This window comes from Melospiza melodia, chromosome 11 (assembly GCF_035770615.1).
Source record: "Melospiza melodia melodia isolate bMelMel2 chromosome 11, bMelMel2.pri, whole genome shotgun sequence".
Lineage (NCBI taxonomy): Eukaryota > Metazoa > Chordata > Aves > Passeriformes > Passerellidae > Melospiza > Melospiza melodia.
In genome coordinates, this window is record NC_086204.1 from 9,353,341 (window position 1) to 9,484,169 (window position 130,829).

Below are 130,829 nucleotides of genomic sequence, written 5' to 3' on the forward strand. Positions count from 1 at the left end.
TCTTTGTGGACCAGCAACAAACTACTAAAGAATCTACCAAAAAAACCACATGGTTGTATGACTGGGATGAATCTACAGTTTCAAAGATGATGGTAAAAACTGTTTTAATTTTGCTGTTTGATTGTGAGCTACACATTGCATCTGTTAAAAAGTTTTGGTACAAAAAAATCTGAAAAAAAACATGATTTACTATACTTTTCATGTCCCTTTTAAATACATGTAGAGACCAGAAAAGCACTTAAACACAGTTAACTTGCCCTTCTCTCCAGGTGGCATTCTTGGGTGTAAGCAGCTCATGGTGTGGGGGATACATGTGATTATATTCTTCTCCCTGTAAACTGTGGAGCATCTCAAAGGCTTACATAATTTTTTGTATTGTTTCATTGAAGGAAGCCAAATTTTCAAATTGGCTATTATGGAAATCACAAAGAACTACCCAAAGTTCTGAATGTGCACAGATCCAATATTTATAATTTACCTGTCTGCAGTCTGGAAGGATGGGATCCCTCAGCTGAAGCCAATTGAAATGTATGGATCTAGATTAAGACAGTTGTTTCAGGCATTCTTTACAGAGATAGTTGCTGGCAGGGGGCACTTCATCTCCAAGTCTGTCTGCATTAATGTGTTATAGAGACAAGACAATCACTTTCAGCCATGCTTTAAATTTTTGATTTATCATAATAGCCTCCAATGCTATAAATCCATAATCAATCATAATATTTCATTAACTCTGGATGATTCAATTATGTGATAACTTTTTGTAAAGACTACAGGAACTTAAAATGTCTTTATATTTTACAATTATTTCAATATTTAATATAGATCTGAATAATTTCTGTTCTATCTGATGAAATTATTACTTTTAATAGTGTATTTATTTAGTTTCTTTTATTTCTTATTGTTTCTATCACACTGTATTTCTCTTAGGAAGAAAAGCCTGAAAATTTAATACAGAAATTTTAATTTTTTTTGTCTTTGATAAAAATTTTTGCAATTTATTCTAAACTGAAATAATAGGATTCTTTTAATAATAAGAAACTGAAAGGAATCCTGAGGAATTAGAAGCCTGAAGGCAGGTTTTATCTTTGTGTCACGGAGGAAAACAATTAGCTGCTATTCTAACAAAATATCTGCATTTATTGTGCATCCTGTCACAGCTACCAACATGAGCTGTTGGAGTGGGTTCTTCTGTCCCATGGAATGCATCAAGAGAAGTCTTTTCCTAGTTTTCACCATCTCTTTTACAATATATTTGATTTCCTATTTTTATACTTCTCCTTACCTTGCTGTTCAACCTAAAAGTAATGATCTTCACATGGAAAGTGAAAAGAGTTTATTTAGAAAATTATCTATAAATTTCAAACAAATCTTGGGGAAACAAAATGGAGAACTACCACCTGAAAATGAGAAATCTGGGAATAAAGCCACGCCCACTCCAACACAGCTATTTGCATTCATTATCAACGAAGAAGAGAAGTGTAAAGATAGAACACCTTTGTTGGTATTGCTGATATCAACAACAGCAGCCGAGCTGCAGCACAGAAAAGCCATCCGGGAGAGCTGGGCGAGCGAAGCCGCGGTTCCCGGCGCGGACATTGTTCGGCTGTTCATGCTGGGCAGCGACCCCAGGGGTGACAAAGGGGATGTTCTGCTGAGAGAAAGTGAGCAGTATCATGACATCATCCAGCAGGACTTCATGGACACTTACAACAACTTAACTCTTAAAACTCTGATGGGCATGAGCTGGGTGGCCACCTACTGCAGTGGCACGAGGTTTGCTATGAAGACAGACAGTGATGTTTTTGTCAACACGATGCACTTGATTGAAAAGCTCCTCAGGCCTCTCCCACCTCCCACACAGAATTATTTCACAGGCCATTTAATGACAGGGCACAGCCCTATTCGGAATAAAGCCAGTAAATGGTACATATCAGAAGAAGAATTCCCAGAAAACAAATACCACCCTTTCTGTTCAGGAACTGGCTACGTGTTTTCTGGAGACCTGGCTGCAAAAATTGTAGATGCTTCTTTAATGATTAAATTTATACATTTGGAAGATGTTTACGTAGGGTTTTGTCTTAATGCAAAGGGAGTAGAAATAGCACCATCTCCTAAATCGCTGTTTAACATACACAAGGTTCCATTTTCTCCTTGTGTGTACAATGAGTTAATTACATCTCATCACATTGAGCCACATGAGCACATACTCTATTGGGAAACACTGCAAGAGAAGAAACACACATGTCAGGAAAGAAAGGTCCATCCTGGAGCATCCTAGGAACTTGCTTTGACAATGGGCAAAGCAGCAGATGTTTTCTTAGTAGCAACAGCACACCTGTGTAATGATAACTTTCAAGGTCCACGGACATCCTGAATCAGGTGCCTAGGTTTTGTATTAGGTTGAATTCAAATGATTTTTCCTCCATAAAGAAGCCTTTCTCTGTTGAGTGAATTCTGATTTACCTTATTTAGTTTTGGATGAAGCATCAATTAATTTTTAAAGCCAGCAAGAGACCATATCAACCCTACTGAAGAAAAAGCAAAGACAATGCAATAAAACTTGTTCTTTCTTTAAAAATGAATAAATTAATGTGTTAATTTCATACTGCTCGATGTAATTTGCCTATGTACCATTAAATGTACTCATGTGGCATTCCAGTGTGACCGAAGAAGGAAGCATACAAGATATCCTGTGCTGGGGAATTAGTGCCGGAAATGTGGGCAGAAACTGCATCTTCAGAAAATCTAACATTAGCATTTCCCAGATCTCAGTGCACAGAGTGGCTACTACTCTCTGTGGTTATATATACATAGAAAACCTCACACACAAGATACCACTTATTTGTTATCATGGAGATGTAATAAAAAGAGGAAAATTAAATGCAGAAAGACTGTCCTGTTAGTGATATATTAAATTGCATTTTAGGGCATTCGGCTGTGTACAAAATATCATCATAGTTAAGTAAAAAATAAGATGGTGCTTACTAACCTCAGAAGATAAAAGTTTCAGTCCAAATCCCTATCAGATGCACATGGAAATCAAAATGTTAATCACATGAATACCAAACACTTCAGCTGGAAGTGAAAAGTGAGTATACATTGTATGCATCCCCAATGACATTTTGTAAATGTACATGATGGTGTTTCATGAAGAAGCCCCTGAATCCTGCAGTGCAATCTTTGTGTGCTCTGTGCAGCTCCATTCCACTGACAGACAGTGGGAACCTGTGGTGCAGCCACTGAACACAATGCGTTTCTCCCTTACAGGAATTTGGTCTTAGACCTTTTTATTAAGGAATATTATTGCTCAGCTAATACCTACACAGGACAAATTTTCTACCTCAAATGGGCACCTATTCATCTGGACTTTCAAGACCTTTTTGCATTTACCTCGGGAAAGACACAGCTAGCAAGGACAACACCTCCCTCAGGGCTTTCCTGGCCCTGAGGTCTCTCCATAATTTCTAAAATGCTAGAAGTTTTACAGGAAGTTGTGTTAAAAAAATGAGTCTTTTTGGACATAATATGTTGATTACTAATAGAAACCATGACATCATGTGATGCCTAGACAGGCTGAACCTGGAACAGAGACTAGACAGAACTAAAGGAATAAAGTAGGTATTTATTAAAAGGTCTCAATGGATACACCTTGGGCAGTACAAGAGCCTGCCCAGGGCTACACCCAAAATGGACCCAAAATGGTCACAAAAATGGATGACTGGTCACGAGGCCTCTCACTTTTATACGTCTCGGTCCATTGCATATTGGGGTTGTCCAATTACAGCTTCAGGTTATGAAGTTCCATTCTCCTTGTTGCTCTCTTCAGTTCTCCATTGTTTATACTTTTGGGCCTGAAAATTGTAATGGTTGTCCTTGATCTCAAGCTGGAATAGGATTGTTTTGTCTACGTACCTTGTGAAGAGAACTTACTGACACTTCATATGAAGCTCAGAGCTACACCCCTAGGCAGCGCAGAATCTGAAAAACATGAAAGCTAAAACTTAAGGCATCACTTGTATAGCTGACAACTTTATCTTACATTAAACAATGCAATGAGCTTGACTCTGCAGTCTGTTCCCTTTACCTGGGTGGGGAGCACCATGTCATGCACGGTTGTGAAGTAACAACCCACAAAGGTGAGCAAAACCCAACAAACTCAACCCTCACATGCTCTCCTGTTGCCTGGATGGCAATAAAGTTCTCCAGGTCATTCGGTAATTCCTGAAGATGGGGCCCAGCAGAAAAGGACTTGGAGATGCTGGCTGAGAGCAGCTGACCAAGAGCCAGCTGTGCCAAGGTAGCCAAGGATGCCAAGGATATCCTGGCTTTTATCAGGGATAGTATGGCCAGCAGGACCAGGGAAGGGACTGTCCCTCTGTTCCCAGTACTGGTGAGGCCTTACCTCAAATCCTGAGCCTTCCAGTCCAAGGAAGATTTTGAGATGCTGCACTGAGTCCAGAGAAGGACAATTGAGCCTGGAAGGGCCTGGAGCACAGGTCTAAGGAGAAGCCTGGAGGGGAAAGGAGGCTCAGGGGAGACCTTATCCCATTCTACAAATGCCTGAAAGGAGGTCATAGAAAGGTGGTTGGTTTCTTCTGCCAGCAACCAGAGACAGGATGAGAAGAAATGGCCTCAAGCTGTAGGGGAGATTCAGGTTGGCCATCAGCAATAATATCCTCATGGAAAGGAGCTGTCAAGCATTTGAACAGGCTGCCCAAGGAAGTCGTGGAGTCAACATTGCTGGAGGTGTCCCAAGAAGTGACAGGACATGGCATGTGGCATTCAGTGGTGTGGTTTAGTTGGCATGGAGGTGCTTGGTGAAAGGCTGGACTAAATGATCTTGGAGGCATTTTCCAACCCTAATGATTCCATGATTGTATAAGATAAGGTAATGGAGGCTTCACCACAACCTAAAGCTGAGTGCATAAGCAGCATAATCACTAATAAGCATTAACAAAGACTTGCCAGCTGTACAAATAAAAGGCTATAAAGATACTAATTCATTGCTTTTGCTTGGAGTCTATGAAGTCTGCCGCACCACTGTACATTTATGGAAACAGTGAGAGTTTATAAATCCTAGAAGGAATAAATACCAAACCTAAAACTATTAAAAGCTATAGACTTGCCAGCAAAAGGAACCAGTTCATCAGCCAGCCCATACTGGTGAAAGGATACAAGAAACAGGAGAAGTGATCAGTAGGATCAGTAATTGGTGTGCACATGAAGTAGTACTTACTCTTTCATTTCCATGCTTTGCCTCCCAGTCTCTCTGCTGGTTGGCATGGGGCAGTTCCAAATCATAACAGTTTAAAGTCTAGGTTTTGTAGAAAATTTAGTTCACAGGAATGTCAAATGCTTGTTTTTTTACTTAATGAAATAGAAATATTTGCCTGTTTAAGTTTCTTAGGCGTTTGTATTTGTGTTGAATTACCATTATTGACATCCTTGCATTGGCAGTGGAGGCAATAATTAAGTATATAACAATATTATCATTAATATTTTCAATTAGCTTCAGAAAATGAAAAGAATCATAGTCTGGGTCATCTCTCGTAACTTAATATGAATTACTAACTCATTTCCTGTATCACTGCAATGCATATTCCATACAAGCACAAGGAACAGTGGCTGAAATTTTGAAGTGCTGCTCTTTAGACATTTATTCATTGTACGTCTGTTTCAAGGTGGGTAGGGTTGTTTCTAATAGAATATCAAGAATATGCAACCATATTTCATGCATATTTCTTAGTTTTATAAATTCTGCATTTATAGCACTGCCTTGAAGAAGTATTTTTATAACCTTGAGGTACAAATTGATGTACTTGCATAGAACTGCTTCATGTTATTAATTCATTTCCATATTTTAGTGGCTGGTTTCCATTGGATATCAAGCAGAATTCAATGCTGCAAAATCTCATGTCAGTGTTCCAAAATTACAGAATGATTACTTACAGCCCTAACTCTCCAGAGAAACCAGAGAATTGTGTGTTACCTCTGCTGCACTTGATGTCATTTCAGTTTTCCTCTTTGCTGAAGTCTAACATTTATTTGTTCTTTAGCTTTTTTTTGGTGCATGGGTAAATAAAGCAGTGTAATATTCAGTAGTTTGCATTTGTATACCTGGAAGTTGTTAAAGTGTAGTTGTGGTATAAAGTGGTTTGTGAGAGAGAAAATATCTATGCTGGGAAATAACTGATCTTAATTACTGAGACAAAATGTCACAACTTCAATTATTCATTTCCATTGCAAGTTTCAAAAACTCAAGAACTTTATGCTTTTTACTTTGTACCTGAATTCATGTGTGTTGTGGAATTGGAGTGAAACAGTTAATGAAACACACTGCATGCCAGTGAAAGAGTTCTTGAGACTTTTTTTATTGCAGACTAGGTAACACATTTTCATAGGTTCTGGCTTTGCTGGAAATTCCCTTGAGAATGAAGCAGTTATTATCAGCTAGCACTTCCCTGTCTGGGTCTGTGACTCTGGGTGCCAAACTGCTTGGGCTGTGCTAAGGCAGTGCTGGGGAAGAGGGCCATCTTTGGGTTGTTGACAGAAGTGAGCCAGGAGGAAAAATACATACAGTTAATACAGAGAGAAATAATCTTTTTTTCGCAGCTCCACATTTCTCCCTCTACTGAGTGCACTGTTGCCTGCTCACACCCCTCTGTTCAACAGAAGCCTGCCCATTCTAGAACTTCATCATCCCTTCTCCAGCACTGAGCCTTGAGACTCCTGTTCCTCAGTCTGGTCTCCAGTCCAGTTAGGCTTGTGTTACATTTCTGATAATCATGATGAGAAAAAAGTTTGTGAACATAAGATTGCCTGCAGGATGACCATTAAAGAATCACCTCCCTGGCCACTGAGGGACCGTGCATACTGTCTCATTCAGGGAAAATATAGTGGTGCTTAGGCTGGTCTTGGAAGATCAAAATCCCACTAGAATGCAGTCTGTCTGTGAAGATACTCCAGAGGAAGCAAACCTGTTCTGCTTTCAACATGAAAGACAGCATTATTCTGAACAGCTGAACTTTGTGATACTTTATTCATGGGTTATTAGAACTTCTGCTTCATCAGAAGCTGTTGTTAGTTTTTACTACCTTGCTTGTCTTCCAGCAGATTTTGAAGAGAACTAAGTGGTTGGTTCACAAAGATTGCCTTGCATTCATTTTAGGGACTCCAAGTGTCTCCAGCTGTCTTTGTGTTTGCTTTAGCAAATCTTCTGAGGCTAATGAGCAATTAGAAATTCATTAAGCCTGGAGAAATACCGGGTCACATTAAATGCCACTATTCTAATCTAGCCAAGCAGCAATTCTGCTGAGTTAAGTGGGCAAATGGACACAGCTGGCTGCTTGTTTCTGCTGCTTTGTGGGCTGTTAAATGGGAGGACTCAAGCCCTCACTATGGATCCTTTTGGCAGAGAGTCCTTAAATCAGTGGTGTGTGCTGTACACACACACAGGAATTCCTGTGAACTGTGACTCAGGCTAAAAGCAGTGTCCAGCTTGCCTGCTGGAGGATAGCCATGGTTCAGGAAGCCTCTCTGCCTCCTTGAGGCTCCTTAGAGAAGCCTTCCGTATGCAATAACAGATCCGTCTAATATTTTGGAATGAACCTTTTTAAGAAACTTGTATTTTTTAAAAAAAATATTCAACTGGAATAGAGTCTTCTCCCTGAAGGTATTAAAAATAGAAAAGTTATTCACACTGCCCATGCAAACTCTTCTGGGTAACTTCTATGGCAGGTCTTGGACAGGATCCTGTACCATATACTGTTTCTTTTTCTTTCTGAAAAAATGTAGACTTCAGTCTGTGCAGCTGTTTCAATTGTTTGTTTCCCACAGTGCCCATTTGAAATACTTTATCTGTGAATAAACTAGTGAATGACTCCAGTGTGGAAAAGCACTGAGCAATAATGGACTCTAAGCAGAACCACTGAATTGTTAAACCTTGCAATCATTAAAAGGAAGGCAGGAAGTAAAAGCAGATTTGCTGTCATTCCTAATATGAACATGACTTGATTTCAGTATCCGTACAACGCTGATAAACAGGCTCACATTCAAGAGCTGCTTGCTGGGCAATCTGGTTGTAGTTTCTGTTTTAGAAATAGAATGTACTTCCACCAATTAATATAGAAGAGAATACAAGCAGTTTTGACTGATTTTTTTTTTTTTTTTTTTTTTACAAATAGGACATCAAGAGAGTTCAGAGAATAATAATTTTTCCCATATTAGACTACCTGCAAAATTACTTGGGTCTATATGGACACTTGTAACAGAAGGGAGTTTAAAACCTCAAGTATGTTCTTCCCTATTTGTGACAATGATTTTGGAAGATCATGGACAGACATGCTTAATTCTGTAGAAAGCTTGACCAATTTTAGTTGCTTCTTACACAAGCAGATGCTTTTGTGTGTACCTCATGCCAAAGCAGAGTTTTTAGATCCATAATGTTTTTTCAAACTATGTGTAATTACATTCATTTTGTGAATGGGTTATAAATTTCTTTAATCTTCAATGAGATACGTAATTTCATGTAAAAAGGTATCTGGATGACTAGGCATGAAATGCTATGGACAAACTGTAGTTCTGGCATAATCATGAAAATGTTAAGGGCTTGTTGTAGGAGTCATTCCCTAGAGGGATGGTCTCACTTCTGTGTTATAATCTACTCAGGTTTCTATAGAAAAACCCACCAAGGTTCAAAGGATTGTTTCACCTGAGCTACCCCTGTATGCAGCTTCACACAGTAACTCCCCAGTTTTTTGCCAGTGTTGGGAGAGCTGCCTGTGTGAAATGGGAGGGACTTTCCTGCAGCTGGGCTCTTCTGTCACTCATGTGTCTCAATCTCAGCCTCTGCAGCATGACCAGGTTGTGTCATTCAGCCTGGTCTGTGTAAACCCAGGGAACAAAAACCCAGGTCCTGGAGGCTAAAATGGGACTGAAACTAATCTGTGCTAATAAAAAATGGGAGATAGGCTGAGACTGAAAATAATTTCAAAGACTGAATTCTTGACACACAAAGCCTTGTTGGCAGCTTTAGGTCTTAACATATTTGCTACTACAAATCAGGCATTGTCTCCCTATGGGCATCAGATAATCTGATACTGGTCAGAAGCTCAGTCACTGACATGCTGCCACCTAAATATGCTTAGGAGCATCTAAGCAAAACGTGGTAGTATCTGACATTTGTTCATGTGGGTTAAATAGCAACAGGTTGTCATCATTCTGCTAGGCTGACAAAGTTCAACTTCCATACTGAACAGGCCACAGACCTGACAATCCCTGAAATCAGAGTTTCTAGGCACCTCATTTCTGCATTTGGTCACTTACCCACTGTCATTTTGTTTCCAAAATCTGAATAAAATATACCACTCAGTTTGCAAAATGGTTAGTGGAAACAACACGTGTACAAAACTGTCTCTGAATGTTGTGGTGAGTTCCATATCAAAGTTGTGTCTCCTCCCTGGTGTCCTGTCCCACTGTATTGCAGAAGCTGTTCTTTCGGCTGGGTCCAGCATTTGGAACATAAGTCAATGGGTCAGGTCGGATCAAGTATCTACAAAAAGAAACCACAGCTGTAGCTAAAACAACATGCTGCACACCAGGGTAAGTGCATACAGTTGTAATGTTGAAAAGATCTGAGCAGGACTTAGACTTTGAAGGAGCTTGGTTTGGTTCCTGTGGTAGCATTGGTTAGATTTTTTCAATTTAAAATGCAGAGTAAGAGGAGGATGACAAGTTAACAACATTATAAATATATGTATTATATATTTATATGTGTATTTAAAGTATATACAGATGTAGTATAATTAGATGTTTCTTTAAATAGAAATCTACTTTTTTTTTTTGCAGGTCTTGTGACTGTTTATGTGCTTTAACTTACACTATATCATTCAGCTCTAATCTTGTATCTGGAGAAGGGTTGATCAGGATGTAGGAAAGGGTGTTCTGATGATCATTCATTTCATCTAGAGAACAGGGGGAAAAAAGTACCAAGTAAATTACATTTACAAATTAATTGTGAGAAGCATTACTTCTGACATATTAATTTGATGAAAGTTCATAGACCTTCAGAAAAGTGTCTGGTGTCAGAGTGATTTCAAATAAGTTTAGCAATTTCTTTTCAACTGTACTCACAATGAAACTCCCTGACATTATCAGATTATCTTTTGAGTTATCAGCTGTAAAAACATCCTGTTTTCTAATGTTTTAAAAGTCTTCTGTTTTTTTTTCAGTCATAGAATTTGAATGTAACCCAATTTCAGTGTGATTTACCAATCTGTCCGGCAGCTTAGGTAAGTTTCTGGTGGGCAGGGACTCCTGTGCTTGGCTGATATCAAGTTCAAATGATGACCAAGATTAAATGCAGGTGTATGGCATCCTCATCCATATCCAGATATGGTCAGCATAAACCTTTTTTTCCCTTTTTTCTATTTATCTAGGAAGCACTTCCCTTTTATCACCTGTGCCAAGGGCTTGAAATGTGAAGGCTGTATAAATGGAAAGTGGTATGTCTCTTGCATTTTTAACTGTTCTCCTAATGATGGGCTGAAATGAAGACTGACAATTTTTATTTTTAAGGTCTAACCTACACTTTTGTAGCTGCCATTGCAATTTATTTTGTATCATTTTCTGTTGGCACACTCCTTGGGCTGCTGCAGTGAGACTGGTTTTAATCTTATCAGACTAAAGAGGAGAGGCAAAAGGAGAGGCAGAGCTTCGGTGTTAAATCCTCTGCAGCTTTTTAGGAAAACATATAACTCAGATTCAGATAAATGTTATCAGGTAAAGCATTTAACTATGAAGATTTTATTGCTTTGTAGATGGTATCTAATAGTCCTAAATTTGAGTAATGAAATGAATATTTACTTTTGGCTTTTAACTAGGATTTGAAAAGAAAAGCAGGAATACAACAAAGTTTTCTTGTTATAAATGTTAATTAAATTTACAAAACATTTTTCTGTTTGATGAAATGTTATTGTGGCCTGTGAAATCCGTGGAAAATACTCAGGCCTGAATCTTTCTGCAGGGAGGTGTATAGAAACATGTTGTAAGAAAGCAGGCATAGAAATTATTCAGATGGGGTGTGGAATAAAGAGCTTCTATTTACAGATATAGAAATTCCTGGTGTTTCTAGGAAATCAGAACCCATAGTCCTGGGGTTTCCACCCAACTACAGGGCCAAGGTTGGAGAAAGGCAACCTTGGCAGCTGTGGTGCATGTGTTAAAAAGTATTACAGGGCTCTTGTCCATAGCTTAAAAAACCCCAAAACAATCCTACAAACTAAAAAGTAACCTGAACCAGTCTTGCTGGAGAATGATTTGATGGATAAAAATGGCATCTAAAGACCTAGTGAAACATTGCTTGCTAAAAATGACTTTCATATGATAATTTGGCATTATTTTTGAAAATTGTGGAGAAAAGGAAACATCCCTCACGTATAAACAACTCCCCACCCTGACATATGAGTGAACTTCACAACAGCCCTGTCTTCATCTTTATTTCAAGAGCTTTGTGGAAATATGGTGCAGCTGTTCAATGACTGGGGAATGTTTATAAATTCAGCATGCATATATCATCTACTAAATATAATTGTGACTGACATGCTACCTTTTGAGCCTTCCAACTCAGCATTGGAATGGGTAAGAATTAAAAAGATTCCAAGTTACTCTTGGTAAATTAAAAAAGCAAACAACCCAAACCTAAACCAACAAAACAAAAAGCACTATCATAAACTTTGTATTTTGGTTTTGGCTCCACCATTTCTTACAAATAGTTCACCTTGCACCATGCAAATATTGCTACTGAAGTACTGTAGTACTGTATAGCGGTACCGTATCCTGCTGGAGAAAGGCCCAGGTGCTTCATTCTGTTCTTCACGAGTTCAGCGAGCTCCTGCCTTTCTGACCTCCTGTAGAGGTTCATTCTCTGCTGGTTGATCTTCTCAGCAGTTTTGGCAGAGTGCCTGGGCGCCCTCCTGCTCAGGCGCCGTGCCCACTGCATGCTCTTCCTCCGCAGCAGCGGGTGGTCGGACTGGTCGCTGGAGGTGGAGTTGCGGTGGTTGCCGCGGCAGCTGAACTGCTCCTTGGTGTCTTTGGTGTCCTCCCAATCCTCCACGCTGATGGAGATTTGAGACTTGAAAGGAAAAGCACAAGAGAGATGAAGGGCTGTATTAGATGGAAGCAGATTAGATGTCCTCTTCCCAACACTGCAGTTGGACATGGGGTTTGGCTGCAAAGGAGCTGAGGGGATTCAGCTCTTTGTACTTGGCAAGTGTTCCTGAACTGGGCACTCTTTACTAGACTTTGACTTTTCATGTAAAAAGCTCATTTATAACATAAATACTTTGATCAAGTGCAAAAGCAGGTTAGCAAAAGTGTTACTTTCTGGCCAGCTGCACTGTGATTCTGAGAAGAGCAAATTTAGCCTTCTAATATTGCTCTTCCCGAATCTAGGAATCAGTTCTGAATGACTTTCTTCCCAGTCTGCATATTTTCAGAAATCCAAGTTGTGTAACTGCTTTTTAAATGTGTGTTGTGCCTTCATTAAGTAATGGTTCAACTTTGGCTGCATTGTTTTCAGTACTCTCTTATGACCACGGGCAGAACATGCCCGTTAACTGTCTCACATTCCCAGGTCATCCTGACCTTCCAGCACACATGAAATTGGGATGCATAACCTTCAGTGTGATTCAGGGCACCCCTTGTGAAAGCAGTAATTGATTCCTACCATAAAGAATGGTGATAGTACCCATGTAGGGACAAGTCCTCCCCATAATTAAGAGCCAAAAACTGTTGCTCTATTACTGTGTTTTCCTTATGCCACCCAAATAAGACCAGTGGTTTGTGCATGTACAAGTACTGAAATAACACAGGTGGATGGACTACAGGTGTATTTCTAACAAAGAAAAGTTCCTAGAGAACATAAGAGGAAACATTTCAAAAGATAACTTTCGTTAAGATAAATTGTTTCAATGTGTATTTTAGATTTAATGAGTAGTTTAATTTCTAATTTCAAAACCACTTCCTTAACAATCCTGTGTTCCTCTTGTGCTATTTGTATGTCTTTTATTGATGCTGGAATAGCAAAGTCCTTGATGGTGTCAGTAAAAGCACATTACTAAGTTACTGGTCACAGATTTCAATGTGGTGAGTGTTTAAAATGAATACATGAAGTATAAAACAAAGATGATATAAATGAACAGTGTGAGTTTGTGTGAATCCCCTCAGACAGAATATGCTGGTAGCAATCAGTGAATAAAGGAACTTTAACAGAGGAGCTACTCAATGTCCTTTGTCCACTAACATGAAATCTGAAAGCAAGATTCTGTTGACCTAATCAGTGCTGAATACAACCTATCTGTAAGAGGTTCACCACAGATCTGTGAGGTTTCTGGGGTCCATAAAATAGTATTGATATGAGTAAGCTGAATACAGTGTGAAAGATACTTGTATTTTTAACTTTTGAACAAACTAGCTTTGATCTGTGTAAAAGAAAAAAACAACAAGCAAACCCAATCAAACAGCAAAACAACCAAACCCCATAATTAAAAAGAACACTATAGATGTTGATCTTGTAGCACTTCAAGTAAAATCACATTTTTAATATTCTAGACTAGGATCTTGCAATAAGCCTCAAATAAAGACCAGCTAATTTATTGAGGCTCTTCAGCTTAGTCTGCAATAGAAAAGGGATTTCTAGTTGGATTTTTTTTAAACAACCTGATTTTTTGAAGTTTTTTTACTGACTCCACTGAGGTTAGGGAAGAAGAGAGAACCTGGATCCCTTTGAACAGGAATGTAATTTGATTTTGGTGTTTGTCAGACTGTCATTTTGGGTTTGTGGGCATTTTACAGTAAGGACTAAGGTAGACAGAGTATATTCCATAGGAAAAGGAGCTACTTATGGGTAGGAAGGACTATTTGATATGAACAAATTGATATTGGTATGAACTGAGTGTAGAGGATGGTCTTGTTTTGCCTTTCTTCCTGCCTGCATTGGCAGCTTTCCTTGTCAAGCTCTTGGCTAAACAAATAACCAGACTTGTTGGCAGCAGTAAAGGCAGAGACCAATCATCATCACTACAGGAGGGTAAGTCACTTCTTGATTCAGAGATTAAATGGGTGAGGCCAAATGAAAGAATAAATATTTTGTTTTTGTGAAATCTGTAAATCCTTAGCTTGAAGTTTTGAAACACTGGCATAGGTAAACTGAAAGCACAAAGGAAGGTGATAAAGCTAAATATTTACTTCAGCAATGGTGAAGGTTTTATCCTGCCTGTTGAGAACGTGCAGAATGGCTCTTTGCTGTATGCAAGAGGAAGAAATTCAACTTAAAGCAAAATCAAAGCCCAAACTCTCTTTCAAAAGCAGCACAAAAGTGTGTCTGCCAGTGGCAGCTGTTAAACACACAGAAGATAAAACTCCAATGCAAAGTACTTCTGTGTGTCCCCCTCTGATTTAACCAGTCTTGAACTTCATTTAAAAATACTTTCATAATTATCATTACTTTGAGGTTTGATTGTTTTCACTGAATTTCATTTTCTTGTTCCATAACAGGTAAATCTGTTGCATGAGAAGCATAACTGACGCCACGGTGTTACTCCTGTGCCACACAGAGAAGAAACACTTGCCTTTAAACCCTTGGGTTTGTTTGCTTTTTGTTTTTAAGGGCAGGTTCCTGTCTCACACATGTGTCTCCTGTCTCACTGCGTGTCCTGAAGGGTGTGATTGTTCACTTGTGCTGCCAGACAGCTGTAACCTACTCAGGCATGATGCTCTAATAGAATGTTTCATGCCCTAAAATCTAAACATTAGGCTGGTCAACACATGGGCAGGAATGGGAATGTAATCACAGGCACACCAGTGTACATATTTGAGGTGATGGTGATTGAGATATCTGTGCTGATAACATCGAACGTTGATTCACTTCAGATTTTTGCTCCCTGGGAGCTGTGTGTAAGATGTGAAATATTTGAAGGTGTAGTTTCATCTGTTCCAGCCTGAAGCAGTCACTTATTTTTTACCTTACTGCAAGTGCTATACTAACTAAATTTTACTGCTCTGCCTACCAAGAGTGCTACTTGCATCCAGGGCTCTAGAAATGCTTTTCTGCTCCAAAAGCTGTCTAAACCATTGCTAAGTACAGCCACATTTTCCTTCTGTGATAAACTTGGGGATTTTGCTCCACTAGCATTTAATGTGTGTAAGTTTAAAGCTTTCACCACATGATCTTTTCACTGTAAAGATGATTTGTTGCCTTCAGAATTCAGCAGGAGCAGGCCCAACAGGAACCAAAATTCCACAGGACACCTTTGAAATTCCCAGTCTGTCAGCTTTCAGATTTTAGCAAGCTGTTTGTGTCCAAAACAATGGACTAACTTTAAGATCCATTTACTCAAGGATGATCCATTGCACAGTTCCATTTTCTCTGAGGATTTCACTCCCACAATTGAACCAATTGTACAATTTCTGGCTGGGATTAAGTTACATTTCTTCATAGCAGCCTGTATGGGACTGTGTTTTGGATGTGTGATGATAATGTGTTATTAATGGGGATGTTTTCCCCTCTGCTGAGTGGTGTTTACACTGAGCCAAGGCTTTTTCTGCTTCTCACCCACCCCAGCAGCAAGTGGGCTGGGGAAAGCACAAGAACTTGGGAGGGGACACAGCCAGGACACCTGATCCCAAATGACCAAAGTGATACCCCTTATGCAGGCCGCTTTGCTCTGCAGGAACAGCTGCAAGAAGATGAAGGAATGAAATGCTTGATGGAGCTCTGCTTTCCTGGAGATGGCCAAACACCCCCTGCCCATCAGAAGCGTGAGCAAACTCTTTGCTTTGTTTTGCTTTTACTTAAGTTATCAAACTGCCTTTACCTGAGCCCAAGAGATTTCTCCCTTTCAGCCTCCCAGTTTTCTCCCCATTCCACCTGGGGGGGAACAAGCAAGCCAGCAGCTGTGTGAGGCTTGCCTCAACCAGGACACCCAGAAACAGGCAGACAATAAGCAAATACTTACTTGTGAAGACATTTCTCGTGACTGACAAAGGAAGGGGGAAAAGAAGACAAAGGAAGGGGAAAAAGAAAACAAAAGACAATTTAAACATAAGTGAAACTAAAGAAACAAATATGGACTGTTAAACAGGAGCCACCGAAAAGCAGCCATACAGGTAATGAAAAAGATTTCATATCTCTTTTTTAGATTTTTTTAGTGTAGTGGAAATGGTTTGGGTCATAGGCATGATAGTCATTGAGAGGCTGGCTAGATTCACTTCTTATTCAGTTACCGGGTCACTAAAAACTTGCTTTATTTTGAAAGAAGTTATGAGTGTCTTTCAGTGAAACAAGAGCTTCTCATTTGCACAGTGAAAAAGGGAGTGCCAAAGGATAAACTGTACGTATTAAATATTAATATTGGCATATTTTGTCCTCATGACTCGAGTTACCCATGTTATTATGAGACAGCAGCCTCATAATAATAATGTGCAGTACAAATTTGGTTTCTTATTTCTGTTTAAACTGAAATTGATAATCATGTTGAAGGTTCTCTGAGTTATAAACCTTCAACTTTATGGCTATAAGTTCATAGTTCCTGAGTAAAAAGAGTGAAGTACTTTTCTCTTTTTTCCATTTTAAAGATCTTACCCAATGGTTTTCTTCTGGCTTAATGTACTGAAAAGCTAAAATGATAACCTATGCTAATATTTCATTAGTGAAATAAGTAAAAAAATCCTTTAACTTCAAAATAAATACTTTGCAGAAAGATTAGGGCTTTCAGCATCTCTGTGTTTGTAGGTCTCTATCCATAAAGGCCACAGATGCAGAGCAAGATGTTGCTCTTTTGTATTCTGGGGAATAGAGGGGGGAAAGGTTGTACAAATTCTGATTCACTAAACAAGAAACTGCACAAGTATTTGTGTGAAAATTCCACTAAAGGTCTGCATTCAAAGACTTCAGCTTAGAAAGACCAACAACTGCATTTTCTTCACTTAATAAAGGAGGAGTGCCATTCTTCCACATTTGTCCAACACCTGACAATTTGAAAATTTAACTAGGAGGTTTCTCCAACCTCCCTTCCTTAATCTTCTACCTGATTTAACTCAAATGCTTTGTGAGATTACTTGTGAAAGTTGATAGGAAGTAATAGCAGAACTACTAATTCTCTTTTTGTGGACCTGAAGTTAAAGAGCCAGCCCTGAATGTGAGAATAAAGCATTGCCATGAATTTTATCTTATCCTTATTTAATGAATTCTTAAAATCTAGTATGTCCTCTGTTTTGTGGAAGGCTGTTACAGACCTTTTTTTCATATTAGCAGTGAGGCTGACTACATTCTTCTCCAAGGAATGGTTTTGATGGATTATGTTAAGGCTGCTATAGTTCAAAAGAGATCATTGCAGTGACAGAGTCCACTGGCTAAGATGTAAAAGCCACCTGCAGGGAAAGTGATGGTCCACAAAGAGATATTCCCATGAGCTGGGTGGGATCTTGCACAGCTTTTTTATCATCCTTCTATAAAACTAACTTCAGCTGAATGTACTTCCTCAGGAGCAAATCTTGCCATTAAGCATTATATGCCTGAATGTTTTCTAATATTTTTCTGAAATATGGAAAAGAAAATATAAATTATCTATCTTGGAAATTAGTTTAAACTATGTCTGAGTATTTCAGAAGAAAGGAGAGACTTGTTGCTCACTGTTGCCTTTGAAAGCCATGGCTTAATGAGATGGCAGTACTAATGGTCATGTAAACACATGGATAATATATGACAGAAATCAAAGCTGCCCAAACAAAAAAAGTATGTTAAATAGTCAGGAAAAAGTATTTTTGCTATTTTTCATAAACAGAGAGATGGAGAAATGTATACATTTATGTGGCAAACACAGAAATATATACATAAAATATTATCACTGTTCAGCAGCTAAATTTAGAGAGATCCCACAGTACTTTGAATAGCACTAACTAGAAATGAGCAACAAGAGAGTGAATTAGAAGGTCACATGAGCAGTGAAATGCCACCTGTTTTGAGACATGGACACATTGTTGGCACAAGGGCCAGAGGGCCTGGTGAAGGGTTTGGTACAAACCCTGCTGTTAGTGAGCACAGTGAGGTCAGAGCAGAGCTCACTCCTGAGCTGTGCCCAGCTGCCCCTTGGCATCCATCCATCCATCCATCCATCCATCCATCCATCCATCCATCCATCCATCCATCCATCCATCCATCCATCCATCCATCCATCCATCCATCCATCCATCCACTATCCATCCCTCCCTCCCTCCCCAGGAGGGGAGCACAGGAACCAAAGGCCAGGTGTGCCCTGGCTGAGGGCACTGCTGGAGCCTGGGCTCAGCCTGGGTTGTGTGACCAGCCGGGTGCCGGCAGAGGCCTCGTGCACTCTGCAGTCAGACACAATGGAAAGCAGGGTGAGTGACCCACCTCAGATGTTGTGAGCTTCTGGGATTCTGTCCTGTAGACTCCAATTGGAATGTCTCCTGTAGAAGAGCAAAGCTTCTGGTACAGTCTGGCATATGTCCTAATCCATAGATCCTCTTCTGTGATTTTCATCTGAGCAAATAATAACAGGAGGGAGGAATTTTAACTCTTGAGGGTTTATCATTTGTTCACTCTGCAGCTCATGAAAAAAAAAAAAAAAAAACAAAACTAAACACTAGCTGGTAATTATCCCATTGTAGTGTTGCACCTTTGCTCTACAACAAATCTGTAACTTCTATTGAGTTTGTCAGACAGGTTCTTTTGCTTTCTCCCTGTTTAGCAGACATTGTAGTGGAAGCAGTTTCACATTATGAACTTCTGGTCTTGAGTTAAGATTATTTAAAATTTACAAGGCAGCCTTCACCCAGTGTCTATTTTTGACTAAAATATAAATGAATAAACTGAATATTGTCAGCAGTAAGAAACTGGTGTGGACAGACTGAAGTGCATGAGCATTTTGACTTTTGTCCACCAGACTGCAGGCTGAAGGGAGGGGAGGAAGTAATACACTAAGCATAAGTGGCATAGAAGTCTTACATGAAGCTCACTTACTTAATTACAAGCTTTGTTTTGAGATGTATGAGTTTGTTTTCAGAGATTCAATTGTATTTTCAAGTGTTCTTACATTCACTGTAATGAAGCTTAATGATTAGCCAAAAAATATGTTATTTTTATTTAAACAACTTTTTTAAGCCATCATTGATACCTTCCTGCCATTCTTTATAGATGGCCACAAAGAAACTTGTAAATAATTCAACTTGTAATGATCTGTTTGCTCCGCAGAGTATAGTGGGTGTGGGAGGAAACAGAAAAGTGGGGTTTATTTTAGTAAAAATTACTTCTGTTGTGTTTTTGTGTATATACACAGTTAAATTGCATTGGGGAATACTGACACATATAATAACTAGATGACATTTGAATTCCAACTCCTAGTCATTTAATACAGCTGATCTTTATTTAAAAATTACTCATGGCCTTCATTGCCCTTAGGAATGGAGATTGGGAGATAGTCATGGTCAGGCTGCACAGTACAGGTTCCTGGCTTTTATATACTTAATTTTTACACTGGTTGCTAAACTGCCATTGCTATTTCATATAAAATGCACTATTTCTGTGTTTTCCTGACTTTCCAATTTTCTGCTGAATAAAATGCATTGTGCTTTCTCAGGGAGATGTTTTTTGCTATGGAACTAAAATGAGTATGTTTTCTGTTTAATTTCCTTGTCTTCTCCCTGATGAAAAATGAAACAGATGGCCTTCCTTGAACTTTCACAAAAGGAAATGCCATACAAAGAAAGTTGAAGTATTTTGCAGACAGTACAGAATCTTCTCTGGTACTCTGTACTGATTGGGTTTTTTTAATAACTTACAGAACAAAGAAACCCAGATCCTGGTGTGGTGTCAAGTCCCAGCAGAAGTCTTGTGATAGAAATCATATAATCTTTCACAAATGACTGCAAGATATTTTAACAGGAGAGACAGAAAAGAAAGAAAAAAAGCTTTAATGAACATAGGAGTAGGCAACCATTAGCACTATGTATGACTTTCAAAGGAATTACACATCTGTGTTTACAGTCCATCTCTTTAAGTATCTTAATCACTGTAGGAATACCAATCGCTTTCTTTTGGCTGAACTTACTTATATAAAGGAAGTTTTCCTAAATTTCCTAAAGGAATGCTCAAGATTCAACAGACTAAGGCATAACAAGGCACAGGAAAAGCAAAGATGGATGTGTCAGTGGAGTGAGGTGTTAGCCCTATGAGGTGTGAAATTATAATGAACTCTTCTGTGCAGAAGAAACGCTGGCAGATGTTAGATGGCTCTGCAGTCCTCAGTGGGTCCCTCTGAGGTGACACTGCTATTATTTTATTCAAATTATTAATCTGAAGGATTTTTAAGTGTTGATATGCCTTGTTGCTCTGCTAAAAAGTGTTGCTATTGGTCAAAAGGTAGAAATTAAGTTTAGTGTAGAAGTATAGACTAAGACCAGAAATGGACCTTACAGCAGCTAAAATCACAAATATTTCTCCTCCTGGGTTGGGCTGCTGGAATAAGAGGGGTCCATGGGGGTGCTCTTGTAGCTGTGGCTGAGCTGTTCTTTGCCACCTGTACTCACTCAGGGCAGCATTGCAGCCCTTGGAACGCAGCACACACCGTAGCTCTGCTGGCCTCATGCAAATACATAGCTAACCAAGAGGTTTTCACAAAGAAACACCCCACAAAGGTATTACAGAAATCCTTTAGAGCTGTAGAATCTGGATTTGTTCAAAATCAGAAAATAGATGGATTTCATTTGATACATAGTGATTCAACTATTTTAATTTTTGCACTGGTAGTCTCCCAGTTGTGACGGGCTAAATGCCAAGGAGCATCTCAAATAAAATTTGTTTGCAAATTAAACATATTTGTTATCTTGGCAGCATAATTTCTGCCATGGAATTTTCATTAGATTAACAAGTTTATTCACCAGCATTTGCAAGACCAAGTTTTTCATTTTTCAGTCACTGTCCTAAAGATAATTCAAAGGCTTTTCTTTCAGTCTGTAATGGGAAGAACCCTGGCGTTCCCCCTGTCATTTGCTCTGTTTCTTGCAGAAGAAAAAGACAGAAAATGGGACTATGAAAAAGAAGAAAGAGCTGCAGTTTTAGAATTTCTAACCTGGAGTAAAAAAGATAATTCTAGAAAAATGACAAATCACTTATGAGCAGTAGCAGTTCAAAGGAAGGACAGGTGGAATTAAAGTGACAATGAGCATGTGAGGCTTTTTGTTTTAAACACTTTCTGGTGAGTGACTTGACTCTGTCAAGTCAATGCATGATTATTCATGTCTAGAAGCAAATATAAAATATTGAAGTCACTTATGTGCTGGTGGGAGCTGTTGATGATTACCAGATCAGTTTCTATATATATATATGTCTTTGGTATATTTACTATATTATTTACTATATTTTACTGTATTTCTTTTTTAATATTGTGGTATGTGATCCTGATATTCTGGGACATGATTGCGAAGATGTTTTATATGCAAATACATTTATTTCTAGAACCTTAAATATGTATGCCCATGTACATGACTGGTTTTTATATTAATGGCTTCTTGAGAAAAGTTTAGCTCCAGGAATTTTTATATTTATGTTGGATTTGCCTTCAGGAAATTGATTTGGAAGTAGAATTGCGATGAAAGAACACTTTTCATGCACCAAATTACCAAGTAAATTCATTTCCCTGCAAGGATGTTTTCCACCTGAGAACTAAAGCTCCACAGGCTATCCCCAGGTAGAGGCAAGGCAGGAGGCTGCTCAGGTGAGCAGATGATGTGGGCCATGGTGGTGTTCCTGCTGGTGCTGTGTGCCTTGATCCTTGCAGGGTAGTGCTGGGGGCTGCTCCTTGGGCATCCTGGTGTGTCACAGGGCGCAGAAGTGTTGGGCACTGCTGAAGAGTGAGCAATACTGGCCTATTTTCCACCCTGAAACTAGCAACTACTGCCTCCATTTGCCCTGACTGTATTTTCTGATTTTTTTATCTTCAACTTTCTGAAGCTGTGCTCTTTCCTGATTCTCACTGTCATCACTCCTTCCTGGATTCTGAGCCACAAGGTTGCATTGCTGCCTTTTCTTCCCCAAAGTGGTCTCTTTGTAACCACTGAATGCATTCCTTGCAAGGGCAAGCATGGCTTACTTTACAGCGTAATGACAGGGCCTCTGCAGCTCTAGTCAACATGAGTAAGAGGAAAGGACACTATGAAGTAATTGAAGCCTTTATCAGCAAATGCAGGAGACTAATAAATTACATATTAAAGTAATTCTGTTCCTTTCTGTTAGGGACATGATGTGTGGGAATGGGCACTGCATTTTTTATTGCAGAGTACAAGCCTTATTATTCTATATAATCTGTAATTTATGTAGGCCTTATCAAAGCTATATGACTGTGGAGAGATACATTAACAGAATCAAATTATCTAACATCAGATTTTGTGCAATCACAGGGTGATTTTGGGATTGAAAACTGAACTAACACATCAAGCATGCTCCGTTGTCTTTTGCCATTGATTGCTCCCAGTATAGACACACTTTAATGGATCCTATGGCAGAAAATAGGGTCATCTAGCAATTAAGCACAATAAAATGGATGGCAGTACTTGTGTTAAGTCACATTACTGTTCATAGTACCTGATAAAGCAGTGTGTCCAACATGCTGATGCTGAAAACCCTGCCAGCAGCAAAGGGCAGTCGAAACATAAATGCCAGATTAGATCCCTTCTCCCGCTCTTTCTGTTAAGGAATTAAAACACAGAAAACATTTTTAATGCTGGTTTTGGAAGTACTGTAACAAAAACATGAAATAGATATTATCCTGAAAGAAGTCAAAAGTGTAAAAGCCTTTTATTCTCAACATAGTTTCTTCCAACAAGTATGCAGCATCTTTGTTCAACAGGTGCAGTTTTTCAGGTTGAAAGACATTGATCAGTGTATATGTTTCAGTCATCACATCTCAAACTGCATGGGCATATTCCACCCATTCAGTTTGAAAAAGATGGAGGGATATCAGCTGTGCTTAGCTCCTGTTAACCCGCTCCAATTCCTTGGTGCTGACAGTGGACTGGAAGTCTCTGGAGGTGGTCCAGGAAGTCTCCCAGGAACAGGAAACAGGGACAGGATCTGGTACAGAAGGGCAGGAATGGCACATGGGTCAATCAGTGCCCTGGGGCTGCTGGCCACACCTTTTCTGGTACTGACCAGGATGCCATTTGCCTTGTGGCCACCTGGACACAGCCTGGCTCAGGCTGTCAACCAGCACCCCCATCCTTGAGCAGCTTTCCAGCCACTCTGCCCCATCCTGCAGTGCTGCAGAGGTGATAGTGACCCAAGGGCAGGACCTGGCCCTTGGCCTTGCTGACCCTCATGCAACTGGACCAGGCTAGTTTAGTTTTCTTCCATCTCTTCTACAGCCTTGCTTTTCTTTTATTCTTGCTTCAAAGAGATCTGTGAGAAATATAATCCTATTTTCTAGGAAAGAACAAATAAATTTTCTGGTGTTGATATGGAACAACTTCCTAAAAACCTGTCAGTTCAACAGTCAAATTTGTGTGCTAATTGCTAGCACAATTTTAGAATTAATGTAAATTGTTAGAAATCTATGTGAAATAAGACAGGAATAATAAGAGGTACCAATCTCTTTTTGTAACTCATATGTCATTATTGTTTTTTCTTACTTAATGTTAATTCAGATCTGCTTAATACCTGAATTATATTAAAGAAAAGAAAATGGAGATAGGAAACAGGAGGCCCCATCCTGAAGTTAAAAAAGCAGCCTGGCTGTGAGCAAATGACTGCAAATATACTGGGCCATCCCAGATAGATTTCTGCTCCCCTAATATCTGTGTGCTTATCCCTGTGAAAGATACAAAATCACAGGATTGGGTTTAAACAAAAGATATAGGAACTTGTCATTATTTCAAAATGATCACTTACAGCTTTAGAATTTTTATTAGTAACATCTGCAATGTTTACTTGGAAAGAAAACCACAGCAAACTGAAGCGTGAATCCTATCCGAAACACTACAAACCCTTTCTTTCAAGAAAGAGGGAGTGGTTACCTCAGTTTTCTCCTTATGCAAGACAAATGGAGAAGACACATGTCAAGTTTAGAGTGTGGGTGTTTTGTTTTTCCTTTCCTCTGTTGTATAAAGGCCACTGCTTTCTCCTGTGTCAGTGCTGAGTTTACTGTCAGATTTATTTATCTCTAAAATAAGAAAAGTTGCAGCTGCAACAGCAGATGGACATCTGATTTGTGTATCTGTCTTCCGCAGCCCATTAGGTTGAAAAGCCAATTTTGCAAATGTGTTTCACTGCTACCTCAAGGCAACTTGCCTGATATTCTCAGTCTTTCTGAAAATGAGGCGCTTAATGCAGAAATAACAAGCAACTGTATGTCTGACTGCTTTAGGTAATTTTTACTGGAGTTTTTAATTGCCTTTCATCTTGCATGAGGGAGTTCTGAAAGATCAAATGAACTACAGCACCACCTGTGAAGTTCTCTCTGCAAATGTTAAGATGAAGTGACTGGGAAATATTAACACCAGGCAACTGCAAGAGCAATGAAGAAAATGTTCTTTCTTTAAGATAATTTATCTACCTCTGTTTCAGCAGAGCATAGTTTGGATAGGAAGTTTATTAAATGTTCAGCTTCCAACCTATCCTCACAACTTTTGCACAATAAATTAATAAGATAGTCAAGAAGGTAAAATATTTTTAAGTATTTCCAGAATATTTCCTTGAAAAATTAAGGAGCCTATGTAAAGAAAGAAAGAACTGAGATAAAAATCCTGGTTTCACTGCATTGAAGTAGACAGCCCACAGAGAATTCCAGAATCCAACTGGAATCGGATTAAGGGAATATGTTAACAAATAATTTCAAATTATCCATTGTCAGTCATAGTACACCAAGACATTAAGCTTGGTTGAACACAGGGTTGAAGGCCCCAGCCAGCTGCTGGCCCTTGTTGCACTGAGAGAACTGGCAATGCAGATTCCAGCCAGTTGTAGCTTATCCTTCATGGATTTACCACGGAGGGAGGAACTGCAGGAGCCACAGGGACAAACCTTAAAGGAAAGCTGAGCCTCCTTCCTCAAACAGCTCCTCTCTAACTTTTGTCTGGTTTCCTCCAGAGCTCTCCACGTCTCTGTCAGGACACCACCTAAACACAAGATCAAGCCTTCATGCTGCTACAGGTAAAGATAACAAGTCACTACAGGCCACCCAGATATTTACATCTTGTGTAAATATGTACATATAAGTGTGATATTCAACCAAGTAAAATATTTACTTCCCATCCTTCTCCTGTCATCCACACAGGCTGAATTTTGGCAGCATTCAAGAAACTGGACTGGGTAGGTAAGTTTCTTTGGAAAGGCTCTTTTCATGAAGCATATATTAAAATTACCAACATAAATCTTGTACAGTAAATAGTGAACTCTGAATTCCTCAAAATTTAGGAAATTTATGGCACACCTAGGAAATGGAAATTATAGGTTAAATCTGTATGATGGTAATGATTTTGGCATGAATTCAAATTCACCAAGATATGTAAGATATCTGAGGTGCACCAGCTGGGAGGGTACATATGGAAATCCAGCAATCATAGTGATTGATAGACTGATAGGGAAAAAGAAAATAATGCAGTGAAGGATTTCTGCCCTTGAAGACTGTCACAGTGATATTATTTGTCTCTCAGAAACTCAGAATATGGTGGGTAGGTCAGATCACCAGGGAAGATTTGTGAGAAAGAGGATTGTGCTTGAGCTTAGAGAGTTAAACAGATGCACAATATTACTTCCTATGCTCCACCTGTTTTAAGTAACAGTATTTTGAACAAGCAGATTAGATTTATCTCCATACAGCCACAGCTCCACAATTTGAAAATGTCAAATATACATATAGACTATGAAGGTTTTAGCTACCATTTAAGTAGTGTCACTGTCCCTCTCATCCTGACAGAGAACAATTACTGTTCTCAAACTGTCCCATTAATGCAAATATCTCCCACAGATACACAGAAATGTGTAGAGAAGACACAATTATAGTGCCTTTAAAATGAAGAGGAATTAAAAAATACATTATAATAAAAGCTGTATGTTTTAAGCATTTAGTCAGTTAAAAGATGTTCCATGTTAATTGCCTGTGTCAGCGTCTTGGACAACAACATTAGCTCTAAATATTTAATTATCCAAAAATATTTCATTTTCCTTGAGCAAATTCCACCAGAGAGTTGGTTGATTAATATTACGTTGTAAAATGATTAAATCAAATCAAACTTTATTATTAAATGAGGGTAGAAATTTGAAAAAAAATTTGTTTTGCAGTTGTTCTACAACCATAAATCACTGTTTCTACTTATTTTGAAATCTTTGTTACAAAATCAGAAAAAGTAATAAAAACATAACATTTAAACTGAGGGTAGGGGTGGGCAAATCTTCTTACCTTTTCCAATTTGGACAGAGCAAGAGAATAGCAGTCTTTGGCTCTGAACTGCATGAATCTCATGTTGGCTGGGTGAGTTAGCTCTGTGATAATGCTCAGGCTGGAGAACAACCTGCATTTTAAAATAATGTCATGGTTATACTTCTAATTATAACAGTTCACAAATGTAAGGCTCTACACAAAGCTTCAGCTTGTGCTTGTGCCCATGTTTTAAATGAAATCCCTTAACCTGTGGTGGGTCTGGGCCCAGTGAATTGCTGGTCCAACAACACATTCTCTGTAGAATTCACCAAGAAGCACACACTGAGCTGACAAAATACTTAAATGCTAGAAAAAAAACAACTTAATTTCATTATTTTTTATTTCATAGTTGGTACAATATCACAAATCTGAAGGAAACAACAAAAAATGCAAAACTTTAAAGCTTGTACTTAGTACCTGGTTGCATGTAAAGTATGACTGATTTATGTACCCTTTCCAGTTGATTTTTCTTTCTTGAGGTCTGTTTGTATGCTGTGACTACAGTCTGAGCAATAGCGATGAAAATTGACACTTGTGGGAGTTGCTGAGAAAATGTATGTTTATGTATACTTATGTTCTCACTTTGAAATATTTACATATAAAAAGTATTTATAACTTAACACCAATTCAGCCTTCCAGTAACTAAAAGCAGTGAAGAGAGCTCTACGGTGAACTGGCTCAATTACACAGATCTTCAAGCAGCAGACTCAAGAGCCCCTCCCCAGCACTCAGGGCTCCAAGAAACAGCTAGAAAATCATAGTTTACACTATTTATATACTAAACAAGTTGGAATAGAACAATATATTATTATTTAACTCTTTCCTTTACAGATTCTTCTGTAAATGAGATGTGCATTTGTAGCCCCTTTTGCTGACCCTGGGGCTACTTATCTACACTTAGCAATAGGTAATTGTAATACTAATTACACCATTGATGTGGTTTCTGTCTCACTTTCCATGGAAGCAGCATTTGGTGAGTTAGTGTCAAATGGAATTCAGTGCACCCTTTTGCCAGTCTTGTCCTTTTCCCTCACTTTTGCAGGGAGAAACATCCCTGAAATGGCAATTCAAGCAAAGCCTGAATGTGGGGAAATGTATATCCAGACTGTCTGCCAATATGTGTTAATTCCACATTGTATCTGACTAACACTAAAAAACACTACAGAATTCAGAGTTAGGAGTAATAGGAAATTAAAAGCTGATCTCATGATAAAATATACACAGCAGGAAAAAATGCAGGCAGCTATGTTTCTCTTAAAGATGGTTTCATGTCTTTCACTGAGATATGAAAACAGATTTATATTAGGAAATCAGTTTAAAAATGGGCATTGGTAAAATATTTTACTTACGAGTGCCTTTTAGCTGAATTAGGGGAAGTTGCTCTCTAGGAAGTCAGGGACAGATTGCATTCAGCCTTTTAGCTGAATTAGGGGAAGTTGCTCTCTAGGAAGTCAGGGACAGATTGCATCTTGCTCTGGGTGTAAGGCACACTGCCTGTCAGCTTTTAGCACTGGAGCAGGCTCCTTCTGGGCAAAGATACATCTCCTCTACCCCATTCTAGTAAGAAAGGACTGATGGGGAAGAGAAAGCCCCCCAGCCTGATGGGAGGCATGGCTTGCTACTGAACTCGTATTTGGAAATCAGACAAGCAAGGGAGACATGTAGTTCTTTCCCAAACCACAATGACAAACCCAGAAAACCATGCAATGCCATCATAGCACCTCATTTGGTTTATCTCTAAATTGGTGATGACAGCTAGATACCAGCCAAAACACTGACCTGTGATGTGTACTGCTGGCAAATGGCTTCCTGCAGGATTTGAAACAGCCTTGAAGAGGTTAACCATAAAACTTTATAGTGGTACAGATCTACTGCCTGGGGAAATGTGCTGTTTTTCTGAGGAGGGCTCACACCTGTCTAGAGGTGCTTGGCTTCCTGTTTAATTTTCAAAAGTGAAAAGCACCTTAAGGTGTAGTCCAAGACTATTAATTTCTCCTTTTATTTTTGAGCTGTGGTAACTGTTCTTGGTCAGTGTGCCCATTTGAGTCACATTTCTGCACTGCAATGGCAGGTAAGTCAGTGCTGTGTCACCGTTTTAATTGGGATGGCACAGCTTGTAGCCCTAAAGGTGCTAATAATCCTGTCCTTATAAACAATGCCTCTGCCTTCCAGGGTGGGGAGCACACTCTCCTGGCAAAGCAGGATTGCTGATTTATGTCAATCAGGGAATAATGACACAACTGGTGTGTGAGAACTGCCAGCTGGGGCTGAAGAGCCTGGGTTACTGCAGCTCTCTGACATGGCTTTTTCAGGCCTGAGTAACTCACACCAGGGGTGTTTAGATCAGCCTGAACCCTCTGAATGGTCTCACCTGCTGAGACCAAAGTGGAACCTTTGTCAATGCTGTGATATCATTGAAAACAGCATATTAAATCCAGGGGTTAAAATCCCCCTTTAACACTGCAGTTGGTGTCAAGTGCTCCTGCTCTCTACCATGTCCAGTCTTTTCTTTCATTACTTTCTGACGTTATTAGCTAGTCAATATATTTTTAAAGGTCATTTAGAAAAGTATTTACCTTCATGCAATGAATATAGTTTATTCTATAGAACAGGTAAATACCACTTTTTTATGCCTCTTCCCAAAGCTTACTTATTTCTACAACTTCAACGTAATATAAAAATGCAGTGAAATTATTATATGTCTCCTAGGGAAAAAAACCAAACTAATTTATGCAATACACTATTTGTGAAAGTTTGCAAAATTTCATGAAAAATTGTTGCTAAGTCTTAAACCAAGGTATTTTAACTTACTTTGATTGTAACTATGCGGTGTTAAAGTAATACTGACCCAGACATAGAGTTTATACACGAGTTAAAGCTGCCATCTAGTTGCAAACAATGTGCAAGACAACTGAAGGAGTGTACAGAAGCATCTAATGGCATATGTATCATATGTAATTTCTCTTTTACAAAGTAGAACACAGCTAGGGGAAAATTTTACGTGTTTACTTTTGATACAACTCCTTTTTCCATTTGGGAGTAAACTGTATTTCAGAAAAACCGATATATATGAAAAACCTTGGTGAGTGCCCTAGCACTGTATGGTTAGGAGCAGATCTGAGTGATGCCCGGATAAAGTTCAATTATAGCTTCAACCCAAATTTCATAGGTGTGAGTATGAATCACACACCTGTGCAAGTATATCAGGTACCAATTCAGAAACTGAAATGTTAGAAAAAGACAGAATTAACGTTTCTTGTGCAGTGCAGATTTTGCTTCCTTTGAGCACATGCAGAAATGCAAAGAGCATTTAACTGCATTCTCACAGAGCTGCATTTACAAGCTCCCTTGTATTTTAAGGAGCTCAATTTTCTAAACCACTGGATTCAAACCACTTTACTATGCATCTCTCTCTGGTCTTTTGTGGAAGGTTTGACACAGAAAACAGGTAACTGCAATAAAACCAATATTGAATCATATTCAATTTCCTTCCAGGTCTTATTAGAATAAACACCAGGAAGTGCTAGGCTTAAACCCCAAATCAGGGAGGCATTTCATAGCTGACTCTGTTTTGTTTTGTGTGAGATTTTTTGGGTGTTTTTATTAAGAAAATAATATTTTTCTCAGCTCAAAGTGACAAATTTTCTTCATACTCACTGAACCAAGATATTGAACACAAAGGCTTTAATTAGGAGAGTCGTCAAAAGGAACAGCAAATCTCATTTTCATCACAGACTCAGGCTGTTTACTAGACTGATCATATACTCTCATGACTCTTGCCGTGTTGCTGTCATATGTAATGTTGCATATCTGTGCCTAAAATCCTAACTTTTGTGCAAAAGTAAATGTGAACACTTACTACTAACTTCACAGTGATGCAGTACTTACCTTTCAGCATTAGAAGGATCTGCTTTTCATATGGGCTTTAGTATTATTGTGAGTTTTTTTCCTCAACTATCTTTCATCCTATGTCTTCAAGAGTAACTTTATTTTCCTTCCTGTAAATCTGATAGCTAACTTGCAAAATGATTATCTGGTTTTGAGACGCACAGCATTTCATCTGAGCTTTCAGGAGAATACCTCAGGATTCTAAGTGAATTACTAAGCAGGGTGGGAAAAAGTTTGTCCATGTAAGACACAAATTCATGCAAGGGAAAACTTAAGTAGAATTAAAAAAAAAAAAAAAAAAAAAGCTCTTGGCACAAGAAGCATCAAGTATTTCGCAGTTAATGAGGATGTGTAGACAGATTGCAAAAACGCTTTACCTGAAGAGGGTTTGAACATTCACAATAGTCTTGGCATCTGCCATGTAGTCTTCCTCAGCACTCATCGTGCTTTCCTTGTCCACCACCACCATGTTAGCTGCAAAGGTGACCCCACACCTTAATAAGTCATCTAGGCTTTTGTGAAGAGAAAGAGGGAGAAAGAAACAAACAACTTAAATATGGAACACCTGAAAGATTAGCCATGGGTTGGCATCTGCAGATCAGCTATGTAACAGCTTCTAATATAATCAAGGATAACTTCTCAATTAATTGGTAGAATATAATATAGAATCTACTTCAGTAGGTTGTTACAGTCCCTCTCTTTTGTTAATTATAAATTTATTTCAGTTTTTTTTAAAAAATAAGCCTTTAACAGTTACTTGGGAACACTTTGGCCCTACCCACTGCAACAGCTTGCTCCATTGCAGTTACATCTGACAATAGAAAAACCCAAATAAATGCTCCTGATTGCTCGTTCCCACAGTTTTATTTTGGTTTCAAAATGTTAATTAATTAGCTGGAGTGTTCTCAGGATGCTTTTAGGAGCAGCTGCAGAGCAGCAGAACTTTGTGCACAGCTGGACAATGTGTGAAGCCCAACCACAGAAAACACAGACAGCTGAGTTACAGTTCTCATCATGCCTTGTAGTTTTGTCTCCAAAATGAAGCATGTTTCAGCTGTTTTAACAACATTTTCCACAGATCCTAAGCAACTTTTGACAAGTGTGGTGGGTTTTTTTAACAATTTATTTTGGAAGAATTTATACCATTGTTTTTGAAACTGCAATATCACTGATGGTTGACTACAACAAAAGAAAAACTGATTTTATGTGATCTATGAACAACTGCAGTGCATAAGTCCAAACTTTTTTTCTAAGTAATTTGTATTTCTGATTTTTCAGACTCTCAGTTGATCCCTGAAAATAGCAGCATATTCTTAAATACCCAGATTTTCTGCATTTCAATGTTTTATAAGCTCAAAAGCTGTTCTTATTTTAGCAGTTACATGTGGCTGGCTTGTGGAGAATTTGAAAAATGCTAATGTGGAAGTATTATAACTCTACTTCTCAGGTACCTCTAGCTAAAGGTTTCTCAAGATTGACTAGAGTTCTACACAACTGTGAGATCTGTTCAGTTACAGATCTCAAATCCTACCCAAGGACTAGGGGAAAGGTACCTACTGCTTGACATATTTTGATGAAGTGAACTCTGCTATGAATTTTGGTAAAGATGTTTTTTTTGTGAGCCATCTACTTCTAACAAAAAAAGAATGGTAAATGAAAGTAATTTCTTTGGTGGTTTTCTCTCTGAGATGATGATACTTCATTGCTGGTTAACAAATGATAAATATTTGAGATACTTATAGATAGTAGGTGGTACTTTGAGAATGTATTTTATATTCCTTAATTAAGAAAGGAAAATATGCATATTTTACAATGTATTTCTTATCTACAGATGGTCAGATCTATTAATTGTACAAGATTTAAAAACATGGTGAGGAAAACACAAGGAATATATACGAACTATATTTTTAGAAGTATTCTTATTAATGATAACAGATGTCAAAAAAACCCTCAACAAACTATACAGTTGCTTTTTGCACCCAGAATTAAAGTGATTTTTGCATCAGAAAAGATGCAGAAGTTCATGCTGGTATTACTGTGAACTTCTGAGTTCTGAATAATCACTTATTCCAAAGACTACATGCTTCATTTTTTTAAAAATGCATTTAATTCTGAAAGAGCAACAAAACACCATTAGGGAGGGATTTGGCAATTTCCATTTTGAAATAAACTCAGTAAATTTAAACAGAGTTTAATTTTCTACATTAGTAGAACAGGTTAACATCTGAGTTATTAATTACTTTAAATACTTCAAGTATTCCCTCTTGAGTACACATTTTGATGCCATTTGAGTTTTGTCTTTTTCCTTTTATATCACCTCCTTACTAAAACTATTTCATGTTTCATTTCCAGGTTGGGAAAAAAGACAACAATTTAATTATTCTGCCATTGTGAGTTCTTTTTATAACTATTACATAATTAATACTTAATAAAGTAGTAGATATTAATAACCTGTGACACTTTTTGCTTTATAGGAAAAAATGTAAAGTAAATAACAATTCTGTGGGCTCTTTCTGAACCTCACAAGCACCCAGTATCACCAAGGTAAATCTCTAACTGTGTCACTGTTATAAGCAGGAAATAAGCTTTTTGATTTCTACAGGGGGAAATTAATATTATGGGCTTGTAGCCTCAATTCAGTATGCACTATGTAGTGAAGCAGTTTTCTTTAAATTTACAATCTACACTAAGAAGTTTACTAAAATATTCATGAGTCCTTGCTCTTCTCTTGTTTCTGCCTGATTTTCACATTAAAGTTCTGTTGCTAAACCTATATCCATAAACATATATTAGCAGAGGTGAAGACAGAAATGTAGGAGTAAGTGATCATTTAAGTAGTGTAAGATGAAGACTTTTGGAAACATTCAAGACTGTTTACATTCTGTAGCTGTCTTTACAAAACCTGAGTCAATGAATTCCAAGAAATTTTAACTCAGTACAGACTGACACTAGAATCAGGACTATGATCTGTTCATTTGTAGAAACATATGAACTCACCTAAATAAGTGTTAGTCTTATGTTTTTGAACATTTTAACTTGTGCTCCCTGTCATGCTTTTCCCTAATGAGCTCCTTTATAAATCAGAAATGTGAAATCCCAAATTACAGCAGACAGACACAGACTCTGCATGCATAAAGCTCATCTCCAACTACACCACACACAGCAGAACATGCAATGACAATACACACACCAAACCACTGAGACTACAAAGGTAAGTTTGCTAACAGTTATTTCACCTACTTGTCGATAGAGCCCACCATGTAGTAAACCATTGGAAACCAACAGATTGCATCCAGAAAATGCATATCTGGCCTAAGCAGCAGATGGAATTACAAAATGAAACACAGTATCACAACAGCAGCATCTCTTCCAAAATATTTTAATCAACTGGTAGTTTGGGGTTTTTAAAAAATAAAACTTTCTTAAACTTTGGCATTATGATGTCAGTTAAAGCAGGAAATAGGTTTTCAGAAAGCTGTGAATCAACACTTTGTGATCATAAAGAATGATCAGAATTAACATGCTTATATTAGTAAATGCACCTTTAAAATCAGAAATGTTATGGCACAGGACAATTCCAAATGTAAGAACAAATGAGTAACGTCAAAGACACACTACCAAGTTATACTCTAATCGGTGTCTTAGGAGGACTTAAAATAAGCATCAACAATTCTTAATTAAAATGTAAAGTGGAAATCAAATCATCATTTGGGTTTTGTGACACCTACTGCTTTCAAGCCTACTCCCTTTCAGAGGAGTCACTGCAAACGCTGCATAGAGAGAGACAACAGTAAGGGTGCTGGTTTAATTAGCAAGCAGAGCTTTTACTTCACATTAATCAATCAAAAGTGTGTTCAGCTATTAAGTGTCAGAACAGCACTGAAGTGTGTGAAGCTGGGCACTGAGCTGGCACTAGAGGGCCCCCTGTGCCCATGGCTTTGCTCTCACACTGTCAGTGGAAGTGATTTAGCCTCATTTAGGCTTCTCGATTTGTGTAATTCACTGTATGCCATAGTACCTACGTAAAAACCTTCTGTTTTGCCAACACAGGTGACTAAGGAGCTTCCTGAGGGAAAGTGGGACACTTCACAGCAGGCCTTTGTAGAAAAAAATCACTTAAACTGCAACAGATCTACACAAATGGAAGTGTCAGCCCTGGAATCACAACCTACAAGACATTTTTGCTTTCTTAGCTTGTTCTACTATTCTGTGTACAGGTAACCTCCATTTCTGTGTCTTTCAAATTGTGATTTTAAGTAAGCTGAGCTGTACCAAAGTGTTGGAAAAAAAAACCCCAAAAAGCTAATTATTTATCAGATTATAAATTAACCAGTCTTGACATAAGCAAATTTCTCTGAAATATTAAAATCAAGCAACGAGAAAAATTCCAGCAGTCACCAAGAGATATAAAAGTAACAATAATACTGCAGGTTTAAATTTTCATCCGTGGCTTTAAATAATTTTAGATAAAATGTGTCTGTGGGTGTCCTTTTGGCTTAAAGAACTGTTTATCTTTGAGAGTAGAGTCATTAAAAATATACCTAACTGGTCCAGGCCACTAAGTGCATTGTGTTAAGTAGGTTAGTGCTGTCATGTAGCTGTTAAACTGTTATACAGCTTGCTTTTTACAGTGTTTATTAAGCTATTTAATTTTAGCAGTAACATTCACATTTTTGGGGATAATTTTTAGAAAAACTTAGCTGAAATATTGGCCATGAAGAATAAGAACATTTAAGTTTACTATGGCCATTAACAGTCAATAAAAGTTCAGTTTTGTATATGACAGTGAACATGCAGCATGATTTTTGTCATTAAGTTTTCTCAAAGATAAGTGTGCCATAATGTTTTTGATTTTCAGCTGGCCATGTGAAAAGGGGTCATCTATTGAATAATGGTAAAATGAGTTTAAAACTTATCAGAAAGGGGAAAAAAACCATTTTCCTTACGGGTTATCCAGCAGTAATACAATGGGGTTTAGTTCTTTCTTTGGTCGGTAATAAGCTCTCAGTGGGACAATGAAGTTGTATAAGCCATTTCCAGCAGTTTCTGCTGCAACTATAATCAATTTGTTTTTGAATCCATAGGCTTTGGCATCTTCATAGTAGTTATGTTGGCACCCCTAAAATCAGAGTAAAAAACAAGTTCAGTGGATGTGAATATTGTATCAGATGACCCAACAGAGACCTCATTAGATATAAAACTTGGAAATGAAAAGGAGGAGAGAATATAGTATTATAGAAAATACTGCACAAACTTCATCTCTAAGGAGAAATCAGAATTTGGCTCTGCTCAGATGCAAGAGACAAATGAGAGTGCAGGATTATCCAGTAGCAGAATCCCCCTTTACCTTATCTAGTCTTAGACAACAGAAGGGTACTTTTTCATGCAGAAGATGACAAAAAGTGGGAGAACTTCCAATATAAGGAGAGTAAGGAGGATAGCCTTTGGCATACCTAAAATAGAAAAAAAAAACATTTTTCAGTATAGCAAATTACCAAAACACAGCTGCCTACACAAGTGTTTTGTGGGATGTTTATACATACGTCCAAGTTTTAGATCAAGCACACAAAATGAACTATGCTTAACAGAAGTCAAAAGAATGTATTTTGCAGCCAGTTCAACAGAACTTAGTAAAAGCTGCCATGCTTTTGGGGACTGAAGGAATTTTGCTTGGGTTTTTGAAAATAATTTGTTGTATTACAGTGTGCTGCCGTAGTGTTTTGAACTGGAAACTTTTAAGTTAAAAAAGGAAGGAAAGAAAGCAGAAGTAACTGTGCTTCTGTTCTTCCTTCTCCATTTTTTTTCCAAACATTTACCAAGAATGAGTGAAGTCATTACCTTTTAGCTTTAATAATGTACTTTCAAAATGGCTGAAATAAATTCTAAATGGCAAACCCTCTTCCCGATGAGGTGAAATTTCTAATTGGCCTTAGTTCATTTTTTACGAGAGACCTTTTAAATCCTGCTGTTTCAATCTGCACATTTAAGATGACTTGTCCTATTAATTTTTTCTCTGGAGCTTGATAATCTTCCCTGGGGCTTCTCATGCTTGCCATTGGTGGAAATGGGAAACTCTGCTGGTTGAGGCACTGGTTTAAATTGTGTATTTCAGTTTTAACACCCCTGTCAGCAATCCTAATAAACATAATTGCTCATCTGCACAGCAAGATTGAATCTTCTGGGTTTATCTGAGTAATGCATCATTACTTTCAGTAACACACTAACAAGCATGTGGAATTAGATGTGATAATTTTGTCCCATCCTGCTTTTTTGTCATTCCTGCATTTTGAAGTCGCACACCCAGCTCCAGAATTCCAAAGCCTGTTAGATGATCTGATTGTCACTGGATTTTCATGGCAGGAATACTTATCTGTTTACAAATTTGTTGAGTGCTCATGTAATAATTATAGAAATAAAATAAAAAGCCCTAGAATACGCTATGAATGCATTGCAATACTTGACTACAGCTTTTAGAACTGCAAAGAGAAAATCTCCTGCAAACGGAAGAGTTTATCTGCGGGGTGTTCTTGTATTTCAAAGTAGGCTTATGGCATTCTGCTAACATTTCCTCTATGGGAATAATTCCATAACTGCACTTCGTGGAACTTCCTTTCTAGAAGTGCTCAGATTGATCTGCATTCCAAAAAGGATTATCGATGCTTTTTACATATGGAGTTAACTTTTCACTTTATTTGACATTTAGCATACGTACTCAAAGCCTGCAGAGCCTTCCTCGTCGGAGGGGGTGGTTTCATCCTCGGACTGGTCGCTGAGCAGGTCGCAGGTGGGCAGGGAGGAGGAGTCAGCCACCTCGAGCACGGGGGCGATGCTGGGCCTCCTGCCCTCCCTGCCCCCCTGGGCGGGCAGCGCCAGGGTGGCACCGCTGGCCCCGCGGCACCCCGTGTCCTGCAGATCGATGGCCACGGTCCCTGGGCAGGGAAAACAGGGAAAACGTCTCCTCAGTGCTGCTCAGAACGTGGGAACGGCGTTCCCAGATTTACTGGGGATTGCCTGGCTGCCTGGCAAAGGACTGGCAGCAGCACTGCCCTGGGTGTGTTTATTCCATTAAAGTAAAACAAATATTTCAACTGTACTCAAGGAAAGCAACGCTTTTCCTGACAATTAGTCTGTGTCTTCTTGTTAACTGCCTCTTTAAAATCATACCTCATATAACCAGTCCATATTACTATGCATCAACAACCTGCAGATTTTACTTAAGGTGTTTGTTAAATTAAAGAAGCTCATGAAAACTTCTTAGAAACAATCAGGTATGAATGACAAACAAGTACTCGTATGATTTACCCACTGGTTTTGCTTTGCATTCACTTCATTATTACTTTTTTATACACAGTCTTAAGTTTACTTCCACTTTGTCAAGTAAAAGAGAATCAAATTCCATTTGTTTGTTTGGGGGTTTTGGTTTGTCTGCTTGTTTGTTTTTGTCTGGGTTTTTCTTTAGTTTGGTTTGGGTTTTGTTGTTTGTCTGTGGGGTTTTTTTAAATATAAGGGTAAATGTTTTAAGTTTTTCTAGTCATTCTCTCTATTCATAATTACAGTTTCTTAAAAGCTTAGGAAGATGCTTTAAAATGTGCTACTCATTAAATAAGAATATGTTGTGATGTAATCTTTTTTTTTTTTTTTTTTACTTACCCATGCTGGCTATTATACTGTGTACTGGTAACCTAGAAGCTCCATGATAAGATAATTTTGATTCATGGTTTTTTCTATGCTTTTCTTGCTTCTTAAAAGCAGAATTCTCTTCTTTGGTGATATTTATATAAAAGCATATATCAGTAGAACTCATGATATATCGAGGACCTGGATTCAGCAAAATGTTTTTGTTATCTTCCTTTCTAACACCAATCAGACAGACTCCAAACCTTAATTAGAAAAGGAAAGGCATGGTTCATTTTGCATAGTCCTGCAAACACCAGAATTTCCATTGTCAAAAATGAACCTCAGGTATATTTTTATTCTTTGCACATTATGAACATTTGCAGCTTTCTGGATGATAAGGATGTTTGAAAAATGTGTCCTGCTAAATAGGCCACATCAAATCAAGCAGATTTTATGAGCTCATGAATTCCCAGGCAGTTGAGTGTTTTTTCTAATGCCCATAATATTCTCCTAATGTTGTTCTAGTTGATTTTTTCTGTCAGATGAATAGTCCTTTCTGGGAAAATATTGGTAGAAAAATGGATACATGATATGAAAAATTATTAATATGTTAAATTGTTCCATTATTTATAAGTAATGGAGACCATTTTCATAATTCATTTTTCCAATTCACTTATAAAATGTATTTGATTAGTGATAGAAAAGAAGGAATTACAGAAAAAAACCCTCTTTTTCTCCTTGATTAAGTATGAGAATAAACCCAGCATTTAGGGTTTGATAAATGCTTATTTCATCAAATATATAAACATACATGATTTGTGTTTATTTTGCATGTTCATCTCACAGAGCAGCACTGGAAAGGTGATGCATCATCTGGACCTTAAAGCAGGTATGTTATCATCTAACAGAAAAAAGAGTTTTATGTTTGAACAATTACCAGAATGTACCATGTGACACCTTTAAATTGAACATTTTCCTTAATATGAACAAGCGACAAAGGAAGCCAGATTTCCAGCTGAGTCCTAAATAAATTTTAAAAACCCCACACCCTCCCACCCATTCATTTCTAGATTGTTTTGGACTTGGAAAAGGATTGTGGTTCTTGAAAAACCTCCAAAAAGTGCCTTTTTTTGCTGGTTGTCCAGCTTATCCTTTACATTTATAGAACACTATTCTCAGACTGAGATGGGCTATTCAGGATGAACATAAGCTTCTACCTGACCAGCTCCAACTCACAGAAATAAATCCATATTAGTGGCCAGCAGCTTAAACCCAGAAACAGATCAATGTGCAGTACTGTGCCTTTAGTGCAGAGCCACGTTGCAGGCAAAACAAGTAATTATTTCTTTGAACTTCTGATGCTTGATAAGAAAAATAAACATACTTTTTATGTGCATGGAAAGAAGCATATGTGAAGCTCTTCCCCTCATACTCTGCAAAAAATGTACTTTCTTCCAGGTTGATGTGATACACTTCATTACCAGAGCATCTGCCATACATTTTCTGCCATTGTTCTGGTGATTGCTGACTCTCCCTGAAACATAAAGAGAATAATTTAACACTTAATGCAAAATTCTTATTAATCAGAATCGTATTTCCTGTCAACAGAAACTACAAATGTCTACTGAAAAGGTCCCATAGGCTAATCTGAAAGAAGTATTTGAGATCAAATCTTGGTTATATTTTAAGTACAGAGATTATCTTGGTGTATTAAAGAGCATTTTCTGCTAAGTAATAGATATATGAGAGTATGTACTTTAACACCAGGAGAGAGATGGCTCAATTACTTTAAAATCACACCATAATAAGTAGATCCATGGCAGCTTGAAGTGACAGGTAAAACCAGCAGCATTCTCATGACATTCATAAAGACAGTTTCTTCACATGCTTTGTGGCAGACTCTTTGGTTTCTGTCTGAGTATTATTAATACCAACTTATGTAGGAAAGAGTCATTTGTCTTTGGTCATTTGATTTGTGAGAGAGATTTTTCTGCATTTGCTTATCAGTGATCTTTATACTCGCTGGGTATTTTTTGGTTCCTGTGTCTTTTAGACTATTACAAGTACATAGCTTCTTTTCTTTGGTGCAAGAAAATAAGTTAAAAAGCAGATCACCCTTTACTCCATGCATTATACTTAATGCAAACAGTTCAGTGAAAATTTCCAAACCTCAGCAACCCCAACACTTTTAGACCTGGAGCTCCTGGGAACTTCTTGATTAAGTTTGGAATGTGGAAATGATTTTCACTGGAGGGAACTGCTGCATATACACACAGATATGTGCAGATAGGTCATGAATCTGCCAAGTGTGTCCTGTGTTTTCCCACTTGGAGTGAAGATCCCAAGGTCCCAGGACAAGCTCCTTTAATGCTCGTTTATACGTTCTCAATACCTTAACACAATTTGTATTTTTCTCCCATTTACCATGTTTCTTCACTCTCATCATGAAAACATTTTGTTTCAAGATGAAAATAAGTAAACCACTTTTGTCGCAACACTATAAATAGTGCAGTAGGTATAGAACAGCACAAATAGCCATGTAATTTCAGAACACTTTCCCTTATTTCACTTTTCCCCCTAAAATAAAATGGTCACCTGTTTGATGTCTGCTTGGTTCCAGTGAGTTGTCTGAAAGCTTCCCATGGGGCTGTACTGTAAAGATCACATTAACTCCAAGTCAGAAAGGTTATTTTCTTCCAGTATCTTGTATCATCAAACAAACCCTAATAGAGTTGTATTACTAGTTTAGATAACCAGGTAACACTTAAAGATAAATGTTAAGATTATTAATTAAGATTGATAACGAAATTATAAATAAGATTCAAGGTAGAATTTTGGTGTCTCACAGACTAAAGTTTTTTTGAATTCCACAAACAGTTGAGAAGACAACAGGATTATTTGCACCTTAACAGACAATAGGATTATTTGCACCTTAACAGGTATTTAAAATCTGAGTCCTACATAAGGTTTCATGCAGGTACTAATAGCAATCATGATAATAAAAGGATAATTAAACAGGAACTAATGTAAAGGAAAGCAGTTCACTATTAACATTGGAAATCCATTTAACAAATTATTTTCATTATGTAGATCTAATTTAGTATTTGGTTTGGTTTATAAATACATGTATATAAAATTTTTATTTGCAGTTTAAATAATCTACTTTCACCTGATATTTTTACTTCGCCAAACCCAACTGCTCATCTGACTTCATCTTTCATATGCATAAATAATGGTAATTTCACCTACTTTAACAACTAGCAGTTAATTTACCTCTTGTTCAACAACAGAATACATCTGGAAAAGCAAAGAAACAACCCTCTCTGAACTATAAATTGGTCAAATCCAAAGCAGTTTATGTCTGCAGTACAATGACTAATGTCCTTATTTTGGAGTCTGTCTGAGAATCAATGCTCTGAAGAGTGCTGACTGCAGTAGATAAATAATAACTAGACATTTTCACTTTTTCAGTCTTTCTGTATAAATACAGAAGAGTATTCTTACAATAACATAAAATGTACATTCCTTCTGAAACACACATTATTTTAATCCTTCTGGATTCAAAGTAATGCTACAACTATTTGTGCAAAAACCTTTTTCTTTTTGCTCCTAGTATACAATGACCAGACTAGAAACCAGTTATTTTTATTATGCTGGTTACATCTATTAATTCTGATTGCAAAAGAAATCTTAGGCACTTTTGAATTCTCAGACAGTTACTTTGTATCTCAGTTGGGAATCTGTAAATGATCAATATATTAAACAAGGAAATGCTGAAGTATTAAGTACAGCAGAAATCGTTTCCCTTTTCTGTGTTTGGTTTTGTGCTGAAGGAAAATTCCCTGACACCTGTTAGGAACACTGCTCTTCTTTTAGGTGCATGTAATATGAAATAACTGGAACAGGCTCTGGATTCTGTGCATGTCACAGAATTACAAGGTAGGCAGATAAAAAAAATGTATAAAGAATGTGTTTCACCACAGTGCTCAGCAGGTATCCAAACAATGTTTTGTTGTCCTCTTACTAGGAGATTTTAGTGCACACTGCCATTAAAATCTTGACATTTGTTGTTCTCAGTAGTAACAGTTCCAGGAAGAATTTGTTTTCCCCATTCTGGGCAAAGGGGAATACTAGAAATGTCATATAGAAGGTTAAATAACTCTGCTTATAAATAGATATATACTGGGTTCATGATTGCTTGAAAAAGAAGTTAGCCTGTTACAAGACTTATATAGTGTATACGCAGCTATTCCATTTCTACAAATATATTTAGAGATTCATTCTTTATTGCATCTGTCTGCCCACGACATTTCAATCAAAAATACCTTATTATTCCAAGAATACAGCATAAAAGTGATACACCAGATCTGGTAAAATTATTTTAGTGAATTCAGAGAAGCTCTACTGTGACTATGCAGTCTGCAGAGACACCATAATTCTGCACCCCGTCCAGCAGTATGGTCATGTTAAAATTAAAAATCATGGATATTTGTTTGCCTCTTAACATACAGGCATAGAAGAGTAAATACCATATGTCATCAAAAAAACATTTTATTTTTTTTTAGTTCATTGAAACAGACCTTGAAATTAACCTATGAGAATAGATATTCTTAGGATTTGTTAGTGTTCATAAGTAGAACTTTGTGATAGAAACACTTCAATCTACTAAACCAGAAATTCAATTTTTTCGTATTTTATATTGTGAAGTGGCACAACAGCATGCAACAAACTCTTAAATACTGGGGGAGGATGTCTTCTCTTCAAAACTATACTGCCTTGAGTAAGGCATTTTGATGCTTTTATTGTGCAGAAAGTTCCATTTTCTTTTTTAAAACTGTAGTTATTTGAGAACCCAGGGTAAGCTGTTTTCTAGATATCAGCTATGACTTTTTCTATACTTACTGTCCCCTAGATGTATGAACCAGCAGAGTGATTAATGTAGAAGTAGCTGGACATATGCAATTTAGAGCTAGCATAGCATATTTGAATTCCTCTTCACATACAACATGATCTGTAGGGAAAAAAAGAAGGATACAAATTGTTTTATAAAATTAACAGAACAGAATTATCACTTCCTTGTCTAGGAAAGTGGTGAAGATGGATCAATCAAAAGTTGGCCCAACATCTTAACTTTCTGCTTGAACCTTGGAAATCAGCTGTGTATGATTTTCCCTGTCTGTGCTATCTAACATGGATGGCTACTGTTCTAAACCCAGATCACAGTTAAATGCTCTCCAGGGCTTGCTGATGGCATGAAAAGGAAATAGAAATTATTCTTTAATGTAATTCCCATATATCTGTGACAGTATTGAAATAGCTATTAAAAGGGACAAGCACAAAACTTGTAACTGCTTGTCAGTCTAGAAACATCAATTCCGAGAGGTTTTGTAAAACCATGAAGGCATTTAATACCAAGTCAATTTTCCCCCTCTGAATATGGTCTTTGGTTCTTTTGATGGGATCAGAATTTGCTCCTAATCAGGAAGAATATTACAAGTAGTACAGCTGATTATCAAAACATAGGCACATGAAAATTGCTGAGTAAAGGCAAGCAAACAACCTCCCCAGCCAGACCTGAACTCTGCACATCTGCTTCTGGTTTCACCAATGTGACACTGAAAACCTTAGAACCTCCTTGCCTCTCTAAGCTGCTTTCCTGACAGAATTTATTGTATAGCTATAAGCATGACACTTCCTGAAAATAAAAGTGAAGGCATATTGTGCCTTCTCTGTTCCTTTTATTTTGAAATATCTAGAGGCTTTTCAGTAACAGAATCATTTACTACTGAATTGAGTAATTAATTCTCCTATTTTGTGAAGATCAGGGCCTATTTAAATGTCATAGGGAAGGGATGAATTTAGTTATATAAAGACACTGTCAAATATAGGACAAAATGAGATTTTTCTTCCTGTAAATATATTTCAGCTGTAGCAATTAAATATTTTCTGCAGAAAATGTTTCAGATAGAAATATGTTCTTTTAGTTGACCATATGCCATTAATAAACCTACTTGAATTTCAGACTAGAGAGGGTAAGGCATAGTTGGTGACTTGAACAGAGTATCTGCAGTCCATTACTATTAGTGAGATGACAGAGATATATGGAAGTGAATACCACCTTCCTGACACTGAAAGATAGAGAATTCTTGCTAATTTTTAATTTGTTTAGGATTTTGCCAAATAACCTCCCCTTATTTTTTGTTTGGAATGTTGTCATATTATAGCTAAACATTTTGAAAATAAAAGAAAAAATACACAGGGTAATGATTTCATTCTCTGTTATTTCAGATCTTGTATTTGAACCCAACTGTACACGCTGGCCTAAATATATACAAATGGAAGTTAATAAATCACAGATGGCACAATGAAAACAAAAACTGTAGCTTCAATCCTCCAGATGCACTCTACTCTCTAACATCTATGGTGAACTTTCTTGGCAGATCTTTATGTAAAATATAATGCTACCAAAGAATACAGCATACAGCAGAGATTGCTGTCCTACAACAGCCTCTTAATCATGTCTGTAAGAGATTCACCTGGTGTTGTCAAGTGTTTTTACATCAGGAGCCTTGGAGCTGGACTTTTGGACTATTTTTGCACCTGTTTGAGATTCTGACCTTCTGCAGGTAAGTTCTTGTATTAGACACAGACCAGGTCAAAAATGCCTTGTTCATTTCTCCAATTATTTGACAGTTTCCAGCCTTCCTATGACGTTAACTGTGTGTTCTGTGTATGCTCAGGCCTTGTCTTGAGGAGAATTACAGAGAACTTTGACTGCTGCCTCTTTCAGAGGTGAGCAGGGAGGAAGCTGGATGACAGCTTTCCCCCTCCTCAGGTCTGGGACATCACTTGTGGCCCCTGACAGCAGGTACCAGAATCAGCAAATTACTCATGCAGTGTGACAGTGAGGCAGCCCAGGAAATTGCAGTTTGTCTTGAAGTGAATATTAAATATGTCATATCAGCTTGCCAGAGAAAGAAGTATTTTGATTGAGTTTATACTAAAGAAATATTACATGTAGAATTTCCGTAAGTTGCTGTTTCTGTTGAAAATCTATTTTGACAGCAGTTTTGTTGCTAAGTCTGTCTCAAATGGATGTAGTAATGCAGTGGGGTGAGTTATGGTTTCTGTGATGTTACTGAGGATAAAACAGACTCAAAATACTGATTTATGCCTGCAGCAGCAGCCATGTGCTAAGAATGACCTAGACCTGGCACAATTATTCTGAGAAACCTTACTTTTGTCAATTTGATAAGTTAACATGACCACTACCAGATCTAAAAGAGAAAAATGCCCATCCATTACCTCTAGACTATTTTTATCTGTAATTGGACAGATTAATCATCTGCTGCATTTAATATCCATTTAGGTGAATCTGGACTATGCTTCTTTGAAATAAACTACTGGAGCTTTGATGTCAGGCTTCAATAATCTGTGCTAATTCATGGATGCATTTTGAATAAATAGATAATGTCAAAATGTATCCCCGTTTCCTGGAATTGTGATTATATTTAATTTCCAAATATTCAAAGTAAAGGATATATATACACACACATACACATACAGACACACACAAAAATTATAAAAGTTTTAATTCCAGCTCAGAAAATATTGAATTTAGTAGTCTCTGAATTGCATAAATATATTGCTCTGCTGTGGAAAATCATCATTTTATTTCCCTTTTGTGCTGAAATGCAGGGCCAGGAGGTTGCATCAAGGGTACATGGCCTTTTGTAGCCTTGTGTGTTTGAAAGAAAAGTGGGAAGATTAGGAATCTAACTGCCAGCATTACTGAAAGAAAAACTGGGCATATCAAGGCATTTTTATATTGGAAATTACTAGGGAGAAATCAAAGTATTTCAGCTCAAGAAATAAGATAGCTCCCCATCTGATGACTGTGATGTTAACAGTGACTATGTATTTAAAGTGTTCACACCTTAAACTTGCAAAGGGTTTTGCTGAGACAAACATTTATGCCACTGTAGCAATGTAAGCAGGTTAATATTGTAAACAAAATAGTTAAAATTCACTGTTAAAAATACGAGAAGGCACAGAATGCGAGGATGTGTGTGTGGCACCAGGTGGAAAGTCAAGAAACCTGACTTTCTGACAGGTCATATGAGCCTGGCCAAAGTGCCTCCATTCTCTTGCTTTGAGGACAAAAATAAATTCTCATTCTCTCATTAAAGACAGGGAGGATGTTTAAGTCTTGTTTACAGGATGGGAATACATTATAACAATTACTTTTCCCTCACACTGTTCCCTACTCCTATAGGAACATGCAGTCAGTATCTGAATTTCAGGACTGCCTCATGCAATCTAGGACTGGTCAACCTAATATAAGCTGCTGAGAAAATGGGCTGCTAGTGCTTCATACATTTTTAATGTTATTAAAAGTTAAACTTTAGTTAGGAGGCCTATTTGGTTGTATTTCTTCTAAATTCAAAAAGTTCATTTTTGACAGCTATAGTCTCTAAACCAGTGTGTAAAGGAAAAAAAAGAAGAATAAACACTATTACTAAGTAAGTCAGGTTTATAAAAATGCCCACTATTGTTCTGGGAAGCCTCTGGAAGAAAACAGTCATTTTTTCAAGGAATATCAGATTTAAAAGAAGCTTTTACATTAAGGCAGTAATAAAGCAGCCCTGAATCATAACAGGAAAAGCACTTAGAAAAATGTTCCAGGTGGTTGTGACAAATTTCACTCGTAAACACTCTGGACAGGTCTGCAGTCTGCAGCCCCCACTGGGTACATGTTTCAGGATGATGAAGTGTTGGGTGACATCAATACCAAAGGGAGATCCTCTCAGGAAAATGTATGCCAACTAATATTGTTCTCGTGGCTCCAGCAGTGCCTAAACATTTGCAGTAGGTGAGCATCCAGTGATGATGCTGAAGTTCAACTGAAGGAAATTTTACCAAAAGAGGTTTTTTTTAGTTGTTGTTTTTTTAGTTGTTTTTTTTTTTTTTTTTAATATGGTTCAAATTCTATAACACTTCAAACAGACACGAAAAATTGCCTCTGTTTTAAAAGTCTAGTTGTATATAAGCTCCTACAGAGACGAGCCATTAGGAATAATGAAACTCTCTTAAAAGCACAATTTGGAACAACAAATTAACACAGTTACTGATAAAGGAAAGCGGCCATGGCTAAGGGAGCAGGGATTATGTTTGTGCTGGCTGGTTTTAAGGGGGAGATGAAAAAGTACCATCATTCTCATCACAGCATGAGCCTTATTGCCCTCTGTGCCATTTCATACTTGAGATTACACTCTTATAACTTCAGAACTGCTACTGATGGGGTTTCTTCTTCTTTCTAACCCAGTGGTAAATTCCACAGCTTTTAAAATTACAGCTTTAACTGTTGCTCTGGAGCAGTTCTGCTGGAATTTACTTTTTCATCACATTCTGGGATGATGGAGGAGACTAATATTTTTCCAAAGAGTTGTTTTTATTTTTGTATGAATCAGCAATCTTTTCTTCCTTGGAATATAATTCAAGAAAACTGAATTTTCAAAATTGCAGCTGAAAAGGAAAGCTTCTCTTTTACCTCAGAGCTATTTCTCCAAAAGCATTTGTGTTTTTGCACATGAGCATTTGTACATTTATGTACTTGCATAAGTGACTGATAAAGACAGAAAGAAAGAGAAACATATAATGCAGAGAAATAGTTTGTCAGATAAAAGGTGGTTACAAGAGTGATTTTCTCAGATTTCTTAACATCATTTTGCATTTTATGCCATGGTTTCTAAGGCATGCGTTTTACTAGATATAGAATTAAATTTTATATCTCTTTCCAAAATATTTGCAAGCAATTAAAATCACATTTTCCATACCACTTGGTAAAAAACAGTCCAATGAGAAGATTTTTCCCTCTATCATTTGTTGGACTAAATCTGAATAGATCTTCTTATACAGCCCTTGGTAACGATGTTTTAGTAGACAGAAATGAATTACAGACATGGGTACAGTAAGCTGGAGACTTACCTGGATCTGGAATAAAGGAGTAGTTACACATCAAATAATCATACTCTCGATATTATGTAGCATAAAACTGTTAATTCTTAAAAGTGCTTGTAAGTAAGTCTTTGCCATGGCTAGGATGTGTATTATTTTACAAAACTGCACATTTAATCAGTTTCTAAGTAGTAAATATGCCCAGGGATTCTCACTTTGTTGTGTTCATGAAACAAACTGTCAAACACTGACAAGTGCTTCAAATGCCAGCAATCTTCCACTTACCTGCAAACTTGATGTGGAATTTATTCTCAGGCTTCAGTATCTGAACATACAAAGGACAATTTGGAGCAAAGTCTTTAACTGCCCAAGCTCTTAAAATAGTTTGGTGATCCTAGAAGAAAGAGTAGGAGGGGGTGCCAATGAAATAAAAATAACCATGTCAGATTAGAAAAGGAATCTATTTGCTCCATTGAAGAAAACTCATTTTAAGACGATGTGGCACCAGCTGGTATGGATGTTTATGTGCAAGTTATATAATTGCTTTACTTATTAATTTCCAGCAATCTTCCACTAATAAGGTATTTTGAACCTCTCCTATTTTTCTGCAAATACTAATGATTGTGTTATTTGGAAAGGGGTAGCATTTGGATATGAAATGATTGTGTGAAAACTTAAGATGGCAGCGATTAGTCATGTCTAATTAATCAGGAATTATGTAGCATAGATGTCCTTACAAAGAGACTCATAATTAAAATAGCATTAAATGATGACATCAAGAACTGAGAGTTTAAAATTGTGGGTGATTCTAAAACTATCAGTTTAATTAAAAGCAGATCTGAATTTTTGTGGAACTAAAACATTTGCACAACTGATGTCAGGATTTAGCCAGCTATTAACCAAAGATTCCAAGAGATTTTTCAGGCTGTTAAGTTTTTGTTCTTGTTAGCACATGGCAAGAATGAGTTAACTGCAGGGTGAACACTGCTAATTATAAAAGTCATCTATGTGGTAGTGCATTCATATTTTGAATTTTGTGACATAAGACTAATTCCAGTGTATCATCCATCAGATTTTTATTTATTTCAAAACAAACATTTCAGAGCAGTATCTAGGAATCCATTCCTGGATTGAAATGCCTTACCTAGTCATGAAATTGGTGGTATTTAAAGATAAAATGTAAAGAATGATTCATTATATTTGCAGCATCAGCAGTAAGAAAAGGTTTCAGACTTGTGAACACAAGGGAAAATCTCTGCCTGGAACAGAGTGTAATTGACATTTTCAAACTATAATATTTTATTATCAATTGAGATGTTAGCAAGTTTTTCTACTAGAAAAACCAAAATGGAGTAATAAGAGGATGGCAAAATATCTTATTTCACATTTTTCTTATTAGGCATTTTATAGATGTAGGATTGCTCTGCCATTTAGGAGATTTAAAAGCATGGGTGTGACCTGCTGTAGGTTTTCCTTGTATGTAGCCACTTTTTTTTTTTTTTTTATTTTTCTATAACATATGGCAAGCTACCCTCCTCAGAATTTTGTGTTTGTGTGTGCTGTTGGATTTTCTTGTTTTTCTTAAGGTAATGACACACCAACACAGCTAGAAGCAGCAAGTGACTAGGTAATGTGCTAGATGGCTGTCACACAGATATGCTACATGCCTAGAAATATAGTTATCTCTATGTTAGATATTTTCTTGGATTTTTTAATTATAGTTTTTTTAAAGCCCAGTTTTATCAGAATGTGCAATGATTGTTAAATATAAGAATAAAGATTTCAATATAGAATTATTCAAATTACACTTATTTTATTAAAAACTCAAACAAACCTAGACCCATAGATCAACTCAGTGAGTATGCACTGTTAATCCAATAACCTTACATTAATGTTTCTTTTTTTCTCTTTCCAGTTGGTATACCCATGTGTTTGTGTACAATAGCTACTTATTTGGTTCCCAAGTTTTTTGCTCAGTTATTCTCCCAAATTCCACTCTGAAGAAGGACTCCAGGGGAGAGAAAGAAAAATACAGGTAGGCACCTTAAGCGATTTCTTAGATTCAGTCTCTTCATACAGTATTGTGGCTCTCTGTTTTAAAATGTAGCAATTTCTATGCTATATTGCAGTCACTTTAAAAAATGTTCACCTTTCTCCCAATATATGGTATATATGTACCCACAACTAACAGAGGTAAGTGAAACAAAATTATACTTCTGTTCCTATTATTAAATATATGTTTCTTTGGAAGGTGAGTGAAAAAATATGATCACTCTTCTGTGTGATTTCCACACAATGAACTGCAGTCAGTGATCAAAAATTACCACAGATACAAACAGTGATGATTATAGAGGTGATATTTAAGTTCATGTATGAAAAGATGCAAGTTTTAAAGTGGGTGTATTTCAATCATAAGAACTCAAGGAAATGCATTTAATATGTATTTTAAAGTAGTTCTGAACCTCTTTTTTGCCACACATAACTGGATAAATTAGTTATACCCTGCTATGTTTGCATCCATATTGTGATGCCATTAAGGCACTGTAATTTAGATTACCAGTACAGCAGAGTCACACAATTTGATTAATGAAACAGAAAAAAAAAGGTGCAAGCTTGAATTGGACCATCTCTGAATTTTCAGAAAGCATTAGAACAAAGCTGTCAGCAACAGCGGAAGTATTGTCACTAGAAGTTATTAACTAACAAAACAGCAAGCAATGAACAGCCAGGGGTATCCATGGCAAATGAGTAAATCCTCTGCTTGAGCATTGTAGCTGGGAGGATAAAAACCCTCAAAAAATCACTTGAGTAACAACAGCTCTTCTGGTCAGGAATCTCCTCCTTCTATTTTGACAGCTGTCATGCATAGAAGAGGGTCCAAGGCTCTTTTAGCAGTTTGTCAGCTTCTCAACAACAGCAGGGTGGAAAATCAGTGGTACTCATAAAGATTGTTACTGGGATGACAGCTGAACTTCCTTCAGCCCTGTGACAAGCAAACCTCTATACTAGCATGAGGCTGGAGCAGTGTAGGAAATACAATAAATTTCATTTCACAGCCCTAGGGGGCAGTAAGATAAAATAGTTTTTTTAAAAAATTAAGAATTTTCCACTTGCAGTATAAATAATTGCATTCTCTGTGAAAATGTAATCTGACAGCAAAAGGGAGAACAAGGCAGAGATGTGACACCTTGTTTCAAAGCTTCAGAACCCACTGACCCTGAGATATCACTCTGGCCCAGGGGAAGGGACCAGGAGATAGTGTTTGGTGAGAGGTGCCTGTTTGTGTGCTCCAGGTACAAAGAGAAATGAGATTTAATAGAAATCTGCAGTGGCAGCTGAAGTGTGCCAGGTCCCATTCTGGTGTTTCCTGAGGGCAGGAAGGAAGAGCTGCAGTGGGCCATGGCTCCAGAGCCAGAGCTGCACCATGCTGGCCACAATGGATGGGAGCTCTGGGAGCTCCACGCAGAGCCCACTGCCTGCCCTACAGCAGAGTCCAGCAGAGCTGAAAATTGGCTTTTCTCTGCATAAATTCTGAAGCAGTTATGAGCAGAGATGAGCAGCTGACTGGTGGTATTGCTGTCCTTAATGCTGCATAAACCTTCCCAGTGCAGTATAAATCACACTGATTTTATGGGATTTCTCATCTGTAACCACTGTGCAACTCTCAAGTACATTATGTGAAATGAGATGTTGTAGCTGAATTATTCTGAATTATGAAATCGTGACTGATTTAGATAAGACACCTGGGCTATTCTGAAATTTTTCAGTCTCCTAGAAGTTACAGGTATTTTTCCAGGTATTTGCAAGAACTCCTGCTTGTTCTTACCTTTAAATACCCAGACACTCTGTCACTTCCAAGCAGTAGTTCTGCCTTGCTTGACTACTCTGGGATTACTCACTGCCAGTTCAGTGGCTATCGCTGCTATATTTTCAGGAGTCTACTGCTGATGAAGCAAATTCAAAGTCCTTAGGTCAGTAAGTTTAAATGTTGTAGCAGGAGCACAGATTTATGTCTCAGGGAACTCAGTGAATTTCTGCAAGGGATAGGTCCAGAACAGGATTTTTAGCTAAGATCTTTCAACTAAGTTCTGATGCCAGATGAAGTAATAAGTGGTTGAAAATAATGTTACAGATATCATCCAAAGCTCTCATTTCCAATTTTTTACTATATCTGTTTTCAACATTTAGAAAAATTATTGCTGGTTCTTACAATGTAGCACTGAAACAGTATTTTTAGTTGAGATCACTTAAAATATAATTACTGAATTGTAAATATTGGTTGTGTCTTGTTAGCCAATTTACAAGCATCTTCAGATTCCAAAAGGGAACCCTTTTGGAGTTCAAGATTGAACAGAATGAGGCAAGACTGCAATAATTTATTGTAGTTCACATAGTGAAAAACTTCAAGTTATGTTCATAAATCCATCCTCAGTGGAATTTTTTTCTGGATATCTGTGATCAGTAGATAATTTCACTAGCTGGAGGAGTTCTAGTTTTATTATTTTATCACAGATGCACTGCACAGAAGTTGGTATTAGCAGTGTTCCCTTGTGGACAGTAACTTACCTGACTGCAAATAACAACCAGCATGAGCAAACCCACAGAATCTTATTTAAAGAATCTTGCAGTTTTTCATTTTTAAAAATGACCAATATGAAAAATGGTCAAATAGTGTCATATATATTGGTTACTTGTATTACTTACAAATTTATTTATGAAGTTGAATTCAGGCTTTACTTCATTAGTTCTGAATATACCAGTCAGTTGATACCTGTGTCTTTTCTGATTTAATAAATACAACTGATTAAATTGAATATCTAGAGCAGTTCAGGTACTTTGAATATTGACAGAGCAGCATTCTTGGAAGTGATTAATTGACCAGTTTTTATCAATGTATCCATGTATCTACTATGACAGTACATTTATGCTGTTCTGCCCTTGTTGCACAATAAAGAGCTGAGAGGGGGTAAGGGCAGTAAAACCTGTCCATCCTATCATTCCTCCCTCCCCACTTACTGCTGCTGTCCTGTCCACCTCACAGCGGCTGCTCAGGATGAAGCAGGCTTCAGCATTGTCCATCCTGGAAAAGAGGAGACAAACCTGTCACAGCCCAAGCAGGCACCCATGGACTCGTGTCACACAGTCAGATCTTGCACAGGGACACGGAACACAGACAAAGCTGAGTCTGTTCTCATTTCTTACCCTGGTGACAGTAAAATCTGTGCCAAAGTAGTAAAAGCAGAGTGGCCTTAAACTTAATTTGTAAAGTTTTTATCTGCCATGATAAAAACTTTATGCATGGCAGTATGGCAGGTGAATAACGAGCACCAGCCTGCCTGGTGTGTAAGAGTGCAATATGCAGAAGTTATTACTGGTGAGAATGAACTAGAGGGGCAGGTAACAGACTTGTCTTGCCTAGTGAGAGCAGAAAGTTGGGTAGATGTACAAGAGTAATGTGTTTGGGATAAAAAACAGACATTTCTGTCTATATATGCATTAAATGAACTCTTTCAGTTCACAGTGTCTCTGATTAGAAGAAATCATGGGATCTCTATGAGTAATTTTAGCTAAGCATAGAAGTAGTACTGGGAAGACAGGAAAGAAGTTATAGGAAAGAAAATTCAGTAAAATTAGATGAGATTTTTTCTGCAAAAATGCAGTCTTTTGTAATTGGCTATTCACTGCTGATGCCGTCACCCAGCTGTTGGTATTCCTTTACTTTTTGGTGTTATCTTTATCATGTTATTTTGACATTGGTTCACATATAATGTACGGATACATTTTGATAATGAGACCCTTCTTGATTAATTTTTTGTTGTTGGTAAATATTACTTTATATATTAGAAGAATTTTATCATGTGCCTTATTAGCTCCTCAGTACATTATGTTCTCATTAAAAAGAAATGCACAAACATCTTGGGTACTGGGTTATATTTCATATCCAATGTTCTATTAAATTCCCACTATGCTTCTTCCCTCAGGAGAGGTTGAAAATTATTCTGTGACAGGTACATTCAATTACATGTTCTGCAGGAAAAAGCACAGTTCCACAGCTGACTACCTCCAGGTTATTATAAGTGAAATTCAAGATTATATTTAGGGAACAGCCTAATTTTAATTCTTGTAATGTGTAGAACAAATGTCAGCTAAATCCACATATGAATTCCTTCTTGAAATCAGCAAGAAAGCAAAAAGAAAAAAAAAAAAGAAAGAAGGATCTCTCCAAAAGAAAATTTCTAATCTTGAACAAAGCTTTCTTGTCTTGTCAAATTTTAAACACTGTTTTTTCAGTGGCAGAAGTCTGAGAAGGTAACACTGCTCATGAAGCTTCTCAATGATGAGATTCTTAGAAATAACTCCCCTCAGGTAAAGAATGTCACAAATAGCCAGACAGGTAATAGCTTAATTTTAGTTATCTAAAGCACAGAGCAATGCAGATGAGTTAAATCAGTTGTTTGCTAAGAATCACCTTTCCCTCTCTTTGGAGAGTTTTAAGAGATGACCCTTCTGCATGAATTTCACTGTGAATTCCTTTGCAGCTCAACTGATTGAGCACTGGAGGGAGGTGTGTGTGAGGAACTTTGCTTGACTGATGTGTTTTGATAAATGTCACTCACTATTAATTGGCAGAGAGCATCTCTTAGCAGTGGTGGAAGTATGTGGTAAAAGGAGGGCCCTGAAGAGTTCAGGTATGTATAGCAGAACAGCTGCTTAATGTTACCACCCCTAACTTAAAAAAACCAAAACTGTACATTGGGTTCAAAATTTCAGATATTAAGAAAAGCAAGTTCTATCAAAGAGCTTTGCTTCACCTTCTAAATAAACATGGTTTCCTTCTAGCACAGCTTTCTTTGCTTGTTAAACTTATTTATCAAACAGTATGAATGAAAAATAAAAAAGAATGGTCAGTATTTGCCTACTTAGCTCTCAATAGGTCTTGATCTTTTAGGGCTGAGCCTTGCAGGTAGATAACTCTTTGGGACCACATCGGGATTTGTAACACCCTTCGGACCTGAGCATCCATCTCCGTAGGACACAAAATAACCACATAATAGTCCTGTCAAAACAGAAGAAAAAGGGGAAATAGTCATGGTTAATGTTGCTGGAGAATGAGTCACCAGTAACTTGAGATGTCAAAAATGTCTCAGATAAGACGCTGACAGGCAGAATTTATTTCCTCAAAATTTCTCCTTCACATTAATGGGCCAATCCAAACTGCTTCCTGTGCTACTTGGAAAAGCAAGGATGGTTTGAAGAATCCGTAAGTGCACAAATGAAAAGGAGGGAAAAGTGGAACACGGGAGAGGAGAGCTTAGGCCAGGCTGGTGATAGAAATCTCCCTTTCTGCAACACAGAGATTTCTTAAGAAAGCAAAATGTTATTGGATGCAGTGCACCATCTGTATCCTTCAGCTTCTTGGTACACAGAATCATTAAGGTTGGAAAAGATCTCCAAGATCATTGAGCCCAACTCAATTTCAGCTGTGAAGGGAATGTATATGAGCCCTTTTAAATTACCTGTGTAGTATTGGGGCTTTTCTTCTTTGTTTCCAGTGTATCACAGAGCTTGACTCATTCTTCAGCTTAGTTAACAAAATGTTGTGTTTCAATTTGTGTTTGTATCTATAAAGAACTGGATTTCTTTGTGCAATTGCTTATGCCTCTTACTAGCTAATTGTTCTGGGGAATATATTGGATGTGGGATTTGGCAAATTGCTGCTCAGCCATTTGAAGGTTGTATTTGTGTGATTCTTGCAGTGGTTAATGAAGCATGATACCACAGGTAACTTAGCAAAAGACATAGAAAAGGTTTACTAAAAGGGAGAGTCTGTAGCAAAGACAATGATAACAAATCCAAATTGATATCTCATAGAAATAAGCTTCTAGATGTTCCATAAGCCATTTGACAAGTTTGCATTACCTAGGGAATATGTGTGCACTAACAAAATCTGTGTATTCTGTCAACATCTTTGTCCTTTGAAGTACATGTGTTTATTTCTTAATTTCCACAATTCCAAGAGGATCTTATCTCTGCAAGGCTGTACAATGTGCTCTAGGATGACCCTGCCTGAGCAGGGAGGTTGGACCAGATGATCCCCAGTGGTGCCTTCCAACCTGACCCATACTGTGATTCCTAGCACTGGCAAAAAAACAAAGCAAAATGTGAAAACCAAAAGATGTTTTTAATTGTGAGGATTTTTGGATCCAGTCCCGAAACAATGGGGAAAAATTAAATTGAGTAGCTTTCATTTATTTTCTGGGTTTTTGGGTAGAATCTAAGGAATTTACATGGAAATATCTGTTTCTAAAAAGATTGGCACAATTCAACAAGACACTATTTCTACCTATTTAGTCTTTTCCCCTCAATACCTCAAATTAAAATGCCTCCAAAATCTGAATCTCAGCTTCTTACTACAGGTATAGGTTCCCAATTCAACTATCTATTCCCAAAATCAGTTTTACAAATTAAAAACATTTTCAGATATTTTTCTTAAAACAAACAAACAAAAAACCAAGCAAAAACCAAAACAACAATCAAACAGTGGTTTTGGGCGGGGGGTTTGGGGGATTTATTTTTCCATTCTCAGTACCTGCAGTCTGGGGTGGGCATAGAATTCATTTAAGAAATCCATGAGTAAGTCAATCTTCAGAGAGCTCACACACAGCACAACGTGTTTTTCTGTCTGAGCTCTGTATCTGCTGTAGTTTCCTCCAGACTTTTGCCTCTCCATCCACAAATATGCCAGCTGTTCAAACTGCAAGAGATGCTGACTGTCAGTGAAATAGAGACCAGTAGGTGAGGGCTACAACTCTAGAATGACTTAGCAATGTTGCATTGTTCATCTCACCCCCCAATGAAAAGCTACCTTTAGCCCCAGTATCTTTTTCTTTGTAAAATGTTCTCTAAGTAAGGTGATCACAAACCACAGCAATAGAGTCAGAATCTATCGCATACAAACAGCAATGAAAATTCATTAAAATACCATAGGAATACACTAAATCACAGGAGTTTAGAAAAGAATGAAGGCTGGTACCTTATTCCTTTAAGTATTTTATGCCTCTGAGCTCTCTTTTTCCAGTATTGTTACATAATTGCTTCCCTTGTATGAAAAGTTAAGTTTTCACACACATACTGTGAATAGACTTGGAAAGAGGCACCATTTTCTCTTAGTTTGGGCAGTAAATGTTCCCAGAGATTTTATAATGTTCTGAAGGTGATGTTCTGTAAACACTCTTAACTGCCTTATAATTTTAGATCCAACTTAAATACACAACAGCTGCTGATACAGAAATTTTGCCTTTGTCAGCTGAACAATATATGCAGGTAAGAGAATAACAGTCTGTAAAGAAACATACAAATACCAGTTAAAGCTTCTTGTAAGTAACACATGCTTAATACTGAGATCAATTTAACTGTATGGCTGTGTGATAGAATCTTTTTCTCTTCCACCTTCCACTGATGGAGAGGCCGGATCATGAATAATAACTGATTTCATTTCATTGCAGGGCTCAGGAGAGAATGCCTCCCACTCCATTATGTGTATGGAAAACTATATGAAGCCCCATTATCGCTACAAAGGTATAAAATAAAGCAGCTAATAATAGGTAAATTTATGTGAAATTCCAGTAGATTCTAGGTTATGTGCTGCTCCTGTGGGAGCCTGAAGTATATATCAGAACCACCTTAAGGATGAAATTTCTATGTCCTAGAAAATACCAAATTTCTTAAAGAGAGCACATTTTAGTTTTTAATAGAATCTATATTTTACTAATTTTTCACTGGGTGAGAATATAATTGTGTTGGTGCATATGGCTATGAATACATACATTCAATATTTAATTAGAGTGTTAAATAACTTCAAGAAAATTAATGCTGAAAGCTTGAGCTTCCACCCTCCCAGGGCTTGCATGTTGTCTGCCCACACTGAGCTTTAGTTCTCTGCCAAAGAAGCAGAGACTGGAAACTATGGCTGTGTGAGAAACTCTGGAGCTTCATGGTCTAGCAGGTCTGCTGTAAGCTTTGATAAAAATGCAGAGTGTCTCCCCACATCCTCTTTTGCTGGCACAAGGGTGGGTGATCACCCTGTGTGGAACAGTGAACATCCTGGCAGGGTTTCCCACGTAACCTCAGGGTTTCTGTCATCCAGCCTCACCTAATGAGCTGGAAAACGCTTGGTACAAATTGAACAAAGCTGACTGACTCCTTGAAATACTTGGATTTCCATAAATTGCTCTTTCCCTGTTGAAACTGTTAGAAGTCCTAAACTTAGGCAGGCATGAAAAATTCCTAACTGTGCTGCTGGCTCTGTGTGCATGTGTTCCATACACAGCTGTGAACCCAATTTGCTTGAGTTGCAGATTTAATGAGATTTTTTTTCAAGTTAGCACTGAGCTGTAAGAGTAAGAGAGGAAGTGGAGAGAACCAAGATTAGAAACAGGGAGAGCCTGCAGAGGAAAAGCTGTACTCATAAAGAAAGTGCTGGCTACTGTTGTGGGGTTTTTTGGTAATTGCTCCATTAATAACAAATCCATATCTCAGGATAAAGGAAGGCCTCTGTGGTACATGACTGGTGCAAAAAACTTTCATCAGCGCTTGAAAACTGTTATCAATGCCCTGTTTCTTATATATATATCTAGTATAAATCTAGAGTATATAGGAGAACATACAGGAACAAGGGATAAAACCCACAATAGGAGAGATAGATGGTTCTTTTTTCTGACATTTTCTGTGCAACAATAGCAGTAACGATAAATTATTTCAGTTCCTTTGTTTCAAAAACAATTCTAAAGAGAAAAAAAATAATCCGCATTTACCTGTATGGGCAACACCACAAGAGCAACACAGATCATAATGACAACAAGCAGCTTTGAAGGCCATATCTTGGGTGTAACATCCCCAAAGCCCACAGTAGAAAATGTCACTATGCAGAAATAAAGGGAGTCAAAGAGAGTCAACCTGTTTCCTGCTCGTTCCAGATGCTGAATTCCACAAATACTACGTAGAAAAGAATGAATAAAGACATGAAAAATAAAAACTGTTCAAGCTTGATGATTATACGTGCAGAAAACTATTTTCAGAATTTATAAATTGCTTAGCAAAGACATTTTTTTCAAAGAAAAGTAAAAATTAGTATCAAACCAGAAGTGCTATATTGTTACAACTTTCAAGAGTCATTTGTAATAAAAAACACATTTTTGATTATTCTAATATGATAGGCACAACTGTTGCTAGGTTTTGCTTAGTGGCTGTTGTGAAGGAGAGGTGGTATATAGAACATCATGGATTGATGCAATTCCTTTCTAAACCAGAACAAAACAGATGGTATAGAGCTGCCGCCATTCAACATTTTTTATAGATATGTTTCAACTTTTTCAGGGAGGTTTGCTTGCTGCCACGGCCAAGAAAACTGCACATACAGCTTTCTGTAAATCTGTCTCTCTTTGTGCTAGGCTCTGGCCCTTTCTGTGGCAGAGTTACTGATGTGAACCAGTTCTGAGAGCACAGTTGAATATTGGGAGGTTTCTTGTGGTACAAATGGATACTGACTGTCTGGAACAAAGTGAATGTGAGAACTGCAGTGTACTGAATTATCAGAGGAAAGAGCATCCAAGGTCAGCCTTCAGGTAGAAGTGGGAGGTGGGAAGTGGCGAGATTCTGCTCACAGAAAGTACAGAGTAGAAATACAGGGCTGGCTGGGTCTGTAATAGCAGAGCAAGTGGAGTTCATCCCTTCCAGTCACACATTCCTGAGAAGAAGTAAACAGCAGCCCAAGTTAACTGGTAATTACTTTTCTTGGAATCAGCATGATGTGCTTTTGGTTTTGAGAAGCTGTAACAGAATCTCTCCAGAGGTCATCCTGCTATTTCAAACATTGCAAATTTCAAAAATATTTCACTTTGTAAATATGTATCACAGCAAAGAGCTTCCCAAGCTTAAAATATGATCTTCTCTGATACAGTGGAATTACTTAGTTCACTTCAGGCTTCACTTAAATTATATTCATCTACATAAAAAAAAAAAACCCTAAAAACCTCAATGTGTGAACAACCCTGAACAACACTTTTCCCCCTTGGAGCTAGCAGGATGATTTCTCCTCAGAGAATTAGATAAATAATTAATAAATCATATCATATTCCTCAGTAATTAATCTAGAACACACTAAATATTATTTCTTCATGTATGGTATCCAGATGGTAAGAGTCCCTCATTAATATCTGCCATGGGAAGACCTTTGCATCACCAGGGAGACCCTGTGTTTATAACAGTGTTATCAGTTGTTCTTCTTTTCTCTGTTCTATTCTCCAAATATAATTTAGCTGTGGCAGTGGCATTTCCAGAACATATGGATCAAATTCCCTGTTTCCTTTTCACAGTTCTAGCATTTGTAGTTTTCACACATCTCAAAATGTTCTAAAAAGGGTGGGCTTTTTTCCCTGTTGTTTGCCTAAGTTTCATACTTCAGTCAGAACTGATATTTATATTCCTATCCAGTTCATCCCACATTTTTCACTGGAGTTGTAATCCAGATCTTCCATTATTTCACTATGTTCACAGTTTTGCTGGAGTTTTTTTTTTTTTGGTTTTTTTTTTAGTAAAAGGATAATTATATTTTTGTCCCTGAAAATACTAACAGAAGGACTGTAAGTAATTATGCTAATGAAGATTTCTTTTGGTCTCAGACAAGGAAGTTTCTCAGCTAAAGCCTTTTCTAGTTTTTATATGAAATAATGAAGTATATTGTAAAGGCACTGAAGCATGGAAAAATGAGCTATTTTAATATCAATATTCACATACGTTATGTTTAGTTTTAAAAGCAGAATGGAAATGGATTTTTAATTCTTTGTTTGTATTATTCCTCTTCACCTGTGTGCATTTTCTTCTCTATAGTTGCCTTTTGTGGATATATCCCTAAATACATAACCTTCACTTCAGGAATTAAGCTCATAAGGGCCAGGAAAGCAACAGTTGCACTGAGCCAGGGATATGGTTCCCCTCCAACAGGACTATTACACCACTGCCCTCAGCAGATTAAATATCTGTAGATGTGGTTGTATTGAACCATAATGCATAAGCCTGTCATTGGTGGAAATGTAATTTTTCTGGCGCTCATACCTGTGAAATTGCTTGATGTTTGTAAATGCAAAAGGTCAGCTTTACCACCTGTATCTGACAGGATGGATTAAAATATAAAACTTTGGTATCATCAGGCTGGTTTTTTTCTAATTTTCAAGGAAATAGTAATGTCTATTTCTTGCTTTTTTTGTAAAATCTTAACATTTTTAATAGCTTAATGATAGAAAAATCCAGATCTTGAATTGTTGTTGTTGTTGTTGTTATTAAGGTTTCCACTGCCAGCTGAATTGAAATAAGGTAATATACCATGAACCATTTCAGCTTTTTCTAAATGAACAACAGAATTCCCATTGAATTTAGTGAGATCAAGATTTCATTTGATCAGGTCTATCCCCTTACAGTTCTATGTATTGCTATTCCTTGAAGCCATCAAAATAATGTGTCTGATCCAAAATGTGTATTCAAGATGTTTTTCATTGAACTTAGTGGGCATGAGCCAGAGCTTCCCACGTTTAGTTAACAATTAAAGTCAGCAAGATGAGGGAGCTGCTTCTTTGCGGAAGAAGAAATTCAGCTCTTTTAACAACTTGTTGATCAAATTTATTTCCTTCCTCAAAATTATTTGTGCCTCATTTGCAGTTGTACCAAACTGTACTTGAAGCCCTCACCCTGTATACAAGGGAATGATAAATCCAAAATCAGGGTACCAAGTCTGGGTGTTTTGGTGCTCTGCTGTTTGTCTTTACTGGAGCCAGAGAGTACCAAACTGCAGAAAAAATTGATTTTCAAAGACACAGTCTAATTAAAAATTAAAATATTACCTCTGTGACTACTCTCCCAAGAACATTACACTTTCAGCTCACCAACTATGCCTTTAGAGAAATGTTACTTAGCATTGATAGCACATTCCCACCTGTCTGGGAATTACCTGATTACACTGCAGAGAGTGCAGTGGAACATCAGTGGATACCCAAGAAGCCAAGTCCACATGGATTAGTTATTCCATTCCCCACAGCTCATTGACATCTTTTAATACATCCCAATTCCTAGATAAGTAGTAGTATCAGCTTTCTTTTTCAGAAATGAAGTGTTAATCATTACTTTCAGCATAAATTGTGCATGTAAAAGTACACTTATTTCTTATGTTTCCTGACATAATGAAATGTGCAATAATTCAGGCTTCATATTTTGGCTGGTTTGATATTTTTCGTGATATTTTTACCTCCTTGTTTGCTTCCTCTTCCTCTTTCATCTCCTGAAGCTAAGTAATTTATTTAGTCATCCTTGGATAAACAAAATTATTTCAAGCAGGAAAGGAATGTACAGTAAAGGCAATGCTAACACCTACTTGTTTTTGTGGGGAAAATAAACCACTGTAATAATCAGTACACAGGGAGTCCCTAGTCAAACATAAGGCAAATTCAGCACCTTCTATGCCAATTTTAGGACTCCTGTGAATTCAGGAAGGTTGTCTTTTCACAATGGATCTAAGGGAGGCACTCACAACAAAACAAAATTGCTTCAATGCAGAGATTTAGTATTTTTAAAAAAACCCATAGAAAGCCAAACTAGTGTCTGTTGAAGCAAAAGTACCATCAGAAAATGTATTACAAAGATCCAGGGGATAGAAGTATCTTTCCAAACACTGCTACCACTGCACTTTGAAAACAAAAAGTAAAGAGAATAACATGTAATCTCTGAAGACTGGTAATGTTTATTTTGGGTATTATTTGAACTTTTGAGAGTTCAGTCTCTGTTTTACTGGAAGCTTTCTTTCTAGTTCCAGGAATCTTTGTTTGCTTGAGTATCTTATGTGCCAAAACCAACTCCTGTTTGTAAATAAGCTGTCTCTACATGCTTATATATAAATAAAATAAATACTGCAGAGTAAAATAATTCCTGAGACAGTCAGTTTTTTATCATGCTGCAGAAGCATGTCACAGAAATGGATGTAACAAGAACCATTTGGATAGTATTTTGCAAACACTGTACATTAACTACCCTTATTTATAACCAATTGTTTAGAGTCTATTTGATATCAGTTTATATTTTCATTTGTCAGCATTGACAAATTAATCTGATTTCTACATTTTCACTTTTAGAGAAAATTATTGTTTACACATGCAGCTTCTTGAGGTCTAGAATAATGCACCAGAGGCTGAGCCAAAAGTCAGAGCTGCTTCTGTGTGCTGAGGATTAGGCAGCAATTGCCAGCACTTCCCTTTGGACCTGCACCTTTGAGCTCCACCTTGAGTAATGACTTTGCCATGTTTGCAGCAGCTGGCTGAAGGGCCTGGCTAATGAATGTGTTGAAATCCACATGGATCCATTTTAGCAGATTCAGTGTGACTCTGGGCCAGAGGCTCAGTGCTTCTGTACCACACAAGCTACACCTCAACTCACTCACGAGAGTAGCAATCCTGCTTAAGCAAATGCCCTCAGCAGTTTCTCACATCTAAAACTCTGAACAATTTCCTCATATCTGACCAGAGAATTGTGATGCTAGAAAAAATTAGAAATTAAACTCTCATTATTTGATTGTCCTGTACTGCCAATTGTTGTTAATGTTATTTTAACAATTTATGAGCTTACTATCACAGATTTTTTCTTTTTTCTCTATGAGAAAAATTGGAATTAACTATCAGTCAACAAAACTGTTAACAGACCACTAACTCTAGCAAATATTCATGGGTAAAGTACAAATACAGTGAAATACTGAAGAAAAGGACCATGTTGACTTTCCAGGAAATACAGAGAAGCATTTGAGACATATTTTACCATATTAGTGACTGTAACTGCTTATGGAAACTTCCTCAATCTCTACATCAAAATAAAATGTACCTATAGAACATTTCATTCTTCAGTCTCACTCTAGAAGATCTAATATCTCATAAAAGTCTGATAAATGTATAGAGGTCTTGCTTAAAAAACTGGCAAAAGGTGCTCCCTACTTGCCAAAGATGTTAATATTAAACTGGTGCCAGTCTTAAACCCTTGAAATGAAATTGGTGTTGGGACTAATGCTGTATGTGGAGAATGCCCTGCTTTTTACAGAGGAAAACAGTTTTTCATACTAGAAATTGTCTCTGTGGGGTGTTCAATCTTCTCTAGAACATCATGTAGAGCCAGATGCAGTTTTGTCCCATATTTTAAAATTAGACATTATGGAACAGCAATTCTCAGTGTGGAGATTTAGTATTCATGTGATCATTAGACATGCAATTTTCACAAACTCCGGGTTGAATACTAATATAACTGGAGTGACATTAAAGTGCATTTTTTTCATTCCCTGTATCAGATACATATGGAAATACTGTCTGTTGACTTCTGAGTGACAAGACATGCAGAATGTGAAGGTGTTAGTAATCACCCTACCAGTGACCTAAGAACCTGATGCTTTCTGACAGAAACCCTGACTCTTGTGTAAATAATGAAGAGGCAAACAAAAAGAACAAGGGATATGCAGAAAATGCAGCAAGTAAAAGAGTGAAGCAACAATCACAAAATACTCTGACCAGTAACAAAATGCTAATCCCATCCAAAAGCCCTGAAGATGAGGTTTTGACTTGCTAAAAACCAAATGCTTTTATTTTTTCCAAGCTTGTGCCTCTTCTCAGGTCTTTTCTAAAATCTGTGGGTTTTTTCTAATTTATTTTCTGAAAGCAATTTTCCATAAACAATATTAAAATAGAAAAAAAACCCACTAGTTTAAGTAGATGTACAACTGTCATAAAGCTAGTATGACAATTTGGTAAAATAAATCATGTAGGATATATCAAATTTGAGCATTACAATGAGAAGTTGTTACTTTCACTTTTCATTCAACACATAAAAGGCTTTAAAGCTGTAGGAATTACTGAATTTCAAGACAAAAAAATATTAATTGCTTATAAGACAGTAAAAGAAATGAAGGAACTGCTGACTGGAAAGACGAAGGTTGTCATGCTGCTTTTAAAGTAAATAGGTAGAGAAATTCCCATGCTGTTCTTAGCTGGTAACAACTGATCTAACAAATGCAGCAGATCAGCTGCAAGGTATTGCCTGACAGGACAAAACAGACACTGGACATTGTGGTTTCTTAATATTAATGGACAAAAGCTGTAACAATCTCAGATATTTTTGCAACTCTAATGTCACTTCATCTGACAGTTCAACATAAATCTTTCTATTTTTCCAGATATATTTTTTCAGAGACCAGGATTTAGTTTCATACAACACTGTCCCTTTTTTTTTTTTTTTTTTTTTTTTTTCAGAATCACAATAGGGAAGGGGAAGAGTTGGATTAATTCAACAGGCCTTGAATCAAACCTTTCAGTTCTGTGGGACTTGGAACACAAGCTGAGGTAAGGACGATGAATTTACTTTCACTACACAACAATGCCACCATGTCAGAAATTAATTCAGACTTTCTCTTCAGATGGAAAGGTAATTTTTGTTTGTATTCCAATTTTATCTTTATCCCAAATGATGATGTTTGGTGATATGATTATTACTTATCCATGGTGTCCTTTATAAGCATTTTCCTTCCCCAAAGATCAGAACATTATATGCAGCTAATGGTTGCAAAAGCTCAACTTATAAAAATAAACTCTCCCCCTAGGAACTCATGTGACTTCCAGCAACTGCAGAACATCTTGTTAAGCAGAATTGGGTATTATGAAATGACCAAGTGTATATAAATATTTGTTGAATCTGAGTGAGAACCCTTCTACTCCTGCTGCTGCCTGTGGTGGGATAAGAAGTGGAGCAGCAATTAAGGAGCTGTGGTCGCTGAGGCTGCACTGGCAGGGTGCCTCTGTGGGCAGCCTTCAGCTCAGTGTGTTTCCACAGGCAGGTCTGGCCACACTGCAGCCTCTAAGCTCAAAGGAGCACTTGTATTTGTGTGTGCTTTCAGTCTGCCCCTGAGCTTTGATGGTAAACAAAGTAAAACTTGGCAGCCCAGCTTCAGTGTGTCAACACTGGCACCCAAGAGCCTGCTGGAGCCTGAGGCTCTGGTCTGCTCACACAAGGAGTCAGGAACTACTCAGGGAACAGAATCATGCACTCACTCCTTAACCACCAGCTACTCCTCACCTGCAGAGTGCTACAGAATCAGGTGACATTCTATACCTATCCTTCCTTGGGAAGAATAATTAAGTAATCTATTTATAATATTCAAAAATTATATGTGTTGTGCTGGAAAATTCAAATTCAAACCTCTAATTTAATACACCCGATATGTTATGCTTTAGAACATCATGTTTAATGTTTCTTGCAATAGTTTTGAAACACTCTTATGGTGTAACAGTTGTTATGCAAACCACCCACACTCCCTCAATCAAACTGAACTAACAATTGAAAGATTCATTATCTGAGTATTTGTTAAATGTGCATAAGAAAAAGCTAACCCAGCATGTAAAATATTCTGTTAGCTACTGACAGAAACCTTTTGTTAATTTTCAACCTAACTCAAGTCATGGCATATTTTAATGTCAAGTGGATTTAATTTTATTGTTAAATCAAAATTTTCTTCTTATCAGATTTTGAATTTTCATTTGATTTTTAAGGATATTCGTGGATCATCCTTACACTGACATCCATTTTTACATCTCCTTGACAGCCCCTCATCTGTCTACACTTTGAGTGCAACTTCTTTTTGCTGCTCTCATTGCTTCAGGACAAGCTGAGTTACCTTACTCCAGCTGCAACACTTTATGGTTGCTAGCACCATAAAAAAAAAAGAACTTAGAAAATAACAGATAAGTAATATTCAGGAAGAATGGACTTTCTTGTAGTGCTTATCCTGCTGTAAAACTCAAACCAATAACAAATACAGGCTGGAGTGGTGTAAAACTTGCAAGTGACTCAAATCAAATGCCTCTTGTCTTATCCCCTTTAACCACAGCCATGAGGCATGCAGCCCTTTGGAAAGCTCTCAAGTGGAATTTCCTTTTCCAGCTTAAATTTCCCGAGACCTGGGGTAATGGAAACCTTCTGTTGGCCTCCCTTCTGGAAACTAAATATAGAAAGATTGTTTAAGATAAAAGGCTGTAGTCAGATCATGTGAGGACAGTGGTGTACATTTCTTGCATTTCAAGATGCCCTGTGAAAACACTGACTCATCAATGGTCATTATTCTCATGGTGAGTGTTTCCCTTCAATATTTTGGCTGTTACATGCACAATTTTGGCATCATTTAAGCTTCTTTCATATGCCTAGGTATTCTAAGTGTTGGTACCTCTGTCAGTGAGGTCACCTCTACAGTAAAGAACAAAGGCCACCAGTTACTGTCAGATCTGTAACCTCCCTGTCAACATTAGAAGTAGAAAATCTGGCCAATAATTACAGAGAGAGCTCTGCAGCTTGCCAGCAACGTTTGCTGGATCTGGGCTACAAAAGTAAACGCTCTGTATGTGTGTTCAGTTTGTCCTCAGTGTAGCTGCTAGATTCCATGGCAGTCTTAAGGCAAAGACACCTCAAACAGGCAGTGAGCTGAATGGAACATTTGCTGTGCTGCTGCTTTGCAAGGGGAGTGTCCAGACAGATGCTTAGAGGGGTGGCTGTACGGGCAGGCCCAAGAAAAGTGCACTGATATACCCACTCTGTTCCACTTAGAACACTGTCTGCAGATTCCTGATGAGCAGAGTGCAAAATATAAAGGGAATATATGGAAATGCAGTGCCATCTAAAATATAGCCTGGGTTTTTTTTAAATACTCATATGGTATACTTTGGCTCTTTTAATTCATAACAATTGTTATTAAAAAAACAGCAGCACACATGAAAATGTGTGCCACATAAATAAATTTTCCTTATTTGTGTTCCTTATGGAAAGGTATTTTTACTTCAGAGTCACCTCCTTGTTGACCTACAGTCTTAGCTGGAGACAACCCTTTGGACAGTGACCAAGGAAACAACTGGCCTGTGAAAAGATATAATTAAGCACCAGACCTAATGCTTAGGTTTGCTAAAACACCAGAAAGGGGGGAAGTGTTAAATAGAGGTTGTGTAATGGGGTGAAAATTACAGGAGGTAATCTGTGAGGAGATAAAAACAATATATTCTGTCATGCATTACAAGGTAGACTCCTCTGTGGTTGGAGTTCCTGCTTGGAAACCCAGCAATTCTTTTAGCCATGACCCAGAGAGCTTGTACACCTTGAACTCTCTCACTGTGTATTGTTCACTTTGATCAGCAAGCTCTGGGATTTCACCATCATCACTTTCCTCCTCACTACTGTTAACACTGGTTTCCAGTGATTTCAATGACATGTTTTAGTTGAGTGAAAAATCCTGAACTTATTATCCTTAAAGAGTTTGCTGAAAGTCAGAAATTTGTTTTGGGACACCTGCTTTGACAATGTGCTTGCTTGAAGAAAAATTTCCAAGTCTAATAATTTCTTTGGCTGAAATTCAAATGGATCTATACATTTTATTCTTTTTAAAAATCATTGAAATCCAAAACCTCACAAGACTCTTGAAATGTGAGGTTTAACTGTTTAACAAACACAAGCATGTTTAGGAAAAAAAATAATGTACATGATTAATACTCATCATCTAAAACAAGGGCACAGAGCAAAAAACAGGAGACGAGTGATAAGGGAACTTCATCCAGCAGTCAGGAAAATAGGATTAATGATCACAACACCAGAGAGGTGAAGGCAGGGAGGAAGAAGAAGGAAGATCACTGTGCCTACCAGGACTGACAGCATGTTCTATAATCTCTGGTGTGTTTTGTCTGGCATGTTTTCCCCTTGATTGCTTATCCCATAGAGAATATTCAGTAAGATTTTATTCTTACCACAAACACACGCACTACAACTTGTAAAATTAGATTTTCACTCTGAATATTCAAGAAGAATATTTCAATATGAAACTTAACACAAATTTCATATTTGTCTTAAAGTTGGCTGAATATTTTGTGCTTTTTTTTTCTTTTATAGTTTTAGAATACTAGTGAAGTGAACAAAAAGAGATCAAGTGAAGGAGTACAGTTAAAAGATGACCCTTTTGCCACAGGGAGAGGCACAACAGAAGTAAATTTCTTTACTGAGAGGGCATTTGGGCACTGCAAGAGGCTCCCCTGGGAAGTGGTCCTGTCACCAAGCCTGTCAGAGTTCAAGAACCATCTGGACAAAGCTTTTAGTCATATGATTTAGTTTTAGGTAAACCTGTAGGAGCAGGGAGTTAGACTTGATGATGGGTTCCTTCCAACTTGAAATATTCAGTGATTTATCCAATTTTAGTAAATGCAAGTACATGCCCATATGTAGCTGTGCCCTCTCATCAGTAACTTTATTTTTAACTCCTTTGCGTAAGATATTTGCATTTACTTGTTTTTCCTCTGCTCAGCTCTAATGAAAAGAAACTTGCAAAATAGTTAAACTGTATTTAAACCAAAAAGCAGATTAAGTGCTCATTCTCAGCAGTTGACTAAGGCAGTTGACAAAAGCCAATGGTAATAATGACCTAAAATATAAAAAAAAGTAACTGAAAGGGAACGCCACAAAGAGTTTAGTTCTGAACAAAGCCTGCAGTCCCGGCAGACTGCAATGCATTGGGTTCCTTTAAGCAGCCCTGTCTCTGCTGTGATCCCCTTCAGCAGGAGGGAATGCCCTGCTTGCTCTGCAGGGTCATCACACTGCTCTGTGCCCAGAGGAACTGACAGTCACGTTACATGCCTGCTGTTAAGTTTGGAATCTACAAAGTCAAGCTATGGCCTGGTCTTCAGTTTTTACGAATGAACACTGATTATTTTCAGTCACAGCCTTATCACTGTAACTCAGGCACTTCCACTCTAATATACACTTCTGTATGGCAGAAATGCACAACTTCCAGAAATGTGAAAAAAATACAGCTGTGTTTGTGCAAAGAATGGGGGCATATGTACAGCTTTTGGGATATATCTGAATTCCTTTATAAGTACAGTTAGCTGTTTGACTGAGGTTGAGATAACACAATTCAACTAATTTACTAACTTTTTAAACATTTTTAGAAGGTTTTAATTGCTAGTGGAAGTACAGAACTCACTAATCAGAGTGCTGTTTATTTGGATTATACACTAAAAAGTCTATACCTCAAACTACTGGTTTATGTGTATTTATCACCCAAGTGTGATACACTGTGGCTGACTGTGCCTCTTCACTTCTGTGAAAAACATCTGTCTAAACATTATAGTCATTTCTAATGGAATATCAACTATACAGAATAGATTTTTTTAGTGCATTCTAGATGTGATTTTTTTCCTTTTAAAAACCATGGTAAGTGCATTAAAATCCTTCTTTTTAGATGATCTTGTAATCACAACCTGATCTCTGCCAAAGCCTCTGAGATGTGCTTTCAACATGCCAAAAAGTTATGCTGAATACAGACACAGAGTGAGGGAATGGTGGCTGGTGTCATGTTATGTTTGTATGGCCAAAGGTATATCAAACAACTTTTTAAACTCTTCTCTTTCTGATTTGAGAAATATTAACTTGGCTAAATTTCACACCCTTAAAACATAGTTGGAATGTGAAACAGACAACAAAAGTCAACAAAGCACTGAAGAGTTATGCTGATCCCAAATCAGTATAATGCCCACTGGAGAACCAGAATAACTGATGGCATCTGATAACACAGTTACATGTGTTAGCATAAACCACTGCAAACACCAAATCTTTGTAAAGTAAAATAAATGGCTTATCAGCCTAATAAATCAGTTAATGAAAGACACATTTATTTTTTTAAGTCTGCATGCTAATGACAACTTTATTTTTGAGCCAGGAATTGTGAGTGACAATGTTTTGATGCCAGCTACTGAATGGTGAAGTATTTACCATGAACATTCTCAACATAATTACTCACCATTATTACACTTGGCATTCTATTTGCTACTATCTACAATGATAGAATAGTTTCAAAGACAGCATGTGAGTATCAAGTTTTTCTTTTTACTGCAAAGAAAAAATGAAGCTTATGAAATGTAATGCCTTCTTGTAAGGAAAAAGATGGAAGACTGAGGGTTCTAACACTTATTTTGTATATCAAATTGACCCTTTAAGGGGAACTTTACCTGTTTTTATTTAAATCTTCCCAAAGCCAAACCAAAACCTAAGATTTATTTTGCCAGTGTGATCATACAGTATTTCACATCCTGCAGTCTCTGTTACACTCCAGATCAACTTTCATTCCAGCATTTTATTTTCCAGAAGTTATTCTTGTCGCCGTTGTTCTGAAGGTAACAAACATCTCTTGCATATGTAACATTTACATTTTCACACAAGGGATCTATTTACAAGCTTGTGTGTTTATAAACCAATGGAAAGCAATTAGAAAACTTACATCCTAATAATCTGCATGCCTGTTTAGTTCACCTCCCTGGCTCCCTCTGTCAAATCCTTTCATCTAACTGCATTTTTCCTCTGAATCTTTGTCAAGTGTTGATAATTTTGAAGACATGCACATCTCAAATGCATATTGCGCATATTAAAATACAGTCACTGTCTGGGGTTTTTTAATGGAATATAGCATTCTATTTTTCTTTGTTATTCCTTATTTAACCTTGCTCTTTGGATAATCACTTCTAGATTTTCTCCAAACCCCATTTTATGACATATATTGCTGTGTTTAATTTTTTAATTTTACTGAGGCATTACAGATTCCTCACAGTCACTCTATTTTATGCTTTGTTCCTGCAAAGGAACAAGAACAGGAATGCATTTAGACCAACTTTGAGGAATTTTACATGTTGCTTTGCATGTGTTGGCAAGCCATAATTAATTAATATTCGCAATAAGCTTGATTTTATTATCTCTCACAGAATTCAAAATACGATTGCTGGAGAAAGGACACCATAGAGATGTAGTCTTAGAACTGTATTTCTAACAGTCCAAATGTTATATGACTCAAAATCATTTGCTTTTTTTTCCTCCATTTGTAATGGTAATTGGTCTCTGCTGCCAGAACAAGCTCTGCTTGTCATGGTATCTGGTAATATTATTACTCTATTGCAAGACGTCATGATAATAAAAGCTGAAATTCTCCCAATTGCATATTCAGAGTCCATAATGTTTTCCAAAATATTGTGACTCCCTAATATTCTCAATGCATCTTTAATTAAATATAGTCAAGATTATTGATGTAAATATCAGCAGTACTTTCTATTTGAGAGAGATTTTTACATCCCATGGAAGTTATTGGGGAAAATATTGGGAAGGAGCCTGAGTGACATTTTATCTCCTTCTTGGGCAGGGGCTTAGTTTTGAATACATGATTTGCACTCTCCTTAAATACGCATATTCTGATTACTGAAGTTTCAATACTTCACATGGCATTAAAAAATTATTAGAAGAGAAAGATAAAAATGCTTCAGAGGATAGAGGCTGCAACTTTCAGAAAGGTAAGTAAGTACTCAATGTCTGACTTCCACCAAGAGAAAAGGCCTTGCAAGAGAGGCTGAAAATTCTTCTCAGTGTCAATTTAAAATACTGGTTTATAGAATATACTATACACAGAACAGACTGTGAAATTGCAATTACATTAATTGTCAAAGGATGATTCACTTGACCTATAATGTAAAGGTACATACGGTATTGTACCGAAATACTGAGATACTGTATGCTACAACAGAGAACAAAAAATGCGGTTAAGTTAATTTTGCTTTTCAAATTTTTACAAATTTAACTTTGCCCACCTTTATCTACATTTAGTTTGGAACTACTGATTTTCAGATTAACAAATGACCTGCAACCTGGTCAAATTAGCAAAGTTTGTAGCTTAAAAAGATCACAAGTACATGAAGCTGACTCATTTTCCAGGGTGAAATAAAAGAAGATAATCACACTGTTGAATTGCTTAATTTAATATTTATATATATATTCCAAATAGGAGAATTTGCTTATAAATAATGCTGTTGATGCTCCATTTCAGAGAGGCTTTGTGAAGGCAGCTTTCTGAGCTATCATTTAGTCTGATTATTTTTTATTTTAAGCAAACAAGATGACTATAAATGTATCTCTCACACTAGGAAGATAATTGAGATTGAACCTTCTAACCTTTATGACTTTTTTCCACAGATCACAGTAAATAGACTACTTAAATTGTTATTAATTTTGCTGGTGTCCGTGTCTAGTTTTAAATATTCCATTACATCAGTGGCACAGAGAATTCCCTTCATGAGCCATGGGAAAGATGCTGACCTAATTATTTTAGAAATAACTATGTAGAAACATCTAAAAAGATTAACAAAGGAAATATTATGTCACTACCAAATTAATAACTAAAATAGCATGAAAATCACTGTATAATTATCTAGGTTTCCATAGAAACTGTCTTTGATGGGTAGCCAAAAAGACTTCTGATTGAGCTTCAATACTTCTGCTCTCCCTGTAATACATGATTTCTGATCTGCCTTTCACAAGCAGCCAACCAGCACCCATCCTTATCCTACAATCTTCAGCAGCACTCCTCAAAAGCACTAATCACCCACATGCTTTTTTCAGATTTGAACTCTTGAACTTAAATATGCAAAAATATTTTTGAAGTGTATTATTACAAATACAGAGCTAGCAAAAAAGAAAATTGTATATGGTAATATTTGTTTTGTCACAATACAATAGTTGCATAAAAATATGAAAAGGCATTCATCAAAGAAACAATTGTGGGTTTTATTTCATTCTTTCATGGTAATTTTCTATTACATTTGGTCACCTTTTGAAAAGCCTTGGCCATTTCAGTACTAATCATAGGCATGTAAGCAGATGGATCCCAGTGCTAGCAATGCTGAAAGAAGTGTGGCTATCCCATGAATTCCAAGAGAAACTCTAAGAGTTATTTCTGAATTTCTTTCATTTAAATAATCAAAATTAGCAACTATTTTTGGCAACACTCTTTTTGCATGTGTCTCATACAGCAGATTTCAGCAAAGCCAACTTAGAAGTTTCTGTACCTAAAAGAGATAAACTCTGTATTCAATATGTGTTTTTCGTACCAAAGCTCACAAGAATGTTGGCCTTGATTTCAGGCACACAGTTTCTCCCAGAAGGCAGTATTTCACATAAACTCTAGCTGAATTTGTAGATTATTTGCTCACAAATAGCAAGTGGATATTTTAGGAAATGCTTTGCTGTTGACCTCCCAGGAGCTGCACAGCCTTTTCACCGTCCCCTCACTTAAGGAAGTGTTAAAGCAGTGTCTGAACTCGACCTCAATTTTCCTTGCACACATGCCCAGAGAAAGCACCCACCCAGGCTGCCCTGGTTCCAGGAACTGAGCAGCAGGACAGGGGGAGGGTGGGATTGCTCCAGTGCATGTGGAAGGTACTGCATGTGCCACTGCCCTACTTCCAGATCTACTTGCTGATGTTTGGAGAGCGCTGCACTGGGATACTTCAGAAAAAAGAACAGAGACCCCGTGTTTGAAACAAATACGTTCCTGACAGATCTGCTTGGTTTCAGAGAAAGAAAAGTACCACTGCTATTACTTCAGCGCTTTGTGGGATTCTTGTAATAGCTGAACAATTCATTTTGTATTATTTACAGTTACTTTGAACTTTCAATTAGTGTTTTATAATATTCTGGGATTTAAATTCTGAAACTCTTGTTTATTTTGTTAGCTCCTGAAATTTCACATGCTTTAATACTTTAGAATAATTGGATTCTAAAAGACAGAAAGCCAGTCTTATCTTGTGCTGTCCTGATATACAGAAAATCTCTCTCAATCAAACTGAGACTGGTCCTGAACACTGAGACTGATGTAAAACAAAACACAACATCACAGAAAGAACTGCAGACCCAAAAATCCACATTTTATCTTACATTACATAATACACCAACACTTTTCATCCTACTTAAGGTTAGACATCTTTCTCGGATAACTGCCATTATGCTCCAGTCACAATTAACACAGAAAGGTAAGTCAAGACCTCCATGGGGTGATTTAGCTCCCTTCATATCACCTTCTGAGGTGTTTATATCTACTTACTGAAAATAAAGGGAACTGGAGCATTGAGATACCTTTTCCTCTCTAAAATCTTCTGTGATTAATCCTTTCTTGGTTGGGTGGCTTTTCTTCTCTGGACACATTTGGAATTTGGACACTGTTCCAAATCATAAGGCCTTGACTTGTCTTGTTAGGACTAGATCATTGTTGGGATTTGTCTTCATCCCTTCAAGCAACTCACTCCTACTGCTCCCTCTGGATGAGAACTGTGAGTGGGTAACTGCCATTGAGGCTACAGCACTGGCATTCTACAGGTATTCTGTAAGTTACTGAGTGAAAACATCCTTATTTTCTTATGATGAAAGCACTGAGGTGTAAAAACATGTTAAGACTGACCTCAGTGAGCTTTCCATGAAAGCATAAGCAAAGTTTGGGCAGGTTTGAGTATGAAAAATTAATTGTCCATCTCAAAGAATTTGTAGCCACTTCCTTCACAAGCTAATCACTCTACACTGGTGATATATGACTAACACTGCTTTAAAATTCAAAATAACTCTTAATAGATGATTCACTGTGTCACAGAAAGATGCCTGAAATACTCATTCACTGTTATTTGTCTTCTTGTACAGTTTACAGAAATAATTAGTATTCCATTTGACAAACAAGTGCAAACATCCATTAGCTTAATGACACAACACATATTATGACTAGGTCTATAACTCTCACTAGAACACTCTCAATAGTAACTGCTGAACAGTCTGTCATATTGGAGCACACATATTTTAGTAGATGTAAAATTGCTCTGGTTACAAGGCCACTGAGATGTTTAAAGAAAGAAAATCATTGGACAGCCTAATCTATCTTTGAAGTCAGGAAATAAGAGAGAAAAAAAAACCCTTGTATGTAATCTATAAATTACAGATACCTGAAAATGGTCTTATAGATTTACTGACCTGCAAATGAGTTCCACCCCCACATCCATAAACAATTATCGCCAAAGAGCAAAGAGTGGAGTAGAGCATAAATTTTGTTGTGATTACTGTTTGTTCTGTAATAACATTGAAAATTGTCAGCTCTATACAAAAACACAGAAGAAGCCTTTTTCTACTATACTCTGAGTGCAAAGGACAGCCTGAACAATGGTATCTAAAAACTGTGAGATTAGCCAATCAGTTGTAACCTCAGGTAACTTATTTTTTTCAGTTTTCATTGGAAAGCTTCCACCTGAGTTGTAAGACATAAACTGGCATGTGCCTATCTTTTTAACCACCACTTATAAGATTCTGATGTGGAAATGTAAATGATGGCTTTACAAACGATGTACGAGGTGAAAATCATTTTCTGTGGGTTTCCTGCTAGTTATGGTAAAGTTATTTTGAAAATTCTTATTATATGCAGACAGGAACAAAGCCGTGAGGAATCTTTCTGGGCTTCATACCATCTTATAAAATCATGTAATTCCCATAAAAAGCTCCATTCCATCTCTGTCTATGTGTCTGCCAAAAAAAGGTGGCTTTGAACAGAAAACCCTGTGTTTTAAAGCTATATTGGCTTCACAAGTGCTGATGTGATGTTGCTCTTGCAGCAGATGGCACAAGCCTGGCAGGCAGGAGCTAAGGGGGCTGTGGGGTTTCAGTTGAATCCACCCAGGCCCTGAGTGTCAGCAGGGAGGCTCGATGAGGGCAGGTACCAGTGGTGCCAAAAGCACACCAGGAGCATGTCCCTCATCCTCTGAGGGGAAAGTGCCCTGCTACTGGAGGCACTGTACTAACCCAGGCTTAGTCATTTTGCTTTACTGAACCATGGCACTACATGGAGCAGGGCAGTGTTTCTAAATGGAACCAAAGCATGCTAATGAGAACAGACTGGTGAGGACTGAAAAGTTTTGTGTGTTGTGCCAGTGCTGGCTCCCAAACATGTTTGGGGCTAGTAACCTGGGTACTACCTGCCTTTGCAGAAACATGAAAGATGAGTCTGGTGAAAGGCACCCTTAAGAGCACAGATTCCAGCAGTGGACTTGGGTCCTCCTTCAGCTAGAAGGAACTCAAATCAGCTCTATATGATGTCTATAAAATTAAACACTCTCTCAAATTAACCATAAATTAACATAATCAGACTATAAGTTAATTGATTCGGACTGTTTATAGACGTTCTTTTGGGTATTTTAAATATTTAATCAGTAGTATAAAGAAAGAATGTGTAAAAATGCCATTATGTGTGTTCACATAGACAAGAGTAACAATCACTTGAACATGACTCCAGTCTTAGAGAAGCTGCAGATGTTTGAACTACTATTCTCAGTCAAAAAGTGCTTTGTTTCCTTAGTTACTGCTTTACTGGGTGTTTCATCTCATTTAGCTTCTTTTCAAGTCTAGCAGGGTCAGTCCTAGGTCAGTAAATAATGAACTATAATGAAGCAGTATCTGCAGCTGTTGAGCCCAGCCATAATTACAGGTGAGCTTGCCACTTCCTGCATGTTTTACTGTCAGTTACCACAGACCCTGCTGGTCAGCAGCATTTTGCTGCTGTGCAGCATTTCAGTAAAATATTGAAGTGGGTAGGTAAAAAAGGTGAAGGAATATTTACTCAATAGCACCTTGTACTGTAAAAAACTAAAAAGCAATATTAAAAATGTCCAAGTCCTTATGCATATAAAATTACATCAGGTTCAACAGGAGTTTAAATATCACAAAAATTCATTACTGTCTGGAACAGGCAGCATTTGTTATTAAGCGTGTGTGTGGCCCTAAGACAAAGGGTAAAATTGGACCATTCATTTAGCCTGGCTAGAGCAAACTTCTCCTCTAAAAAGCCATGTGCTATGATACACTTATTACCAAAAGGGTTAGGCAGCACATAACAGTGACTATCAGAAAAGCAAGCTAGAGAAATAAAGTAAGAGAAAATCTAATTACTGTCTCCAAAATGACACACCAAACTTTATCAATGTGTTGACCTAAAGGCATCTTGTCTAGCAAAACAAATACAGGTGATTTAGCCTTTCCACACAGAACCATCTTCTCTCTTCACTGTCCTTTAGTGCACCAGCTTGTATCACACTGTACACAGCCCTGTATTCCCCCTGAGTATGATTCTCAATTCTCAGGCACCACTCATGAGAAAGTTCTTTATGTTAAGTAAGCTACAGAGCTACTGGATAGCCAGACTAATCATGTAGCCTCCTTCATGTGCCTCCAGCCCTGGCTAACACCATATCTCTCTGGCACAATATAAACATGGGGCAATGGAGCAGTGTTTCCTGTGGATGTCAATTCAAGTTTTTCAGGTCTTGCAGCAAAACATTCTTCAGAGTAATACATTTTGGTTGTTTGAACCTACCATCCAGTGCCATCAGAACTCTAGATCAATGCATTCTACACTGTCTGTAATCTGGATTATAAACAGCTATGCCCTGTAATCCTTAGGGGAACCTGACTCGGTCAAAGCCTTACGGCTGAGATATTGCACATACTTCTCTGTCCCAGCAGACAGAGGAAGGAGACCTTGGTGGGTCAATATACTTCTGTTGGTACTCTTCACATGTGAGTGACTTCTCTGCTGAAGTTGGTATATATGTAAAGCCCCCCTGCTTTATCCTGTGTTTTTGCATCATCTCTATTTCCTTCCTTAGAGTGAGAAGGACTCCACACCCCAGCAGTACAGGTGCTAGTTAACACTTTCACTGAAGTGTTTCACCCTTCTTATTTCACTGCATGCTTTCCACCAGGCAAGCCAACATGTATAACAAAAACAGAGGGGATTTGGCCACTTACCAAGTGAAGATGAGACATAGTAAGGTAGATATTAAAATGAGCACTTGGTTAAACATTGCGGACTGTGTGCGTTGGATGGCTCGGTGAAGATCATTCTGTAGTAATGGAAAATAGGTGTTATTTTTGGGTTTGAACCAGTAAGTCAGGATCTGATTCTGTAGAGGAAATATGAAGTACCCTGATAGCAATGCAGTCACCCAAATGAATTTATGAGTTTGCTGATAATACAGAAGGTGCAGAAGGGCCAGCTGTGATTCTGTGATTATTTAAGTAGTTCTTTGTTCGTCCCAGCACAATTCTGATCCTATTGCAAGCTGCCTTGAGGTCTGCTCATGTCTAGCTTACAAATTACAGGCTGCAAGGCCCAATTATGGCCTAACAGTTGAGTTCCCTGCAATTGTGTATGAATGGCAGAGTAGCAAAAGAACCATACACTGCCATTTCCTGCATTGGCACAGTAACAATTTATACTAATTGAGATTTCATTTCATGTTTTACTTTTTTCTCATTTTGATGCAGAAAGTAGCTTAGTAATGCTTGACCATTTGGAGAATCTAAATACAGATCTGGTTAGCTTCCTATTACGGTTAGACTGTACTGCCAAAATCCCCCTAAATACAATATACAAAAAACCTCACAACTCTAGAATATTTATTTCCTTTGCATACTTACAATCATATTTTCTAAAGCATGCTTTGCCAGCCAGCAATTTAAAAATACAGGAATAAACAGGTTTCTTAGGACTGGCCAGAAAATCTGCAAGAAGAATTAACAAATTCATTAGGAGCTTTTCTGATGAGGAATAGAGCTTTACTATTCAAGCAGCAATGAAACACTTGGGAAAAACACTTACTATTAATGTGTTTCTAGCGTGAGATTTGGCTTTAAATAACATTTTTGTCTTCCTTTGTGATTAACCACATGCAAGATAATTAGATAAAATAGGAACACAGTTTTCACTGCAGACATGAGTGATTCTTCCATTTCTAAAACCATCTGGTTTATTTTATTGATTGTGCTGTAGTTGGAGTTAGAGGGTTTTGGTTTTGATTGTGCCCATGGAAGAAGAAGTGGAAAGTTATCTGTATGGCTTTACTCCAGCAGCAAATTATTTTCTTCTTGTTGGCAAATTTCTGTTCCCATAGGCACAAACTCATCATCCACATTAGAATAAAATTTAAATAAAATCTTTTAAAAGTAAGAGTATTTGTGCAGCTATAGAAGTGCAATGTGCAAATGTATTAATTCAAATATGTTTACCGTGATGATGAAAGGGACAGCATTAATTATTTCCAGGAGAAAGGGTATTCTCAGAATTTGTTCCCAGATATTTCCCTTCAAAGAAAAGGAAAAAAAACACACAATGTCAGTCAGCTTACAAGTAAATTTCTGAAGAGAAATACATGTGATGACCTAATGAAGCACAGGGAGTCTCTCCCATACCTGAAATTAAGGAATGTCATTCATCTCAGATTTAAACACATGTGAATATGGAATACAGATCACTGTGGAACCTTTTTTCCTACAGGTTATCATAATGTACTTCCCAAGTAAAAGATATGCACTTTTAAATCTCCTTCCTTTCATCCTTTGCATTTATCATTTACCTTACTTTGTATCTTTTCTTTCCCAACTGTTTTGGCAAGGGAAGTAAGGAACAAATCAAGTGTTTAATATTTGAATTAGGACTAAAATATCAAGTTCTCTGTTTCTGCCACCAACACTTCAGAACAGTGTTGTTCTGTACACTTCGGGGCTTTTTGGAACTTGATCTTGCTTCCATGAAATGAGAGGTCTTCCCACATATTTCAGTGGAGTGGCATTGATCTTTTAATTTACTTACTGCTAGCAACAGGATGGGGATAATTCTACTTTTTTTCCAAATCTGTGCAGTGGCTGTGACTGATTAAATGTTGAGAAGAAAATCCACATATTACAAAAGGAAGGTAGTTGAACTTCAGTGACTCACAGCTTTACTAATGCTGTGTAGCAGGACTCCATCATAGGTAATGCAATAATAGTGTAGCACATACCATGGCAGTATTACAAGAATTTGCAGTAGAGCATTATATTTTCAGTTGCAATAACATGTTCATCTTTGCTAAAAAAATAACCACCTGATACAGCCACTGAAAATTAAATACAACCTCCCTATCATATATAATTCTTTCTCCATTTTTAACTCTCCACATCTGGAAGCCACTATACCTCAGGGACAGGGATTGTTGTCTTCCATGTAATTGCAATTGGTTGGAGTCAGACATACAAGTGAAATCATGAGGCTGCAAACTGAGAGGGTTTTGTATGAATAGTAAAATCAAAATCAAATCTGATTTTTCAAACGTAACCATTTTGTGATTTCACAAATTTCCTCATTTTTAACATTAGGAGTTTCCTCCTCTGCATTACAGAGAAGAAATGTCACATAATTTAACTGTGCAGGCAAAGTGCCAGTATGGATGGGCTCCAGGTAATTAGGGATGTGTGCAGCTGTAGGATTCTGGCTTCCACATGGAAATGCATAAATGCATCAAGAGTTCTGCAAAACTGCCTTTTGCAGTGAGAATGTATGGTGCTGCTCAAAGCCCTGAGAGGACCTGAGCACCAGGCATAAGCAGCATTGCCAGATGTCTGTGGTAATTTTTGAGGTTTGGGACGTAGACATCTTTCAGAATTCTGGCCAAGGACAAACCTTCCTGTAATACTTTAGGCTGTGAGAATGCAGATTGTAAACCTTCAATTCCTGGATCCAAGTGATGAGCATCACAATGCTGTGCTACATCCTTTGCATTCCTCTCCACTTAAAAGCTATAAAAAATGCAAATTCACTCTATCACAGTAGCATGATATGCTACTCTGCCCTCACTACTCTGCATGTTGAACCATTTCTCATATGTCATGGGCCAGGTATCAGAAAGGTCAATCTCTCAGAGTATTCTCTCAAATGACTGCTTTATTCATTTTAAAGGTTATTTGTGAAATCCTAGTAACGTGCACTCCAATGCAAACACAATCATCTTTTTCTTGTTTTCTCACTTGTTAATTCTCTGGCTTGTAGAAGTTAGTCACCTAAATGGTGAAAGCTTTGAAAATGTTTCCACAAAATAAGTAATCTGCCACAGATTTACATAAACCAAGGCACCTTTGGTCACCTTGGCTGTGCAGAAAAGCCTTACAGTGGAAGAAATAACACCATTCTTAGCTTCAAAAAAATGGTGAAAATAAAACCAGGAAAACAGGACCAGAGGAAAGGAGGTGTTTGCATTAAGTGGATTGATGTGACTGAGAAATTTTGTTGTTCCTTAGATTAATCCCTTAGTTCTTTCTCTTAAAGGGAGTGGAACCACAAAATTGCCTCAACTTCTGTGACAGGTGTATGCAGCAAATCAGGGTAGTGGAGCTTTCCATCCATCACACACTGATGAGTAACTTCTCATGGAAGCAGATTTGCCAAGCATTCATCTTTTGTACCCACTGAAACTGAAACAAATTACAAGCAGAATGGATGACGATAAAATGCTGCCCAATAAACTCAGGAACAGCACAAAATGTGATTGCCCTTTACTGTTTAGACACCAGGATATAAATTTTGGACTATTTCTGCTCATAATTGATTTGCACTTATAACCCCAACCTTTAAATAATATATGCTCCAAGGATTAAGAAGAATAATTTTTAGACAGCAGACAACTGCAAGCCTCTTAGCATTATTGGGCACTAAGGAAAACATTTATGCCACGATCACTTGGCAAGCACACTGAAATACAAGTCTCTAAATTCAGCAGTGGCTCTGATAGCTACTGAGTGTCAGTAATACAAAGTATAATACCAAAAAAATTATCCCCCAAGATATTTTCAGCTTTAGTAACCAAGTATTTTCATATTTTCTTTGGTAAATGATTTCAAATGCTTTTGGTGTTTTTCTCCTAAAGATACTAAAAATACAGAGATATAGCAGAACAAAATAGAATGAAGAAAACTGAATAATTATATTTTAAAAATTAACTTTTAAAGGAGAATGCAAATACAAAAATACATTGTATTCACATCAAATGACTTCAAGACATTTTGAAATGTTATTCCAATAGCATCACACAGATGAACATAAGTATGTAGATATCTGATTATTTTTTTTTTTAGTACTGTCTTGGCCTAGTTGTTCTGGGCACAGTTTTAGAGGGCTAAACCTTGAATTGTATATATTGAACAGCTACAGATTTAAAATCAATGACAATTGTGTCCAATACATTATAGACAGACAAATAAAACTGCACAGCTTAAAATCAGTGTCAAAAAATCAAGGTCACCTTTGAGAATGTGTTTTCAAATTACAATGGAAAACAATGAGCTTTTAATTATTGACTTCCCCTCTTTAGATATTAGAGTTTGCTCATAAATTTGGGAAACAGGGCTGCCTGTATGTTTTATGCCATCCTCAAAAAGAGTGTTTTTTTCAACTCCCTGCTTTGTACACCAGCATGGGCACAGGTACATAAACTTTAGATTGAAACATTTAACTCATTAGTTTTTAATTAATTCTGCCTAAAAGTAACAAAGAGTACTTACCTTGTAGCTTAGATAACTTAGCAACAGAGTTTCAAAGAGACTTATTACAGCCACAGACACCTTAAGTGAAGTGAAAAAAATGAGTATTAATACCAGCTTCTAGAGAATAGATATTAACATTACAATGAAAATAAAAGATTATATAAAACAGCTCTTCCATGAAACTTCTGAAACTCTCTCAGCTAAGAGCATTTCGCTTGAAGCTTAGATATTGTTATTTTTCTGAGTTTCATTTATTCCTAAGCAGTACCAAAATCTTCCCACATGACAGAGAGAGAGAGAAAGAAGCTGTAAATAAGCAAACTCAGTCAGCTCTTTACTTTCTTGTGAAGATGTTGTGAATGTGTGGAATAGCAACTTTTTTTCTTACTGTGTATAATACAGAAAGTTGAAAGCAGAAAAAAATTATACAGATGAACAATTATTGATATTAAGATTTAAATGCAGTAGAGCTCATTTTACCAGCTTCCAATTAGATTATGTTGTTAGTGGGTGTATTAAATAGCTTAAAATACTTAAATATTCAAATATCAAAACAGTAAAACAAAATACCTAATACTTATCTTACTTTATAGATACTAAGAATTTGCTGATGTTCTTTGCACAGAAAGTATTTGTATTTTAATGTGTATCATGGGGATATTCCATCAAGATGGATTCTACCAGGCTGGAGCCTGAGGTCAAGCCTCAGGATTTTAAATCTTAAATTAATGCTCCCTACAGCTGAAAACTCTGAAGGGTGCACAGTGTTTCTATCTAGAAGTTTAAAAAGATGCTATGACTTGGGAAAGAATTAAAATATACAAAATTATTAAAATAGGCAATCAAAATATATCAGCTTCTCCAAAGCTGATATATTAATAATTTTAGATAAACTCAGGCTTTATTTTCAAATAAATTCTTACCCTTACCAAAGAGACATATTAGAAAAGTACTGCATGCATAGACAAATAAATATCTCAATATTTTTAAATTAAATTTTATAATCTGAACACTAGGTCAAAAATTATTCAAACTGTGCATATTCTACAGTGTTTTCAAGGGCTTCTTCCCTTAGACAATTGTGTATTACATAGAGGTACAATCATTGCATTGGTATTGCACCAGTCATGGTAAGAGAATATAATGGTATAACCTATCTGGAAGCCAAAGTAGTAAGTTTTTCTTAGTGAAAAACCAGATTTCACAGAGAGAATCAGAACAGATCAGCTGATCTTTATGCTTTTGCTGTACTTGGTGCTCAGGATTTCCTTGCTGACATCAACATTTCCAAGTATCCTTCAACACTGCTACAGCTCTGTAAATCAATATCATCTGCAGTTGTTACATGGAAATAACTGAATTTGTCATTCACATATTACCTGTAATCCCCATAAAGGTAAGCTTCGATTCACCCAAATAATGGGAGACCTGTTCATTACAGTAAGGAAATAAATATTAAATTAATCACAAATTAATCTGGTGTTTCAGACCAAAAAAAAATGTTGTACATGTGAATGGAAATTAGAGCAGACTTATTGAAAAAAAAATCCTAGTAATAAAAACTTTAAATCAGTAGTTACCTACTGAGTATTGACATATCTTGTATTTCTAATCCACAGCAAATCATTAGGTTCCTGTGGAAAACTGACAATCCTTTTGTGTGAACGATTTGCTATCTATACAATGATATAAATGGTATCTAACTCTTAGGGGCTGTGATATCTTGGAAAAATCCTATCAATGCTAATAGGCACTTGACACAGCACCACTGGAATGGGACAACGGCACAATAAATTCCTGTTAATAATACTGCTACTCAGAACTGGTTTTTTTTAAGTTAAGGGCATTCTTTTTTATTTCTGCAAGGTATCAGCATTGATGAAACCAGATTTCACACAAGCATCCAGTCCAGCAGTTCACTTTGCAATCAAGAGAAATAATTAAAATATTAAATGCAGTTTGAACATTCAGAAATATAAGTAATGGGTAGAGATTTATAGAAATGCCTACTATATGTTAAAATGCCACCACTCCAGACGGAAATGCATTTGTCTTCCTGTGTCCCTTCCCACCATTCTGTGGACTTTTGGGTTGCAGTTTTAACTTAGGAACTCACCAATCAATTGTTCCAGGTGTGTAGTTTTGATTGGAACAACTCCAGTTTAATTCCTTACTGATAGTTGCCACACCATCCATGCAAAGTCCATTTCCATTAGCAAATGTATATGGGAACACAGTCATAACATATGGGAGGAAAGGCATATTAATTACATCATTAATTGGTCTATGAAATACATGCAATAGTTTGAAACCCAAGGCAATCAATACAGACATTTTTAAAAGTAAAGTAACTTTTAGGAAGTACTGCTCTATGTGTTCCATATCTGTAGATAAAGGAGTGTGAAGCATTCCAGTTACATTTTTTGAAGATTTCTTTTCAAATTTAAGAACAAGACAACTGAAATGATACTTTGTAAAGATGAACTAAGTACACAATATATACTGAAGATCAAGAAACCCTAGAAATCCTATCCCATGGACAGGCTGTGATACAAAGAGCACATTCTCAACAAGAAAGACTGCAGCAAACTACACTTGCTAACCTCTTTTGAGGATGTGAGGAGGGCTGGAGATATATGCAGCAGTATTTCAAGTACAAAACTGATACCCAAGTAAAAATATTGGCCATTATACACATCATGTTATCTTGCCTTTAATTGCTGGCACAAATCTTCCTTTTACATGGTCATATAAGGATGTGGGAATATATCATTTGTAAATGATGACAAATATCCTTGCTTATCCTTGGCAAGCAAGGTCAGCAGAAAATAAAGGGATCTGCAGCCCACAGATTAGCAACAACTGTACATGGACCAGCTTTGAGTGGGACAGTGTTAAACTGTACCCATTAATTAATAAGGATGCTTTATTCCTGAGCTCTTTCCTGTACACCCACTGTGCCTGAAGGAGTAAATGAAAGACACCAACTTGTGCAGGCATTTCTGAAAAACAGGAAATAATCTGATGAAAAGAATTCCTCCCAGATTTTTCACTTTAAGACCAACCAGATGAAAACATTTTCTGTGGCCACACTCTCAGGATGCTGAGTAGTTTCTTTCATTGGCCTGTGACAGAGTACCTAGAAATTATTTTTTCTTTCACATCACCACATCTTTAAGAATGCATTCAAGCAGGAGTTTTGGTATCAGGCCCTCAGGATCTCTAGGGCATTAATGGGGTGCCATTTTTTTGTCTGGCACAGCTTCTAAGATTAGGGCCTCAGTAAGCAGGCAGGACTCACCTGAATCTTCTCGGGCAGACAAATGTTATTCAGAGACAGAACACACCAACTAATCTCTTAGATGTACCACAACACCATGTAAGGGAATAACATGTATAGAAAATATAAATACACTCTCTGGTGAATTTTAAAACACTTGGATTGAAGGACATGCCAGGAGAAGTGTGAGGCATTCAGCAGTCTGCAGATGTATATGAATATGCATCCTGGCACATAAATACAGAAGTATATTTGGCACAAGGTCTGATATTCTAACCTGTCCTGCACACCCAGACAGAACCATGCAGTACAATATACTCATCTGCGCTCACCAGAGGTCTCATATTTAAAGAATTGCAGCTTGCCAGAAACCATGATTAGATGGAAAATGTTAAATCTCTTAGCCTAAATTTCTAAGGATGGATTTCCTCTTCTCCACAACTTCTTGTGCAAACTTTACTGTTTGTTTCATCTGATATCCTAAGGTGTATATATAGAGTCAAAAGAAATTTTTTATGGGTCTTGTTTTTCAGGGAAATCTCTTCACGGCCCTTTTCCAGAACTTACAATTTCTCACAATAAATTTTCCCCCAAAAAAATCTCAAATGTATCTTCTGTACTTCCTATTCACATATCCTTCTCTCATGCACTGCTGAATAAAGCAAATATTCTTAACCTCTCTTTCTTTTGGATTTCATTCTTGCAAAATAGAGTATTTCTCCTGCATTAGATTTTTTGGTGTTACCCTTACTAGATATAACTGATATCCAAATATTAAAATTAGAAATCAAACTCTATGTAAAAATTGTGTGAAGTATGTGTGTCTATGTAAAATTGTGTGAAGGCTGCTGGTTCTATCATCCTAAGCTGAGTATTTCTTATGTGCTTTGTTTCTTTCAGCATTTAAAGACAATCAAATCAAGTGAAAGAAAGTATGTTAATAAAATTTGATCCTTATTAGCATTAAGAAATGAAGAAATTCAATATTCCCAGGATATAAATACAACAGAAGTACAGGATTAAATAAATCACAATTTCTTCTACATTTGGTGATTAATTGTGTAACACATTTTAAAAAAAAGGCTTATATAGAATACTGTACTGGCAATTCAGGGTGTGCTACATCATTCCAGAAATCATTGTGCTAAATGATATCCATAAATCATTGTGAGTATAGAAAGTACCTTTGGTCTCACTCTTCTGAAGAGTTTAGAGAAAGCAGAAGGCTAGAAAATGATCATCAATATCATCTGCATGAAAGCTCAGTTTCATATATTTGACTGTCCATTTCTGGGATCTGGGGTTTTAAGTGATTTAAGCAAAATCCGAAAAGAATTGTTGCATAAACTGGGAATCAGACATTTGCAATTTTACATAGAAATGTCATGTAATAACACATCTCAAATATATGTTTGCACAATTACATCTGATGCACAGTATCTAAGGAGAGAGAGACAGGATTATTTTAGTGGTAAAGGGAAAAATATTACTGTTATTTTAGTTCTTATTTCCATTCACAATGTAAGAGCAGCTTTGTAATTCTTTCAAAATATCTGGAAGACATAAAACAAACCCTTCGTGTATTTAATAATTTATTTCTTACAGCTTAAATAATGCTTTGAGAGCAGAAATGAGGAAAAAACCCTCAAACATTACCATCCAAGTCCTTGTGTAGGATCATCCAGGAGCACACGAATTATGTATAGGAAACAGCTTAGGAGCTTGAGAGAGAAATTGAATAATCGTATTCTCAGACCTGAAGGGAAGGGAAGGGAAGGGAAGGGAAGGGAAGGGAAGGGAAGGGAAGGGAAGGGAAGGGAAGGGAAGGGAAGGGAAGGGAAGGGAAGGGAAGGGAAGGGAAGGGAAGGGAAGGGAAGGGAAGGGAAGGGAAGGGAAGGGAAGGGAAGGGAAGGGAAGGGAAGGGAAGGGAAGGGAAGGGAAGGGAAGGGAAGGGAAGAAGAAGAAGAAAAGAAGAAGAAAAGGAGAAAATAAGTTCAGAGGTTTTAAAATTTCACTGACCTTAAAGGTAAAAATAAAAGGAACCAATGTAAATGTAAAGGACTATGCAGTCACTTGTTTGAAAGCTATTCTATGCTGTTAATCCTTCACTGATGCCATTCTTTGGGTCTTTGGTAGTTTGAAAAATTTGCTTTCTTGGGAGGGGAACCAGAACTATGTAATGCTTTTTGAGAAACAGGATAGACCAACATGAAAAGACAAACTTTCAGCCATAGGCAGGGGGTATGCAGTGGCAAGCAGTTAAATATTAATATCTAAAAAAGTCTTCATGCAGTAGCTGCACATACAGAATATATAACTCTATTCCAACTTATAAAATATTAAACTGGAGTTATTTAATGCTGAAGTTGAATAACTATGCGTTCAAGAATCAGAACATCTAAAAGTCATGCTGAATGCACAACTGAACTGAATCAACAGCTTGTACTACAGACCATGTAAATATTCTAGCTGAATAGATAGGCCACAAATACTATCACAAAATGTGACACAAACATAGGTTTAATGCACAGACAGGATTCCTTCAAAGGGAACCACATGGACACTTACTGCTATCACACAGGTTATTTATTTCACTGCCAACTGGAGCCATTACCTACTGAAATGGAACTTTTTTATATTTTTATGTGATTTTGCAGTCATTGGAGGATTAAGGTTTAAATTTTTAGTACTGCTATTGAATTCAGCAGACTTTTTTGCTAGTGTGAATATTTTCATCTGACTCTTAGAGGTAAACATTCATTTACTAATCAATTTAAAACTGTTAGTTGACTAATGTTAGGGGATTGGAGGTCACTTAAGCAATTTTTTTTTTAGTCTTGCAAACTGAGAGTCCAGGTCTGTGTGGCTGAGCCCTTCTGTCCAAAGCAGAATTCTCTGAGTCTTACCCAGATGTGACGTCCCTTGCCCCAGTCACAGCAAGGACATTGTGCTTTATTGTTGTGTTGCAAATACTTCAGCAGGTCTGTTGAACTCAATGTAAATACTTCTGTGGTTTAGCAACTACCCAAATAATGCATACCCAAAACTGTGTGCGTACATTCCCTTCTAAGGAGAGAATCACAATCATTTTATGGTAATATTGCTTGTTTTTCTTTTTAACGTTACTCAGTCCTAAGTTCAAAATCAGGTAAAACTGATAAATCAGTTTTTATGTCTTCTAGTTCCTTTCCCATTAAAACTCCATCTACTACAAACACAGAAAAATAGGAAATGGATTCTTAAATATTTTACCATGCAATTTCTGAGCAAAATCTTTAGGTTTATTACACAAAACTGCTTATTATTTTAACTGTGAAGTTGCAGTTTTCACATAAGAATTGGATGGACTTTAACAGCACCTTGTTTTGTGAACTAAGGGTTAAAATCCTGTGAGAAGTGCCACAGCTGTTACTGGCAATTGGGCTTGAGAACATTAACCTAAGGATTCCTGCTCCCCTATCAAGAGTAATTAGCCACTGATTATTTATTCCCCAACACGGCTGAAGGGGGGGAAGAGGACAGAAGGAAGCATGAAAGTAAATGTTATCCTGTTATTTGACTTGGCTATTGCTATGATCCTTATTTGCAGCTTTTTTTGAACTGTTGCTGAAGAAAACATGATTTTTTTGTTTGTCCTAAGCCTTTTGTAGAAGTCTGCTGGAATATGAATGATTGCCCTATTGGTTGCCAGGCTATTACAACTAGGAGAGCAGATAATGTTTAAAAAAAACCCTAAACAAACAAAAAAAAACCTACTAATTTTGTACTGTGTAACTTTCTTGGGCAAGTAGAGAAGTCTGTTGTTTTTCTCCTGCTTTTTAGCTCTGTAGATGTTATTCTTGGTGTGAAGCACTTGTTTTCTGCATTGATAATGGCCTGGTTTCTAATCATGCTTTGAAATTATATGTTGGTTTAAATGGCAAGAGAAAATGGTTCTTTTCTGATTAAACATCAATACAGCAGACTGATAGTTCAGCCTGCTGCCTCAAACCCTTAACTCAAATCTTAGTTCTGATAGCTATGGAACTCAGGCTCTCGATATCTTCATAGGAATGGCTGTTTCCTACAGAATGGGAGGCAGGGTTTTCAAACCACTCATGTTTTTATCTAAGGGTTTCAATAGAGAGTACATTTTGTGGCTGGGGTTGTTTATAAAACAAGGCAAAATATGGGTTCTGTAGTGTAGGTGATTGGGTCAGTTACTGAAATATAAATAGGAAAAACAGGCTTCAAGTCTGTCCTGGGTCACTTCTCCTTGCCCTGTATGCCTCAGCCATTAGTGACATATGCAACCAGCCTTGCTGAAGTTTGGGTAATTAATGCAGGCCTAAAAAATGTGGTTTTTCTCTGGTAGAAAGATTCTGCAGCCTCATAGCTGGGGATTCTCATGTGAGTTGGAAGCAATGCATGTGTTCCACTATCATGGGGATGTAAGATTTCAAATGTGGGAAAGAAGTGCACAAACACTACAGAAGGCATTTAAAACAGGTTTTCAATCATTATTCTGCTACAAAGGAAGCATTTCATATTTGTTTGCTTCCTGTCTATTTCTGTTCTGTTTTCACATGCTGTCAATGGATCAACATCGTCTGCTTGACTTAATTTCTTTTCCTCCATTCAGAGCCAGATTGCTTAAGTAGCAGGGTCATTGGCACAGAATATCTCTATGTTTTGAATATGAGTGGTGTCTGAAACTTGTGTTCAGCTCCACCCTTCATGCTCTGTCATGCAGTTATATATTGTTTAATGGGAATGCAATTTCACTGTGTCTATGTAACAAAGTTGTTACATACTCTTGTCTTATTTAAAAGAAGAATTGATAATAACATTTCAAAATCTACTTGTTTTGTGTACTAAATATAACTATGTCCAATCTTAACGTTTTCTTCTCAGTTTAAACAAGTACTTGCTATTTTTGCAAGCATTTTAAAGTATAGAGTGATACACTATGTTTTACCAATTCTGTGACTTTCCCTTTTATTATAATTTCTTCGTGCTCTCCTTGCAAGCATTTTTGTAGATCAAATGTCAGATTTAGAGAGTTGGTCTAAACAGAGTGACAGATATCAGGTGATGATTTTAGAATTGCCTCCCATTATTCCTTTCTCATAAGTCATTAATATATTGCTGATTTTCAGCAAAATTATTTCAGTGGCAGCTGGCTCTAGGAGCTGGGCCAAAATATGCTCTTAATAGCTCATATCCTAGTGATAGTTATTCTTTATTCCCTCTTCACTGACTTGAAACATCACTTATCTTTTCCCTTTGAGACTTATTGTTGGCTGTGATAATCTAGTGTGTGGTCTTGGCAGGTTACAAGCAAGTCATGCTTGTATGACTATGTCATTTTCTCTTTCTCTTTTTTTTTTTTTGTGAGGGTGCTGAGTGACACCTTTCTAAGATATTTTTTTATACATTGTTTGAATTTGATTAGACATCTGCTTGCAGAAGATGGAGTGGAAGCTAGGTTGACATGAGACACAGATTAACACTTGTTTTATCAGTTTACACAAGGATAATAATTAATAAAACAGTTGATATTTCAAGTTACTGGCCCATATGTGATTTAGAGCAGGACAGTATTCTGTAGAAAATGCTTATAAATTCTAGACCTGACTGCTCTGGTTGGCAAAACCGTGTGATATTATCAAAAACTGTTTGGTGAACAGGTTTGACTTAGTTACACTATCCAAAACGTTTTCTGATCCTACTGACAAATTTTTTCTCAACGACAGCAAGTCCATCTTTAATATGGGAAGGAAGGTTTTTAGTGCTCTCACTGAACACTGTCCAAAATCTATTATCTTTGTTCATCAGCTCCCTGGTACCTCTGGGCAAGAGATTCCTCCTGTTTCAGTGCAGGACTCAATGAGTCCACTGAACTGTACTGAGAGGCAGGTTACAGTGTCAGCAGCAGCTCTTTGGAGGCTTTCCTTGAGGAGATTCTGGTTCTGAGTATTTGGACAAGAACCAAGATCTGCATAAGCAGAAAGAGTGTTTGCACTTATTAATACTGACTACTTTGGCTTTGGGATTTTTCTTGTTACTCATGGTGCCTTTTTTTCTTTTTTCTTTCCTTCTAGAGGAATATTCTTCTTCCTACACTTGGAAAGTAAAAGCAGCTTAGCCAATAAAATTATCAAGGTCTCTGATATAAAGCTAGTATTTATTTATCGCTAGCTCTTACAGATAGAAGATTTTTTGCTATGTCTTATTTCTGAAAGCTTGATCTAGTCTCCCTAATTTTGTTTGTCTGGATATTTTCAGACTGGGACATCAAATTTATTTTATTTTTTTCTGTCTTTTTCCAGACACAAAACCATGAAACAATTTTAACTGTACAAAGGAACAACATCTTCTTTGTAGTCTAAAAGCTTTATGTATAAAGCTATTGTAATTTTAGTTCTTTACATGTGAAAGGCAAAGAGAGGTAACTTCAGTCCTGCTACACAGAAGAAAATTGAGGTCAGTCACTGATCTTCTGACCTATGAGCTCCACTGTTCTAACCAAGATTGGATAATATTCCATGTTTCCACCCACTTGGACCAGCTGCATGGATACATTTAAAAAGATGAATATTTTATTTCCTCCCCATTATTTTATTCCATGATGGCCTCTGACATTAAGCACATAAATCAATGAAGATATATTTAGGTTAGACTATATTGTTGAGACTAAAAGTTCAGTTAGACTATAAGCTAATGACAGGGACTACATTTCTGAAATACCACATCCCCAATAGTCTCCTTTCCAAAGTTTTTTTTTTCAGTGCAGATAAAGTTTGAAATTTTAGGAATACTTAATTCTTCAAAAAGCTGGGTACTTTAGCAGCTTTTTTCCTTTACCATCCTAGGTGTCTTTGCTTTCCCAGTTACAAGGTCACAACTTAGCAATGAGCATTGCTGGCAGATCATTGCAAATTAGTCAACTTGATCACGACACAGAAATAAAATCATGATGTTATTTAATAGTTCGTGACATCACTAATTGCTTGATCCTGCACGAGCACATTATTTTCAAGTTTAAATATTTAAGCTCAGAAGAAAATTAATAACTTCACTGTGGCCTTCAACTGAATTTGATTTTACTTAAAAGTATCATAAATGCTTAAAAGTACCATGAATTTAACAGAAATTAATCCAACTGCTTACTTGATCTTTGGTTTTTGATGAAGAAGAGCTTTAGTCTCTCTTTAAATGTATTTTCATTCATATAGAATTCAACTTGCACCCTGAAATAATAAAAAAAGAAAGTATTAGGATTCGCTATGAAAGATAATAAATCAATATTTCATAATAACTTGTTTCTCTAATCAGCTATTCATGATATAAAACTGGAGGGACTTATAGTGAGTGTTCAGCCCAAAGCTCACTTGGCTTTGAATGACTAATGTTGAAAGTTTTTAAAAAAGCCCAAACCAAATAAAAAAAAAACCCTCACCACCACCAGGCAGAAGACCTTTCATTTATCCCCTTTACATGCAGAATAATTTTCATATTACTCAAACAGTGTACACTGGAAAATAAGAAGGCTCTATGCTTTTGGGACTTTCATTGGATGACCATTCTCCTATTTGCATATTAGTAGGGAAGATTTCCTGGATGTCCAGGTTAAGCCGCCCATCTCAGTTTAACTCCTTTCCTGTAAAAGTGACATTCTAATGATCCTTCTTTTTTCTATCTTGTTCATATTTCTGTTCAATGTTCATGTTTCAGTCCATGTGTTTGTACTCCCCTATCATCACTTGTGTACCAAACAAAACCACCCTCTCTGAACTTGTTTTTGTCACCATGAAACAGTGAGAGCTGAAAGCAAAATTACATTGCACTTACACAATATTGTACAGAAAATAACCCTCCTCCTGATTATATTAAAGCAACAGGGGCATCTTTCCTCCATTCCCTGAGATCTGCCTGGATATACTTCATCTGTCTGTCCCTCAGTTCACCTAAGTACCACTCATGCAATAGTTACACAGACTAGAAGAGAGAACTGTTGCAGGGACTGGCCAGGGAGGAAGGTGGGTTCCAGTTCTGTAGAAAACCTTGGGCTGTTCAGAGCTGTGGAGCTGCAGTGCTTGCTGGAAGATGAGAGCAGCATTACTCTCATTCTCACTGAATCCCTGCTCTACCCAAATTACTGACTCTCCCTCCCCAAGCCAGTTGTCCCCCAGCAATGAATCTCTACCCAGCACATCTGTGCCTTCCTGAGCACTCAGAGCTCAGCTGGGGAAGGTCTATTATTGCTCAAGAATAAAGTAACACCACATGAGTGAGTTAATTCTCTACATCTCCCTTTCTCTGTAGCTCATCATGTTTTGCACAGCTGCATGTACTTTTTCTGTTCATAAGCATGTCTGAACTTTATTTCAGCATTTCTTCTCAGCAGTCTTTCATCACATAACTGTACGTCAACTACTTGGTTTTATAGGTAGTCATATTCTTCTAGCAGAACCCTCACTTTAGTTTTTCCCTTCTTGCATGTGAAGCCTTTTGCTGAAACTATTTTTGTACAATATATTGTTACCTGTAGTGTCTCTCAAACAGTTGTCTATACCAGATATTTCCATACATTTATGGAATTGATGGGTTATTTACTCATGGACTTAGAATGGGTGACATCTCAGGCAATGTGACTTTTCATGCCTGCCTACTACCAGAAGTTTAGGCATATCACTTTGTAGGACAGGGTCATAAAAAGAAGGCTCTGTGATTCACTCAGTGAAGTCAGGTAATTTTAACTAGCCATTGCCTTTGGTGTGTTTTATTGTAGTGTTCCTTACAAGATGGGTAATTACACTACCTCCTATTCAAAGGAAGCACAAGCACAACCTTATTTTTAAGAATCTATTTTCCAAGGAACTTACTGTCATTAATGCAGTGACAGTTTTAGTGGGAAACATCTCCCATGATTTGGCAGCTGCCACATGCTAAGTGTACATACTTAATCTTCAAGGATATATTTCAAGAGGTAAACAAAGAGGCACAAGCTATTGAAGTAAGGGATGTTATTGAAAAGATGCATGGTGGGGTTTTTTTAACACATTCTGAATTAATCTATCAACATTTTGGTAAGAAAATTTCAGTAATCACCCGGAAAAAACAACATGCGTTAGTGGGCCATGATTTAATGATAAAGAGGGAAGAGGCTGTGGGAGCTAATCACCCTCCTATCACCAGCACTATGAATTGCTCTGATGGCCTTCTAACAGCTGTCCACTTGGCTCTTCTTAGAAACCTGTGCTCACAGGAAACTGGGATTCCACAGTGCAGCAGTTTCCATGGCAAAATGGATTACAAATGCTGCTAATGCCACTTCTGTGGCTCCTTCTCTATCGCCTGACTTCTTTAAACTTTAGTAAAAACTGTAGTGGCCTTCTACACTTGCAGAAATACATTATCACATATCTATAATCAATGCACTCTCCTGATACTCTGGCTACCAGAGAATATTTCACTTTGTTTCCTGAAGGTTGCTATTTACTAAGTAAAGTATGACTGGCTGAAGGAGTCTGGCAAGGGCAGAAATCTCTTAATACTGATCTTTCCCAAGACTACTTTTTATTTCTAAGGAGAACCCTCATTCTACTTGAATGTTCCTTACAATCTTTAAATGGTTAATGTTTTACCTCAAGTATTTCCTCTTTTCTGAATTTTTCCCACTATGAAGGGTAGCCTAGAAAAGGAGGTTTTTGGGAACCTACAAAAAATAAATTTTGACCCCCCCATTGAAATATTGAGAACATTTTGTAGCAGCAGTGGTAAAGGGCTTTAACAAGATTTTCCTGGACTAAATTAGTAAAGGTTATTAAGGATATTTCAAGTGAGGGAGTGAAATTCTTGAGATACACTTATATAACACTTGATTACTCTGTTGCAGGATGTTTGAAATTTGATTCCAAGCAAATGGCCCACCACAGATCAGGGTGACAGTACAAGTACATGCAGATCACCTGGTCTACAGAATACATTGGGGTTTATTCTGTACTTATAGTGTAACTTGAAAATTTAGTTTCAACAATTTGTGCTTCATGTTTATCTTCCTGTAAAAGACAGTCCACCCAAACCAGAAGGAAGTCAAGCTGAAGGATAAATATGGGAGAGAAATGGTTGATGAATCTAAAGATTTTGTTTTTGTAGTCAGTTAATAGCTTCAGAATTTTTCAGTGCATGTAGCTGGTATTGAATATTACATGTAAAGCTGCTTTTGGATGTTAAAAGAACAAGTCTTATGTTTAGTCTTATGTTTACTGACTCTTTCTTCAGCTGTGTTGAAAATGCACAAATACATGATGCACCTCTAGCAAAAACCACTGAAGTTCTATTATTGTCCTAAAAACACAGAGTGGTGTGTTAAAACTCAATACCATTGGTAGTGGCCATCACTAGTTTAAACCCAAAGAACAGAGATGTCACTGAAATCATTTCAAATCTTTCAAACTGCAACAATCATCCTGAAGTACCCCAAGTCCTCACAGCATTGTTATAATTCAGTTAAGATGTAATTTGAGAAGTACATTTAAATGTAATACAAAGTATAGTAGGAAAATCCTAATTCCTGTCAAGGACACTAATGCAGAGGATTGCTGATGGCTGTAAAACATTGGGACCAATCTCTCTGTGCTCTGCATTTTTCCTGCATTTCCCATTACTATTTACAATGTCATTCTGACCCCATAGCCACACTTTACTATAGTAGCAGTATTATCTTCCACCCTCAAAGCTACAAATTGTCTTCCTTTTATGTTAAAAACCAGATTTGGCAGAAATAATCACTTCACAAATGAAAGTATGAGCTGGATTTCTCACTACGTGCATGCCAAGAGCTGTAAATGCTTATGTTTACTATTTATTGATGCTGGAATCAAGAAAAGGTATTAAGTGTATAAACAGAGCCAATCTGAAGTAAAATACTTACATTTATTTAAATCTGTCATTTTGGAAAAGGACATCTCATATTTTTCCTACAAAGAAAGCCTCAAAATGGGAAAGGAATATGGAGGTTTTTTATTTGGATTTGGCAATTCAATATATGTGAAATCCTGTTAGATTTCAGACCTGAAAGCTTATTATATAGGCTATAGATGGGTGCTTAAAAATGAAGCACCTGAACTGCTGAAGTGAACTGCTATTATCAGATCTTACTTTACTGCAATAAAAAAGGAAATAGGTATTTTTTTCTTGTAGCTTGAAAAGGATTAGTGTGTTTTAAGGATGACTGTCATGGGTAACACTTCTATTTGAAGTTTTGCAAGTTCTGGAGCACTCAGAACTCTCTTTTAAAAGCACAGTAAGCACACTTACTGAAGGTGTTTGCCATGCACTGTGCTGGTGAAATCTAACTTTTGCAATATGGTCCTGCACTTTCTTAAATATGGTTCTAACAAGTGCACAGTACTTAACACTGACAGGTATAAGGTCATTTTCTGATGGGGATTTTCATCAGTTTAATAGGAACAAACCAATAAATATTTTCAAGAACTCTGCAGAACTGCGTTTGTGCAGTATTGTCTTGTAGATTCTTTATGATATCTGACACTGGGAAACTACATGACAGAACACAGGTTCCACAGGGATTTTTTAGTTAGAAGCTCCCTTTCATATCAGTGAATCTGAGTTAAGCTCTTTAGTGATGTTTTTCCAGGCATATCTATATTCACTGGATGATGTAATTGGATGTTAACATAACTAACAGATTTATAGATACCAGGTGTTACCAGTGTCACTGTAAATAATTCTCTGCTTTAATGAAACAGAAATAGCATAAGCTGAGTTAATAACAAGCTATAAAATAAAGGATTAAGGGTGCAAAAATAATCTTAGAGATCAGAAATGTATCTTATGCTCAAATTCTTTTTAGTGTCTCCCTTCCATAAGTGCTGCTTTGATTGAAACAAAGCTAAGAGAGCATGAAAAAACTGGCCAAACCAACTTTTTCAGGTTGCACACAAGTAAAAATTTCTATCTGCAACCACAAAAAAACACTTTCTATGTCAAGGCAAACTTTTCCTTTACTTAACTGTTCAAACATCAAAATGCTAAAACATTCAGCCCTTAATTTTAATTATCTTCCTTACAATTTAAATGGTACATGTGTCCCTTTTTATGGATATAAATAGATTTTTATGGATATAAATAGAAATGTATCTTGAAATCTGAATGTAGCCAGCTTCATGCTCCTTTTTGCAATCAGTTACATAAAACTGTCTTTGTGAAACTGATACAGGTCTATGGCAGCAATTTAATATTACAGCAACAGAAAGAGGAAATAACATTATCAAACATTTCTGTGGAAAAGATCTCCATTTTTTCATTCCTTTGAGGGAAAGATTTTTAAGACAAAGACTAACAGCAAGAGATGAGACTCAGCAGCAGGTAGTATGCATGCTTTTCAATCAATTAATAATACTTTTGTGTTAATCCCTTATTCACAGACTTGCACATTCAAAAAAGGAAATTATCTCAGTCCTGCATTCATGAATATCCATCAAAAATTCACCATTCTAGTAATGGTGTAGTGATAAAAAGAATGAGCTTGCAATCTGTAATAATTGTCATTAGAAAATTTGTTAAAGGAGAAAATACTATGATGCTTTACTATGGGAAAAGAAATCTTTAAGTAGTTTCCCTCACACTCTTGACTTTTTACTGTAAATATACTTTTCTGTTGCAAGCCTATTAGCTGATGTGAGAAAGTTAATAAAACAAATGTGAATGATGCATTAAGAAATAGTGCACTTTGAAGCTCAAGTTTCAAAGAAAACCACTGAAGGAAGATGCTTAGTAGATTTTCTAAGGCTTTTTTTTTCCATACAAGGTGAGGAAATGGATATTTTAAAATATTTTTATTGCATGTAAAAATAGCTCTTTTTAACTTCTGGGCAAAAATACTTCACATGTAGGATACATCCAGCACAGAGCTGCTGCAATGAAAATCCATTATGCAAGGCTTTTTTACTGGCTAAGTCTGAGTAACAGGATGTGCTCCATGAGTTTGATTCCAGGCACTGCTCAGTTTTATGGAGTTGCGCCAATTAACCAAACCTGAAGAGCAGGATAGTTAATTTGTTGCCTTTTTTTCTATTTTTCTTTTTATAATAGTGGCAACTATTTGTCAAAAAGAGACTTGAAAGGAACTTGTTGAAATCAGGTGTTCTGTGATAACTCCTTTCTGCCAGCCTGGGTTTAATTGCATTACAGCATTAGGATCAAAATACAAAGTAACCCATTGCAAGCTATTTTTTGTACTCTATTGCTCTGTATCACAGCTGCTCATCCCTCATCAGTGGTTGATCTAAAACAAAGATCCTTCCCCGTCAACCCCAGCACCCTCCCTGTCCCCTCTGTGATGGGTGAGGCACACACAGGGTCAGGCAGCGTGCACAAACATCTCACACACACATATTACTGTTCTTAGAGTAACAACACGTCTCAAGTTGTGCATTTAAAATTTAACAGTACTTTCTACTACAGGATTTTAATGCTGAGCGCTGCACACCTTTCATTTGGAGCTGTTTATTTTTGCTTACAAAATTTCTGTGTGTATGTAATGTTACCAATTAATTGCTATCTCAGTAAGACTCTTGTTCTCTCAAAAAAACCCCTTAATTATTTTCCCAAGTAGACACAGCTGTGTCTATCCTGAAGAAAGTCTGCAGGGTCAGGTTAGTTTAAGGAGTTTGGTAGCCCTCCATCTATTTGCCTTCTTGCCCCCAGTTTCTTTCTTTGGTCATCTGAAACCTTTTCCCTGCCACTTCATCCATGCTCAGAGTCCACAGTTCACTGTCCACAGTCCTCTCATCCCACCTCCTCCTTCTTCCTGTTTGTCCATCCAAATTTTAAGAAAACTTCCAGTCCCTTTGTCAACAGTTCCTTTTCTCTAGTTCCTTGCAGATTTCTCCGTTTCTTTCTTCCTCTGTGGACTACACAGTTTGACTATTTGACTTGAAAACACTGAGGAAATGGCACACTGTCCCACCCAGGGGGTTTTTTCTTTGCTCTAATTCCCTGCATGGACCTTTGCTTTCAACATATCTTTCTTCTTTATACTCTCACCATATGGAATAGTGACTGGGACTCTGTAACTTCACTATTCCTGAAGTTATCATTTCATGACTTTGAGAAATCTGTCTTTTGAGATGTTTAACTTTTCTCTCCTCTTGAATTATTCTCTCAACTTTAAATCTACTTCTACTATTGCACATTAGGATACCCAACAGATATCAAGGCTTTAATAAATAAACTCTGCAGCACTACCTAAACGCCATGTGGGCATCTCGTGGTGCTATGGCCCTTAAAAATCCTTCTTCCTCAAGCTCAACAGAAACTTAATGGTGACCACTTGTAAAAATATCCACTCTATGTCCAAAATAGATGGATGGTAGTGATGGAGTTGAGTCACTCCTACCCAAAAATGTGATGTTATTTCCCTGTAGATTTTATTTTAATAAGTTTTGATTCAATTTGCCCCCTATTTAACACTTTTCTCTTAGAAAACAAGCAGTAAACATGATGAGGGACATTGTCATGGAGATTATCCAGATAAAGATAGGAACAGGTGTTCAGAGAAATAACAGCCTCAAACTGTTCTAGTAGATTTTGTTATGCCTGAAGAATTACATGAACAAAAATCTTAGAGACTCATTGCTTACTTTAGATACGGCAGTTTACAGGTCCATACACCTTTCTTACACAAAAGGAATACCTGGAAATGAAATGTGCCATCTTTGCCTTTTTTTTTTTTTTTTTTTGTTTGGTTGGTTTGGGGGTTTTTGGTGTAGGTGTAATAGTCCAGAGCTTAAACCAGCAGGAGACACTGTGTGAACTCTGGTCTCCTGCTAACAAGAGAAAGGATAAACCCATGTCTTAACATTAGGGAAATGCTGAGCAAACTCTTCTCACTTTGGTCCCTTGCAAGTGACTCCAGTTAGCCTCTGATTACCACAGAAATTCAAATCACTATTTACTTAAACTCTACTGCTCATCTCTAAGTCTCTGACTGTTCGGCTACTCCTCTTCAGTAAGTTATCTTTTACTTCTCATTTTTCAGGATCTTTTAGTTCTCACTTTTTATCTTTTCAAAACCAGCAAGTAGAACAAGGCTGACCACCTTGGTATCCCCACAGATTAGATGGCTAATCCCAGTTTTATTTTTACTTTGAAATAAGGAGATTAAATTTTCTGAAATCAAAGCAGAAGTAAAGCAGAAGGAAGTAAAAAAGCAGATGGATAGAAAAATTTTTTTAAAAGGAACAAAAAAACTTTGTGGGTGAATCCCAATCTGTCATTTTTAAGTATCACATGACCAATTGTAAAATATTATATTAAATAAGACTTGTTAATATGTTACCTGAAATGAGAACTCTCTTCCTAGCAGATTTGATCCAATCACTGAGATTGAATGTTCCACTGAGATGGAACATTCTATTCACTTAAAGCTGAGTAAAATAATCAAATAGTAAACATATTCAAACTAGGTATTTTCCTATTACATAAAGCATTTAATTAGTATTTTTCACCCAAAATAAAGGTAAATTTCTGTACAATGTATTTTACATTGTGTATTTTACATTTAACTGGGAGGTCAATGTGATATTCAATAGAGCATATCTATATATTGACTCTAATATAATTCCACAGCTTTTTATTGTCACCATCTTGTTCTATTATTACTTCTGTTTGCTAGCTTTTGTTCTTTTGTTCTTTTTTACGGTATTATGCTAGTTATACTTGGCAGTCTTCAATTATAGCCAACAATTTATTCAGTGTTTCCTGAAACAAATGCACAGTACAATTATATCAAGTCAGAAAAAATGTATTTCAAAGGCTCTGGGTTTTTTTCCAAACTCAAATATTGGGATTTAGTAATTTAATCTACACTTTTACCTTATAGGAGGATTATAGGGGAATATTAGCTGTACCTACCCAAAAGGAAATGGATCTTTATGAAAAATGGTCTTTAACTACAGCATTCAGTGTGAATTTACACAATCTTATATGGAGTCTTTCCCACTGATTAACATTTCATAAGGAGAGAAATTTCAGAAATGCAATGTTCTAAGATAGAAATGTCAACATGTCATGTCAAAAACATGTCCTTTTTTCTCCCTCTGAAGATTTTGTTCAATGAGGTAATTGTATTTCATATTTTCTTTACAGTTCTTTAAGTAGAAAGTAGACTCAGTTTTTCCAAGGGAAATGCGTTCATCACCCAAAGTATTGTTTTGTTTTCATTTCAATTTTAACACTACCTGGGATTTTTGACCCAATTAAAACAGAATGTGCCTTCTATGTTTCCTGTGATGTGATAGTAAGATGATGCCTCCAAACCTGACTCACATAATTCCCTCAAAAACTATTTACTCTGCTGCAGAAAAAATCTTGCAGGTAAAATCCATCTCCAGTGAAAGTTTGGTACTCAGTCTACAACTCACCCATGCCCATTTTTCTGCAAAGGCAATCCAGGTGCGAGCTACATTTTCAAATACCAGTGGACTTACTGCCACGTCACAGGAAAGTAGGCAGTGAAATTCCTAAGACACAAGAACCTTCACATATTTAAATCTGACTTAACCAGAATGAAGTTTTAGTCTTCAGTGCTCTTATCTGTAGTCTGTGTGTGCAGTCTCCACACCTGTGATGCATCTTTGATTCTGATTATTTGACCTCTTGGCTGTTTCCTTCAGCTCAGGAAAGACAAGTGCTCAATTTCACTCCCTGTTATCACCTTTGCTACTTACTCCCTTCTTCCCATCCCTAATCCTCACAACTTCCTCTTGCCACCCCCTAGCTGTCAGCACAGTTTGCTTTGTCACCTCCTCATCCCCTCGGAGAGGGATGTGATGAGTGTGGAATAGGTGCCAAAGCTGCTCTCCAGGGCCCTCTGCAGCAGAGCGGCTCAGAGCAGCTCATACAGCACAAACAAGGCTGGCTGAGATGTGCTGTGTGCAAGGTAAATCCTTGTACATATCTACGGTGCAGTGTAAACATGTTTATTTATATAGGACTGGCAAGTTAAGATTATTGTACTTCTACAGAAATTGCCTGAAAACTGTGCTTGACAGGTGCCTTGTAGTGCAACAGGGTGTAAATAGAAGTCTGACAGTCCAAATCACTATTGCAGCAGAAATTCACAAAGGCCAAAATGATAGCACTTATTATTTCTCCAGCTGTGTCTTTAAAAACACCCCACAACTAGAAGATAAACAAACAGAAACATAAAAGTATGAGGAAAAAAATGTTACAAAAGAGTCATAGTGAGCAACCACCACAAAAAGGCTTAGGCACAGGTTGGTGGAAACAGTAGCAAAGCCTTATGATGTAGCAAATAAAAGCAGCTGCCCATGATTTCAGTGTCTGTAGCAGCAAGCACACAGTGTCATCAGGCTCAGGCTGCTGGACAGAGGGCACAAAGTTCCCTTTCTCCTGCAGCCTGCAGAGCAGCAAAGAGCAGCCCTGACAGGAGGACAGGACCAAGCCTGCTATTAGAGAGCTGCTGCCAGAGCCTGGCAATGCAGAGGGGTGCAGAACATCAGGGGTATGACTGATAAACTTGTAGGCAAGGACATAATAGCTTGGGAAATGTCTGTGCTTGTGTGTGTGTGTGTTCAGCATACACTCTTTTATAAGTATATATTTAGGATCTCTGCAAAAGCAGCAAAATCATTAAGGAATAGTCAGCTGTATGCTTTCATTCAATCATCTGTGCGATGTTTATCAGGTTTTCAGGAGAGTCATCTAGGCAGTTTTTAGTTTACAGAGACAGTAGCTGTTTGATTTACATTTGGAACTAGACAGGTGATCATTTATGAACATGTAGTTCACTGCTCTCAACAATGCAATTGCTTGGCAGCTATCATGAAATCTATCAGTAGTGACCAACCAACACTTGATTTGCTCGTTACCAGATAAAGCACCAGTACAGATTCACGTACAAACCAGACACAGACTCCACATCACCCAAGTCAGGCTGTGCTGACTGCTGGCAGACAGCAGTAGGCACATTGTCAAGTGAGGATGCTGTTTTATGACCAGTGGAAGAAGCTGCCATCAGTACAAGTGAGGGAGAGTGCCTCTGCTCACACCCCTACAAACGGGTGACTTCTAGATTAGTCTGACTGGGACTTTGCTCTAACTGGACACTGTCCATATTCTTTCCTTTGGAGAATTTCAATCGGATCAGTTTGGTGATCAGACTTATTTTCATCATTGTGATTCTTACACCTATGCAAAGGTAGGGCAGGAGTAAGCACTGTGGGACAGTGGGAAAGGCAGACCCCTAGGGCACTTGCAGTGTTTGACTTACAGTGATTGCAGTCTCTTCATACTGGTGTAAAAGAAAACAGAAATTTGCTGCCACAATGGACAAATTCTTAGATGTCCAAGTAAAAAAAATAAGGGGAAGAAAGGATGGGTGGGAAGGCAACAACCAAAAGCTCTGCTCTAGGATTGTACAGGGTGATGTTCATGGAAGTGCATTCCTAACTGTGATCACAGAGGTAGTTTTTGCAGAACACATCACATTGTTACTTGACCATGCTAACAATCATCCATTCAAAGCCCTTTTCACAAACACAAGTTACTCCTCTCTAAGATGCTACAAATGCTTCTCTGCAACCTTTTCTTAATGACACTGCCTATAAATGTTAACTAAAAGAAGAGCTCCAGAGCACATTTTAGCACTTCAGAACACAGCATGTAGATCACTTGGGTATCACTGGGACAATGCTGATGACTTGTTTCAATAATAACTATACTGATGGTAAGAACAAAATTAAGATAATATGAACATTTGTGGAAATGAGATGTGTTGATGGAGGGAAATGTTCAGAATGGAAGTAAACCAGAATGAGGCTATATTAAAATCAGCAACAGTGTGTTACTTGCTCTGCTCTTACAGTATTTCCTTTTACCACTTACCACTGTCTGCTAAATAAATGACCAAACAGACCAGTTCATTCTGCTAAGTAACAGACTAAGTCTGCCTTTGCGCAGACTCCCTTCAGTTTTTAAAAGAAACCTAATTGAGGAAAGACAAATATGGCTGGCAAAAAAAAAATATTGTAAGAGCTTTACCCCTTTTAACAATGGCATTTAGAAAACGCAGAATCTTGAATTTCAGCTGTGTAAATTTTCAGCATCAACTGAAACAGCATTCTACACTGCTAGGTTACTAAAATAAAGCATTCTGTAGTTCCCTATTTCAATTTGTAGTGTTTATAAAATCAAAATTGATCCTTTTACAGGCATAGTCAGCAGTGCAATTCAGACATACAAGTAAGAAGGTGCACAAACAGTGCCCTCAAAAGGAGGCTGTTACAGGTCATATTTTTGTGCTAAACTGATTCTGGAGGAGCTGCAGATAGCCAGAGTCAATAGCTAAATCCCCTGTCCCACACTAGTACACAAACACAAATCTACACCTGAAGGCTATCGAGCCACTGCTCTGCCCAGGGGACGGCAGGGTTCCATTTATTGCTGTAATCTTGGCCCTTCTTCCTGCATTCATTCTTCCACTTTCATGTTTGCTGTCTTCAAATGTCTTTAGAAAACCAAGCCAACCTCAAAACCCTCTAACAGTGTCTCTCAAGTGTCATTTATCTTCCAGATTAAGGGCTGCTCACTACCCTGAATTTTTCATTGTTCAATTCATATTTGATCCATAGATCCTGGTCCTGTGCCCCATCTACTCACTGCACACGGCTTGACTTCTGCCCCACTCTTTTTGAGAGGGGAATCCTGTGCTGCTCTGTTTCTCTACAGTGTCTAGGCTCCAATGCCAGACACTGGGTTGACATATTTTGTAACCACAGCATTACAGATAAGAGTAAAGTTAAAAATAGCAGGTAAACAAAACCACGGCAAAAGACGAACCAAAATATTCTCATAATGTGCATCAAGATGACATAAAAATATAAGTACTGATTAGCATGTCAACAAGAGATGAAAAAAAAATAAATGGCCCCCATGCCAAGATCTACAAGTTGGATTAGCCTGGGAACAAACTAAGAATGAAGCAAATGACAGATATAAATAGACTATGAGCTGTAGCACTCTGCTCCATTATGAGATAATTGGAAGAGATAGATAAGGGGGAAGTCTAAAGTGAACATCATGTACTAAAATTTTTATAAGGCATTTCAAAAGGTTCTCTAGATGTTGATACTGAAGGTAAAAAAATCACATGCTCATACAAAGGAAAAGAAGTAAACAAGACAAAAATTAAACATGTTCTCATATATCATAAAGTGAGTGCCTATGATCAGTAAAAATACTATAGAAACATGCCATTTTTTGTATTTTTAATATAATAAATCAGCTTAAAAGTCACAGAGGAAAAAAACATACTGAATAAGAAGGTAACAACTTGAAAAAAAAATATAGCACAAACCCCTGTTTCATAAAGGAATGTACACATAGAACAGAGAGCCTTCTAGTAGAATAAAACAGGTAACTTATTGACATAGCAAAGCAGAGGCTGGCTGCAGCTATAAAGCAGAAATAAAGCAAAGCAAAATTAATCTTTATTTGCCTTGAAACCAGACAATAAGAACACTAAAGCAACAGCATTTAATAAATATTTTTCAAATTGTATACATCTACTTAGTTGAACTCAAAGGAATTGTAAGTCAATATACTTTACTCTCTTCTATGGTGTGGATATATTAATTGTTTAGGTAAAAATGTGTTCATCAATATTTATTAACCAGACTCTGACCTCTGTGCATCTGGTCACAGAGATGCTAAAAAGACTATATACAATTGCCCCCTAAGCAGACATATATTCTGCTACATTAAATGAGATTTTTGCTGTTTGTCTCACCACAGGCTAAGAATTCATCTTCATATCTCATAAAGCAGGAGCAGATGTAAGAACTTGGATTTTTGTGCTCACTTTTCAATCTTCATCTCTTTGTTATAAGGAAATTAGTCTACTTCAGTAGCTTTTCAAGCTCAGGTTTCCTGATATTCTACTGCATGCACCCTTTCCTAGGATTTTATCTTGCAATGCAAGTGGAGGGTATATATTTTTAACAAGGGAAAAGAAGTATGAACAATTTCCAGGATTGTGCAACTTGGAAAATCAAACAGTTCCAAGGCCTTTATTAATTTTTCTTCCCTTCCTAATAGCTCTATGAATCTTTTTCTCCTGGTACCTCTGACTGAACTAAGGGCCTGAAACTGCATTGTTACAGCTGGAAGGCTGAAAAATTATCTGAAAGGCAATACAAAGCTTAGGACTTGTAGTTTACCAACTTCACTGGAAGAGCAGGAAAACAATGGTTCTGTTGCTACCTGCATTTTACACATCCAATCCACTCATTTTATCACAGGCACTAAGAGCAAACATGCCCTTCTCTTGCATGTCTTTGATTCCAACCCCTGCTGTAGCCTGGGCTTCTCATGTTATCTGTGGTCTCTTGCTTATTTCAGCACTCTACTCTTCAGCTCTAAAAGGTTTCCACAAAAAACTACAAATAGATAAAAGTTATAAAATCGGGCTCTCATACCTCAGAGTGCTGTGAAATGTACATCATAATCAGTAAAATGTGAATGAAACAGTCTCAGTTAAAATGATGGAGTGTAAAATGCCTTGTCTTCAAAATGCTCCAGATTCTTATCACTAATGAAGCTGTGCAATAATGACTGACTTGGGGGAATTTGATGGGAAAGCTGCAGCCAATTCAGTCTAGACTCAGAGATTAAATAGTCTACCTGGATTTTTGGTTTTGTTTTCCTCAGAATCTTTTTTTTTTTCCCAATTCTGCACAGTTGAAAAGGAAATTAGTATAATTCATCAACAGACTAATTTTATTCCAGTTGACGGTATTGAACTATTTTTCCTCTGGAAACGGAAAAATGTGTCTCAGATATATTCAAATATACTGTTAAATAGCATTCCTACTGTATTTATTGAGTCTATCTATGCCAGTATTTCAGCATTTATCCAGCAATCCCACTTATGCTGCCATATAATGGGTGAGATGATCAAATACCAATGAGAAATTTTCTATACCACTCTGGCTCTTCTCTATCGTGCCTTTAAAAATCACCAAATTTTCCGTTAAGCTACTGAATTAACTTTAAACACATATGACTACATTTTTTTTGTTCTGAAGACCAACTTGACATGTAATTTTTTTTTAATGCTTTTCTTTGTAACATTCTATCAAAATTTCAGCAGGACTTCAGAGTAAGATTTAAGTCTATGGTTAAAGAGCTATGTAGTAATTTATGAGAGACTTCTTTGTAAGGTTAATGAGAGCAGAACTTCCTCTTGGCTACCTAAATGCCACCTACTTTAATTCTAGCTTATTTCTGATGATAAATTACATTTTAAAGTAAAGTTTTACACACAAAAGAATATTTCAATTTATTATTTGGCGCTGTAAACTTCAGCCTGGGGTACTTTCCAAATTAAAATAAGTGAAATTAAAGTAAACACTGGTCATACTTTGGTTCTTAATTAGTTCCCCAGACTCCTGATCCTCCAAATTAGCCAGTTTATATTCTCTTGAAATAATACTTGAAATGGGATATGGTGCTAAGGTTTGTAAGAAAACCAAGTGCTGTAATATGCAGTTATTATTTTTGTATCTGCTTGTTGTTTAGCATTTGATTTGTAGAGAGGTTGTATTTACAGAAGCACCCAAAGCACCTCCATCCTCAGAATACTGAATAACAACAAGTTTGCATATTCTTTTCAACATTTTGACTGATACATGTCTTATCTGTGAACCTCTCAATCTCCTAGAATATTTTTAGATTGTCAAACACTGGTGGCTAAGCTGTCACCTGAAATATTCTATTTAGGAACTGACAGTGTGCATTGCCATTTAAAATATAGAAAATAAGAGGGGTACACTGGCAGAATGCCCCATGAACCTCAATATATGGTAGCACAGGATGGTTTCCAATTATACATGGAATGCATATATTCCAATTCCAACTATTTATACACACATCCTAACTCTGTAGGGGCTGAAAATGTAGTCATGCATTTATCATGACTCATTTATCCAACTGAGACTTAGAGCAATAAACTATTATTTACATTTGATAGTGAAAAATTCAGCACAAAATTTACTGGACTTTTGTTTCAATTGTGTTTCTATTTTACCTATTATGCCTATATTTATTCTAGTGATAAAGGCAATTGAAGCCAGCTTTGAGGTTTCCATATATTGGGAAATCTCTGCAGTTAGAGCTGCTGCCTTAATAAGTTACACTGGATCAAGGTACTTGATACTTCACTGAGACCCATGAGATGAACTGCTCTTTAGGGGAAGGTGGTAGTCAACGTGAAAAGATGAAAATCTCTCTGCAAATTACTTTAAAAGCAGTTTATATGTGCCCCAATCCTTCATAACTGTCAGGACACTTTCTGGCTAACTTTCTTCATGTAGATTTAGTAGGTGTACAGTATTTCAGTGCCACATAGGGAATACAACTCTGGCCAAAACAATAATGTACACTAGTGATGGACAATTAGTACAAATGCACTTTATGTGGCATGGCAATCTCACAGGTAGAACACTGGTGTTTGGCTTTCACAGTTTCATAGTTTCAACTATAGATCTGTTGGAGGTGGAGTGACTAGGAAAAGAGGACAGCATGGCAAATAAGGAACAGAGTTTTTGGGCTTTTTATTTTTCTGTAAGCAAAAAGACCCAAAACAATACACAATGAAGTTTCATTTTTAGAGCTCTTTCTTGATTCCAGTCATAGCCAGCAGTATTCCCAAAGGAGAAATATCACTAGCTAATAACAGCACTCTTAAAGGTAATGATATTATATTTTTACTATTTTTAGAGTTTTTAGTAACTAAAAATATTACACCATTATCTTTTGGATCATATTCCAAAATTATGTACTGACCATTGTCACAAGACACGCAGGAGCATGGACTAACATTACATGAGGTCATCTAATTTTTCCTTGTGTGTTTATTTCTTCTCCAAGCTCCATTTTTCCTTCTAGCTGGAAAGGATTAGGTAGGATGCAAGTTAATGACATCACAGGCAATACATAAAGTTAGTTTAAAAACTTAAGTCTTTTTTTTTCTGTACTCTGCTCAATTCCCCACCTGTCCACAGGTTTACTTATATTAAAAATATTTGTTTATTACAGGGCAAGAAATTATGGGAGCCATGCCTGATCTGGAAGGGAAAAAGTCATAAGAAGTCAAATGAAATTTGTCAGGAACTTCCCACAGACACCTTAACAAGCCTAGAAAGAACTTTTCTGAGATTCCATTTTTAGCTGAAGTGTTAAAAAGTGAAAAAGAAAAAAAAATTATACCACATATGCTTTTTACACATGCCCAGGAGCAGGGTAATTTTATAAAAAGGAGTGTCTTTTTAAAGTTACATATTGAGACAGTCCACATATGCAATCTGGAAACACTTAGACAACACCCCAAAATATGCCATTAGAATGCCAACAACTCTGAGAAGTAATACAGGGCTGAATATCAGATTATAGCAATTTTCCTGAAGTGATGGGAGCTGTGCACAAGGACACGTACACAACAGGAGTGTATTTAACAGATAAATACGAAGAGAAGGAGCATTCAGCAGACTCAGGAAAAGACATAAACCAAAAGCCCAGTGTTTGACAGGAGGTGTCTCTCCTGATGCTTCCCACAGAGACAGTGTCTGCTCTCTTCCACAGATGAAGGTTGTGGAGACTCCACTTCCTCTACCAAATCATCAGCAAAAGAGTGCTGATGACATTTCCTGTGATGACTCCTTCCAAAAGAATTGCACCTTGATACATATCTGTCTTTATTCTCTAGTATTTAAAGCTGCTTTGGATCCAATGATGACATCCAGATGGAGGATAAAATATGTAGGATTTCTGAATACTTGCAGCTTCACATACATATACAGTGCAACATACCTAACAGTGGATGGGAATTGATTCCTTCCTTTCAAATGCAGCCTGATGCACAGATATTATTATTGTTTTACATGGAAAAAATTACAAAATTTTCATATAAATTATAAATGTCTCATTAAGGAGTGGCAATGATTCAAGAACTCTGAACGCTTAATTGAACAAGTGCTTTAGAAGTCATTATTATCTCTAAAATGTCACCTGTCTGATACTGCTCTCTCCACAGCTAACAGGGTACACATAATTACTTACTTCATATAAATCTCAGTCTCCTTATTCAGAGTGAGCTATTACACTTCCTGATTAATCATAAGGCATGGTTTTAATTATCTCTTCATTAGTTTTAGAAAAATATAAAATATCAAATTTCACAATATTTTAAAAGTTTAATTCTGTCATCTTTATTCACATTAAATAACACTTAGTACTCTCTGAAGTAAAATGCTGTTCATCCGTTTTATGGCTGGCAGAACAGTTTGCCCAGTATTTAATTTTTCAGAATAATGACGTCAGGCTTTCAAAATGTGCCTTGTGTGTGCTTAGAAAATCATTTAGCAAGTGCCTTCAGAATACTGGCATAGTCAATGTAAACACTATTTTTTTTTCCCTTAAATATAACTTCCAAAATGAATGCATAAATTTCAGATTTTGCTGGCTTTTTTGACAGGTTATTTAAAATCTCTTTAGCTAACTGTATCAGTGAGGTGGGTCAGGACAGCTGTTGTTCTGTCATCTTGTCTGCAAGCCTGACCTGCCTTAGTGCTGATCAGATTTAGGTGGGATATGTGGGGACAATGAGGAGAGAACAGGGTGTATGGATGCCAGGAGGTCTGACAGCCAATTCTCCAATGTCTAGGGTGACACAAGAAAGCACAGTAATATTCCCAGTATTCCCAGCTCTCTCCATCTGGCCACTTTTGTCACTGTAAAGTGGCTCTGCCATCCCAGAAAGGGAAAGAATTTCTAAATGCTCAGTTCAGCTAAGCCTGAAGTCAAGTAGCAGCAGGGTGCTACAAGCTCTGTGTCCCACTCATCTGCCTTAGAAGAAGACATCCATCTTGTAATCTTGATAACAGTGATCTTCTAACAGCTTGTTCTTATCTGAAATTAGGAGCAAAACCGGAGGTATTGCACAACACTCTCAGACCAGCCCATGCTATATCCCAGCAGAGTGCCTTGTAGAGGCTCCTGAAATTCTCTTCTCTCCTACACAGTCAGAGGTACTTCCTCCATAATCTGAAACATTCCCAGCAGCCAGCCTTGTTCTTCCTACATGAAATGCTCTGGCTACATCACACCGAAATCCCAGCATTCTGAATCATCAGCTGAGCTGGTCACAGTGACGGCCACAATTAATTGTCTCAAATGGATTCATAATGTTGCATGAATCTAACTCACTTTGTTGTTCTTTTCTGAACTCAAACTGTGATTTGTGAACTGCCAAAAAAATAGGAAAAAATGAAGGGAAAACTAATCAAGACTTTAAAATTAACTCAGTGCATTTTGAATGTTGTTTGTACCATTTTAGCTAAATTGTAGTTTTCTTGCAATCTGTGGTCAGTGCTGGTACAAAGATAAATGATCATGTGGGTCACTGAATGCAGTCCTCAGTGTCAGTGAGACACAGGATATCTGCAATGGCTCTGGTGAGATTAGCTTCTCTCTGATGAGAATTTTAGGTGGGTGAAAAATCTACTTAGATTTTGATAGTCTTAATAAAATGAGGTTGACTAATCAACATCTGCCCATTACAGAGTAGGTTGCTCTACTTTTTGTGTTTGTATTATGTTCTTTGAATTACTACTGAGAGAGCAAAACATTAATTAAATGTTTTGGATAGGACATTATCTACGAAAATTGCTTTTCAAAAGGTATTTGTTGAACTGAAACCCCTTTGAACAATGATCAAATTCTAGATTGCTGTACACAGTGAAAACATGGCTTGCTCACTTCTCAAAAGGGTACATTCAGCTAAATATAGAGCTTAGCCTTCAGTCCCTCTGTTAGAGCTGTCTCTGCTCCATGGTGAGAACTACAGGGCAACAGTGATATGTGACCAGTGCCCTCAGCTCCCTTTGAATTTGGTGTGAAGATGAAAAACTAAATCCCATTCCAGGGTCAGGGAATGTTGTGTATCAACAGCTTTAATTCATAAGTGACAAGCATAACCTCAGTTTTCCATTTGCAGTGCAGCTTGTTGGGGTTTTTTCCCATGGGCATTTGGTTCAGATTGGGTTTGGTAACCCTGGTTCTGTCTGCATTGCAGTTTTCTTGAGCCACAAGGGCAAGAGAAAACAAAGTGAGAAAAACATAAAACCTCTAGAACAAATAATTAGCAAGGCCATTTTTCAATGTTTACTCCTTATTACATATTTTAACAATCACTACGCTGTGAAGGAGCTCTGTAACTTTAAGTTATAAACACAGCAAATGCCATTAACTTTAACATCACAGAAAGCTAAAGGGCAAATCACTTTTCTTTACAAAATGCCAAAGGGGTTTGACTCAGGGTATGGAATCCAGACTTTCCTGGCAGAGCTACACCACAGTGAGGACTGCTGCTCAAGCTGTGTCATTGTCCCTGCCAGGCACATGACCCTTGTGCTGGTGGCTGCTGGAGATGCAGTTATTAATGGCTAAATCTGGCAGGAGAATTGTCACACCCAGGCACAAGGGTAGGCACCCTTCTCTCTTTTGCTACCTCAGTAGATAACTGGCACTGATCACAACCTAATTCCTTCCTGCCACATCTTCCATAGCTTGGTACTTGGCAAGGCAGGCACAGAAATGACAGACTTGGCAACATGCTTTCCACCACAAAAATATTGCACTTCCCAACAGGTATCTCCCTAAGTGGAGACAGGATTTGTCCCTCAAGATACCTCTGAGTAAATAATAATATCACTGTTTTTATCTGTGAGGATAAACACTGGGTTTTGTCTCCTAATGACTGTTTCTGTTTTATTGCTACTTCCCACCAGGAAGTTGACTGCTAACATAATTAGCAGATGATTGCACGGGGGAGGCTGAAATCTTTAACAGCTGTTTCAAAGCATTCTGCACCAAATCTTCTGTGCTGCAGAGCACTTCCAGCTCTTGAATGGCATTCTCTCCAATGACACAGATTATGGGACCATGGAGTGGAGGCCTCCAGGAAGGACTTAACTTGTTCATTTACTTGGAAAAAAGGTGAAGAAACCACATTTCAAGCATTACGTGGATTAGTATAAGTATTTGGGCATACTGTGTCAGAATTTAGATAAGATCAAGATCACCTTTGACTGTGAAGTCTAGAAACTGAACATATAGCACAGAAATGGTTAGCAGATTTACAACTTCACTCTTTCTATAAAAGAAAGTGCAGACATTTCTGATGCTCCAAGTGATCTATTTCTTTGTTACAGGATAAAGGGAAGACAATATGAATCAATGCTACCATTTGGTATAGAAGAGTCACTATGAAAGAAAGGCAGAGCGCAGCACAGAACTTACTATTATAAAAGAAACACTCTTAATAGTTGGGTGTGATGGAATAATAATCATAAAATTAGGAAGGAAAGAACTACTTTAGCTCCCTATGGAGTATTATAGAGTCTGCCAGATGTAAAGTAGTATGTGTCAAGTTGCAGATGGAAAAATAAGAGCTTTAGCAATAAATCTATAATTAAGTAATGACTGAAGTACCAAGTTCATTTACAAACTACGCATCACGTTGTCCCAGAGGAGGAAAACTACTTGGTCTGGGAGAGTGTTCAAGATGAGACACTTAAATGGTTTGTGCAGTACAAAACTTCTGCTGGGATGTGCTACCAACAGCTTCTTTGGACGGATTTGGTCATAGCAGCAGTGAAATTAAGCTTTCCATGTCCTTTCCCAGTTCCACAGTGTGTGCTGGTTTAAGTGGAACACAGAAACAATCCTGCATTTTGGCCTCTGTTGTTGTTGCAAGCACTATGGTAAAACACAAATTAGAATGGGGCTAGTGGCACTGCCTGCTACAAAGCATTACTTCCTCTCTCAGGTGTCTGATCTGTAACAGGGACCCAGTCAAGATCAATTTAGAAGGATGGTGAGTATGGAAATATATTAACAGTTTACATTCCTGGGCCTGTGCTCCTAAACCTCCCACAAGAGTGTAAACTCAGGCCTTTATTTTGCTTTGGTAAATGCAGCAGTTTCATCAATATCAATATTTTTCTTTTTTTTTTTTTTTTAAGCAGTGAGAAATGGCTTGGCCAGTGCACACAGCAAGCTTTTTCAGGGTTTAGGGAAACCCAAACTTTTCAACTACTACTAGTCTGATTGCAAGGTATGAAAGCACTTGCTCTCTTAGAGAATTAGACTGTTAAGATCTTGAGCAATTTCTATCAAAATCAAGCGTTTACATTAGAGTTTATGCTTCTAAATCTCTTTATGGGTTTTGAAAATTTAGTTACAAGGGCAAATCAAGATAAATTTGACAATATCTGCTCAAGTCCTTTTATTTGTAGCCTCTGTTAAATGAAAGAATTCCTGTAAACTAATGTTTTCTAAAATGTGGATGCCAAATTGACTAAAGTATTTCTTGAAGGAAAGAGGAGGATTATTTTGAAGAAACTGTAATAGAATTTTCTTTTGAGGAAATTATAATAGAATTTTTTGTCAAGTTGAATCTAGACTCAGTTGTTTTAAATCACTTGAATCAGAAACGTGTGGGCTTTTTATCCCTTTTTAGTTTAACAATCTCAGGTGATTTCCAAAAGGAAAGGCACAGGGAAGGCTTCACTCACTAATTCACACCGTGACAATGACTGCTAAAGTGCCTCCTGAGATTTACAGTGGGGAGCTGTTCCTTGAAAGTCAGCAGCCAACGTGACAGCCAGCAGGATACAATTGTCCAAGTGATGTGTGGAGGTGTTCTGTATTATGTGAATCTCCTTCCTTTCCAGCTAGGTGGTAATGTGCATTTATGCAGAAAGCACACCAGAATGGAGGGCTGATTTTAATTTAATCCTATAAGGACTCAGTGTAAGAACAGTTCTTTCACAAAGGTAAAATTTAGCTCTATAAGTTTAAAATTAAAGTATATACTGTAGCAAAATGACTCAAATTTTAATCTCAATACAGAAGCAGGATTTGAAATGAATTTCCAGTACCAGTTAATGTTCTTGTTATATCTGTACAGAATAGAAAAAAAATTTACAGAATTGGAAAATGTAAATTTTTGTTCCATGACTGAAACTGTAAAAATATCTTGCAGCAGCATATAGAAAAGTTATGAAATCGGATGCTTTGAAGGTGGGGGTTGAACTACCCACAAGTTATCTGTTCATATTGTTTCCTTGGACACTCCAGCTGCCAAACCATTCCTGCACACTTCAAGACATTTTTGTCAGAGCAGGCAGAGGAGAATTTGAACAGTTCATCCGACTAAGCAGTCATGCTTCAGTGGTGGGAAACATTCCCGTCTTGCTAGAATTCACTAAACCAAATGCAGTTTTTATATCTTCAAGAGCTTCTAAAGAAAGGATTAAATGTCTGGGCATAAATGATTTAAGAAATGTGAGGTAAACTGTGCTCTGCAAGATACAAAAGGCCTTAATAAAAAGGCAGTGATATGGAGAGAATGTAAATGCTTTTAATTTTTAACTTGGAATTCTTTCTTTACACCTCTAGCATGCTGTGGTTTGGCTGTTTTGAAGCACGTGGTAACTATTTATGTACAAAAAACCTCTTCATTGTAGCTTTCCCAAACATGGGAACCTAAAAATAAACATTGTCTTTTATCCTCTCCTCTGCAGCAACTGACCAACTTTGAACGTGTCACCTCTTCACCAGGTAGGATGTTTTCTAATTTTATTTGTGTAGCTTTTCCACACAGCTGGTAAGAATAAGGACTGATGATCAGTAGGGTTATGAAACATTTCATTGCATAGTTTAGTATTACAATCACAATTTAGTGAAATCTGGCTGAATTAACAGGTGAATAGTTGTGCTAATCACTGAGTTCGCCCTCTATTTCTGCTCATTTCCCAACAGCCCAACCGAAAGGTAAATTTCATGATGAAGGTCAATAAACATCTCAGAATATCCAGCAAATCAAAACAGTCTGTTTCATCTGCAAATACTTTAATAATGAAAGAAAAATGTAAGATTCACAAAAGGATATTAGCAATATTTACAGAAAAAGTGAAAAAGTCAAGGATCCAATCTTCTCTTTACCCTCAGCCCAGTGCCTGGGATATTTCCACGGCCAGAGGAAACCTGAGTCATTGCCCTACTTGCCACAGAATTCACCCACTTGACACACACACACACATGCTCTAGCTGAGCTGGTATTTTACACACTGCTTTGTAGAAGCATTCTCCATATAAAATGAGTGGAGGGTAGCATCAAACATCATCTCCAGTTTTCAAAGGGAACCAGGTTCCTTTGAAAATCTAGATTTGCAAAAACCAAAACTGATTTTATCATCCTTTTTTTGGGAAAAGAAAACAAACCACTCAGCAGATTCAGGAATGCCAATAAATTATTCGAAGTAGCTTTCTTACTGAACAAAATCATTTGTCAAAGATTCAGCATGTTCTTCTGCACACAGCAACTTCTTTTATGAAAAATAATATACAATCCAATTTGGCGGTTTGTGGAAGATGACAGCCCAGAACCCATCTGTTACTGAAGCCAACTGCAAGGCTGCTATGAATCTAAGCTATGAAAGCAGAATTTCTGGGGGGAGGGAGCAGAAATGCAAAAGCAGTGAGATGGATGCTACTGTACTGAAGAAATACAGGAATGGCATCATTCAGGAACGGTATCAGGTAAGGAATGGATCATGAACTAGATAGCTAAAAAGAAAAAGAAAAGTCTGAGTGAAGCTCCACTATAGAAGTCCCCAGGAAGGAAAAAAAATGAAAAATAGAAAGCTGTCTTCAAAGAGGTAGAGATCTAAGAACAAAATTCCTGAATGAGAGTTCTATTACAATCACCTAAGCATTTTAGCACATGTGTATTTTATAAATTAACAGGAACAGTTAAAAGAAATAGGTGATGAAACTCTCGCCCTAAAGAATCATAACCATTGAGGCTCCAAAATTGAACTAGGATTATGTCAGAAATATATATTTCAACAAAAAGAGGAGAGGTCACAGAATTTCAGTCTTATTTATGATTAAATACTACCATATGACATTTAATGGCAAACCATGCTATTAAAACTGATTTGGCAACACAGGATCCTGAGTGGGAATAATTCCATCTCCTCTCCACTCTAAAAAACCAACAACCATCTGAAAACCAGGAGATGGACTCTATCAGCAAAAAGCAAGCATTATGCCAGAAAAGGCACATGGGAAGGAGAACAGAGATCCCCCAAGGATAAACAGACTGGGAAGATCAAAAAGAGAATGGAACTAAGACAAGACAGAGCTTGGCTGGTAAGAGACCAGAAGTTCACAGATCACACAGATGGAAAACCCTTAGCAAACATCACACTGCCAGAGCTGAGAGCAAGTGGAATTAAAAAGTTGCAGTGAACTGGAAGCAGGCAGAAAAATTTTTGCATCTCAGCCAAAGTCCAACAAACTAAAATGAACTATCCTTGATCACTTGCAGCCTATAGTAGCTATAGGGTACTTTAACTGTGTTTCAGTATTCAGATATTCCATTCATAGCTAACATCCATTCAACCGAAGGGTTACAAACCCCTCTATATTGCACACTGCTTAGAACAGAACACAAAGGATGTGCTTCACCAAAACCAACCCAGAACCATTTACCTAAGAGTGCACAGAAAAGACAATAAAGCAGACAAAGATAATATATATTTGTGTAACACCAATCTTGCAAACTAATAAGAAGCTGATCTCAGGGTCCCCATTAGTCTGCAATCTTTCTCAGTCAGTATTTCCTGGAAGTATGTCTAACATTCTAAATATTCCACTTGGCACTATTTCTATGCAGAGCACGCATGCTTTTTCTATAATGGATAGTAATATTCCAGCAAGATAGGAAGGAATGAATACTTCAATATTACACATGAAAGCCTCCAGTTCAGGAAAGTAAGAATCTGGACAGACAAACAACAGATAACACACAAGATCTTGGTAAGAATGGCTCTCCTTCAGTTACTGAAAAGCTGGTATTCAAAAACACTGCTATGGTAACTTGCAGAGCTGGAGGAGAGCACGCTCCTGTCACAGCCTCATGTAAAACACAATCTTGCTTGCATTGTGGGGAATTCCCTGCACACCTTCCTACCACTGTGCAGCTGTGCCCAGCCTCAGCACAGACAGTGCATAAAAATCTAGAAGCAATTTACATTTTTGTATTTCAGATTGTGCCAGAGATCTCTCTTGTAATGTTTGTTGGAATATTAATGAAATAATTAAAATTGATTTTTAATTAATTTTTCACCGGTTCTTTGCAGGAGTTTTTAAAAGGTAAGCATGCTCTGGGAGACTTCTGTGCTATAATTCTGCTATCAAGATTGTTTTAAGGATTATTTACTTTGATTTTGTTAAGTGCACATAGACCTGAAATAGATAATAGCTAAAAGGAAGCTCTGGGTTGTGCAGTTACACTATTTGCTATTTGAGACCAGATGATGCTTCTGCCGTAGAAGGTAACTTCATGAAGTGCAAGTCAAACAATTGACATCTGGGAAGTGCTTGACAGAAGTTTAAATAGAGGTGGAAAAAACGTTAAGCCCCAGAGTGATCCAAAAAGGTATACAAAGCATGTTTTGTAAATTTCAGCCATCAAAACCCAAACAAATAAGTTGTTAAAATAAGAATGACGGTGGAGATTTTCCTATTCCAGCAGGATATAAGATGCAGGTGTAAAATGCTAAGATTACATTTTCTAAAATCTCAAAGAATCAGAAATAATGACTACATTGCAGCACACTTATAATTTTTAAACAGTAAAAACATGCTTTGATGAGCATAGTATTTAACTCTCCCTTATGTAGTTACAATGCTGTCATTTCTAACCAACAGCATTCATTTTTGTGACTATATTAAGATGTCATTAACCATTTCATAACTGTCTGAATAAACAGCACTTGTTTAACTGCTTCAATGTAGAGCACATTCTCCTAAACAAGGGTAATATTTAGTTCATATTTCCATGATCTTGTGATTATCAATCAATAAGAATCCACGTCTCCTTAGAAAAGTAGTGAAAATCTGACCAGTGTAGAACAGCATTAAAATCAAAAGTTTCTGACTGTCAAGTTAAAGACATACTCTGACAATTCAAATATATTGAATTAAAATCTATCCAATATGTTGCCGATTTTGCTTTTCTGACATTTGACTACAAGAGAGTGTTAGTAGAAACTGGATATGACACATAATTTTGCAAGATGGGATCTGTGTCTGTTGAGACACAAGGTTGTATGGTCCAGCAGAGTGGAATGATGCTGTTCACGAACGCTGTTCATTCAGCATTTGGAAACTGAACACATGCACATGGTTTGCTTGTTTCTTTCAATGTAAAGGGCTCTTTGTTTATGATTTTAAGGAAACATTTGACTTGAAACAAACAAGTCTATTTCTGTCGGGTGTGATTAAAGACGCTGAGAGACTTGAAGGAATTCATAAAGGAATAAAATCATGGTAGTTCCGTCCATGCCTAGGATCCCAGCATGGAAAGAAACTGCATGTGAAGAAGCCTGGGTATTGGACACCGAAAGCACACCGCAGTTAGCCTTTGGACAAACGGCCAAAGCCTGTTTTGTTTGGGACGCTTTCACAGGGACACGATCCTTACCTGCGCTGTTCGTGCGGTGCCGCGGGGCAGGCACGGCTCGGCCGCCGGCGGGAGCGCTCGGAGCCCGCGGGATGCCCCGGCTCGCCCCGGCTGCGGCACCGCAGCCCCGGCCGGCCCTCGCAGCCCCTGCCCGGCGAAGTTTCCCCCGGGGCCGCTGCCCGGCGCCGCCACCCCGCCGGGGACACCGCGCCCGCGCTCACCTGTCGTCGCTCTGCCAGCCCTGGTCGCCCAGCAGCAAGTCCCGAAAGCGGTACCGCGGCGGCAGCGGCGGCACCTCGCTGTCCAGGTCCACCATGCTGCCCGGAGCGGGGGGCAGGGGGCCGGCCGGAGAGAGGGGAAGCCCCGCCGCGGCGCCCGAGCAGCGGCCGGACCCGCCCGGCGTGTGGGGGGCAGGAGCGGCGGGCGGCAGCGGCGCGGCGCGGGCTGGCCCCGCACAAAGGCGCGGCGGGGCTGGCCCCGCGGTCCCCGGCGGCTCGGCGGGAGCCTCTCGGCCCCGGGAGCCAAGTCCCGCCCCGGGGGGAGGCAGGTGGCGGCGGGCGGCGGCCTCGGCGGCGGCGCGACCGCCCCCCGCCCACGCCCACCCTCACAGCGAGCGAGCGAGCGAGCGGCGAGAGCGCCGCCGCGGCCCACAACAAAGGGCCGTGCCACGGCCGGGCCGGCGGCACCGCACCGGCCACCGCAGCCGCCTCGGCCCCCGAGCTGCTCCCTGCCTACTCCCCTCCTCCCGGGGCAGCCTCAGGGGTGCTTCTCTGTAGGCCCCGAAACGTGAGAAACGGGTGTCTTACCTCAGGTAGAACCCGCTGTGTTGGTGACGGTGCGGCCGTCTGGGCACGGCTGGGGCTGGCACAGCCTCGGCCGCTGCCCGCGGTAACCGGGCACACCTGGGCACAGCCGGAGCTCCTCTGGAACGCCAGGTACAGCCCGCGGTAACCGGGCACACCTGGGCACAGCCGGAGCTCCTCTGGAACGCCAGGTACAGCCCGCGGTAACCGGGCACACCTGGGCACAGCCGGAGCTCCTCTCAACGCCGGGTGCAGCCCGCGGTAACCGGGCACACCTGGGCACAGCCGGAGCTCCTCTGGAACGCCCGGTGCAGCCCGCGGTAACCGGGCACACCTGGGCACAGCCGGAGCTCCTCTCAACGCCGGGTGCAGCCCGCGGTAACCGGGCACACCTGGGCACAGCCGGAGCTCCTCTGAACGCCAGGTGCAGCCCAGCCCGCTCCTCGTCCCGTCAATTTCTGAGCCCGCTTAATGGCTCTTGGACTGGCAGGTGGTGCGAGCCCTGTAAAAAAGAAAAACCACAGAGAAGTTGAACTATTCCCATAGTTGAGATTTGCAGGTAATGTCTGTAAGTGTGAGACACTCTAAAAGTATTTTAGACACGCAGGATCAGCCCAAGTATGGCAGCCTGGCGTGTATCACACAGCAACGTGCCCTGCTGAGAATCCAGCTCTGAGCCCCATGCTGTGATGCACAGATTTCCTCAGGTAACCAACAGGTAGCTCAATGCAGGACTCACATTGCCTGTGCTGTTGTTACAGTCATTGCATCTTTCCTTGCTTCTTTAGCACAAAGTTCTTAAGCACAGTTTCGGTGATTGCTGTTTCTTTAGAGAGCTGCAGTATAGAATCCCTGGCCCTGTAAAACGCTGGGATCACTGGAGTATGATGCTTACCCTTTTTCACAGCTTGCTGCACTCAGCATTTAGAATGTGCCTCTCAGAAAGCCTTGTCAGGTGAAGCAAAACAGGTCTATGTGGCAAGAGTTCAAAGGTAACTTGTTCTTTGCTTTGGCTGATATAGGAAATAAATAAAATAGTGAATTTTTCTGCATCCATGTTCTTGACATTTTTACCATCCTGTATTCTGAGGTCAGAGTTCTCTAAAAGTCTAATTTAAAAAAAGTCCAGGATCTTTCTTCAGAGTATTTGTTGTGGGCTGCCCACTTTATTCTTTCTCAGCTGCTTCTCCAGTTGAAGGGGCTCACTCGTGTAAGAAAACATTGTTTCCTTTCTCTGCCTATCTTTCATCTTACCAGAACATGAGGTGGCGTGAAGCCTGTATGTTATAATGTTTTGTTATAAAGGCAAAGCAGTTAAGCTGACTGAAGTCTATGAATCCTAGACTGGCTGGGAAATTAATGGTGTTTCTACTCTATCTTCTAGCAGCCTCATTAATTTTTCCACCTGAGTTGATTAATTTAACATGTGTTTTCATACTTGAGGAGCTAAGTAGCAGGAGAAGCTTTTGCTCTTTTTCTACCATGGAAATGCACTTCAGACAGGTAATAGCTGACTGGGAAATGAGCAACCTGGTGAGCAGTTGAGCAGAGCTAATAGAAAACAAACTCATTACTGAGGCTATAGTCATGCAATTTATACAGATGCTTAATTCTGTGCTCCCAAGTAATAGAAACTCTTTGCAATGTAAAATGTGTTTTTACATGTCTGACAGTCCCGTGCCTGATCCCTCTGAAAAGCTCTAAGTGTATAAAATTGGGCAGAAAGGGGGTTTTAGTCTGCTAAATCCAGTATTTTGATTAGTAACTCATAACACTTGGGCAACTTTTGTCTTCAAGCAGAGGAGACACTGAGTCATCTGCTTGGAGACAGGTGCTGCTTATTATGAGCCATTATACTGGGTCACCGTGCTCAAGCCAGGTGTTCCTTGTTAGGTGTTTGTGTTAAAGAAAAGCTGTGAGCCACACTCAGGAGCAAATGTAGGTTTGTGCTTTTGGGATGGTTCTGGCCCTGAGAAGTGTCAGGAGCATCTGTGACCCTGACTTAGGGACTGAAAATAGACTTCAATTGATCCGTTCTTTTTTGTCAGAGTGGGTATAGCTGGGTAGCTCTCAGTAGTTGACTGAAGTCTGAGAAAGAGAGGGCATTTAAGAACTGTGTATCTGAGTTTACTGCTAGTGACTGGATTTAAATCCTGGATCATACTTAGGCACAGAAAGAACAAAAAAAATTACTTGTTTTTTCTTTTTAGGTTACTGTATTTTTGATGGCATATAGGTAAAACAGACAGAAGCAATGCAAATGGCTTCTGGACTTTTTGAACTTTTTGAAGTGTATATGGAAGGAAACACAGGTTATTCTTACTGTGCATAATTCAGATAGCAGGGTAGAACATCTTGAATTAAGAAATCTTCTGTAATAAAGTAAATCAGATTATCAGGTTAGGTTTTGATATTTTGCTCAAAATGCTTGCAAGGCTCTCTTTAATCAGTTTGATTATTGACACTTACTGGGACATTCTTTAGTGATGGTATTGATACCTAAAATTATTCAAACTTTATTGAAGGGAGTTGGAAAAGCATCTTGGCCATGATAAGCTGCTCATTTTCAACTTGTGAATGTGTTGCTGGTCCTCAGCATTGAGGTGCTGAAATAGTCCTGTCCTGCTAGACACAGTTCTGCCCTGTTCCCTCCATTGATGCTCAAATGTCTACTGTGGCTCAGAGACTTGTCCTCCCCAGCTGATAAGCTTATCATCCCAACCATTGTTTTTGTTCTGCTAAATAATAGTCTGAGGTTGGGGGAAGAAACAACACCAGTAAATACAAATTTTTTTGACAAAAGGGTGAAGAAGGATGAGGTGTTAATGCACAGTAACTTGTATTTATTGTCCTTTCAAGGAAAATAGTCTGGTGTTGTCTGGGTGGCATTCAGGTAACTCATGCACAAGGCACTGTAAGGGGTAGTCTGGGCAGAAGTGGAAAATGGTCAGTGGAAATTCCCTCTCTGCAGAGTTTGTGTGGTTATTTTTGATTTGTCTGTTGGTATTACTAAAGGGTTAGGCAGGCTGAAAAATTGGTTGGCTAAAATAAAAATAAATCAAGCTCATTTTGAGTTTTTTTCCCAAGTCTCTTTTTTAAATTTTTTTATTTTTTTCTTCCCCATAATTAAGAAGCATCTGGATGTTTGTGTTGCTCTTGGGAACTTTGGAACTCTCACATTTCTGCCAGGTGATCAGTTCTCACTCAAGTATGTCTATGTGGCTTTGGGTTTAAGGCTAGAACAGGGAACTAGAGTACTGACAGTTCTGGCAGTTCATGGAACAGTTCTGCACCTTTGGGAGCTGAATAGAATATTTAGGAACTCAGCATTCACAGTTCAAAAATTATTTGGGGTTTAGATTAGTAAACTGTACTTCATTAATCTTTTATTTACTTAGGCTGCAGTTTCATTTCCAAAATAGTCTGTAGGAAAAATGATCATGACTATATCTCTTAAAATGTACCTAGATAGAAGTCTGAAGAGTCCTTGCTGATAAATACTCCTTACATCAGAAAACTGAATTTCAGCATTAAGAAAGGCATACTTCTCAGTTAAAAAACAACATTGTTTACTTTTTAAATAAATTTGTTACCATCTTTTTTCTTTCCTGGGGCTTTCAGACCATCAACTGCAAAAGCAATCTCAAATCTGAAGTACAGGTGCCTTATTGGACTAAAACTGGCTGTGCTAGGCTGAGTCTCAGCATCCTGGAATCTGAATGGATCCGAGAGGTTAAACCAAATCAGGAGCAAAAACTAGTGAGAGCTGTGTTTTGAGGACATTCCCTATTTACCTACCTTGGTACAGGATTGTTATTTAATGATGTGGAGTGTAGGACTAAAGACTACATCAGTGAGTATCTGAATGGGTTTAAACTCATTGACTGCAATTTTGAATTTCTAAAATACTGCCCCCTGATAATCCTGGCTAATGGACCTTGGCCAGGATGCCAAAGAGGATTTTGAGTTGGAGGAGGGCACAATGACCTGGGAAGTTGTATAGCCTTTGGTTTATCTTCACCCAGTATTTGTGCTTCTTGAGGCTGATGGAAAGCTAAGGGGTGTTGCTGAGCACTGCAACATTTGTAGAGCTCACAGCACTTTGAGATTGTACTTTTAGATCCTTACCTCCACAGTATCTCATTCTTGCACATTTTCTTCATGTAATCTAAAATAAAATCTCTTAGGCCTATTTTCTGTGTCAGTTACTGCTGGATGAGGGCAGCCTGTTTTATCTTCTCCATTTTTGTGACCATAACACCAAACTGTTTATTTCCATTTCAGCTCCAACTACTGCATGGACTCTGTCTTATTCTTTTGTGTCATTTCCTATTCAGATGATTACTTGTCTTACATCTTTTCCTAACAGCCTCTGTTCACACACATTATAATGTGAAAGCATCATCATTTTCTTACTTCTCCCTTGCTGCAAAGGAATTGTCGCTGCAATCCCACTCTTCTTTTTCACATCCCTTTCTTTAAAAGGACTTCCTAGGGAGTTAGGGCAATGTTAGCTTATTGGGTTTGTCCTTTTTTTTTTTGCTTTTACACAAATGGGATTTTTGGCTTTTGGGAATAAGGCCGATTTTTGCTTTATTCTCAATTTTACAGTACAGTCTGGGGGTGGGGTCTGAGTATTACCATAGCATAAAAATGACAGTGTAGCCCAGTAAGTTTCTGCAGAAAGAAATGCTTGTGTCACCCTCTTGCTGGGTAGCTGGGTCATATGCTGGGCTAGTAACAGGGAGAGTTGATGGTAACTTTAATTGTCCTTTAGGAAAGCGCAACCACTGGGTGAATATTACTGATATGTAATAAAACTTTGAAAAAAAAATCATCATTTTTTGCAATCTCCAGAACTGCTCCATGCTGGTTTTTGTTGTTTGGTTTTTTTTAATGACTATTTATTTCTAAGCAAGTCTTGCTATTCTTATGTACCTTTAAATCTTTATTAAACCATTTACTTTTTATTGACCATTTTGCACATCTCTTTATTTTATTGTGTGATATATCTTCCAGAGTGCAATGCTGCAATGTTTGGAATGGTTTAAACTTCAGGGGAAAAAATGTTCTTGGAGTCCTCCTATCTTTCCACTTGATGCCTGTTTTTTTAAATGGCTGTGCAGTAGCAGACTGTTCTGCTGGCATGAAAGGTTTGATAGTGATTCAGAAACAGTAACAGACTGAAATAGCCTAAAGTGAGAACAGAGTTTTAAGGTCACTGTAAAGCTCCAAAGCTAGGGCACAAAGTGAAATGAGGGATTTCAAATTTGATAATTCCTCTGAAAGCACTACCAAAAAAAAAAAAAAAAAAGGAGGTGGTTTGGTGGTTTCATGTATCTAATTAAACTGCAGTGTTGGTAGGTAGAAGGCATGTTTTCCACAGCCCAGTGAGCAGGACTCTGCCCTGCAAGCACGATCTGTAGAGAGCTGTTTGAGACAGGGCATCCAATATGACCTGATCCTTTTAGTGTTCTGTGCTAAGGCATCAGAGAAGAGATCTGAAAGGGACAGTGCACACTTCAGGACCACCTGGGGCCTGGTGCACTCCAGCCCTGTGGCATCTGTGTGACCTGGAAAGGAGCTGCAGGACCACGAGAGCAGCACACTGCGTCACGGGAGAGCAGAGCAAGCTGCTGGGAAGTGGTGATAACCTGGGAATTGCCTTCCAGTCAATCCTCACTTGGCTGTGAGTAGGAGGACTAACTTCATTTCAAAGTAGGGTTACTGACAGCTGCTTTTATATAGGAGGAGAACTACTTTTTTTACAAAGAACACCCTTTCAAGTAATTTTCACTTCACTTTTGAGTATAGAGCACCAAGGCAGGTAGTTAAACACAAGTAATCAGAAGTGGGTTTATATTACTTCTAGAATTGGACATGCTATGCTATATATATTAGACAGGAGTGTCTAAGCATGTGCTGTTATCTAATTTACCTTAGGAGAAGCTGAAGGAATATTCCTGAAGAATTCCTAATATTGTGTTTCTGTTTGCAAGGGTGCTCCCATGGCCCATTATTGGTAAAATGGCCTGAAGAGCAACAGCTGTTAAGACAGGAATGCAAGTTCAAGCATCCAAATCTGTCTGAGAGTGCCTGTGGCACAGCTGATCCTGTTAAAGGGGATGACGAACTGCTAGAGAGTTACCGAGTGAGTTCTGAAATAAGGGAAGGGCCATTTTGGAAAGAAATGTATGGGCCAAATTGTAACAGGAGGGAAAACAGTAGGAATGGAGCAAGCGGTCAAAAGCAGAGGAGGTGGGTTTGACACTGTTTGTTGTATGTTCAGCCCCTGCCCCCACAAACTCCGTGGGGACATGCCAGCAGCCTTTGTCCCGCTCGGGCAGTGACCGGGCAGCTGGGGGTGTGGTGCCTCTCCCTGCTGTGTGCATCAGCAGCGGTGAGGAGCAGCCAAGTGCACAGCAGTAAGTGCCCACATCTCCTGCAGGGGTACCTGTGAGAGGGAAACTGTGTCTACAGCTGTGGGTGGGTGGGTGCACAGCTTTGTGTGCATGGTTAGAACTTTGGGGGATTAGTGAAGAAAGGTTCTTTATTTGTTAGGTGTTTATTGACATTTTGTTTAACAGTGTATTGCCCATACTGGATCTGAAAGTGTATTCCACTGATTGCCAGTTAATTGTGTTCTATTAATAGATCAATAAACCAGTTTGGTTATGATTTGCTTTAAATGAAATAAAGTGAGCAGTTTTTCCCTGTCACACCCTTAGGTTGTGATTGTAGCAGTTATGTGATGTGTTAATATAATTATGAGTCACAGAAGTCGTGTGCTAGTGGGAGGAGAGACAAATGTTGAGGTTGCAAAGACAATCTCGCTATTAATACAGTGGGATAGGACATTTTCATGGCAATTGTTGGGCAGAGCAGTGGCTGATGCTTCTGTGTGCTCTAATGAGGTCATTAAACTCAAGTGTGCCAGCAAGCATGCTGTTGGAGCATGCTGAAATTATACTGGCCAGAGATGCTATTTCAGCTGTGGCTAATTATCTTCTATTACCAGTTATCATTAGTCCCCTATGGAATACATTGACTTCCTGAGATCTGTGTTCCTAACACAAAATGGCATCCCAACACTGGTCTGAAAATTATTCTGGTTTGGGCAACACTCTGAACTTTGATGTTAAGCCTCCATGTTGAGTAAGGAACTAATAAAAACCTGAGTACCTTGTTCTGACCTCACACGGACTCTGCTTTGTGGAGGAGTTTTGGGTCAGATAACTTCCAACCTGTACTTTCCTATGATCTCACACCTTGACACGCAGTACAGGGAATATGTAGTGACATTGTGGCTGTCTGGCTGTGTCCACAGCAGTATTTTGAGTGCAGTCACACCAGCTCTCAAAGCAGCAGCTCTGTTTCCTTAGATGAAATCCAGCTGCTCTTGGTTGCATAACAACTTTGATGTTTCTGCTTTTCTCATGAGTAGGAGGTAAACTCCAAAGATGAGTTTTTTTCTCCTTGCCTTAGAGGTCCTGAGGCATGGTTTGTCTGTGTGCTATGTTTTGGTAGACACTGGAGGTGGCTGAACAAAGTGAGACCCAATTAAAGACAATAGATCTTGAACTGATAGCCCATGGAAGAGGTGAGGAAGGAAAGACAGTTTAAGCTCCTAATTCTATTTCCATTTGCCTAGTGTAAGTTTAGTAAATGGCCTAAGAAGATCACGAACCCAGGACTTGAAAGGACTGAGTCTGGTCCCTCACTTTGTGATTGAAGATGTTTTTTTTGTATAGGCCTACGTTATGTGTATACAAATATTGCTTCAAAGTTCAAATATTGCTACAAATATTCCTTCAAATATTTACCAACAAATATTCCTTCAAATATTTACCAACTGAGTCTTCTATTTTCAGTTTAAATCTATTCATAGACATTTTATATCTGGTTTTGTGTCCTTATCTTTTAGCTTAAATAGTTTTAGCAATGCCTGTATTTATAGAGAGCAGTCAGGAAATTTGTGATACCACTTCCAGTTCTGGTTCAGCTATACCTGAAAGTATCTTTGACTGTATTTCAAGCCCATAATTATTTGACAAGTAGTTTAATAACCCAAAAGCAGTTTAATAAAACCTGAACCAATTTGAGCTTCATGGCATCAGACTATTTAATACTTAAAACTGGAGAAATTGCAACTTCAACAGGTGCATGAGATATCCATTTACTGATAAGGTGTGCACCAGTAACTGCAACCTGGATGCAGATCGATCATCACAGGGTCATGGAGCACGGTGAGAGTTCATTCTCCACAGGAGTCATTTTTCAAGGGGAAGGGAAAGGAGGAGACATTTTGCTCTCTGAAGTCATTTCTGTAGGAGAAACAGCTGAGTGCCGGTTTTACTGAGACCATTTATTGGAACCGGTGACTGAAAACACAGCCCAAAGTTAAAAAATAAATATTCCACCTGCATTTTAAGAAGAGAAAAAGTTTTAGCTGCTGTAAATTCTTTGGAATTCAGGTTTGATTTGAGATCTGATCTGTAGACACTCGTTTTTATCCTATAGCAGCACAGTAACTAAGCTAGTGATTGTTAAGGATATGTTATGTGGGTTTTTGGGAGCATGCACAAGGTGGATCTGTGTGTACTTCATCCAGTCAGACATCACCACTGTGGGGCATCTGGCCTGTGGCTGTTTTATGTTCATCTCCTGTGAGCACTCTGTACTATTACTTTTTTTTCTCCCTAATTCTCAGTCTCAAACAATTCTCTTCATAAGATCTACATTTCCACTGGAGAGCACTTGTAAAGCCAAGACATTTCATGAAACTGTTGATAAGACTATTGCTTACATAAACCCATGGGTAGTTCCTTTGCTAGGCATAAATATATATCTGTTCCTTTTTGCAAAGTTTTATATTT

The 130,829-nt window shown here is 37.8% G+C and overlaps 2 protein-coding genes and 2 long non-coding RNA genes across 8 annotated transcripts; 3 read left to right on the top strand and 1 right to left on the bottom strand.

Moving 5' to 3' along the window:
- The first annotated feature begins 1,165 nt into the window (after positions 1 to 1,165).
- Positions 1,166 to 2,863, top strand: LOC134422977 (beta-1,3-galactosyltransferase 2-like). Its single transcript, XM_063165520.1, has one exon. The coding sequence runs from the start codon at positions 1,166 to 1,168 to the stop codon at positions 2,276 to 2,278; it is 1,113 nt and encodes a 370-aa protein (XP_063021590.1). The 3' UTR covers positions 2,279 to 2,863.
- A 3,484-nt stretch (positions 2,864 to 6,347) lies between these two features.
- KCNT2 (potassium sodium-activated channel subfamily T member 2) lies at positions 6,348 to 121,503 on the bottom strand. Of its 5 annotated transcripts, XM_063165515.1 has the most exons (31): positions 121,372 to 121,503; positions 93,676 to 93,755; positions 88,180 to 88,279; positions 85,360 to 85,416; positions 84,623 to 84,671; positions 83,262 to 83,321; positions 79,956 to 80,030; positions 79,368 to 79,451; positions 78,696 to 78,790; positions 58,766 to 58,946; positions 56,542 to 56,706; positions 54,872 to 55,008; positions 52,968 to 53,031; positions 48,237 to 48,345; positions 42,897 to 43,005; positions 40,590 to 40,646; positions 39,379 to 39,528; positions 38,028 to 38,257; positions 37,090 to 37,306; positions 35,725 to 35,830; positions 35,324 to 35,496; positions 33,618 to 33,689; positions 30,755 to 30,889; positions 26,469 to 26,580; positions 22,658 to 22,759; positions 19,858 to 19,941; positions 18,431 to 18,559; positions 16,014 to 16,034; positions 11,830 to 12,130; positions 9,878 to 9,962; positions 6,348 to 9,550 (listed from the first exon to the last, which is right to left on the bottom strand). In XM_063165515.1, the coding sequence occupies exons 1-31, from the start codon at positions 121,464 to 121,466 to the stop codon at positions 9,439 to 9,441; spliced, it is 3,546 nt and encodes a 1,181-aa protein (XP_063021585.1). In that variant the 5' UTR covers positions 121,467 to 121,503; the 3' UTR covers positions 6,348 to 9,438. The 5 variants fall into 5 exon arrangements, with proteins under 5 accessions (XP_063021585.1, XP_063021588.1, XP_063021587.1 ...); XM_063165518.1 differs by lacking the exon at positions 19,858 to 19,941; XM_063165517.1 differs by lacking the exon at positions 33,618 to 33,689 and having other exon boundaries at positions 121,372 to 121,502.
- LOC134422979 (uncharacterized) lies at positions 9,507 to 15,816 on the top strand. Its single transcript, XR_010028964.1, has 5 exons — positions 9,507 to 9,600; positions 10,230 to 10,289; positions 10,437 to 10,502; positions 14,554 to 14,641; positions 15,729 to 15,816. It is a non-coding gene; the product is annotated as an uncharacterized LOC134422979 (long non-coding RNA).
- Positions 25,102 to 65,369, top strand: LOC134422978 (uncharacterized). Its single transcript, XR_010028963.1, has 11 exons — positions 25,102 to 25,219; positions 25,344 to 25,382; positions 32,730 to 32,767; positions 32,852 to 32,921; positions 34,428 to 34,594; positions 38,841 to 38,883; positions 44,283 to 44,620; positions 49,867 to 49,986; positions 57,207 to 57,275; positions 57,458 to 57,530; positions 65,279 to 65,369. It is a non-coding gene; the product is annotated as an uncharacterized LOC134422978 (long non-coding RNA).
- Positions 121,504 to 130,829: the final 9,326 nt, after the last annotated feature.

What these genes read in the sequence shown, in the direction of transcription:
- LOC134422977 (XM_063165520.1), top strand. Translation starts at nt 1,166, where the DNA reads ATGAGCTGTTGGAGTGGGTTCTTCTGTCCCATGGAATGCATCAAGAGA.
- KCNT2 (XM_063165515.1), bottom strand. Translation starts at nt 121,466, where the DNA reads ATGGTGGACCTGGACAGCGAGGTGCCGCCGCTGCCGCCGCGGTACCGC. An exon ending in GTTCATACATCTAGGGGACA is followed by an intron (nt 40,647 to 42,896) that starts GTAAGTATAGAA and finishes TGATCTTTACAG; the next exon opens with TACAGCCCCATGGGAAGCTT. An exon ending in GTTGTCTAAGACTAGATAAG is followed by an intron (nt 35,497 to 35,724) that starts GTAAAGGGGGAT and finishes CTCTGATTTTAG; the next exon opens with GGGTGCCAACATAACTACTA.